This window comes from Schistocerca americana, chromosome 8, assembly GCF_021461395.2.
Source record: "Schistocerca americana isolate TAMUIC-IGC-003095 chromosome 8, iqSchAmer2.1, whole genome shotgun sequence".
Classification (NCBI taxonomy): domain Eukaryota; kingdom Metazoa; phylum Arthropoda; class Insecta; order Orthoptera; family Acrididae; genus Schistocerca; species Schistocerca americana.
Window position 1 is genome coordinate 162527980 of NC_060126.1, and position 144179 is coordinate 162672158.

Sequence of the window (144179 nt, forward strand, 5' to 3'; positions counted from 1 at the left end):
AGTCTTAGGCCTCTTGTCACGGTTTGCGCGGCTCCCCGCATCGGAGGTTCGAGTCCTCCGTCGGGCATGGGTCTGTGTGTTGTCCTTAGCGTAAGTTAGGTTAAGCTAGTGCGTAAGCCTAGGGGCCGATGACCTCAGCAGTTTGGTTCCATAGTCCTTACCACAAATTTTCATTTTTTCTATGGTTAAATTTTCGACCCTTTTGGTTAACTGCCAGGCTGTTCCCTCAAAAGTTTTTTGTGCAGTCTGCAGCGATTGCACATCTTCGGATAATTGTGCAACAGCTCCCAGAATGCCCTTGTAGAGCTCTCTCAGACTCGAAATTTTTGAGGCCATAGTAGACAAACTACTGTTTAGCCCAGTGGCTAACTCCTTGTTCACGTTTTTCAACATTGTTACCTCTTGGGTTGTGATCTGTGTAGTTAACTTTTTGTCTCTCCGAACAAGAGTATTATTTATTTGCGCAGTGAGCTCTCTATCGCGCTCAATAACCTGCTCACTTAATTGCTTATCCCGCACTCTAATCATAGCATAAATTTTATGTAGTAGTTCAGCAAAAGGATCTACTACCGGAGGGATCTGAGAAGCGCTCTGATCAGATTGACTGCACATTGGAATATACTTCCGAAATAGGTGTGTGTCAACTTCCGACATTGTCCGATCAACGTTATTGCCGTCATCGACTTTTATGTCAACGCTATCATTGTTTTACGGTTCCATGTTTTCCATTTTTTTCTGTTTTGATCATATCACCCAATAGAATTACACTTTGAAATGACTTAATTTTACAGTATAGAATAAATAACTTACGTAATTTAAACAGAATAAAACTGTTGCAACAGGAATACGACAAGATGGACACTCAGTTTCCAAACGGCACACAAGCACTACATTCCATCTTGCGTGAACATAGCGCAAAGACAGTCATACACATCAACTTCGCACAACAATGACTATTACAACTACAAGTTTGCAAACTACGTAAAACTGGCTAATTATATTTGACATGAATCAGCGAAATTGTCCATTGCACATTGTAAAAAGCAGAAGCAGTAGGTAACATAACGTTAACCATACCCATTTTTATTATTTTCTTTATGTCTACTTTCTCGTGCAACTCAAGATACAGCAATTATTGTGTTACCTTTGGAATTTAGTTTTGTGGCGACAGGCATCAATTTTACATTTTACTCCAATAATCATTGTGACTCATGAAACAGAAAAAATACAAACATTAGTTACGAGCATACAAGTTCGTTCGGGCCACTCGTTGCCTGCGCCAGATATAATGTTTCTCATACGAAATGAAAGAAATTGATATCTTTTGAAAACATTGGTATGAATTTGAACTGCCGGCGGGAGTGGCCGTGCGGTTCTGGGCGCTATAGTCTGGAACCGAGCGACCGCTACGGTCGCAGGTTCGAATCCTGACTCGGGCATGGATGTGTGTGATGTCCTTAGGTTAGTTAGGTTTAATTAGTTCTAAGTTCTAGGCGACTGATGACCTTAGAAGTTAAGTCGCATAGTGCTCAGAGCCATTTTGAATTTGAACTGCTTAAACGTGAAACACCTTAATTTAATGTAATTCTTTGCTGGAGGCTCTACTTATGCGGAATAAAACATGAAACAGATTGTAATTTTCATAATTGTTTTACTCCCTTGTTTAATTGTGATGATTTCTGCTCTCCAGCTGTATAAACGATACTATTGCACGGTGACATTGTTAGGCGGCTGGCTATAATGACCAACCTGAAACATAACGCATTTAGCGTGTAAACATAGGCCGGATTGCGAATAGTAAAAAATCATAATAATTATCTTAGGGACGCATACATTTTAAATGACGGATTAAGCAACGAGTGAGTACTATCAGTGTTCGTTCGTTACCACCAAACAATCTTCCCGTAATTTCTCTCCAATTCGCCCCGCATAGTACAGCTGCGAAGTTCGTATGCGATGCGGAATGTACCACTAGATGTCACCATAGACGCTATTATAAAAGAAGCTGAGGAGTATTGTGTTGTGAGCAGAGAAGCAGTAACAGCAGACTGTGAAACCTGGAAGTCAAGGACGGCAGGATTCGGTTACGATTGTGGACGGAGCCGTAATCAGTTACTATTGGTTCCCTTTTGCAATTACACACATTTATTTTAAAACGGTAATTCCAGACTCAGCTATAAATCAAGATATCACACGCTATTTTAATGAAGGAATAAACAAGTGTAATTAACAGTGCTTTCAGTGCGTTACAATTTACCAGATGAGCATAAAATACAGACACAGACACAGCAAATAATGTTTTAAAAACAAGCCAATGTGATCCCATTTAGAATTTTAATGCAAGTAGCCACTGTCACGGCTGAAGGCCCTTAACGCCAAGAACGGCAATTACTAAAATTTTAGAAAGCATACTGTAAAACAGCAATGCAATAGCAAGGTTAATTTAAAAATACAGGCAACTGATCACCAAGTGGCTGAGACAAAATGATGATAAATTTGGTAGCACAACCATTTAAACCTGCTGTAACGCCAAGAATGGCAATTATACAAAAAATTTGAAAAACGTACAGTAAAACAGCAAATACAACAGCAAAGGTTAATTTAAAAGGACAAGCAACTGATCACTAAACAGGTGTGACCAAATGATGGTAAACTTGGTAACCAAACATTCAAACCTGCTGTAACGCCAAGAATGACAATTATATAAAAAAATTAGAGTCATACAATAAAACAGCAAATACAATAATAAAACATAGGGGCCAGTCACTGTGCACCAGGAATCGACCTATGAGTAGGTCCTGCAAAAAACACTCTCGTGAGCAATGAAATAGGCAGCCAAGAGTTGCATTTACTTCACAAGATGGTAACTCAGACTAGTGGCAGTCTAACGAATGACTATAGATAATCTTGCTGAGGCTACCTGACGTCCAATAAACTAAATGCAAACTGGACTCCGCCCGCAGAATACTGTGCTTAGAGCCCCCGGAACCAGAAAGGAATCACTACCACCAGAGTAGAAGAATCGCCATCCAACCTGCAATCAAGAGAGTTGTCAAAACTACACGTGACAGCAGCGGCAAGGCGAGGAAACGTGCACTGCCATTACATACACTGACCCCAAGGGCACGTAACTGGGGCATTAGCGGCCACGAGGCAAGAAAAATACCGCTTGTTGAACTTAACAAATAGTAACAAATTGAACGCGGTAAATAGTAATTAGAAGTCCAGGAAAGCTAATCAGATTCGCCTCCCCCAAGCACTGCTCTTCGCCTCGGCAACACTACGAGCAGCAACACGAACCCAAGTCACTGGAAAATCGCAACATCTCGCAATGGTGGAGGTTCCTCTACTTGAATCCAAATGCACTCAACTGAAAGCTTGCAGGATCCGGTTTACGACGAGGTCGTGCACCCTCGTGACCACAGCCCTTCCATCCGCTAGTCCATGCGCGCCGCCAGCTGTCCCGGCGTGCTCTTGCACTGCGCAGACCTGGCTTCTCCTGAGTCCCCAACCGAACTGCACACTGACTCGACCCAGAAGAGCAACGACGTTGCCCAAAGATAGGACCACAGTTACTACATATCGAAAACCGCCACTGCTGCCACTAGAGGACAGGCAACACTTGCAAAACCAAGTGGCGAAAGTCAAGACTAGAAGAAAACAAACAACCGCAACCATGTCAATTAAACGATATGGTCTGGCCTCCAACGGAGGACGGAAGCCGACAAACAGCACCAACGCGAGCCGCAGCACGGCTCAGAATGGTTCGGCCTGGAGAGCTGGTGGACAAGTAACTAGATATCATCTGAGGAATAAATCTGTCATGGACATTTTAACCACTATAAAGGAGTCCAAGTCAACTGCAAGTGACGTGATTGTGACGTGGAGCGGCAAAGCAACAGCCACAGCTCAAGCAAGACAGGGACTGCTGAGCAGTGTCGAGCAATGTCGTGACCAGTTGTAATGAATCGCATGAAATCAGCGGAAGGAATCACTCGTGAGCTCCAAAGTGCTATCAGCCATCCAGCTATCGCATGACTGTGTGTAGCGAGATAAAAACAAAGAGCCACAATGAGATTTTCACTCTGCAGCGGAGTGTGCGCTGATATGAAACTTATTGGCAGACTAAATCTGTGTGCCAGACCGAGACTCGAACTCTGGACCTTTGCCTTTCCAGAAGAGCTTCTGTGAAGTTTGGAAGGTAGGAGACGAGGTACTGGCAGAATTGAAACTGTGAGGACGGTTCGTGAGTCGCGCTTGGGTAGTTCACACGGTAGAGCACTTCCCTGCGAAAGGCAAAGGCCCGACTTCGAGTCTCGGTCCGGCTCACAGTTTTAATCTACCACGAAGTTTCGAAAAGAAAGTAGTGGTAGAGCAGTCAAGCAGCTGCTCATAATGTTGTGGTCTTCAGTCCTCAGACTGGTTTGATGCAGCTCTCCATGCTACTGTATCCTGTACAAGCTTCTTGTGGTGTGCGTACTGTAAGACCTTCGGTACACACACCATCAGATTATTGGACTTGTCGCTCTAACGAAGCAGGCGAGTGTCAGCAATATGTCTCGTGGTCTTATTGTGGCGTGTTTATCTTCTGCCGTTAGGTCAGACGATTGAAATGCCACTTGCACGCTTAGAGTAACAGGTTGACGGTCACCAACTTTAAACAGAACTTGATTAATTTTCACACACATTTATTAAAATAATAACAAGCATAACCATTATGTAACTTGATTCTGGATGCTATTTACAATTGACAATCTGAAGTTCCTTTGGTCTTGGTACGTTAATCTTATTCTCACATATCTCTGATACTTGACAAAGTGTCTATACATTTATCTTCATGGCTATGTACAGGAATATGATAATCTTCTTAGGTACAGACTGAAACTTGACTATAAACTGGTACAGACTTATGCAGACTGGTACAGACTGGTGCAGACTAAAACATACTGACTAATCGGAGGTCTGTACACTCGTTACAATACCTCGCATGTTCAGGTATCACTGCGCGAGTGTGATCCGCGAGGAGAAAAGGTTCTACGTCAGCAGCAATCTCATTGGCTGCGTTACATATTAATACGCGGATCGGCGGAAGCAGAATTTGGTCCGTCTCTAAGGCAGCGCCATCTCATAGTGCGGAGACGGACGAGCGCTGCGCCTGCGCTGTTGTGCTTAGCGGGACGCGCTCTAGTGGGAAAGTTGTGTATGCGCTGATTATGCAGAACTATGTACACAACGCTTCTTCATCTCCAAGTACCTACTGCAACCTACATCCTTCTGAATCTGCTTGGTGTATTCATCTCTTGGTCTCCCTCTACCATTTTTACCCTACACGCTGCCCTCCAGTACTAAATTGGTGATCCCTTGATGCCTCAGAACATGTCCTACCAACCGATACCTTCTTCTAGTCAAGTTGTGGCACAAACTGCTCTTCTCTGCAATTCTATTCAATACCTCCTCATTAGTTATGTGATCTACCCACCTAATCTTCAGCATTCTTCTGTAGCACCACATTTCGAAAGCTTCTATTCTCTTCTTGTCCACACTATTTATCGTCCATGTTTCACTTCCATACATGGCTACACTACATACAAATACTTTCAGAAATGACTTCCTGGCACTTAAATCTATACTCGATATTAACAAATTTGTCTTCTTCAGAAACGCTTTCCTTTCCACTACCAGTCTACATTTTATATCCTCGCTACTTCGACCAACATCAGTTATTTTGCTCCCCAAATAGCAAAACTCCTTTACTACTTTAAGTGTCTCATTTCCTAATTTAATTCCCTCAGCACCCCCCGATTTAATTTAACTACATTCCACAAATCTGTAGTAAATGTAAATCGACGCTTGAGGCGTTGTAAAAATCAACGCCACTGGACAGTGGATGACTGGACGCTGGTGACATGGAGTGGTGAGCCGCTTTGCATCCTGTTGCATTTCGATGGAAGGTCTGGGTACGGTGATGGCCTAAAGAAGATGAACTGCAATCTTGTTTACCACTAAAGTGCGGAGGAGACGAAGTGACAGTGTGAGAGTTTCTTCCGTGATTAGGATTTGGTCCGCTTATTGCGTTTAAGAAGATGCTAAATGCAAAAGGATATGAACATACTTTACAAAATTGTGTACCCCGTTGTAATGCCACTTCCTCGGACGAGAAATGAAAATCAAAAACTAGCTCCAAAATTCCCAAAGGTTTCCCCATAACAAATTCCCCAGTTAACACTATTATTTGGATATTAACCAGTAATTGAATCTAAAATCTAAGACTTAGTAATTTATTAACATTCGAAACAAAGATAGGATTCCAATACAATCAAACTCAAAATTCAAAATCATAGTAAATCGCAAAATCACTATAGTTAAAATTTGCAAAGTAGAACCAACGTCCCCAAAGAATACTCCGTGCGAGTACTCTTTGAGATTCGTGAGTCATGGCTAAGGATAATTCAATCCATTGTCACTACGTTACGAGAGTTAGCAGAAGCAGGTCACACTTTTGAATGCTCGTATATGTAGGCGCAATTAGATTGTTTTTTTTTTTTTTCAGAATTGATTATTGCGATCTACTATGACGCAGTGAAACGATACTTTGACTTCAAATATTACGTTATTTAGAATTCAGATAGTGTACTTGTCTATATTAGACAGAAGTGACTTTTAATTAGATAACCTGAAGTTTATTTAGGAAGTGAACACAAATAGACAATTTCATTCGTAATAACTAATGGACTATGGAACTTGGTGATAGTTACGAAGCATATAATTTATAATTTCTCCCAACACCTGGGAAAGCTTCTTCCTCACGTCTCTGTTAGGAAGTGACTAATATTGTGCAATAAACCAGCATATCGTGTCAATTCACGCATTTATCGTTCAAGTTTTACAATATTATTTGTAGAGATAACGTGCTGCGATATTATTTGAATGAAGAGCTCGGCGCTTATACAGAAACTCCTTGACGTTAGGAATTAATAACATTGTTATGACTGATTATAGATTTGAGATTACAACCAGTCTACAGGAAATTTGGTGTCGCTGGAACTAATTTGAACTTATCATTAATATTTAAATAGCAACTGATAAACCATCGATTATAAACGATTTCATTACGATATTTGGTGAAATAAATATCTCGCACAAGTCGCGAGTTCAGTTTATCAATGTTCTTTTGTAACGTCGATAGCAATACATAAGAAATAACAATCTCATTGCTGTACCGCTGAGTGTTAGCCAAGACCGAGGATCCGTTGGACGTTACACCGTATACTAGAGGAACAGCTCGGAGGCGATGTTATTTGCATAACCGTGACTATGCTCCTGCGTTAAAGACGCATCTGTGAGGTAATGGTCTGTAGACAATAAAATTCCTAAAATGGACTGGCTGGCCTAGAGTTCCGACATGAATCCTAAGAAGACACCTTTAGGGTGAGACAGAACGTCGACTTCGCTACACATCCCAGCGTAGAACGTCACTACCTTACTGGTTTCGGCTCATTCCTCCACAGACATTCCGATATCACACTGAAAGTGGCCTCGGCAGAGTTCAAACAGTCATAAAGGCGGAGAGTGGGCGCGCCTCACTTTTTTTAATGCCCACCAATGTGTGTGTGTATAACTCTGATCAGTTACTTTATTTTACGGTAGACCAGCCAGGGTAGCTGAGAGCGCTAACGCGCTGCTTCCTGGACTCGGGTAGGCGCGCCGGCCCCGGATCGAATCCGCCCGGTGGATTAACGACGAGGGCCGGAGTGCCAGCCAACCTGGATGTCGTTGTTAGGCGGTTTTCCACATCCCCCTAGGTGAATATCGGGCTGGTCCCCACGTTCCGCCTCAGTTACACGAGTCGCAGACATCTGAAACACGTTCCCACTATTTCACGATTTACACTAGACGCAGACAGTTGGAGTACACTGATTCCGTTCCAGGGGGTACAGGGTGGCGGCAGGAAGGGCATCCGGCCACCCCTACAAACTAACCTTGCCAAATCCGTTGTACACACGCCGAACCTGCGATCGCACCGGGACTAAGGCGTAAACGAAAGCGAAACTTTATTTTACGGTAGTTACTATTTCCAGTGAGTTATCGTCAAAAATGTAACCGTACAGTAGTGAATTTCTTCACATGTGTATGCTCGAGCCATTACATTTATTTACGTTCAGTCCTTGCACCAAAATAGTCTAGAAATGAATGTACGCATGTAAAGTATGTATGACACATACATGTACGTAGGTATGTATGTTTCACATCTCCTAAACTAATGGGCCGATTTCAACCAAACTTCGTACACTTAATGGCTGGAAAGAATCGCTGTGGGGGTACCTATCAAAGAAGAGGAGGGTAGCATAGACCACGATGCGCGATCACCAAGACTATTGATTCAGTATTTGAGAACGAGGACACTTGCAATCAGCGCTATACATAATTTCAAACATATAAGAAGCTTTCTTCGCTGACACTCTCCACAAAATGATGACAGGAAAGAAGTTTGTTGCTTATTACATTTTCGATGTCATGCAGAAAACTGCTTTAACCCGAAAGACGTTTTAGTTATTACTTCTTCACTAATTACTATATTCACGACACTTTTTGCATAGAGTGTTCTATATACCCCTGAATATACCTGTAAAATTAGATGATCATACATGACGTTCAGATTTATTATTTCTTTGCTATTAACTCTATTTGCAACACATTTCGCTTATACTATCCACATATGGCGCTGGATATAGCTAAAAATCATATCACTGTACGACACATACGCGTGAAAAACTGCCGTATGACGTTGAAATTTATTGCTCCTTTCCTACTAATCTGTTTTCAACACATTCTGCAGACAGTGCTCACATATGTCGCTGAATATGCCTACAAAGTTATATCTTTGTACAACACGTAGTTTAGGACATATATCATAGAATTGAGCTGCATGAAAACTAAACTACAGAGCGATATTCGCTAGATATATAGGTGAAATATATGTTCAAACATGTGCGAAATATATGAAATATAGTCTATGTGACATGTGTGTATACTGGGAAATCCGTAGGCAAAAGCTCCTCCTAAATCATGGATCGATTCCGACCAAACATGGTTCACGTATTACTTACTATCTAGAAAGAAATGCTGTGTCGGTAAGAAACAGCAACGTCCTTTTGTTGGTGATAACGTGGAGAAAGAGAAGGAAGGAGCAAGAGATGGACAGACAGAGAAGGAGGACATAGACACAGTTTGTTGGAGGCATGGAGAGTGGGAGGGGGGAGGAGATGAAGGAAGCAGAAGGAAGAAGATAGTCAGAGAAAGGGGAGGAGATGGACCGAGAGAAGAAGAGAGAGATGGATGGAGGAAGGAAAGAGGAGTAGATGGACAGAGTGGTGAAGGGATGACCAGAGTATAGTAGGGGATGGACAGAGAGACAGAGAGGAGGAAACAAACTGAACAGACAGAGTGAAGGGGGAGGAGGTGATGATCAGAGAGAAGGGAAGGAAGTGACAGACAGAGGGCTGGGGAGGACGATATATAGTAGGTGAGGTGGACATAGAGGGAGGCGATAGAGGGTGTAGTAAGAGATGGAGATGAGAAGATGGAGAAGGAGCAGAGGGACAGAATGAGTGGGGAGGAACAGAGGGACAGGGGAAAGGGGAAGCAGCAGATGGACAAAGAGAGGGGAAGGAGGAGATGGACAGAGAGTGGGGAGCGGAGAAGATTTGGAGAGAGAGGGTTAGAAGGAGATGGACAACAAAATGGTTCAAATGGCTCTGAGCACTATGCGACTCAACTTCTGAGGTCATCAGTCGCCTAGAACTTAGAACTAATTAAACCTAACTAACCTAAGGACATCACACACATCCATGCCCGAGGCAGGATTCGAACCTGCGACCGTATCGGTCACGCGGTTCCAGACTGAAGCGCCTTTAACCGCACGGCCACACCGGCCGGCAGATGGACAACAGGTAGGAGGGCTGAGGAGATGAACAGAGAGAGGGAAGGAGACGGACTAATGGAATTGTAATAATTATATACCTGGTCAACGCTAGTTACTCAGTTAATTAATAATGTAATGCAAAACATCAAAGTTACACTGAAAATAGTAATTGAAAAATTGCTGTTGCAATGATGAAGAAATCGAGACAGAACCTCTTTCTTGACACTTGTAGAGGAGTAGGTACAAGCGTGTGTCAAACTCTTGTGTTTTAAACATCCTGTGCGACAAATTGCTGATCTTTTAAAAATTAAAGGTATTGAAAACTGACAGGTCTGCATGAATAGACCTCATAGATATCGAAAACTGTCGTCTCTGCACGAATGCTGTCTCCATGTGTAACGTAGAGATACGGCGAGGGGATGAAGTACATTTGCGCGTTGGCAGCGGAGATTACAAACATTCGGGAGCTAGTCAGTGGCCGCAGGCGACCCGCTTCCACATATCGACGGGCCGTCCCACGCGGACTAATCTCGGACTGCGTGGCGAACATCCGAAGGGATGATCGGCCTAGCGTTACAGCTTAGCGCAGTGCTGACAACTTGACAAAGAGAGCTGCGCAGACTGCCGCTGTAGCCTCCGGGCCGGCTGTACTGGCAGCGTATGACGCGCTACTCATCCCGCCCAGGCAGGGCGTGGCAGCTCTTTTAAAGTCTGACTGCGGGCCAATTTCATTTATTTGACAGCATCCCCGCTTAGAGTATGATTACACACACACACACACACACACACACACACACACACACACACACATCGGAAACTCTAATTTCTTTATGAAACTGTAACTCGATTTTAATAAAATCCATTTGCGCACAACGCCACTCCATTTTGAAACTGAAACTGCTATCATAACTGATGCTTCAACTATTTTTGCTATGAGGTACAGTGAAGACAAATTAGATTTAAAAAAGTATTCTTGTTGTAAGTTTATATAATGTGAGAGGTTTATAACCGTAAGTACTAATTGAAACATTATTTTTATTTTTGCTCCGTCTCTTTTTGAAAATGAAGGCTCCCAAAACTTCTGTAAATGCGGTAGGGAAATGATACAAAGTTGTAAAATTTTTGCTTATTTTGGCTTTTCATAATCTCGTCGAAAAATCATATCATCTGCTCGTCGTAGCTTACAATAACCAAGACTTTAGACAATAGGCAAAACGTTGGTATTGCAGTAAAGAAAAGACATACTCATGATTTGGAATTTCAGGTTGGTATAATAAACTACGAATAATTTCAACAAGTTTTACATAACTAGCCTAACATGTACCCAACAGTTACTTCAGTTTAAAAACTGCCACTAACTTGGCGGACACAGCCGCCTGGTATGCACACAGACGTAATAACGGAAATTTACAATTAACATTTAGCATTTCACAAAAGTTGAAGAGCAATGTTAAGCTTTACGAAACGTCGGAAAACGTGTGAGATAAACCAAATTTTGTCCAGTAGATAAAGTTTTCTATAAAAATTTTGGAAAATGAAGTTTGTAAACAATTAGTTCCAAATTATACTACTTTAAATTACATAATTATTTTAATTGGCAACATTTATGGTGTAATTTACCAATAGACATAAGTATCCAGCCTTTTAAAATTTCGTAAATGGCTGAAACACCAACTCTGGGATGAAATCTTCCTATAAAAATAGTAAACAGTCAGTCATTTGGAAAATGGAAGGTATTTACTATGGTTGCAACGTTTATGAAAACATCTTCTCCAGAAGGAAATATTGACATCTGTATATAATGTGGCAGCTGTGGCAGAGGTACTTCAAAATATAGCTGAAAAGCATACGTCAAATACAAGGAGATGAAGTTTTATATTCGACTGGTGCCTTTCGGTTGTATTTCAACGCACCTGTGCCGCCACATGTAATCCACATGTCAGAATTCTTTCCGAAAAAGACGCTTTTATAAGCGGCGAAACTATAGTAAGTGGTTTTTAATGAAGCTTCCATTTAGCAACTGAATGGATGTTTAGTATTTGTACAAGAAGATTTATGTAGTGTTTCTACATGTATTTGAAATTACGTAAGTTCTGGAAATGTGACTGAGTTTACACGACAAACTAAGCAGATATTTTTCATAACTGGTAGCTGAACAATGATGACATTGCCTATATTTGCAAATAACGTAATAATGAGTAACTAACATTAGTATATGAATAGAGTCACGAGTCTCAGTACTTACGCACGTAAAAAAACATAGCAGTTATGGGTATCGTATACTTCAATTTGTGTTCCTCGGTATATTACATTAGAGGCGTCAGCGACGTCGTAGACAAGGTGCTACGACGCGGAAAAATATTTCCGAATCGCCACAAGGTTCGAGGACTACTGAGGCCCATGAAGGATTCCGCAGATGCTCCCCACGCTGCAGGTATTTACGAACTGCGATGTTACTGCGGTGATATATAGGTTTTAGAAGCCGGGAGACCGATTCACAGTCCCGTGCCGGAGCTACAATCGACAGGGGCAACACAGAAAATCAGCAACAGCCGAACACCACCTGGGCTATGGCCGACCCAACAGTTTCCAAACGTCCACGTATTTGCATGGCATCCATGAATGCAGCAGCAGAAGATGAGAGAGCATATTCAAATAATTAAATGTCCTATCGGAATAGGGAAGAGGGTTGTAAGCAGCCTGTGGCTTGGCTGCTGATGTTTGTTCGCGAAGCAGCACCTTGCGGGCTTTCAAAATATAAAATTAATGGTGGCCCTCAACTATGTACCCTCAGACTCTCAGTTGAAATATTAAAAGTTTTGGCTGGTTTCGTTGCCTAGGGGCCAGGGTACGTAGCTGCCGCATTACAAGCCAAATACTTCTGAGACTAGAGTATACAATATGACTATACACATGAATCCAATGGTCGAAGGTTCCTATCACTTGGCAATTGCGACTGTAACATAGAAATTTACAAATGAAAGATTGCAATTAAATAAAATCTGCAGGTACTGTCTTAACAGCTTTAAATGATGAGCACGATAGTACACGCACTTTTGAGAATGTGGTATATTTCTGCAAAACACTTATTGGTGACGATGATCCAACAATTAAATAAAATATACGTTGAATAACAGGGAAACAATAGATTCCTACTTCTCGTAATTAGTTATGAACAACAACATACCTCGCAAGATATTCACTTCTAAACGCACACTATGTCTTCACTGTAGAAACCACGGAAATCTCACAAGTGCACAAGTCGGCACTTCGAAGGATTTCTATCTGCCGCAACAATGCGCAAATCGCTCCACGCTCTCTAAGTCTCTCCTGCGACCATACGTTTGTCATGCCGTCGCGTCCAGCACCTCTCGTGTCCTGTACGACTGTCCCTCGCGCCACCATGTTCAAAACTCTCCCCTCCATTCACTTCGGTAGTCGCCTGCCTTAGTAACGAGCGCTGTGATTGGCGATAGCGCTCCCATCATGACTTCAAGTCAAGGCACCCACACAAACATAATGAAACACATTCGAAATACTGGATTTACATTTAAATAACTTGAAATTAAATATATATTCCTACGGCTGGACCATAAACACGCTCTAACATACATTATTAAATACATAAACAAATTAAATAAACATATATCAAAGGAATAGCAAGCAAAAGTAGGGCAGTAGTCTAATGTCTCTATGCTTTCTAAAGTACAGTAAATAATTGACCAATTTCTTCATGAATAGTATATATCGGATATAAACAAAGACATAGATGAATAAATATATTTATAAGCATGCTGCTAGCTTTTTCTCATGTAACTGTGAAGTACTTAATATGACCTGACGCGATTAGTAGTAATCGGCCACTTTGACCTCCAATAATCCATGTACTATTCAAGTTACATGCCTGTAATTTCTACCAATTTAGGTTTACATTAATAGGTTTCTAAAGACATGTCGATCGACGAAATTGGATGAACCGTTTTGATTTTGGAAATTCGTTTCTGAGTGTACCCGCATAATTTACTTTCAGACTCTAAACTTTAAGCTAATAAAGATATTGAAAATCTTTTTACACCATCAGAATCATCGTGCAGATAATAGTAATGTTCATGTTTCTTTTTGAGGTATCATGATTCATCTGGCTACTATCAATTTCAATATGAACTGTGATATGTTTGCCATTATGGTTTCACAAAGTCCACCATCTTTGGCACTCCGACATACAAATCTCTTTCATCGTCACAGCGTCACCATGGAATTCCCAGCCACCCACTCGGGCTGCACCCGTCTCGCTCCGGCCAATGTCTGGCACCACGTGGTTGGACTCCCGAGCGGCCCGTGCGGCCACGCCAACTCCGAATATCTTCAGGCGCCACAGCTCGCCCGTTACCTCACAACCTCCACATGACTCGGGTTGATCAGCATAAAGAACCGACCACAAGAGAACTGCCGTGTGGCATCGACGTCTTACTGTAGCCTGGGTATAAACTACTGTCTGCCAGGCACCTGCTAGAGTAGCGCAAGGAACACACATCTACAGGAGGAGTCTTACACAGGCGTCTTGCCTTCCTATTGTCCAATGACGTTAAAAAACAAAGCATTTCAGTGATTATATCTGCCCGCTTAGCTGGGTGGTTACGTGCTTTCCTCCCATGCAGTGGGCCCTGGTTCGATTCCCGGCGGAGTTGGGAATTTTCTCTGCTCATGGACTGGGTGTTATGTTGTCCTCATCATCATTTCATCCTCATCACCAGCACGCAAGTAGCCTAGTGTGGCGTCGACTGAAAGAAGACTTGCACTCGGCGGCCGAACTTCCCCAAATGGGGACTCCCGGCCAACAATGCCATATGCTCATTTCATTTCCTTTCAGTGATTATTTCTGAAATTGCTAAACACTCCCTTTGTCAGAAAAGTTTCAGGATACGTTTTCTTTCGTTTCTGAGCTTGCAGTACTAACAAGGAACAAATGTTGGTTTTATGGTAGCTGGTACGTGAAATGACCTTGGACATGTTTCCACGAAAATATATTCGGTGGCATGGCTGTGCTTACCAACACACTGTTTGGGTTCTTGGCGCATCAATTGTAGTGAGACAATGTTTGCTGATTTTGAGCAAAGAGTGAACTTTAAGTGCTGCGGTAAGCTAGAGAAAACCGCTAGTGAAACGTGGACAATGATTAAGCAAGCGCATGCAGGAGAGACACTCAAAAAGTCGCGTTTTCGAGTGGCACACAAGATTTCGTGAAGGCAGATATTCAGTGCGACGCATTCCACAGCTGGTCGCCCGTCTACAGCACCTGCCGTTGCAAACGTGGAGCGTGTAAGGCGGTTATTGCAAGAAGACCGTCGTGTAACTGTGTGTGCGACATCAGAAGAATTTAATTTGAATCGTGATGTGTGTCATAAGATTTTACGCGAAAATTGAGGAAAACGGAAACTTAAAGCAAAACTCGTCTCTCGCACATTAACAGACGAACAGATAGAGGAAAGACGAAGAATTTCTGATGGACTGCTGGATAGAACCAGACGTGATCTCACATTTCTGTCGAAGATTATTGCTGGAGATGAAAGTTGGTGCTACCAGTATGACCGTCACGTGAAGCGTCAAAGTGCTGAATGGTGGAGTTCTGGATCAACAGCCTTTAAAAAAGTCAAATGACAATCTTCGAGAACAAAGACAATGTTGATCGTTTTCTTTGATATTAAAGAATTTGTTTACCATGAGTATGTTCCTCCAGGTCAAACAGTGAACCAATCTCTTTACAGCGAAGTCTTGTACGTTTGCGACAAGCAATTCGACGTCCCGCCCTGATTTGTGGCATTTCCAGGACTGGTTCGTACTGCGGGACAACGCAAAACCCCATACTGCTTTATCTGTTACCGAGTATCTGGCCAGACATTCTGTTATTGCCACCCCACGTCCGCCTTATCCGCCTGATCTCCTGCCTTGCGATTTTTTCTTGTTTCCGAGGGTGAAAAGACAACTGAAAAGATACCGCAGACATCCAACGGGCTGTGACAAATGACCTTACAAGCATCGTGGTTGAAAATTTCCCTGCTTGCTTCCAAGACCTCCAGATAGGTTGGCAGCTGTGTATACATAGCCAACAGGACAACTTCGATAGAAGCTAGCGAATTTTCTATTTTAGGAAAAAGCTGTCCTGGAATTTTCCTGGCAAAGGGAGTGCTTTTAAGTGATTATGTGGAAGTTTAACCTTAATTACATTGTTGTTGTTGTGGTCTTCAGTCCTGAGACTGGTTTGATGCAGCTCTCCATGCTACTCTATCTTGTGCAAGCTTCTTCATCTCCCAGTACCTACTGCAACCTACATCCTTCTGAATCTGCTTGGTGTATTCATCTCTTGGTCTCCCTCTACGATTTTTACCCTCCACGCCGCCCTCCAATACGAAATTGGTGATCCCTTGATGCCTCAGAACATGTCCTACCAACCGATCCCTTCTTCTAGTCAAGTTGTACCACAAACTTCTCTTCTCCCCAATCCTATTCAACACCTCCTCATTAGTTATGTGATCTACCCATCTAATCTTCAGCATTCTTCTGTAGCACCACATTTAGAAAGCTTCTATTCTCTTCTTGTCTAAACTATTTATCGTCCATGTTTCACTTCCATATATGGCTACACTCCATCATGTTGGCAGAAGTTGTGCACACAGTATTTTTTATAAAATTAATTACATTATTTGTATTTAATTTTATAAAAAATACTGTGTACACAACTTCTGACAACATGATTATAGATTAACATACCCACACTCAACAATTTCAGGTATGTTGTGGACCCCAGAAACCACTAAAAAGGAGATCACCTTTTGCAACTTTCCGTTCATATCTTGAGTGTCGTTCATTTCAGTATCTAGCATTTTGTTGAGGAGCTCCACCAGCGCCATCTTTGTTAAACTGATAACACATCACGCTTCTCAATTTTTATGCTACTGAATTGTCGCATCAATGATATTGTTCCACAATTTTATTTTTGCATATGCCCTGTTCATAAATTTGTGTGCTCCTTCGTATCTGATGTCATACTGTTTACCACATTCTTACAGCAACACGCTGACAAGTAGAAACACTACGACCATTGGCCAACGGGAAATGAATTTCGCCTGGATGCACTGTGCGTTAGAGCCGTGCACGTGCCTAGCTTATCCGCGTGTCCCGCAGGCGGCTGCGGTGTGCGAGTGAGATAGCGAACACACTTCGCAACGGTTGGCTGAAATTGTCGAAGATCACCGATGCTATTTCGCCTGACAACCCAGTGTGCGCATATTTTGTGATGAGGAAAGCATATAAGCGGACCAGGGTCGAATGGGAATCACTCTAGCTACGATACGGACCGCAGCTGGGGAAGTCCACTGACGTAAGCGACATTGACAAAGGGCTGATTGTTATGATCTGTGAACGAGCATCTCTGACGCGGCGAAGAGTCGTCTGTTCGAGTGCTAGTGTTGCGAGCATCTCTGGAAAGAGGTTGTACGTCGGTGAAACCACTAGTAGGTGACAAGAGACTAGATATCCACGCTTGGTCACATGATGTGAAGTCGGAGGCTTGCCCGCTCCGTAGAGCAATACATGGGGCGGAGATTTGTGGCTGATCTGACGAGTGACGACGGAGTATAGCACTGGTGCAGACATAACTGTTTCAGAGCACACGGTCCACATTGCTCAAGACGGGGCTCCATACAGGCGATCTCTAAGTGTTCTGCAGTTAAATCTTCAGCTACATACATACTAAATACATACATACAGACCCTGCAAGCCAACGTACCCTGTTGGCGGTGGGTACCGGGTACCACTGCTAGTCATTCCCTTTCCCGAACCACCTTCGTATGCGCCCTCATTTCTTATGTCTTATCTTCGTGCTCCTTACATGAAATTTATATTGGTGGCAGTAGAATCGTTCTATAGTGCATATCCGAAACACTTGAGCAATACTAAAGAATAGGTCAAACCAGTGTCCTATATGCGGTCTCCTTTACAGATTTCCCAAAATTATCCCAATAAACCGAAGTCGACCACTCGCCTTCCGTGTCACAAACCTCACAAGCTCGTTCCATTCCATATCGCTTTTCAGATATTTAATCGACAGGGCGGTGTACTGCTAATGATGTATCCGAATATCACGGGTTTGTTTTTCTTATTCATCAACATTTACATACACTTTTCTACATTTAGACCAAGCTGCCATTCCTCACACCAAGTAGAAATTTCGTCTGAGTCATCTTGTGTCATCCTAAAGTCGCTCATCTACGACAACTTCCCATACACCAACACATCATCAGTAAACAACCGGAGATTGCTGCCCATCCTGTCCGACAGATGGAAATGAGCGTTTGGCATTGTTGGCTGGGAGGCTTCATCTGGGGAAGTTCGATCGCCGAGTGCAAGCCTTATTTCAGTCGACGCCACATTGGGCGACTTGCGTGCCGGTGATGACGATGAAATGATGAGGACAACACAACACCTAGTCCACGAGCGGAGAATATCTCCAACCCAGCCGGGAATCGAACCCGGACTCGCTGCATGGGAGGCAAGCACGTAACCACCGAGCTAAGAAGGCTGTCAGACAGATCATTTACTAATACAGAAAACAGTGGCGCCCCTATCAAATTTTCCTGGCGCACTATTACGGCACCCTTTTCTCCGATGAACACTCACCCTCAAGGACGACGTACAAGGATCTAATACTTTAGAAATCCTTCGAGCCACTTATACGCTCGTATCTTCGTTAACAGTCTGCACTGGGACATCGTGTCAAATATCGTTCGGAAATCTGGAAATATGGACTCTGCCTATTGCTCTTCATTCGTAGTTCGCAGTGTATATACACTCCTGGAAATGGAAAAAAGAACACATTGACACCGGTGTGTCAGACCCACCATACTTGCTCCGGACACTGCGAGAGGCCTGTACAAGCAATGATCACACGCACGGCACAGCGGACACACCAGGAACCGCGGTGTTGGCCGTCGAATGGCGCTAGCTGCGCAGCATTTGTGCACCGCCGCCGTCAGTGTCAGCCAGTTTGCCGTGGCATACGGAGCTCCATCGCAGTCTTTAACACTGGTAGCATGCCGCGACAGCGTGGACGTGAACCGTATGTGCAGTTGACGGACTTTGAGCGAGGGCGTATAGTGGGCATGCGGGAGGCCGGGTGGACGTACCGCCGAATTGCCAAACACGTGGGCGTGAGGTCTCCACAGTACATCGATGTTGTCGCCAGTGGTCGGCGGAAGGTGCACGTGCCCGTCGACCTGGGACCGGACCGCAGCGACGCACGGATGCACGCCAAGACCGAAGGATCCAACGCAGTGCCGTAGGGGACCGCACCGCCACTTCCCAGCAAATTAGGGACACTGTTGCTCCTGGGGTATCGGCGAGGACCATTCGCAACCGTCTCCATGAAGCTGGGCTACGGTCCCGCACACCGTTAGGCCGTCTTCCCCTCACGCCCCAACATCGTGCAGCCCGCCTCCAGTGGTGTCGCGACAGGCGTGAATGGAGGGACGAATGGAGACGTGTCGTCTTCAGCGATGAGAGTCGCTTCTGCCTTGGTGCCAATGATGGTCGTATGCGTGTTTGGCGCCGTGCAGGTGAGCGCCACAATCAGGACTGCATACGACCGAGGCACACAGGGCCAACACCCGGCATCATGGTGTGGGGAGCGATCTCCTACACTGGCCGTACACCACTGGTGATCGTCGAGGAGACACTGAATAGTGCACGGTACATCCAAACCGTAATCGAACCCATCGTTCTACCATTCCTAGACCGGCAAGGGAACTTGCTGTTCCAACAGGACAATGCACGTCCGCATGTATCCCGTGCCACCCAACGTGCTCTAGAAGGTGTAAGTCAACTACCCTGGCCAGCAAGATCTCCGGATCTGTCCCCCATTGAGCATGTTTGGGACTGGATGAAGCGTCGTCTCACGCGGTCTGCACGTCCAGCACGAACGCTGGTCCAACTGAGGCGCCAGGTGGAAATGGCATGGCAAGCCGTTCCACAGGACTACATCCAGCATCTCTACGATCGTCTCCATAGGAGAATAGCAGCCTGCATTGCTGCGAAAGGTGGATATACACTGTACTAGTGCCGACATTGTGCATGCTCTGTTGCCTGTGTCTATGTGCCTGTGGTTCTGTCAGTGTGATCATGTGATGTATCTGACCCCAGGAATGTGTCAATAAAGTTTCCCCTTCCTGGGACAATGAATTCACGGTGTTCTTATTTCAATTTCCAGGAGTGTAGTTTTCAATTGTTTGCCCTACGTGTTTAGAAGAAATTAATCAGCCACGAAGATGTGAAACATATTGTTATATTTATCAGCCAGTCCGCTACCGATAGGTGAAGATCTGCGAACGTGCTCGAGGTTGCGCTAACCCAGCGCCGCGCTAGGTTGCGGCCGAGCCGCTTGAGTCGGGTTGAATGATCGCAAACGGGACGGCTGAGTGAGCAGTCACTCACTGTGTTTACATGGGGCTGCCAAAACCGGATTTCGTAAACCGATTTCCCAATACCGCTTCTGGTTGGCCATGTAAACACTCCAAAATCGTTTCTGGAAATACAGTTCTAGCTGCCGGTTTTCCACTTCCACAATCAATTTTCGCCCCCATGTTAACCCACATCCGTCCGATAGGAGCGCCACTGTTTTCTGTATTCGTAAATGATCTGGCCAACAGCCTACTTAGCTTGGGTTGTCATGTTACGTCTTGATTGTCAAAATATTCAGCTAATGTGTATAGAATGATTATTGTGCAGTGAAGGAGAAGTAGAAATATTAGACTTAGTGCTAAGCTGTCTAGCTGTAATATTTTAGTAAAGAAAAATAGCGATTGTGTTGACAAAATCAGAAACCGAGACAAATGGTTTCCAGACGCCATATTTGACTGGGCTAGCAAATCCGCTACAGGCTTTAACATGTAAACACTACAGTGCAAATCGTCTTTCCTCTTCCGGAACATGTCTCGCATGTAAACGTAGCGTCCGAGTGTCCCACCAGTGGCAGATTGTGGATGATTCCCCACACATGACTTATGGACTTCTGTAGCAAGAACAAACAATACTTCAGTGCACGAAATGGTGAGCGTTATGTTTCCATGTAAACGGTTTTGGGTTTGAGCGGGGACAAGTGGCTCACTTATTTGCTTGATGTTACGGTGCGTGACTATGCAGTGAAATTTTGTATACCTAGTGGGAACAAGGCGCTCGCATGCTTAGCAATTTTGTCTATGTTTCATTATTTGGTTTGATTAGCTACAGTGTTTCAAATTGTTCGTTTGCTGGCCAATTTATCCCAGTAGCGTTAACTTTGCTGTAGCCGCCACTTAAGGCGATGAGAATTAAATTTCTCCTCCTGATTGTGTTTTGAATTAAGTCTTAGCGAACGATTCTTCATAGGCTACAAACTCTGATTGGTTTGGATCGCCTGATTATTGTGAGACACGAATAACAGCTAATAGGTTTTGTTTCTTTAAACTTAGTTTTGTAAGCTCTGTTTCAAAGAAAGATTGCTCAGGATTTTCCTGTTTGAAGAATTTTAAATTTATCTTAAAAGACTCGGCACTTTTTCCCAATAGTTCCTTTAGTTAAGATTGTATTGTTCACTAACTGACTGGTAAGTTTTTTGAATCGTAACTATTTTTTCTTCTACGACAAGTTTGTCCGAGTAAGTTTTACTCCTTTTAAAGCGCTTTTCTGTTTTGTGAAGTGCGGCCTTGTCGACCGCATCATCTGTTAGTGCTATACCCTGTAATGATTTCTCCTGAGCCTTCTATTTGTCAGTGCGTTTGTGAAGGTTGCTGTCAGAATGGCTGTAAGGGCTTTTCTAGTGTGAACTGGCAATTTTAGAACTTCAAAGTAACTTACTGCACCAGTCGCTCACAGTCAACAAGTGGAAACAACAGCCAAGAACGGGGGCGGGGACTCTAAAATTGCCAGTTCACACTAAGAAAGCGCTTACAGTCATTCTGACAGCAGACTTCACAAACGCACTGACAAATAGAAGGCTCAGGAGAAATCATTACAGGGTATAGCGCTAACAGATGATGCTGTCGATAAGGCGTCTTTCGATAACCGTTCTCATGCAGCAAGTTTCAAAAAGTAAGGTGAGATCTTGGTTTGCAAATCGCATCGTGTCGTATTTATTTTTTTTTTTTATTTATTTATTTTTTTTTTTTTTTTTTTTTGCTGTTTTCAATCGTTATTGAGTCTTTACGTCTGTCTATTGAAACTTAACGTCCGTTGATTAGCTAGGCAGTTAATATTCGATGCACCTCGTAGAGTATTGGTTCCTCGTTAGTTCACACACACACACACACACACACACACACACACACACAAACACATACTGTAACGGAACCTATTAAAGGCTTTACTTTACCGAAGTATGCGATACCCTCCAAATTCAACCAGTTTAACGAGTATTTATGATTATAGAAAAGTTATTGTGTATGTTAACAATGGTTCAAATGGTTCAAATGGCTCTGAGCACTATGGGACTCAACTTCTGAGGTCATTAGTCCCCTAGAACTTAGAACTAGTTAAACCTAACTAACCTAAGGACATCACAAACATCCATGCCCGAGGCAGAATTCGAACCTGCGACCGTAGCGGTCTCGCGGTTCCAGACTGCAGCGCCTGTAACCGCACGGCCACTTCGGCCGGCTGTTAACAATGATTGCATAACATGTCTCCATGCATCACTGATGCAGCAAATGTCATCATGTAAAAACACTAACTTCATCTTAAATAATTAATATGAAGTACGAAAAATAGTGACCAACTGACGTATTTTGGATCTCCTTAAATAAAAATCACCCAGTGAAACCTATTTGTTCGCTAGGAGCGTTTTCACTCAGTATTCACGTAAACACTCCTATTTTAGACAAAAACCAATGTAATTCTTAATAACTCATGTTATTTACTTATTTATGCAAATTAGAGAAGTCACCTGACAAGCTTCTAAAAAACGGCCTTTTTGTAACAAAGAATTATTCTGTCAGTTCAACAAATCTGTCTGTCATTTTAATAACCTGTTAAATTATGTCACTTGATGTAAATTAATAACTTTTCTGCACAAATTACGATAACAGATGTACATGTGACTTATAAACTATATCTCTTTTTAGTAGTTCTTTGACAAGGTTATAAATACAAGCAGCAAGAAGGGTCGGGGGCGCAGTCGGAATGTCACTTTGGTAAAGTGTGTTTGTGTGTTATTGTTCGAGGTGGATAAACAATGCAAAGAACATGTAAAAGAAGTACTACTTTGTGTTGTGTCATTGTCTTTGGTGGACAGGGGAATTAAGATGGCCACCAGAGTAATAAATATTTGAAGTTTAAATATTCGTTGGTTTCGCTCGTTATTTATCATCTAAAGCACATCAAAAACACGGGACCTCATCTTTTTACCCCTAGACAACCAGATTTAGAGCCAGCATCAGCATCGAGACGCAGCAGCGATCCAGCAAGCACAGCGATTACTACAATGCATTTTAATGGCGCCAACCTAACATGAAGTGCTAACAAGCTCCGTAAATGGGAGTGAAATAGTGCGATTATAGCAATATCTACGACCACGCGACCATTACAACACACACACACACACACACACACACACACACACACACACACACACCGTGGGGGTGTTGACTACATCACTCCCTCGTTTACTTAAATGTTTCCAGAATTATCTAATGCATCTAGAACTTTTCTTTTTCGGTTTTTTCTTATGTTGTGGCTCTGTAGGCCAAATGTTCCACCCACGAGCAATTGTACTGTTTCCTGTATCAACGGTTACGGTTTGAATCGTAATAATCACACAATAAACTAAGCCTCTACGATTTACTTTCATTCGCGTATCACTGATGAATTCGTATTTAAAGATACGACTCTTCACTTGAGTTTGTACACTTTTCCGATCGACACCTGCAACCTAAAGACTTTTCGTGGGCAAACACATCACGTGGTGAAGCCACCATGACTACCCTTTCCTGTGCCAGAAACAAAGAGAGTGAGTGTTATAAAATTAATCCGTAAAATACGACTACAGATTCACATTGTTGGCAAGATGACAAGTTGACTGATACTGGCCACGGACCTATCAGTCGACTAGTTAAAAAGTTCGTCAGTTAAATCGTTCATTTAGTGTATCAAAGCTTACTTCCTTCGACCAACGAACCACGCCGACGTCGTGTCTGCAAGGCTGACTGTCAGCTAAACGTTATTCCAGTTCGCCATTTAATCAATATATCAATATTAAAATCCCTCAAGATGCCGCGTTGTCTTAAAATTTGGAAGTCGTTCATGCATAAATGATCAGCGGGCAAGCGGCCGCATGCTGGCACTAATGCTTCGAATCTGGCGCCCAGGCAGGCCTGGAAACCTAACAAACTAATCTTCAAAAGATCTAGCTGCGCCTCCAATCTGGGACGCAAGAACTGTTAGCAACTCCGCCGGGAGTTATGTTGGCTATGTTGCCTTTTCGCCTATTGCGGAAATGCATTGTGGAGAGGTGGCCACGTTAACACATGTCTCCTACTCCTGTCGAACGCGGATGCTTGAAGATGCTAGACATTTCACACTTTTAGAAGCTGTAACGCAAAATTCGCAGCTGTCTTATTTCAACACCGACTTTTCATGACCGTAGGAGCAATCTCGTGTAAAACAATACTGATATCAAGTATCAGGATATTCGAGCAAAAGCTGGCGGCAGCAACGGTGGTTGCTCACATGCCGCCCTTGTTTTTGCTTTCACACCTCAGTTCCTATGGTTTACTTTTTCAATGCTCGAGGTAGAATTCTTGTAACCTCTCTCTCTCTCTCTCTCTCTCTCTCTCTCTCTCTCTCTCTCTATGGATTATATCTCGATTATTACTTCATTGAACTTCTTATGTGTTCTTCTTGTACATTATCTGGCCTGGAGCAGGATGTCATCTCACCGTGCATGCCGGTATTTTTAAAAAGGCCGTAGTAACTTTTGTTAACAAATGTACCTCAGTTTGTCCTCTCCTTCGGTTACAATATATTTTCATGTTAACGTCTAAAAAAGCTTCCAACTGAGTGTAGCTTTCCCATGTTCTCGTTTTTCTAATTCCATTTGAGTTTAGACGACTAACCTCCCTGTCAGCAGCAGAAGAATCCAGCAGCCCACGTGGTCAAATGACAGAAGGTCAAAAAAAAATGGCTCTGAACACTATGGGACTTAACATCTAAGGTCATCAGACCCCTAGAACTTAGAAGTACTTAAACCTAACTAACCTAAGGACATCACACACATCCATGCCCGAGGCAGGATTCGAACCTGCGACCGTAGCGGTCGCGCGGTTCCAGACTGAAGCGCCTAGAACCGCTCGGCCACTCCGGCCGGCGCTGACAGAAGATCACCAGGTGAGTTACTATCTCTTTGCCTGATAGGGAAAAGGTGAGAGGTCATATGTCAGTCTTTAATTTTAATCGCTGCAGATGCGTCGACTGCTGTGATCAGAGTAACGCTCCGTTACGCCTAAGTCATTAACAATTCTCCAGTCGCTACTCTGAACTGTTCCATACCATGCCTTCTGCGGGTATGTTAGTCAATGCAAACAGTAGTTACAGTAAACGTTTCTCAGAAATGCATTCAGCAGAAACATTTTATAATTCTTGGCATGCTATACAGCTTGAACGGTGGTTGACGGTGTAGAGAATCCGAGACTGCTTGTTGTTTATGAGATAATGTCCTACGTGGTTATTGTAGGACTTTATACATTTTTACTAATGTCATGTTCTGTTTGAAAAAGTTATGCTCACTGCAGACAATTTACCTATGAAATGGACCAGTTACATGTTTTCCGAGTCAGATTATATAACTACCAGAAGTAACTTTGATGTTAAAAAATTCTCTCCAATATTCATTTGTGCCCCTGATTCTTTCCGTTGCGTAAAGTTCGCACGACCTACTCCTTATACCCGTTTGTAACATGGTCTATGATCGACGTCAACGTGTAATAACAGATATCAGGTGGCTGCACTAGCGGCGGAGGGTGTATAAAGTGTTTCGGACTGGGGGGGGGGGGGGGGGGGAGGTGAGGGTGTGGCGACGCGGAAAAGAATGCAGCTGCAGGAATAAAATCTTCTCGGTTTTCAAGACGTGTCATTTCGAATAAAATTCTCGTGTGGCTTGGAAACAGAGGAGATTTTTGTAAATTATAGATTGCAGCAATCAGTCGTCCTTTTCAAATTTTATTATGCGGATCTAGATTTCGGCTAGAAGCTGGCCATTTTCAGTGCTAAGAACACAAGTAGTGTATACTGGCAAATAGACGTACAACTGCACAGCAATCGACAGTCCAGATGAAACAAGGGGCTACCAAAAGTTCTTCCTCAGCTACTAATCAGCGAAGGTTGCTGATTATGGGCCTGCGCAGCATGTGCCTGGTTCATGCACCTATGCTAACTGCCATTCACCGGCGATGAAGGCTGGAAATCGCAAGCCAGTATCGCAAGTGCATTTTTTGGGCGAATCATGTTTTGTGCACCATCGGACAGATGGCCGTTGGCGTATGCTGCCTGGAACGTCTGGAAGTAAACACCCTGCAACAATCAGTGGGGTCCAGGCTAGAGGAGGGATCGGAGGAATGTTTTCATGGCATTACCTGGGCGATCTCGTCATTCTGGAAAGCACAACGGATCAATAACAGTAATTAATTTATCAGCTTTTCCGGTCTGGTTTGAGCGTATCAGACAACGGACAAATAGTAACAGGTAATGATAATAGTATGTGATTATAGTGCCGGCCGGGGTGGCCGAGCGGTTCTAGGCGCTACAGTCTGGAACTGCGCGACCGCTAGGGTCGCAGGTTCGAATCCTGCCTCGTGCATGGATGTGTGTGATGTCCTTAGGTTAGTTAGGTATTAGTAGTTTTAAGTTCTAGGGGACTGATGACCTCAGAAGCTAAGTCCCATAGTTCTCAGAGCCATTTAATCCATTTTTGATCAGAGTATAAACTTTTAATGGTGCTTAATACAATCTTTGTGCGCTTGACGTTGGCTTTTTGCGTAAAGTTCTTTCATTGTAAGTTTAACCGTGAGTGACTCTTCTGAAAATATTTGTTTATCGAACTTCGTGTACTGAATAATTGCAAAGCACTGGACCATTCATAGGATTTGTAGCACGGAACCCTTAGCCATGCCAAGACGCCATTTTATAGGAACAATAGCTTGCAACATCTATGAAACACAAGTTTAAATAACATCACTGTATTCACAAAATATTATACTAAATTAAATTACATGGACACTTACATCAATTCTGTTGGTGTGTGTAGCCATGAGTACTCCAAGTGAGATTGGGTCTTAATAAAATAGTAATAATGGCGGTGTGTCCATTATTTTCTGCAGCGATGGGAGATATGCGTCCGATCTGGACCGCTACACCAACAAAAAAGGTGCCGTCTTCTCAGCAAGACAATTGAACAGCGTAATTATTCTAATGTTTCAGCGGTTGCACGCTATAACCGATACAGCCGCTTATACTAATTAATATCTTAAGTAATTCTTCATTTATATTCATAATTTGCATCTGCATTTTTGCAATATATCAACGCCCATCCTGCAAATGTGCCTTTAAAAGTATGCGTCTTTCCTTGGGGACCATGTCCACCTCTACATGCAGTGTATTGTCCTCGGCACGGTGGAACCCATCCGCAGGACAATACACCGTGTCACACAGCTCTGAGTGTACGTGCTTACCGTAATCTCATGGCGCCAAACTCCGCAGATTTAAACCCGATCGAAAATCTATAGGACGACCTCGATTGAGCTGTTTCCTTCATGGATTCCCATCAAAGAAACTTAGCCCAGCTGGCCATAACACTGAAATCGGCGTGACTCCACGTCCCTGTCGCTCTTTTCCAGAACCTCAATAACTTTCTTCCTGCATGACCGCGCTCTCGACAGGTGGTCACAATAAGGCGACTACACTGTGTAAATTATTTCTTGGGTAAAAATCTTTATATAGAGAGGCGCAATATTCAGTACTCTTTTCCTGAAGATATATTTTCGTGAACCGTACTCGCAACAGTGGGAGAATAAATTTGGGAAGGTGTCGTCGTTGAGTGACTACAGGAGGATACAAGATAACTTGGACAGGATTTGTGATTGGTGTAAAGAATGGCAGCTAACTCTAAATATAAATAAATGTAAATTAATGCAGATGAATAGGAAAAAGAATCTTGTAATGTTTGAATACTCCATTAGTAGTGTAGCGCTTGACACAGTCGCGTCGATTAAATATTTGGGCGTAACATTGCAGAGCTATATGAAGAGGGACAAGCATGTAATGGCAGTTGTGGGGAATGCGCATAGTTGTCTTCGGTTCATTGTTAGAATTTTGGGAAGATGTGGTTCATCTGCAGAGGAGACCGCTTATAAAACACTAATACGACCTATTCTTGAGTACTGCTCGAGCGTTTGGGATCCCTATCAGGTCGGATTGAGGGAGGACATAGAAGCAATTCAGAGGCGGGCTGATAGGTAGGTTTGATCATCACGTGAGTGTTACGGAAATCCTTCAGGAACTCGGGTGGGAGTCTCTAGAGGAAAGGAGGCGTTCTTTTCGTCAATCGCTACTGAGGAAATTTAGAGAACTAGCATTTGAGGCTGACTGCAGTACAATTTTATTGCCGCCACTTACATTTCGCAGAAAGATCACAAAGATAAGAGAGATTAGGGCTCGTACACAGCTATATAGGCAGTCATTTTTCCTTCGTTCTGTTTGGGAGTGGAACAGGGAGAGAAGAGGCTAGTTGTGGTACGAGGTACCCTCCGCCACGTACCGTATGGTGGATTGCAGAGTATGTATGCAGATGTAGATTTAGATGTAAATTGGGTCGCTTACAGAGATTGGTACAAGATCTCTCCAAACCGAAAATAAAATTATATATATATATATATATATATATATATATATATATATATATATATATGCGACGATCGGTTTATGGTAGTGCATATCTTCTGTTGCAATATAACATTATGGTAATGAAATCTTTTACGTTTATTTTACGATCTCCTTGTCCGTTCATGAAGGGCCAAGTGATTTTGTCTGGCCGCCGGATAATCCTCTGTCATACGGCATCGTGGAGATGCTACATGGAAGAGCGTGTGTTCAGCACACCGCTCTCCCGTGCATGTTGCCGGCATACTGGACGTTGGAGCTGCTGCTTCCCATCCATCTGAATCCTCAGTTGGCATCATTAGGCTGAGTGCACCCCGCACCAGTTCTCCCAGCAAACTAAATACTTTGCAGTACCAGGAATAGAACACAGGTCCTCTGCACTGTAGTCATCTACGCTGACTACTAATATATGGAGGTGGGTCGTCCTTTGTGTTTGATGATGATGATGATGATGATGATGTCCCATACTTTGAGGAGCGTAGGGGACGATGCAGGAGACCCGCACCGCCGACTAGGCAAGGTCCTAGCGGAGGTGGTTTGCCATTGCCTTCCTCCGATCGTAATGGGGATGAATGATGATGATGAAGAAGACGACACAACAACACCCAGTCATCTCGAGGCAGGGAAAATCTCTGACCCCGCCGGGAATCGAACCCGGGACCTCCGTGCGCGGGAAGCGAGAGCGCTACCGCAAGACCGCGAGCTGCAGGCCCTTTGTGCTTAGCCTCGCGTGAGTAAGGTATCTGATGATCTCGTTTTCAGAGTATAGAGAACTTGCAACGGAAATAAACATTCGGAAAGCGAAGCGCGCTGCTGCGGAAATCAAGTGGCTGTGCTGCACTTGGGCATTTCCAGAAGCAAAGCGCGCTGCGTGTTCTGTGTATTGGACGCGCTTTGCCGATGCGGTCGGCCGGACGAGTCCTGTCTCCACTTGCCCTGCGGAAGAGCTCTCCCTTTCGCGAATTTGCGCCGTCCCAATTAATCATCGACCAGGCCAGGCTGCTCGTAGAAAGGAGCCATTAAATAAACTGAGTGCGGAGGCGCGCTTTAATCTTCGGGAAGAGGCGTAGGAGAGGGCCTCCCCCGGCGACGAGCCGAGAGATGGCGCTGCAACGCGCAGACGCAGAGCCTTCCAGCCACTCTCACCTGCTGGCCGGCGCCAGCTCCTGCACGCTGCCCGCTCTGCCCTCACGGTGACCGCCGGCCAGCACACAGGACTAGAGGGCGTGGCCTTTCGAGTGCTATTCGATCCTCATCGGCATTATTTTGATAAAAGAAGACTATCTAGTTGTATCTTTTATCAAAGATCTGTTAAGGGCTCTGTCGCATAAGGAACATTGTATCACGCTGCAGTAAGCTAAAACTCACTTTGCATTTGTAACGTGACACATCGTGTTACGGACACTCCCAAGAACGACACGCGCAGTGACGAGCGAGTAGGAGGCCTGCAAGACCAGAAACAAAATATGACTTAAGTAATTAATAATCAGGTGACAGATTCGGGATTGTTTGACGAGGAACAACCACTGCTTTATCTATAATTTGCATATGAGTTTTATTTCAAAGCATTTAAGATTCAACTGCAGATTAAAGTAGAAAAAAACTACAAAAACGAAAGAATACTTTCAGTAATATGTGTCCACATACAGAAAATTGAAATTTGTAAACAGATCTCGGCTGCCGTCATTTCGAGAGGAATTAATAAACTGTTCAAAATGCTGGTGGCTATTACGAGGGTGAGTCAAACGAAAACCTTAAATATTTTTTTAAATATTATTTATTGTGCAAAAGTGGTACAAAGCTGTATCACTTTTCAACATAATCTCCCTCACGCTCAATGCATGTGCTCCAGCGCTTACAAAGTGCATAAATTCCTTTAGAAAAAAATTATTTTGGTAGTCCGCGCAAACACTCAAGCACCGCGTGGCATACCTCTTCATCAGAACGGAACTTCTTTCCTCCCATTGCGTCTTTCAGTGGTCCAAACATATAGAAATCACTTGGGGAAAGGTCTGGTGAGTATGGTGGATGACGAAGACACTCAAAATGCAGGTCTGTGATTGTTGCAATTGCTGTACGGGCAGTGTGGGGCCTTGCATTGTCATGTTACAAAAGGACACCTGCTGACAGCAATCCACGTCACTTTGATTTGATTGCAGGCCGTAGATGATTTTTTGGGAGATCTGTGTATGATGGACTGATAACAGTGATCCTTCTAGGCATGTAATGCTCCAAAATGACGCCTTTTTCGTCCCAAAAGAGAGTCAGCATAACCTTCGCTGCAGATGGTTCTCTTCGAAACTTCTTTGGTTTTGGTGATGAGGAATGGCGCCATTCCATGCTCGCTCTCTTCGTTTCCGGTTGGTGGAAGTGAACCCAGGTTTCGTCTGCAGCAACGATTCTTGCAAGAAAGCCATCAACCTCGTTCAAAGCGCCGAAGAAGTTCTTCACAAACATCAACACGTCGTTCTCTCATTTCAGGAGTCAGCTGCCGTGGCACCCATCTTGCAGACACTTTGTGAAACTGGAGCACATCATGAATAATGTGGTGTGCTGACCCATGAATAATCTGTAAACATGCTGCAATGTCATTCAGTGTCACTCGATGGTTTTCCTTCACTATGGCTTCAACTGCTGCAATGTTCTGTGGAGCCACAACTTGTTGTGCCTGACCTGGACGAGGAGCATCTTCCGCTGAAGTCACACCATTTGCGAACTTCCTACTCCATTCGTAGACTTGCTGCTGTGACAAACGTGCATCACCGTACTGAACCTTCATTTGTCGATGAATTTCAATAGGTTTCACACCTTCACTACGCAAAAACCGAATAACATTACGCTGTTCTGCCTGGTGCAAGTCGCAAGTGGGGCGGCCATCTTTATACTGATACTGCGACGCTATGTGTGCATCTGCACTATGCTGCCACCTACAGGCCATTTTGAACGCTGTTTGCCGGCCGAAGTGGCCGTGCGGTTAAAGGCGCTGCAGTCTGGAACCGCAAGACCGCTACGGTCGCAGGTTCGAATCCTGCCTCGGGCATGGCTGTTTGTGATGTTCTTAGGTTAGTTAGGTTTAACTAGTTCTAAGTTCTAGGGGACTAATGACCTCAGCAGTTGAGTCCCATAGTGCTCAGAGCCATTTGAACCATTTTTTTTTTTTGAACGCTGTTTGTAGTACGCTTACCAATTTACAGGATAACGGAGCGAAATTTCGATTTGTTGTTACAAATTTAAGGTTTTCATTTGGCTCACACTCGTAACTCTCTACATACAGAGGAATCGAAATTTGTTCAAAATGCTGGCAGCTATTAAAAAGATTCGAGTTTAAACGGAGCGTCTTCTTCATCGCACAAACACAGAACATCCCACCGTCCCAACTGCCGAGGGTGCGCCAGGTTAAGAAACTTCTGGGCCAAAAAGGAAGCGGGCAAGCCTATGGCTCGGCAGATGACAGCTACGCGCTTGACCACCCAGCGAGTTGCCTCCGGAACAACTTTTTTCAGCAGTAGACCCACTAGTGTGAGGTGACGACCAGCAAACAAAAACACTGAGTATCGCCACTCCCTCTCATTCTGAAAGGTCCACTACCTGTCGTCTCGCCCGCGACTGCCTACTGTCCGTACGAGCACCAATTGTCCATACATATGCTCCGCATGCTACGGCCAAGGTTAACGACTCGTCACTTCGGGCACAGTTTATTATTGTCGCTCGGATTCGATCGCCGTAACGGTCGTTTGGCGATCGCAAGTATTTATCGATACTACGTGTGAGAAGCAGCGTCAGCCATATGGTAAGGTTCACCGAATTTTGCCACCCCTTTCCCTTTTGTTGCCTAAATCTAGTTCTTGTGGTTCACTATTCTCACTCCGAAGTGTTCTCAGTTAAATTTGTGTAGCTATAGGTGAATGCTATTTCTGTATACCACTCTGTGAATGTGTCTATGACAGTGGAGGCTGTCCTCTGTTAAAGATGCGTTGTTCTCTGCAAATTTCGGAACATATCTCTTTGTGCAAGTTTCTATAATAAATATTTTATTTTTATTGCGGTTTCTACCACCTTCCCCCAGTATCCGCCGAAATCAGTGGCCCACTGCAAGTAAGGTTGTAGTCCATGTTTTCCTAATTGTCTCACACAGACTAGAACAATAACATGAGACCCCGATGGAATTTCACTGTTTGTCTCGCGTCCTAACTGGGGTAATCTCTTTTCATTCAGGCCGTTTGTCACACGAAATCTGTAGCAGTTGTAATGAGACAGCCTCCTCTAACATTACCTTTTTTTTCATAGAAATAACCTATACCACGTTGTATCGATTCTTGTGTAGGTGAACATTATATCAGCTAAAAGAATTTCATATGATTTTGTATACGATGTATTATATTTCAGGCTAAAATGCATAAAAAGAAATTAATTTGTTACAATACACATGTAATAATGGTTAAAATTATTCTTCTTTCTGAAATATTTGAAATTAAGAAATTTCTGGTATACTTAAAATTCATATTATTAATTGCACAATCTAATGTTGGTTTATTTCTGGATTCATTTACAAAACAGTGATATATTCCAGCGAAGTTTGTGAACTTTTGCTCTGTGAACTCTTTGGAATATTGTGAATACCGCAGAATGTCTCTGATATTGACAGATTTGTTTACATGATCGATACAAACAACGAAATTTGGAATATTAAGTGGAAATTGTAAACACGGTATGATATTGATTTGTTAACATCGGCTATAGATTTAAGTGTCAGGAAATTTTTTCCGAAAGTATTTGTATGGAGTGTAGCCATGTATGGAAGTGAAACACGGACGATAAATAGTTTAGACAACAAGAGAATAGAAGCTTTCGAAATGTGGTGCTACAGAAGAATACTGAAGATAAGATGGGTAGATCAAGTAACTAATGAGGACATACTGAATAGAATTGGCGAGAAGAGGACTTTGTGGCACAAGCTGACTATAGGCATAAAATTCAAGAGTAGTACAGGCAAATCTTCATCAGTTATTTAGTCATCAGCAAGCCACAAAGTTAAATCAAAATTTCAGCCGCGAGAATGTACCCCTAGACGCAAAAGCTGGAAACAGCAACAAGAGGAAATGAAGATAAGTAAAAAGATTCTCTTTTGTGTATCTTACGCCTCTCGAAGCTGTCAGAATTTGTGAAGAGGCTAAGAAAAATTTAATGGTGATGTGTGGGAGGCTAAGATTACACAGTCAGTTAAGTAAATATTGCAGAATTCTAATCAACACCTGTAAACATGAGCACTCTATACTGTGCAAGTTTTTTCATCTCCGAGTAACTGCTGCTATTTGCATCCTTCTAAATCTGATTACTGTATTCATCTCTTGGTCTCCCTCCACATTTCCCTCCAATGCTAAATTGGTGATCCTTTGATGCCTCAGAACGTGCTTTACCAACCGATCGCTCCTTTAGTCAGGTTAGCCCACAAATTCCTTTTCTCGCCAATTCTGTTCATGTCGTCATTAGTTACGTGGTCTACCCATCTAATGTTCAGCATTCTTCTGTAGCACCACATTTCGAAAGCGTCTATTCTCTTCTTGTCTAAACTATTTATCGTCCATGTTTCATTTCCATACATAGCTACACTGAACACAAATACATTCAGAAAAGACTTCCTGATACTTCAATCTACACTGTTAACAAATTTCTTTTCTTCAGAAACGATTTCCTTGCCATTGCCAGTCTACATTTTATATCCTCTCTACTTCGACCATCATCAGTCATTCTGCTCCCCAAATAGCAAAACTCATCTACTACTTTAAGTGTCTCATTTCCTAATATAATTCCCTCAGCATCACCTGATTTAATTCTACCATGTTCCATTATCCTCATTTTCTTTTTTGATGTTCATCTTACATCCTCTTTTCAAGACACTGTCCATTCCGTTCATCTGCTCTTCAAGGTCCTTTGCTGACTGACAAAATTGCAATGTATCCTTCAAACCTCGAAGTTCTTATTTCTTCTCCATTAATTTTAACTTCTACTCCATTTTTTTCTTTTTTTCCTTTACTGCTTGCTCAATATACAGATTGAATAACATCGGACATAGGCTACAACCCTGTCTCACTCCCTTCTCAACCACTGCTTCCCTTTCATCCCCCTCGATTCTAGTAGCTGATAGCTGGTATCTATACAAATTGTAAATAGCCTTTCGCTCCCTGTATTTTATCCCTGTCACCTTCATAATTTGCAGTCAACGTTGTTAAAAGATCTCTCTAAATCTACAGGTGCTAGAACGTAGGTCTGCCTCTCCTTATTCTATCTTCTAAGGTAAGTCGTAGGGTCGGTGTTGCCTCGCGTGTACCAATGTTTCTACGGAATCCAAACTGATCTTCCCCGAGGCCGGTTTCTACCAGTTTGTCCATTCGTCTGTAAAGAATTCGTGTTAGTATTTTGCAGCCGTGGTTTATTAAACTGATAGTACGGTAGTTTTCACACCTGTCGACGCCTGCTATCTTTGGGATTTGAAGTATTGTGTTCTTCTTGAAGTCTGAAGGTATTTCACCTGTCTCATGCATCCTGCTCACCAGATGGTAGAGTTTTGTCATGGCTGGCTCTCCCAAGGTTAACAGTAATTCTAATGGAATGTTGTTTACTCCTGAGGCCTTTTTTTGACTTAGGTCTATCGGTACTCTGTCAAATTCTTCATGCCCTATCATATGTCTCATTTCATCTTCATCTACGTCCTCTTCTATTTCCATAAGATTGCTCTCAAGAACGTCGCCTATGTATAGACCCTCTATATTCCTCTTCTGTTTTTCCGCTTTTCCTTCTATGCTTAGGACTGGTTTTCCATCCCAGTTCTTGATATTCGTACAGGTGGCTCTCTTTTCCCCAAAGGTCTCTTTATTAATCCTAATCCTGTAGGCAGTATCTATCTTACCACTAGTGATATATGTCTCTACATCCTTACATTTGTCCTGTTGCCATCCTTGCTTAGCCATTTAGCACATTTTGACACGTTTGTATTTCTTTTCGCCCGCGTCATTTACGGCACTTTTATATTTTATTCTTTCATCAATTAAATTCAGTATCTCTTCTGTTATCCAAGGATTTCTACTAGCCCTCGTCTTTTTACCTACTTGTTCCTCTGCTGCCTTCGCCATTTCATCTCTCAAAGCTACCTATTCTTCTTCTACTGTATTTCTTTCCCCTGTATTTGTCAATCTTTCTCTAATGCTCTCTCTGAAACTCTCTACAATCCCTAGTTCTTTCGGTTTATCCACATCCCATCTTCTTAAATTCCTACCTTTTTGCAGTTTCTTCAGTTTTAATCTACAGTTCATAACCAATAAATTGTGGTCAGAGTCAACATCTTCCCCTGGAAATGTCTTACAATTTAAAACGTTTTCCCTAAATCTCTGTCTTTCCATTATATAATCTATCTGAAACCTTCCAGGCCTCTTCCACGTATACAACCTTCTTTCATGATTCTTAAACCAAATGTCAAATGTTAGCTATGATTAAGTTCTGCTATGCGCAAAATTCTACCAGGCGGTTTCCTCTTTCATTCCTTACATCCATTCCATATTCACCTACTACTTTAAATTCTCTTCCTTTTCCTACTATCGAATTACAGTCCCTCGTGACCATTAAATTTTCGTCTCCCTTAACTATCTAACTTTTGTCGCATCATACATTTCTTAAATCTCTTCATCGTCTGCGGTGCTACTTGGCATATAAACTTGCACTATAGTGGTAGGAGTGGGCTTCGTGTCTATCTTGGCTGCAGTAATGCGTTCACTATGCTGTTCGTAGTAGCTTATCCGCGCTCCCATCTTTTTATTCATTATTAAACCTACTCCTGCAGCACCCCTATTTGTTTTTGTATTTATAACCCTGAATTCACCTGACCAGAAGTCTTGTTCCTTATGAAACCGAACTTCACTAATCCCCACTATATCTAACTTTAACCTATCCATTTCCCTTTTTAAATTTTCTAACCTGCCTTCCCGATTAAGGGATCTGACATTCCACGCTCCGAGCCGTAGAACGCCAGTTTTCTTTCTCCTGATAACGACGTCCTCCTGAGTAGTCCCCGCCCGGAGTTCCGAATGGGGTACTATTTCACCCCGAAATACTTTACCCAAGAGGACGCCATCATCATTAACCATCCAGTAAAACTGCATGCCCTCGGGAAAAATTACGGCTGTAGTTTTCCCTTGCTTTCAGCCGTCGGAGTACTTAAGTAACTTAAATCACTTAATAAAAACAACTCTTCTGGTCCAGACTGTATACCAGTTAGGTTCCTTTCACAATATGCTGATGCAATAGCTCCATACCTAACAATCATATGCAATCGCCCGCTCGACGAAAGAGACTGGAAAGTTGCACATGTCGCAAAAGTATTCATGAAAGGTAACAGGAGTAATGCACTGTATTACAGGCCGATATCATTAACGTTGTTATGCAGCAGTATTTCGGAATATATACTGTGTTCGAACGTAATGAATTACATTGAAGAGAACGGTCTATTAACTCACAGTCAATATGGATTTAGAAAACATGGTTCTTGTGAGATAGAACTAGCTCTTTACTCACAGGAAGTGATGATGCTATTGACAAGGAATTTCAAATTGACTGTGTTTCTTGGTTTTCAAAAGGCTTTTCACACTGTACCACACACGCGGTTTGTAGTGGAGTTGCGTGCTTATGGAATATCCTTTCAGCTATGTGTCTGGATTCGTTATTTCCTGTCAGAGATGTGACAGTTCGTAGTAACTGGCGGAAAGTCACCGGTTTTCTGGCGTCCCCGAAGTTAGTGTTATAGGCCCTCTGCTGGTCCTTATTTATATAAACGATTTGGGAGACGATCTGAGCAACCGTCCTAGATTGTTTGCAGATTATGCTTTCATTTATCGTCTAGTAAATTTATCTGTTGACCAAAACAAGTTGCAAAACGATTTAGAAAAGATATCTGAATGGTGCAAAGATTGGCAAAGGAATCCGTTAAACTTGAGTTACCGACAAATCAGTCAAATCTAAAGGCTGTAAAGTCAGCTAAATACCTAGGAATTACAATTACGAACTATTTAAATTGGAAAGAACACAGGGAAAATGTTGTGGGGAAGACAAACCAAGGACTGCGTTTTATATGCAGAACACTTAGAAGATGCATCAGATCTACTAAAGAGAGTGCCTACACTGCGCTCATCCGTCCCCGTTTGGAGTACTGTTGTGCGGTCTGGGATCCTTACCAGATAGGACTGACGGAGTACATCGAGAAAGTTCAGAGAACAGTAGTACGCTTTCTATATCGCGAAATAGGGGAGAGAGTGTCACGGACACTATACTGGATTTGCTGTGGGCATCATTAAAAGAAAGGCGTTTTTCGTTGCGGCGGAATCTTCTCACAAAATTTCAATCACCACCTTTCTCCTTCGGACGCGAAAACATTTTGTTGACGCCGACTCACATAGGGAGAAAAGATCATCATAATAAAATAAGGGAAATCAGAGCTTGCACGGAAAGACATAGGTGTTCGTTCCTTCCGTGTGTTGTTCGAGATTGGAATAATATAGAATTTTTGTGACGGGTTCTCGATGAACATTTTGCCAGGCGCTTAACTGTGATTTGCAGAGTATCCATTTAGATGTAGATGTAGATGTAGAGGGTGTGGCAGCGCGCTTTGAACCTAATGCTTTTTCCTTGCCTCGCCGAAACAATCTTGTAGAATGCCAAGTGGACCTCACTTTCCGTACAGCATAAGGGGAACAGTGAGCTTCTGGCTCTGAGCACTATGGGACTTAACTTCTGAGGTCATTAGTGCCCTAGAACTTAGAACTACTTAAACCTAACTAACCCAAGGACATCACACACATCCATACCCGAGGCAGGATTCGAACCTGCGACCGTAGCGGCCGCGCGGTTCCAGATTGTAGCGCCTAGAACCGCTCGGCCGTTCCGGCCGGCCGTGAGCTTCTGGCAGCCAGTGATGTGAGAAGTTTCTTTGGTACACAGTCCGCAGCTCTTTCATTTTTGCCCACCTACTATTTATTGTTGTTGTTTTTATGAATCGCCGGCCGGTGTGGCCGTGCGGTTCTAGGCGCTTCAGTCTGGAACCGCGTGACCGCTACGGTCGCAGGTTCGAATCCTGCCTCGGGCGTGGATGTGTGTGGTGTCCTTAGGTTAGCTAGGTTTAATTAGTTCTAAGTTCTAGGCGACTGATGACCTCAGAAGTTAAGTCGCATAGTGCTGAGAGCCATTTGAACCATTTTTTTATGAATCCATCTATGTTAGAAGAAGAGAAAGTTTCAGTGACTGGAGAGGAATCACGACCAGAAATTCACAGGGTTCAGTTTTTGGCGCACTCCTATTCCTCATATTCTTTTATCGAAATGACACGGAACGAGTCAGTTTACATGATTAATGAACACATTATTTAAGTCGTGCTCGTGCAACTGCGTGCAGAAAGAAGGTTTTTTAACTGCCTGCCAATGGAAAAGGCTTGCTTTGCTACCTGTCATACATTTTATTTTGTTGAGAAAATGGTCAAAAATTTTTGTCGCTGCATATTGAATTCCTTTCTGAGCTACTGGTATCTGTAATAATGGGAGATGACGGTCATTTGTCCCCTGTAGTTTTTAGGTATGTAGATCAGTATTCTTCTCAAATTGTGATTGATTATTTATGATGAATTTCATTAGCGACTACATCTATTGCGACAGTGCAGTTAAATGTGTAGCTCCTTGAAGATGTACCGACTTGACATACGTGCTGCTCGCTTTTGTTTAATCAGTACTTTATTTCTGACTGATGAGTTAACCCTTAAAATGACTCCATAACAAATTACTGAGTGGAAATGTGTAAAATCTGTCAGGAGGTTGATTCGTTTCCAAGATTAGCAATTATAGAAGACCAAAAGCAGCTAAACTTAATTTTTTGAGAATCTCAGTGATATTCTTCTTCCAGTTGAAGTTTTTAGTAGTGATACTGAAAATTGAAATAATCCCTGAGATGAGATTAAGCACAAGACACAACGGAACGATTCACGGCTCACGGATCGGAAGAAATGTATTCACAGTTGCGAATGTAATTAGACTTTCGATACACCACTTATTAGTGAGACATGAAAATCTGCACCGGGCCGGATTTCCCATCTACATCTTCATCTACATCTACATGGATACTCTGCAAATCACACTTAAATGCCTGGAATAGGGTTCATCGAAGCATCTTCAGAATAATCCTCTATTATTCCAATCTCGATCAGCTCACAGGAAAAACGAACACCTATATCTTTCCGTGCCAGCTCTAACTTCCCTTATTTTATTATGACGATCGTTTCTTCCTATGTGAGTCGACGTCAACACTTTCGCGTTCGGAGGAGAAAGTTGCTGACTGAAATTTCATGATGAGATTCCACCACAACGAAAAACGCCTTCGATTTAGTGGCATCCACCCCAAATTCTGCATCATGTCAGTGACACTCTCTCCCCTATTTCACGATAATACAAAACTTGCTACTCTTCTTTGAACTTTCTCGATGTACTCCGTCTGTCCTATCTGGCAAAGATTCCAGACTGCGCAGAAGTATTCCACAAGATGACGGCGAAGCGCAGTCCAGGCAGTCTCTTTAGTAGACCTGTTACATTTTCTGAGTGTTCTGCCAATAAAACGCATTCTTTGGTTTGCCTCCCCCATGACCCATTCCCCAAACCCCCATACCCCTCCGTGTGTCCATGTTCTGCCCCCGCATAGTTGCTGTGATTCCCCCCCCCCCCCCCCCCCACACACAGGGAGAGACTTACTTGTAACAGCCGCAACCTGTCTAGGCAAGTAATACTATTTTGCAGTGTTTGTGTTTTATGGTGTACCATGCAGTGTACTCCAGACATGCATGCATATCTGAAAGTACAGATACTGTTACGATTTACGGCTGTGAGTAGACTTAAGCTACACAATTTCCTGATGAAACATGAAAAACTGCGCTGGACCGGTACTCGAACACGGATTTCCCACTTTGCGCGAGCAATCGCTTTAACGACTTCGGCTATCCGTGCACACCTCCCGGACTGACCCAAGCCCCCATACGATGCCGCGTACCCACGTCCCGCCCTCCCACAGCTGCTGCGATTGCCGCACAGAGAGACAGAGAGACTTATCAATTATCGTTGCGGCCTGTCTTGGCATGTAATACTAATTTTCCAGTATCTATGTTTTACGGTGTACTACGCAATGTCATTCAGACTTTCATACGTTTCTGAAGGAACAGATACCGCTTCGATCTACAGCTCTATGAAATAGGCGAAATTACTGGGAAATCCGGGCTAGAGCCCCGGTCTGGCACAGATTTTCATGTATCACCAATTAACTCTGCGGCTGAAGTGTACGAGGGGCTTTTGAAAAGTCCGTCCAAAGTCCGAGAGATGGCACCACCGGCGCGTATCGAGGTCATGTTTAGTTAGTAGAATCTTTGGAAGAAACGCACACAAAGTTTCAGCCATATTGATCTATTTATTTGTGTTTGGCATTCGTGTAAATCAAGGCAGTCGAGTGATTGTCAAAAAATGGACGAGAAAGAATTTCCTGTAGTGACTAAACACTACTTTGTGAAAGTCAAAACGCCTCAGGAGACTAATGAGAAGCTTGATAAACATTACGGTGACTCTGCACCTTCGATTAGAACAGATTATAAGTGGTTTCAAAATTTTAGAAGCCATACGGGCACAAGTGATGCTGAACATTCTGGACGCCCTGTGGTGGTTACGACTCCAGAAATCATTGATAAAATCCATGATATGGTGATAGATGACAGAAGAGTTAAGGTGCGTGAGATTGCTAGTGCTGTGGGCATCTCGAATGAACGGGTACATAATATTTTGCATAAACATTTGGACATGAGAAAGCTACCCACAAGATTGGTTACGCGATTGCTCACGCTTGACCAAAAACGGAATCGTGTGAAGTGTTGCTAGGATGGTTTGCAGATGTTCAGGAAGAATCCACAAGACTTTAAGCGTCGTTTCGTCACTGTGGATAAAACATGGATACTGTACTATACGCCCGAGATCAAAAAATAATCTAAACAATGGGTTACCAAGGGAGAATCTGCACCAGAAAGGGCGAAGACCATTCCTTCGTCCGGAAAGATTATGGCGACTGTCTTTTGGGATTCGCAAGGGATAATCCTCATCGACTATCTGGAAACGTGTAAAACTATTACAGGTGCATATTATTCATCGTTATTGGACCGTTTGAACACCGATCTGCAAGAAAAACGCCGGCGACTGGACCACAAAAAAAATCCTTTTCCATCATGACAATGCACCAGCACACTCTTCAGCAGTTGTTGACGCAAAATTAATGGAAATAGGATTCCAACTCATTTCACATCCCCCCTATTCTGCAGACTTGGCTCCCTCGGACTACTATTTGTTCCCCAATTTGAAGAAATGGCTGGTGGGACAAAGATTTTGTTCAAACGAGGCGGTGATTGCAGCAACTAATACCTACTTTGCAGACTTGGACAATTCCTATTATTCGGAAGGGATCAACAAATTAGAACAGTGTTGGACGAAGTGTATAAGTCTAAAAGGAGACTATGTCGAAAAATAAAAAAGGTTTACCCCAAACACGTAAGTAGTTTTTAATTTTGCACGGACTTTTCAAACACCCCTCGTAATTGTATTCACAATGACGAGTACATTTCTTCATTCCATGCAGTTGTAAGTCGTAGTAGTCTCTGTCCCTTCGCACGTGCATGCATGTCTGAAGTAGGTCACAGATAGTAATAGTCTATTTGGAATACTGGCTCGATATTGTCGTTGGTCTGCTTTCATGACTAGCAGCAAGAGTCTCTGCAAAAGTAGTATTATCGTGTGATCCTTTGGTCACAGTTTATCGAAGCATCAGTAAGTAACGCGACTTTAAATATATATACGATGCATTGAACAAAATACCAATAAAATGGTAAAAATTTTTTTTTTTTCTGAATGATTGATTTAGCCAACACCACAACGTTTATACTGTATTAAATTATGATTTATTCAATCATTTAAAACACACATAAATTGAAATTGTGAGCCTACAAATATTCTTTATCCAGAGAAATTAAGCTGAAAAAAAGTACTAGATTCAGCAAGGTTTGCGTGATTTCATATTGGTTGAAAGCATTCCCAGCAGATTTTCGTAAAGGCGAAGGGTGGACGACCTCGTATTTAGGTCCACTTATAGATGTCCGGAAACTTTTAATCAGATAGCATATCTTATACATCCGTTAAATAGCTGTAAGATTTATTTTATAATACTCAGTGGTTTTTAATCAAAATTGTAAAACGTAGTGCAAGTTATCAACCCACTCCTGCCACTCCCGTACTGTTGGGTAATGGGATTAATAACCAGATATATAAGATATCGATGGTATTGCAGCAGTATTGCGATCTGCTAGGTGAATGGAGATTTCATCGGCAATAGACAAACCTACCCCACTCCACTCTTCGTCAGCTGTTGCTTCTCTATTTACTATTTCGCTTCACTCCCGCGTACCAAAAAACAAAAAAACAAAAAATGGCTCTCCCATCTGCTGCGCACAGACACAGCTCGTAAACGACGACGCTCGGTTTAATTACCCCCAGCAGCGGCGGAAAATAAAAACGATCTCGTCGTTTGTAGCAGCGAGCCTCGCCGCGGCGGAATCATTTCGTTACAGAGCGGCTACTGGCGCGACTACGCTCGTAAACGTACCGGAATAACAAACTGCTGTCCGCATTTGTTTAAGTACGAGATTGGGTATTTACGGGCGGCGCTAGCGATACTTTCATATCGCGGCGGGCGCCTCGGGTAATGGTTTACCCAACTGGAATTACCTAATCTGAAAAACGGAGCGTTCGGTTTCGGACTTCAGGGAACGCGAAAGCAAAATGAAGGGAGGATCTACGCTTCATTTTATTTCTGCCGTAGTTATTACCGCGTTTCCCTGTGTCCACTTTTACTGCTGCGAGCTCTTTACAGGCGCTAAGGGAAATAATCCGGTCGTTATCACCCCATCTCAATAACCGCGTGCTTTTCACTGGAGGCTGTTTCCACTCTACACGTGATGTATAAAATTATTGTCTCTGAGAACGTTCATTTGAGGAATGGTGAGACAAACGGCGCTCTAAGGAACATCGTATAGGCCAGAAAGTTTTATTCTTCCAGACGTTACTGTTCCTCCTTCATCTGAATGAGAGTTGGCGGTCAAAAGCACTTGTAAGAACTCTGCACATTTCCGGAACATTGTTTTAATTCATCTAAAAAATTCGTAAGATACTTCATAGACGTTTATTGAGGTAGTTGTTGGTATCTTTCCCACAAGTCTAAATCAGCTAATTGTCAAGTTAATTGATGTTCATCTATCCAACGTGTTTCTACGACACTGAGATGGATTTTTATGATAAATGATTCGCGCGTGGTCCCTTCACGTTTTAATACAACTTATTTAAAAAAACACTATGAAACCGCCCAAAACAAAAAGAATCTGTGGAGTTTTCCACGTTCTCTTACGGTGCAAAACTACTCACATCTCTTCCACCACTAACCAGAACTGTTTCTGTCTGGGATCATACGAAGGACCCCTATTTTACATCTACGTTCGAAGGGCAGTACAAATTATGTTAGGAGTCAGGAATCACGAAAACGGTGGAATCTACGTGTAAGAAAACCGATAATTTCAGTTACGCTAGCGAGCCATTAGTCCTGTGTGTTTCTGACAACTATCGAAGGTAAATTCTCGCAGGCGTTTAATGTAGAATGTAATCTCCCGCATTGAGTGATGTTTCTCTGTGAATGCTTATAGAGTATCCCAATCTCTTGGGGCCTAAATTATACAGATTTTAGAGAAGAGTACTCTGAATATTTAGAAATTGGAAAATAACGATCGCAAATGAATGTTTCCTTTTTTATTGGTATAAACAAGTAATATGACACAGCTTCAGCTGTGTGCAGACCAAAGTTGGAAAATGTAGTTGGTTTTGGAACATTAAGGGGTCGAGACACGGAAGTGTGGTGTCACCATTATTATATAAAATGGCGATGGATGGAAATGTGAAACACGCTTAAGAAGCACATAAAAGAAGGAAGATGAAGTTACTGTCATTTTCCGATGATATTGTGGTGTGGGGAACGAACATTAAGGAGCTGCAAGAACAAGTAAATATCCTAAATGGAAAAAAACTAGTATTTTGGTGTCACCATTATTATTTATAATGGTGATGGACAGAAGTGTGAATGAGACAAAAGAAGCTCATAAAGTAAGGGAGATGAAGTTATTGCTATTTTCCGATGATACTGTAGTGAGGGGAACCAACATTAAAAAGGTACAAGAACAAGAAGATATCTTAAATGAAAAAAACTAGGGATTTGGAATAAAATGAGGAGTGGAGAAATGTAAGATCATGGTGGTAACCAGAGGAGACAGAGAAGACAATGGACAAATTAATATTAAAGAATAGGAAAATGGAATTGTGGATAACTTTAAATATATAGGAAGTGTGATAATGGAAAACGCAATAATAAAGGGAGAAGTTAGCAAAAGCGTACAACAGAGCAATACATTTTACCAGTGTGTGAGGGGCTTAGATTGGGGGAGACAATGAATTCTAAAGGAGTGCTATACAAGACGTACTTTACACCCATACTGACTTAAACATCGGAGACCAGGACAATGACAACAAGAGACTAGTGTAGACCCAAACTAGTGGAATGAAATTCCTGAGAAACATTCCAGGGAAAACGAGGAGAGACAGGGTTAGGAATGAAGAACTTATAAACAAAATTAGAGTAGAAAAACTGAATTAGAAAATTGAGAACAACAGGTACACATGAATTGGATATGTAAAGAGCCTGGAATAAAACTAAAATGAGTGATGGAGGCAGGTGTGAGACCTAGAACAAGACGGGCTGCCTCAATGCATTACGACACACTCCACTCATAGGATGGATGTGAGGACTTAACATCATACCGCTTGCCACCTTGTTTCCACACGTCGTTTATGGTACTTACTGGTCCAACAGTAATCTCCACACTGTAACCTTCATAGTGTGCATTTCATGGGGAAGGTGATGGACATCTACTGAAGAAGCTTCTCCCACACAATCCATAGTCATCTCCTCAAAGAGTACTGTGTGGACAGTTGCTTGTCAACATCCCTTGGCCAGCTTCATGTCGGTAGTTTTTATGCAGGGTGACGACTAACAACCACCGCTTGGGTTAAGTCAACTTTTCTAACTGAAACTGGAGCAGACAGAGTCACTCCGTTTACATTAAGAGGAAGAAGTACCTCCACCTGGGCCCTGTCTGTGGTAAATTAGTTATGATTTTCGGCCCAGCCTTGGCCGCGTAAGGTAATCGAATCCATCCCTACTTGCAGGGGGTTCTAATTTAATGAAATAAGAAACTGAGGAAGTGGACAGAGGTTACAAGACGCAATAGAAAAGATTATCGCCGGCCGCGGTGGCCGAGCGGTTCTAGGCGCTTCAGTCCAGAACCGCGCGACTGCTACGGTCGCAGGTTCGAATCCTGCCTCGGGCATGGCTGTGTGTGATGTCCTTAGGTTATTTAGGTTTAAGTAGTTCTAAGTTCTAGGGGACTGATGACCTCAGATGTTAAGTCCCATAGTGCTCAGAGCCATTTCAACCATTTTTTTTTAAAGATTATCCTTAAAATATTTCTATATTAATACAAAGAACTTCCACACTGCCGAGAAACAGTCTTCACAAAAACAGATTTGCAGCCAAGAACCGACTGCAGACAACCATAAGCAAAACACTGATATTGAAAAGAAAAGAGGCATTATTAATAATTTATTAAAGAAATGGCAGACAACATGTTGCTACTCCATCAGATAAAATAACTTCATACTGCATATATTGCTGGGGAAAAGCTTCTGATACAGATCAGATGAAAACTGCATTCATGAGAACATGAGAGTTCGGTCCAGACATGGCCTGACATTTCTTTTGCAGGATGAATACACCGAAAGAAACAGAATGTCCAAATTTTAGCTGCTATAACACACAGCAAGTACTTAAAAAAATACTGAATTTGGCCAAATTCCTAGATCGTCAGGCACCTGGAGAAGTAATCATCGCGGCTGCGGCTGTAGTGGCAGCGCATGCACAACACGACGGGCACACAACCTTGGTCGACTGCACAGCGGTAAACAGATAACACGGCGCAATGCGATCCTAATTTATATACCGTTTTCAGTTTCCGTTGGTAATTTCTCTGACACAATCGTTCACAGTTACTGTTAGCTCGAATCTGCAACTTACTTACTATACAAGATAATCAGCAGTTGATTTTGGGATATCTCTAAGTATTAACAATGGATATAAAACTGGATTATTTTTCTTTATGATTTCTTCGCATGTGCTTGCTAACAGCTCCTGTCTCTGTGCAGGTTCCAGATTTTCAAAGTAATGTGGAATCCAGTTAATAATTTCAACAAGCAAAGATAAAATATGAAGAACGTGCTATACAATCAGAATCACCGACACGTCCTGAATAAATATGTGTTATTTATTAGTTGATTTCTTGGACATTCATTTCAATGATATTGACATATGTTAGAAATTTTGGAAACATTAGAAGAAACAAAAAAAAACTCTGACGATTGTGATTCGAACGATCATTATTGTGCTAATTAAAGCGTATGGCAAAAATAGAGTACCTTCGAAGCCCAGCTAAAACATGCACAGTAATAAGTTTCAGTGACAAAGAAAAGGCCGCAAATGTCCTGGTTCAGCGAAGTTCAACGAAAGAGGAAAGAAATACTTGTACTTAAGCAATGTGCAAAGCTAGTTTCCCTTCGTAAAATCTGAAAATGAATTGCAAATACTGAAGAAAGATTTACACGAAGTACAAAATGTGCGCCAAAAATGAAACTCGCAAAAGTATAAGAGAAAAACTATTCGAAGGATTTAGAACTATTCGAGAGAGTCAATGTACCGTTTTACTGAGGGAGATCTACGAGACAGGCTTCTTCGACCTGGTTAAACAGATTCAGAAAATTATACGGAAAAGTAACTCATAAAATTACGAGGTTTACCTCAAGTAAAAGTTTAGAGGAGATGTCCTGAACAGGTAATACTATACAGAAATCCGCAGCTGACGTGAAGATGAAGCATCATATTATCCCCAAAAGGTGTGTACGAAGCCAATGAGTCAACTTTCGTGCTAACCGTATTTTATAATTTGGAGTGAAAAAATACAGTCGTGTGTGCAGTCAGTGAATGCTATGACAGATTTGTATGCAACAATGCCAATGATAACTGTCATTGGATTACTAATTAGTCCTTCCTCGGGCATGGGTGTGTCTGTTTGTCCTTAGGATGATTTAGGTTAAATAGTGTGTAAGCTTAGGGACTGATCACCTTAGCAGTTAAGTCCCATAAGACTTCACACACATTTGAACAATTTTTGAATTAATTTTGTAACTGGATGTAAATTTATTAAATTTTAGGTCCGTTATTTTGCTTGTTATTTGGGACTATATTTTGCTGTAACATAATGTTTTCATGGAAGTTTAGAAGCGTCGTCCATGATCTAAACGTCCGTCTTTCAGAAATAGAAATCCGGGAGATTTGGATTCAGAGACATATGAGGCAGAAAGTGAAGCTGAGTATGCTCCTATGAATATTGTCCATCATGGAAGCGCATCAGGAACATCAACTCCTTTGCCAGGTCCTGAACTATTCATTGAAAATGTACTTCTTGATGCGGTTATAACAGTGAAAATGTGCCTATAACACCTATGTACGTACTTTGTGCCAAATATGACGTTAACATAAGTGTTATCGTCTGGGAGGAATTTTGAAGTTTGACCATGTATTTACCTAATAGACAGAGGGTATCGAATATGAATTTTGTATAAATGGCAATTAGTAGAAGGACTTTAATTTTGGATGCTAAGAAAGTAATGAAGTTCTCGTGAATGAAATAATGAGCTGTCGCCAGCCAGATTAGCATAATAATTTTGGAACATTAATTTCAAAGAATTTAAACATAATTTTACAAAAAGGACTTTCATTCTTTTTCTCTTTGTAAAGTGCAAGTAGTGTTACAGAGTACCATCCACCACGCACCGTACCAGACGAACTGAACAGTGTATAGCAGTAGTTGTTGGCAATCACAGAAAGATAAATCGCATTTTACTCCTATTGATAATAATTACTACTTCAATCATTAATTAATTCAGCACCAGAATGTTATCAAAGACATCACGAGATTAAGTGAAGCATGACAAGAGTCCTCGTCTAGCTAACACATAAACATCACAAATACAATAAAATAACACTGTACCAACACTTTTTCATACTCTCTCTGTTACGGAAATTCTTCCGATTCCTTTAGCCAAAGCACTATTAAATTTAACCTCCTCGTAATAGAAAAGAATATTGTGGGGCCCATAAACTATCATTTACTCTACAGGCAAATTCTGTAACTATTTCAGAGACAAACTGCATTTCGCTAACGTGAATTTGCAACCCCACTTGAGTTTGTTTATATTGCAATAATCTATATCAATTTACTCAAATGTTATTCTCAAATAAAACTTCAGAAATTAGTTTTTTGTAATAGTCAAGGCAAAATTAAATTTCCTGTAAGTCAAATTATGTGCCTTTTCCATTACCTGTGAAGCAGGTGGTATAACTAGCAACATAATTTTACAAAAAAGACTTTCATTCTTTTTCTCTTTGTAAAGTGCAATGAACACACCCGACTACCAGACGAAATGAACAGTTAACACTGAATCTTTGGTACATTCAAATTAGAAACAATTCAATGGTCATTCAGAAACAGGATACTCGGTCTTCTGCACGTTTAGGATAGGACCCTAAACGGTTTTATGATCAGGACAATTTCAAAGTTCACACACACGTTTTTATCACTTGAATTATTATTGAAAAAGCGCACATACAAACATACTGGTCCATACTAATAAGATACATATCTGATTTCCTGAAGTTGGCAGAACAGTGGCACAATAGTGGTGGCAAGCACGTGGCGGATATCTGGTCTCACCTCTTGCAGTTTAAGGTCTTTCCAAATTTCTTCGTGCGACGTATTAATAATTTCAGAGCCATTCCATAATATAAGAGCACCATATTACAGCCGAAACCACATCCGAGGCAATTTCAACATAAATCGGCTTCCGAATGACTCACTTGGCACCTACGGTGTTGACTGTATAACTGGTGGCCACTGACTGTGTAATGTGCTCTCTCTCCTGCCGCCCAGATTGACCGCCAAATCCACCTTATCCCGCGCGCCAAGCCCCTTCCGCAGCGGAGGGGGTTCCCTGCACCTTTCCCTTTATATAATACAACGTCCCTAAGTATGAACCAGTATTCAAAGTACAATTTCCCTTTTACGAGCATACATATTTTACGAAGTTTCATTATTTTTAAACATTATTAAATCTTTATAATATATACATCATAAACTTCCACTTTCCCTTTGACAATTCAAAGATCTTAACTAGTAGAGAACAATCACTTCATAGTTAAATACACATAATAACACTGTATAAACTACATACAATCGATAATGGTGTTTCAAGCCTGCCACGATAAATTCACAAATAAGATGGTATATATCGTAAAAATCAACACTTGTGCACGACTTCTTTGAAGAGCTCGGACTGATTACTGATGCAAACATTGAATTTCCCTTGGAATTCTTTCCGAGCTCTTTTCCACGGGAAATGATAGGAGCCTGATGCCTGTGTGCCCCAGTGGGTTCAAAGTAAAACCACTTCCATAAGAGAATCGGTCGTTTACTTTTTGACAATTTGTTGTTGTATTCCTTTCTTACGATGATAAAAGTTAATTTTGAAAGAAAAATTTTAAAATTATATTTTTTCTCATGTTGTTGGGATTCAAACGGTTAAACCGCAGCAGCGCTACTCAACGTGCGCTTGCCCCCATCCACGCCAGGCAAGGATATCCAGATTGGTTCGCGTTTGGAACAGCAACCGTGGGCTGTGATTGGCTGATTCCCGATCATTCTAAGCTTACCATTTTTTTTAGGAAACCGCTCCTTGTTAACGCGTTTTTCGGAGACCATGTGTTTCCATCTACATACTCCGCAAATTGCTGTGAAGTGCATGGCTGAGAGTATTTCCCATTGTACGACATATTAGGTTATCTTCCCATGCCATTGGCATATGGAGCGCGGGAAAAGTAATTCCTTATGTGCCTCTGTGGAAGCTGTAATTACCTAAATCTTATCTCGATGATTCATAAGAGCGATGCTAAGGGCACCGTGGTGTATTACTAGATTACACACTTAACACGGGTTCTTCGAACGTTGTAAGTGCCCCTTAACAAGACAGTTGGCGTCTATCTTCAAGCCTCTACCAGCTCATGATTTTCAACATTTCTGTGACATTATTCTATGGATCAAAGAAACGTAAAACCACATATGCTGTATACTTCAAGATCCGCTGATCACTCTATGCGGTACGTATCACACACACATGAGCAATATTCGAAGGTACGTCGCAGTGTTTTGTAAGCAAGTTCCTCTTTAAAAAGACTGCATTTTGCGTGTGTCCTACCAATGAAACCACCATATACAGACGGTAGTGGTTGTCAGGAGCTTAGGTGATAATTTCAAGAGTGAGAACTACAAGTGATAAATTCAAACAGGCACTTATTTCAGGCTTTTAGGACACAAAGCTGTCTCGGACCTGAGACATACTAATAATTACCAACAGCTTTGTGCACGATAATATTAGATATAATAACAATAATTAGAAATTCCTCTCTTTCATTTAAGTACCGATCTTTCAGTAAAATATCGGGGCAAAAAATTACGTATGAAAAATGCAGTACGTGAAGTAGATATGAATAACAACTGACGAATTGTTATTCCAGACTGAGCACTCCTAACGAGCGATCTTATACAGAAATTTCAGTAACAATGTTGTGCCCGATCTGCATACGCTCAAGTATTTCAGGTTTAATAATGTTTAAAACAAACTGAAAAATCTTTTAAGACAGTCGCAACTGTCCAAAAAAGTGCTCCGGATAACCTTTGAGCTTGTATTAGATGAAAGTACCTACAGTGTGGACTTTCCGAACTCAAAGGATGCACTCCTTATCGTCTCTTCATCCTTCTTCCTGTAGCACCGCTACCGGGTTAAGATTAAAATTTGTGAGAAGCTACGGTGTAACATTGCATTCGTCGCCAGTGGCCGGTGAGAATGGCATGGGTTAAGAGAACAAGCACTCAAAATTATTGAGGTATGGGCTATCCCAGCTCAGCATAACTTACCAGCACAGTGATAATGCGCACCGCAGACAAGGCATGTCTGCATCATTGATATTTTGGTTCTGTTGCCGAATATGTTACTCAGAGAGGTACACTGCAATTTGAGATAAATAACATTTCCTTTCGTAGCAGATTCATTCGCTGTTAAGCAGTACCACCAGGATGGAGCAACTACGCCAGACGAGGAGACGACATGATGCCATCAGCTGAAACCGTGGGTTCGAATCCCTGCTGGGGTATCTGCTTCTTGCACCAAGTCCATCAACAGGATTTGGTGGCCCAGCGTAGTGGGCCTGCTAGTCCACTCCAGCAGCAGCCAGACTCCTGATGCCAGGAGGCAGCGAGTCTTTTTCCCCTCACCATCACCGCCTGGATGTGGTCGTTCATCGAAGAGGGGCTACCTCAACAAGACTACAGTATATGTTGCTGACGTCAGTACTGTCTCTCATGCAACACAGCCAAGTACACAGCGCCAAATTCAGACGTCAAAAGCAGAGCGCCACCATTTTTTACATTCAGCTGAGCAGGCGCTAGCCACTGGCTGATCGGCTACCGGCCCACTGTTGTAGGGCAGCGGTGTGAACGCTTCCCAAGCACGCTTCAGAACCATTGATTAATTTATTTTTCACAGCTGCTTTTTCATGGCATTCATCAGTCTGTCGCCCAATCTCACACTTCGGCCATCGACCCGCCTGACAACGTAGCTACCCAACGCCACGCCCAGGGTCGTCTATAAAGTGGGGGGTCAGAACTCCGTGCGCGCTCGAATCTCTCTAATTTTACAATCGTGATCTCCTCGGGAGGTATAAGTATGGGGAAGCAATATATTCGATACCTCATTAAGAAACGCACCCTCTCGAAACCTGGACAGCAAGCTACACCGCGATGCAGAGCGCCTCTCTTGCAGAGTCTGCCACATGAGTTTGCTAAACTTCTCCGTAACGATATCACGCTTACCAAATAACCCTGTGACGAAACGCGCCGCTCTTCTTTGGATCTTCTCTATCTCCTCCGTCACCCCGACCTGGTACGGATCCCACACTGATGAGCAGTACTCAAGTATAGGTCGAACGAATGTTTTGTAAGCCACCTCCTTTGTTGATGGACTACATTTTCTAAGGACTCTCCCAATGAATCTCAACCTGGTACCCACCTTACCAACAATTAATTTTATATGATCATTCCACTTCAAATCGTTCCACACGCACACTCCCAGATATTTTACAGAAGTAACTGCTACCAGTGTTTGTTCAGCTATCATATAATCATACAATAAAGGATCCTTCTTTCTATGTATTCGCAGTACATTACATTTGTCTATGTTAAGGGTCAGTTGCCACTCCCTGCACCAAGTGCCTATCCGCTGCAGATCTTCCTGCATTTCGCTGCAATTTTCTAATGCTGCAGCTTCTCTGTATACTACAGCATCATCCGCGAAAAGCTGCATGGAACTTCCGACACTATCTACAAGGTTATTTACATATATTGTGAAAAGCTATGGTCCCATAACACTCCCCTGTGGCACGCCAGAGGTTACTTTAACGTCTGTAGACGTCTCTCCATTATGAACAACATGCTGTGTTCTGTTTGCTAAAAACTCTTCAATCCAGCCACACAGCTGGTCTGATATTCCGTAGGCTCTTACTTTGTTTGTCAGGCGACAGTGCGGAACTGTATCGAACGCCTTCCGGAAGTCAAGGAAAATGGCATCTACCTGGGAGCCTGTATCTAATATTTTCTGGGTCTCATGAACAAATAAAGCGAGTTGGGTCTCACACGATCGCTGTTTCCGGAATCCATGTTGACTCCTACAGAGTAGATTCTGGGTTTCCAGAAACGACATGATACGCGAGCAAAAAACATGTTTTAAAATTCTACAACAGACCGACGTCAGAGATATAGGTCTATAGTTTTGCGCATCTGCTCGACGACCCTTCTTGAAGACTGGGACTAACTGTGCTCTTTTCCAATCATTTGGTACGTTCCTTTCCTCTAGAGACTCGCGGTACACGGCTGTTGGAAGGGGGCAAGTTCTTTCGCGTACTCTCTGTAGAATCGAACCGGTATCCCGCCAGGTCCAGTGGACTTTCCTCTGTTGAGTGATTGCAGTTGCTTTTCTATTACTTGGACACTTATTTCGATGTCAGCCATTTTTTCGTTTGTGCGAGGATTTAGAGAAGGAACTGCAGTGCGGTCTTCCACAAACCATGTAGAATATTTCGCTATTTGCCACCAGTTTTGGAAGAGTTTATTAACCAGCAGTTTACTGACGGGATAATAAAAGAGATTAATAGTCCAAAGATGTGGTATTGTTATCATGCTGAAAGAGACTACAGACGTTTCGGTGAAATACAGATTTTTCTGTGATTACCGCCATCTTAGTAGCAAGACTGTAACAGATGCATACCCTATACTCAACATTACAGAGACTATTGGTAAATTGGCGTAGTGCCATTGTTCCTCTAGCATGGATTTAAAATATGGATACCATGTGTTAGAGGTGGTTCCAGAGGACCGAGCGACAATAGGTTTTTCGTTACCTTCCAATCTTTATCAGTATTGGAGAACAGCATTCGGGCTGAAGAATATTCCTGTGACTTTCCAGCGCTTGTTGGAAAGGGTGCTGAAGAGGTTGAAGTTTTGTTGCGTCTAGTTTACCTTGTCGATATAACTGTGTTCTCAAAGGACGTGGAAGAACACAGAGAATATCTGAGAGAAGTATTTAACAGGTTGTGGGCGACACTCACTAATGAATATGGAGAACCGTCATTTGTCAGTAAAGAAAGTAAATACTTGGTGCATTTGATTATCAGATATCGGGTGAGAATGGAGCCCAAACAGGTACAGGCAGTGATATATTTTCCAGTGCCAAAGATGAGCAGAGAATGACAGTCGTTCTTGGGACTCTCAGACTATTGTAGGAAGTTCATAAGAGCGTTTATTGACATGCCACCACAACTCACACAGCTGTTGAAAGAGGGTGCGAAATTTGTGTGCACAGAAGAATAGCAGTGGACGTTTCAAGAGCTAAATAGGGTTTTGTCGTTGAGTCTAGTGTTTGTGTTTCCAGATTTCCAAAAGGAGTTTATATTGTTCTGTGATGCATCTAATCATGCTCTCAGGTATGTTCTGAGTCAGAAGACCAACGATGAGGCATACCCTTTTGCTTTTGTATCAAGACAACTTAATAGGGCCGAGAGAAACTATTCGACAACTGAGAGGTAATGCTTACCTTCATATGTGGAGTGGCGTATTTTTGCTGTTACCTTAAGAAGTTTAAAGTTGTGATTGATCGTGCTGCTCTAAGATGGTTATCAGAGTTGAAGGACCCATCCAGCATACTAATAACATAGGTATTAAGACCCAGTGAGTTTGAGTACAAAGTAGTGTGCAAGCCAGGGATGAGAAATGGAAATGCAGACACATTAAGCAGGAAGCTTGCAGTAGTACAAGTAGTGCGTCAAGGCAAGTGGCACAGAATGCTCAAATGGCGCTGAGCACTATGGAACTTAACTTCTGAGATCATCAGTCCCCTAGAACGTAGCGGTCGCGCGGTTCCAGACTGTAGCGCCTAGAACCGCTCGGCCACTTCGGCCGCCTACAGAATGCTGACAGTGCCGTAAACAATACAGGATGCAACTGCAGTTCAGTATATGTGATGCTCCGTTGTGCAAGTAAATGCATGATCATGGGCTGTCTGGTCACGGAGAATGCAGAGCATCAACCCGAACGGTATCAGAGAAAAACTTGTGGAAAGGAAGAAAGATATGGATCAGTATGTGAAGAATTGTGTGCGTCCTCGGATGTGAGTCGCGAGAAACTGCTGTTACAGGGACTGTCAGAAGCTTCAAAACCACTTAAGATGGTTGAACCTGATGGATTAGGACAATATAAGCGGACTCCAGCGGGGACTCGTTCTGCGCTGACAATAGTTGATCATTTCTCTCGGTACGTCCAAATGATACCTATGCCAAACCAGCAAGCGGTTAGAGTTTCACAGGTTATGGTTGATAGGCGAATACCGGAATGTGGAGTACCATACACTATGATTATGGATCAGGGGATGAACTTCATGTCAGACTTGATGAAGGTATTATATCCTTTGTTACATGTGACGAAATTAAGAACTAGTCCACTTCATGCTCAATTGAACTGAAGTATGGAACAGGTGTACCGGACGACTGGGAACTTGCAGAGTTACTATATGACCTCTCTCCACAATTATTTGGGCACTTATCTTTCGTTTTTGTGTGTGCGTATAATCCAAAGGTCATACATACATCAGAACAGGGTGTCGCAGCATGTGTTGGTGTATGGGAGCAGAATTCCATCACCATTTGATACGATTAAGACAAAAAAAAGGCAAAGACGGGGGAGTCTGTCCTCGAGTTCCCGAGACCAGTGAAAATGGTAACCAAGCGAATACAGAGACTGAGCACCAAAACATTGAAGAGATAAGATGAAGTTGTCAAACGCATGGGAATCCTACTGAAGTATAGATAGGTGATGTTGTCTACTCTTTACACACGGAAATGCAAGACGAATAAATTTTTGATTAGGTACCAACGTCCCTATTGTGTAATAGAAACCACATCACCAGTAAACGTTAGGGAAAGAGTAAATGAGTCTAAACATTGAGATCAAGAATGTAGTAGATGTATGTTTATGTACTGTTGGTTAAAAGTGGCTCTGAGCATTATGGGACTTAACTTCTGAGGTCATCAGTCCCCTAGAACTTAGAACTACTTAAACCTAACTAACCTAAGGACATCACACACATCCATGCCCGAGGCAGGATTCGAACCTGCAACCGTAGCGGTCGCGCGGTTCCAGACTGAAGTGCCTAGAACCACGCGGACACAACGGTCGGCTTACTGGTGGTTATTTAGGATATTATTTTTGTGATACTAGGGGCAGTATGTCAAGGGTCAATGTATGAACTGTGTATTAAAATAATGATTCTTTAATTTTATTTTTATGAAAGATGATGACCAGTGAGAACAGACCTCTTAGAAGTGCGGAGGGAGGGGGGGGGGGGGGGGGAATGGTGGTAGTCCCTGTCCTGCTGTACACTGAGTCTACACACAGCACACTCAGGTGGCTCTGCTGTAGCCAAGGCAGGACAAGTCAAATTTGGCAACATTCGACGAGCTACGCCCAAGTAAACCGGCTCTCACCCACACAGCAGGTAAGTCCAGATTACTTCAATCAGCTACGAGCCTGCAGTACTCGCACTTGTTGTCACAACGTAAACTACAAAAATGCTTCATAAGTGAAAAAAAAACGGCTCTCCATTGACCCACTACATGATGGCGTCAATACAGACGTCAGCTAGCAGCAAACAATAGACATGTAGCAGTCACCTCGCATACAAGACATCGGCTTTAGGCTTTGTCTGCTCACTTCCTATATGGCGTCGCCCTGTCGGTGGTCGCAGAAAGACCAGATTGTATTTGTGGAATGGTAGTAGCATTAATCTTCGATTACATGTGTGCGATGCCAATAAAGTTACTCGTACATCACCTCCAAGAAATTAACTTACGCAACTAATTATTTTGCTTTTTAAGCTTTCATGCCTGCAGTGCCGGTACAAACTTAATTAGTCAAGCCGTATTACCGAAGGACACCGGTACAGGAGCCAAAACGAAATGGCGCAGCCGACTGATGAAGTAGAGTATACGGCAGGTCCGCCCGGCTAGTCGCGCTGTCCAACGCGCTGCTTCCTGAGCGAGAAGGAGAGCCTGGTCCCCGGCACGAATCCGCCCCGCGGATTAGTGTCGAGGTCCGGTGCCCGGCCAGTCTGTGAATGGTTTTTAAGGCGGTTTTCCGTCTGCCTCGGCGAACGCGGGCTGGTTCCAATATTATTCTGCCTCGGTTGCACTATGTCAGCGATTGCTACGCAAATACTGTCTCCACTCACGCGTACACCATAATTACTCTACCACGCAAACATTGGGGCTACACTCGTCTGGTGTGAGACGTTACCGGTGGGAGGGGGGATCCACTGCGGGCCAAACCGCACAGTAACTCTGCGTTCGGTGTGGGGCGGCGGTGAAGTGGGTGGACTGCTGTGGCCTGTTGTGGGGTTCTGAACCACTCAGGAGTATGGCGGGACGAAGCCTCTCAGTCGTTTCTAGGTCCTCAGTTCAACATACAAAGACACAATCGTGCGGCAATTCTTTTTCTGCATTTAAAGGAGAAGCACGCTGCAACACAAACATGTCAGCTCATTAATGGACTGGCAAGTCTCAAATTTCATTATGTTTAATTCAATAATTCATCTCAATCTAAGTCACCCTCCTGACGATTAATTGCTGACTGGGTAATATCAGTGACTGCAAGGATTAAGCCACAACTGCTATATTAAAGATTTCCTCTTCTGGTAGTACTTTGCATGTTGCATATTTCTGTAGTTGGACATTTGGGTGGGTCATGATAAGCTGATGGAGAACATAATTTTAGGATCAAATGGTTCAAATGACTCTGAGCACTATGGGACCTAACTCCTGAAGTCATCAGTCCCCTAGAACTACTTAAATCTAACTAACCTAAGTACATCACACACATCCATGCCCGAGACAGGATTCGAACCTGCGACCGCAGCGGTCGCGTGGTTCCAGGCTGCAGCGCCTAGAACCGCTCGGCCACTTCGGCCGGTCATAAGTTCAGGGCAATAACTATAAACCCGGTAGAGTTCCCCAGGGCATACAGCATAGCTTTTGGAGGAGAAAGCATGAACTGCTGGTGAGGTGTTTCCCATTGTGCCGTCGCAGATAGACGAAAAAATGGTTCAAAGGCTCTGAGCACTATGGAACTTAACTTCTAAGGTCATCAGTCGCCGATAGTCAAGTATTATGAAGCCGTGCACCTCGCTGACAGTGGCCGTAAGATTTACCAGTAGTTGTGTCCAATGTGATATAGGATCAGAGACACTAATTAAAGAAGTCGCGAAATGAACTACACACATCAAAAAATATTTTGCATCACCTCGGTTTCGAGAGTTCCGGAACCTGTACAGAAAATTGGAACAGAGATCAACATAAACATCTTTTCCACTCTTTTTGTTGCTCATCAAAACCACACATTGCATGTTGTACCACTATACACACCGAGCGACGTGGCGCAGTGCTTAGCACACTGGACTCGCACTCGGGAGGACGACGGTTCAATCCCGCGTTCGGTCATCCTGATTTAGGTTTTCCGTGATTTCCCTAAATCACTTCAGGCAAATTCCTGGATAGTTCCTTTCAAAGGACACGGTCGACTTGCTTCCCCATGCTTCCCTAATCCGACGAGACCGATGACCTCGCTGTTTGGTTTCTTCAATCAAATCAGTCCAATCAGACGACCATAGAGCGAGACCTTCAGAGATGGTGGTCCAGATTGCTGTACACACTGGTACCTCTAATACTCAGTAGCATGTCCACTTGCACTGATGCGTGCCTTTTGGTCCAGATTGTCTCACTCCACAACGGCGACACGGTGTAGATCTCTCAGAGTAGTTGGTGGGCCACGTCGTCCGTAAACAGTCCTTTTCAATCTACCCCTGGCATTTGCGATAGGGTTCGTGTCTGGAGAACATGCTGGCCACTATAGTCGAGCGATGTCGTTATCCTGAAGGAAGTCATTCACAAGATGTGCACCATGTGCGCGCGAATTGTCGTCGATGAAGACGAATGCCTCTCCAATATTCTGCCGATATTGTTGCATGATCAGTCGGAGGATGGCATTCACGTATCGTACAGCCGTTACGGGGCCTCCTATGACCGCCAGCGGCGTACGTCGGCCCCACATAATGCCACCCCTGAACAGTAGAGAACCTCCACCTCGCTGCACTCGCTGGACATTGTGTCTAACGGTCAACAGAACGTCATGCCAATCCTGAGCTGTCCATTCTGCGTGTTGTTGGACCCATCTATACCGCGCTGCATGGTGTCAGGGTTTCAAAGGTGGACCCCACCATGGACGTCAGGAGCGAAGTTGTGCATCATACAGCCTATTGCGCACAGTTTTAATCGCAACACGACGTCCTCTGGCTGCAAGAAAAGCATTATTCAACATGGTGGTGTTGCTGTCAAGGTTCCTTCGAGCCATAATCCGTAGGTAGCCGTCATCCACTGCAGTAGTAGCCCTTGTGCGGGCTGAGCAAGGCATATCATCGACAGTTCCTGTCTCTCTTTATCTCCTCCATCTCCGAACAACATGGATTTGGTTCACTCCGAGACGCCTGGACACTTCCCTTCTTGAGATCTCTTTCTGGCACAAAGTAACATTGCGAACGCGATCGAACCGCGGTATTGACCGTCTAGGCATCTACATCTACATGGATACTCTGCAAATCACAATTACGTGCTAGGCAGAGGGTTCATCGAACCACCTTCACAATTCTCTATTATTACAATCTCGTACAGCGCGCGGAAAGAATGAATACCTATATCTTTCTGTACCAGCTCTGATTTCCCTTATTTTATCGTGGTGATCGTTCCTCCCTATGTAGGTCGTTGTCAACAAAATATTTTCGCATTCGGAGGAGAAATTTGGTGATTGTAATTTCGTGAGAAGATTCCGTCGCAACGAAAAACGCCTTTCTTTTAATGATTTCCAGCCCAAATCCTGAATCATTTCTGTGACACTCTCTCCCATATTTCGCGATAATACAAAATGTGCTGCCTTTCTTTGAACTTTTTCGAGGTACTCCGTCAGTCCTATCTGGTAAGGATCCCACACCGCGCAGCAGTATTCTAAAAGAGGACGGACAAGCGTAGTGTAGGCAGTCTCCTTAGTAGGTCTGTTGCATTTTCTATGTGTACTGCCAATAAAACGCAGCCTTTGGTTAGCCTTCCCCACAACATTTTCTATGTGTTCTTTCCAATTTAAGTTGTGCGTAATTGTAATACCTAAGTATTTAGTTGAAGTTACGGCTTTTAAATTAGACTGATTTTTCGTGTAACCGAAGTTTAACGAGTTCCTTTTAGCACTCATGTGGATGACCTCACACTTTTAGTTATTTAGGGTCAACTGCCACTTCTCGCACCATTCCGATACTTTTTCTAAATCGTTTAGCAGTTTGTTTTCATCTTCTGATGACTTTATTAGTCGATAAACGACAGCGTCATCTGCAAAGAATCGAAGACGGCTGCTCAGATTGCCTCCCAAATAGTTTATATAGATAAGGAACAGCAAAGGGCCTATAACACTACCTTGGAGAACGCCTGAAATGACTTCTGTGCTACTCGATGACTTTCCATCAATTACTACAAACAGGTGACCTCTCAGACAGGAAATCGCAAATCCAGTAACATAACTGAGGCGATATTCCATAAGCACGCGATTTCACTACGATCCGCTTGTGTGGTAGAGTGTCAAAAGCCTTCCAAAAATCCAGGAATGCGGCATCGATCTGAAATCCCTCGTCAATAGCACTCAGCACTTCATGTGAATAAAGAGCTAGTTTCGTTTCACAGGAACGATGTTTTCTAAGCCCATGTTGACTGTGTGTCAATAGACCGTTTCTCGAGGTAAATCATAATGTTCAAACACAATACATGTTCTAAAATCCTGCTGCATATCGACGTTAACGATATGGGCCTGTAATTTAGTGGATTACTCCTACTACCTTTCTTGAGTATTGGTGTGACCTGTGCAACTTTCCAGTCTTTGGGTACGGATCTTTCGTCGAGCAAACGGTTGTATATGATTGTTAAGTATGGAGATAATGCATCAGCATACTCGGAAAGGAACCTAACTGGTATACAGTCTCGACCAGAAGACTTGCTTTTATTAAGCGATTTGAGTTGCTTCACTACTCCGAGGATATTTACTTCTACGTTACTCATGTTGGCAGCTGTTCTCGATTCGAATTCTGGAATATTTACTTCGTCTTCTTTCGTGAAGGCATTTCGGAAGGCTGAACAACACGAACCGTGTACATCCTTCCTGGTGCAATGACTGAAACTGATCGGCTGTCAGACTCCCTCCGCCTAATAGGCACTGCTCATACATGGTTGTTTACATATCTGGGCGGGTTTAGTGACATCACTGAACAGTCAAAGGCACTGTGTCTGTGATACAGTATCCACAGTCAACGCCTATTTTCAGGAGTTCTGGGAACCTGGATGATACAAAACTGTTTTTGATGTGTGTATGAAAAGAACTTGCCCTTGTACAGAATATTACCATTTTACAAGCCCAACCATGCGATTAAAGTACAATTTTAAAGACTGTATTTTTCTCTGACTGGTACATTCTTAGAAAGCATGGAGTGGGAGGGCAGTCGTAGATACAGCTCTCTATTGTCTCGAGTGAAGCGACGCAGTTGTTTTAGTTAGATATTTTTTCGTCTCTTTGTAATGGCGGTGTTCCGACATCTCAGCACCGATCCAAGCTTGGTGAATGCCCACTTGTCTATAAAATAGTGGGAAGAAATTTAATTGGGTAATCTTGCAAAGTAACAGAGTGTGAGACAAGACACCAGTTTTTGAAAATTCATGTGTGGACGATCAGGGTATTGGCTGTAGTGTGGGAGATTGGAAGCAAATTGTTAAGAGCGGTGTATGTGGGAATACAACCAATAACTAACTTGCAAACTTTCCCACATAGGGAGTCAATTTGTTAAAAATAATATCTTTGTCCAGCATTTAGCACATCGCTTTCATTGGCATAGGAGAATTACGAGGACTGTGCAGAGAAGAGATAGGAGACAGGCAAGTCTGGATATTCAGCTTGGATGAAAGACGGCGGAAGGAGAACTGTAGTACTTCTACTCTGGAAGTGTACAGCAAACCTGCGCTTTCACTTCTGGCTTGGAGGAGCAGCGTAAAACCGGGTATATTCCGAGGGACGTTGCAACACCCAGCTGCTAATGTGTAGCTGTGGGAAGCCAACCACATCGCTCTGTTTCCCAATATCTAGTATGCAAAGTGTGGTGAGATCCTGTAACACAGGCGAGCAGAAATTGAGAGGCATTAACTATTCACGGGTACATTGTTTCGGGTTGATTAGGTACGGCGATTTTCATATTTGCCTTAAATAAGTGAGGGGACATTTATGACCAGTGTAACTTTATTATTTACACGTGGTAGTCATACGCCCTTCTGGCGAAATCGGACCAATCACTATACAAAACATCACGGTCTGGCCTTTTCGTAGATGAGGGTCATCCCCATTTAATTATTGCATGACGACTTTCCTGAATCAGTCAGTTGTTAGTTTGGATCTGTCCAGCGTCCCTGTGCATTTTCGATCTCAATAACATGCTGTCATTAGTTCATATTCAAGTGTGTCATAACAGAAATATTATAATAAATTATGGTTAATTCTGGACTGAAATTTCATTTCATTCTTAGATGATCGCCGTTTTAATTATCTATTCTTCAACATTTTTATAAGGCAACCAACAAACATGACTAATTTTCTAGGGCCATATTTCATGTTATTAGTCTGCTGTGTGAGTTTTCATGACCGTATCTGAGTCTGTGGGGAGCGATCTGTCCCTCAGACCGTCCAGCCGAAGCGGATCACTGCAACAGCCTAAAGGCATGTCGAGCTCATTTGGCTTCACAGCAGTCTACATTGAGTTGGGAGAACGTGTACAACAACAGTACTCCGTCATATGACACTGTGATTAGGTTGTGCAGGCGTTTCCAATGTATTCAAACAAGTCATAATGACAAAGAACGAAGTGGCAGACAATCTCTACGGAAATCAGATGCGAAATGGAGGTCCTGGTGCTCAAACACCGACGTGTCACTATCGAGGTGACAGTGGAGAAAGTTGAAATCGCTCATGGATCAGTTTTCAATTCCTAGCACGACATTTTCAACGTGACGAAGGTCTCTCTCCGCTATTTCCGCGGCTGCACAGAAACATTCAACAAGATTGCCGATTGGAGGCAGCAGCGAAAATGTTGCAGCTGTGTCAGGCCATCCAGGAGACTTATTCTATCTGCCATGGACGAGTGACGGATGCACCACTGTGGCCGCGACACAAAAGAACAAACCAATCAGTGGAAAGACGTGGATTCACCACAGGCCGAACAAGGCAAAGACCCAAACATCACCAGGCAAGATGATGCTGTGTTGTTTTTGGGGCTGTCATGGCGTGATGGTTACAGATTGTGCTCATAAGGGGCAAATTGTCCACCAAAATTACTGGAGTTACGGAAGGCTATCAAGACGAAGCGTCGCCGGAAGTTAGTTGCTAGTGAATAACACGTCCCATTGGTCATATGAACGATTCTTCTACCGAAATGATGTGCTGCGGGCCATATAATAGAATGTGTATACATAATTAGTGCTAAAATTAATGAACACATTATTACTCTAGTCCTAGTCATACAACTACATAGTATATATAAAAGATACACCACGAAGGAATTACCCAAACGGGACGGAGATCGGTAGACGTGATGTACATCTACAGACAAACAAGTGATTACCATTTCAGAAAAAAATTATAATTTATTCAAGAGTAAGGGCTTTACAAACAGCAAGTCAATAACGCGTTAGTTTACCTCTGGTCTCTATGATGTCTGTTATTCGGCTTGGCACTGGCACTGGTTAGGAGTTGTTGGATATCCTCCCGAGGGATATCGTGCCAAACTCTGTCCAACGGATGTATTATATCGTCAAAATCCAGAGCTGTAAGGATTCCACAGACGGCAACCAAAGGGTCCTGCTATGAAAAAACAGGTACCCCAGAACATCACTCCTCGTTGCCGGGCCGTATGGTCTGCGACAGTCAGGTTGGTATCCCACCACTCTTCAATGCATCTCCAGACACGTGTTCACTGACCATCGGGGCTCGACCCAGAAGTGATAACTGAGGACAACTCTACTCCATTCAGCGAGATTCTAGGCAAAAGACGTGTGTGTAGTTTCCCTGGACTGTAATGGGAATAAGAGTATATATATGCGTTGGCTACTAGTTTTTATGTACAAATTCCGCAATGGAGTGGAAGGAATTGTCAAGGACAAATGATTTTCAGTTAGATTTAACCTTTCTCTGCCACCTGTCAGACATTTTATTTTGCTGGGGATATGATCAAAAGTTTTGTTGCAGCTTCTTGAACGCCTTTCTAAGCTAGTGAAAACTTTAATAATTGGTAATAAAGGTCATTTTTTTTCATCTGGTGTTGTAGATCATTGCTTTTATCACAGTGCGATAATCATTTATGACGAATTTCACTAGCTGATATATGTATTGTGACGGTGCAGTTAAAATACCTATCTCCTTGAAGAGGTATCTACATGACGACTGTGGGTGAACATCACATATTATTCTTACTGCTCGTTTTTGTGCAATCAATACTTTCTTTGTAAGTGATGAGTTACCCCAGAAAATTATTCCATAAGACGTAATTGAGCGGAAATATGCATAACATGTCAGGAAATTTATTCGTTTGTTTCTAAAATTATACGAAGCTCGAAAGTAGCTGAACTTAATTGTTTGAGAAGCTCAGTAATATTCTTCCTCCAGTTCAAGTTTGTACGAATACGTGAACCCAAAAACTTGGAACATTCTATCCCATTTATTGACATCAGTTCTTAGTACGACTGTTTGTTGCATAGAACTGAATATGTTGTGTGTTCTTTTTCTTTTTCGAAATCTAAGGATAGTTCATTTTCTGAGAACCACTTTCTAATTATTTCTAGAATGTCATTTACAGTCTCTTCTGTTACTTTCTTTCTACTAGGATTTATTATGACACTAGTATCGTTTACAAGAAGTACCAGTTATACTTGTTGAATATTGCGTGGAAGGTTGGTTATTCACATAAAAGGAATGGCAGTGGACCCAACATTGAATCCTGTGGGACACTTTGTGATTTCTCCCCAGCGCAGCAGTTTTCTACCCTCCCGATATTGTCTGAAGTATCAGCAGAACCTTTTGCACTTCGTTTGTTAAGTAGGATTTAAACCAGTTGCGCATAAAGCCATCAGTTCCATAAAAGTTGAGTTTCTCTAAGAGAGTAATATGATTTACCCACTCAAACGCCTTGGAAAGATCACAGAAAATGCCAAATTGCGATATTTTATTATTTAGATATTGCGCTATTTAATGAGTGAATGTATAAATACCATTCTCAGTCGATAAACCCTTGTAGAATTGAAACTGCATATGCTAAGTAAATTGTTTCCACTTAAGTGTGAGATTACTGTTGAGTACATTACTTATTCGAATATTTCGGAAAATGATGTCAGTAAGAAACTGGATGATAATTGTTCAACTCTATCTTGTTTTGTTCCATAAGGATGTCACAGATTATTCTGCCCATGACGCGGACATTCATGCTGCTTCTTTTTTGTATCGCATTTTGCCCCTTGACATGGCACCTCGTCATTTCTTCCCTTTCTTCGGATGAAGACCACTGCGTGGCAGGCGTTTCCAGGATGGCGACAAGGTCATTTTCGAGTTTCCCACTCACATACAAGGTCTTCGCCAAGTCACCCATCTTTGAGAAAAGTGTGTCGTGTTGAATGGTGAGAATGCAAAGAAGAATCAATTTTGCTGGCAAGTTTCATAGCGCTGCCTTATTTTTTCGAAGTGATAATTAACACTATGTAGTTCTCTTTCGTAAAATGAAGTATGAGCTATTATCACGCGATTTAATTTTTACTATCATTTATTTAAGCCTCTCTCTGCCAAACCTGTTTTGTTACAAATTTGTTGCTACAATCCAAGAACAACACAAGACTGACAATATGGTAGCTGCTCAATTCCGTATGAATCTCACCTGCCTTGAATGCGTTTATCATCTTCCACAGCGATTTGTATGATAAACCATTCCTCGGGATCATTTGATCACCTTAGCAGTCCAGACTGTCTTTTCTAATCTTCAAGATATCAAAGTTGACCTTCCTCTCAACATTGCAGTTCGTGGTACTGTTGTGCAGAACTTTTATTACAATAATCTTCACACCTTTCATGTCAGTTGCTTTATGTCTGCCAGAGCTACTTCAGTTTCGTAACCTTTCTATAATTTATGAGTGCCAACGCACTAAATTCAGGAAGACTTTTGCTCCGATCGAATGGGAAATTAAGCCAAACCTTTTCCGTAATCAAATGTGCTATTGATCTGAACAACTTTGTCTGTGTAAGGACACACCAATAATTCCAAAACGTAAGCTACAGTTTTCACAATGCCGAGCGGCATATTTGTCTTACCAGCGGCAAGAAAATCATATTTGGCGGTATGTTGTACTAGTGCCGCGAGAAGTTGGCCGCACGTGCACATCATTTCTGCGAGCATTCCTCGCACCGAGGTCGAGCGGTGACAGATAAGAGGAAGTCAGTCGGTGCACGGCCAAGAGCAGGAAGCTTACCCAGGATGGTACTGTAAGGAACTGGCTACGGGATGCAGCTAACGGCCAGCGTGTGCTTGGCCACTGTGCACACACAAGTAACCCTGTGGAAGGGTCGGTGTCATTTTCCGGACCAGAGGACGACAGTGTCAGGAGAGGCAGAGAAAGGGGCATCTGCATTTTAAGAGGGATAGTACCTGTGTGCTTTACTAGTCGAGGGTTGTATCTTGGTGGTAAAGTTCAAAAATGGTTCAAATGACTCTGAGCACCATGGAACTAAACATCTGAGGTCATCAGTCCCCTAGAACGTAGTACTACTTAAACCTAACTAACCTAAGGACATTACACACAACCACGCCCGAGGCAGGAATCGAACCTGCGACCGTAGTGGGAGCGCGGTTCCAGACTGGAGCACCTAGAACAGCTCGGCCACACAGGCCGGCGGTGGTAAAGTGATCGAATATACCCTGAGGTAACAAAAGTCATGGCGTAGCGAAATGCACATACCCATATGGTGGTAGAATCGCGTACACCAGGTATAACAATGGCAATGCATTGGCGGAGCTGTCATTTGTAGTCAGGTGATTCATGTGAAAAGGTTTCCGACGTGATAACTGCTGCTCGACGGGAATTAACAGACTTGTTAGTTGGATCTAGGGGCACATTCCATTTCGGAAATCGTTAGGGAATTCAGTATTCCGTGATCCACAGCGCCAAGAATGTACTAAGAATTCCACATTTCAGGCATTACTTCTCACCATGGAAACGCAATGATCGACGGCCTTCACTTGACGACTGAGAGCAGTGGTGTTTGCATAGAGTCGTCAGTGTTAACATACAAGCAGCACTGCGTGAAATAACCGCATAAATCAATGAGGCACGTACGACGAGAGTTAGGACGGTGCGGCGAAGTCTGGTGTTAGTTGGCTATGTCAGCAGATGAGCTAAAAGCACGACACCGCCTGCAGCGCCCTCTCGTGGGCTCCTCACTATATCGGCTGGGCCCTAGACAGCTGAAAAACCGTAGCCTCGTCAAATTAGTTTTCAGTTGGTAAAATCTGGTGATAGCGTTCGAGTATAGCGCAGACCTCACGAAGCTATGAACCCAGGTTGTCAACAAGGACTGTGCAAGTCGGTTGTGGCTCCATAACGGTGTGGGCCGTGTTTACATGGAATGAACTAAGTTGTCTGGTTATCTTAGGCTACATGGAGACCATTTGCAGCCATTCATGGACGTCATGTTCCTAAACAACGATGGAAGTTTTATGGATCTGAATGCGCGATGTCACGGGGCCACGATTGTTCATGATTGATTTGAAGAACTTTCCTGACAATTCGCGAATGATTTGGCCACTCAAGTCACCCGTCATGAATCTCATCAAATATTTATGGGACAAAATCTAGAGGTCAATTCGCGCACCAAATCCTGCACCGGTAAAACTTTCGCAGTTATGGACGGCTATTTAGGCAGCATGGCTCAATATTTTTGCGGGGTCTTCCAACGACTTGTTGAGAACACGCCGACTCGACTTGCTGCACCACGCTATACAAAAGGAGGCATAACACGATATTATGAGGTATCCCATGGCTTCAGCCTCCTCCGTGTAGTGTCCTATGCAGAGTACAAGCGGTGCATTGAATGTATTGGTTAACAAGTAATATTACACACGGAAAGACAACTGCCATAGTACGATGTGATATGGTTGTTGTGTCGTGGTAATTTAATTAATTACACGCCGTGAGCGTGACTGATTTGCATGATTCGTCGTAAAGAAGGTGACCTTGTTTTTATTACACTGTGAGCGTGATTTATTTGCATTGTGCTATTTGTACAAACAAAGTTATCTAGTTGTTTTGCTCTGTAAGAATATTTCATTTATATGTCTTATTGTACAGAATATTGTACTGTAATCGCCGATAGTATCTTGTCGTAGTGGCTTGTTGGTAAGGGAGTAGTGATAGCAATGTTTATCTGTGTGCTGTGTACTCTATATTAATTACGTGTGAGAACAATCATACAGTCCTGAGGTTAATTTCAGAAGCTACATTTATCGTCTTTTCCTGTCTGTGGCCAAGGGCCGTATATTATAATTATTGTTGTTGCTGCCTGAGTTGATTTAAATTCCGTTTCACTGAATTCTGTTTCATTGTTTTGAAACCATTTCAGTTGTTATTCTCTTGTTTGAGAAATGCTCTCTAGAACTTCACTGGGCTGCAAAATAAGTTCTGTTTGGTTGTTATTCTTCTGTACCGAAGAAGATTTTAAGTTTCATAACATACTTGTTAAATTGAGCACACGCCTGCACAATCCCCAGCCGAAATACCGCTCCACGCAAATCCTACTTTGCAAGTTACAATTGAAACACCATGTTGTCTGTGAAGAAGCTGAGAAACACTCGTATCAAGCAAACGGTTGTCATTGCTAGACTGTCTAAAAGCGAACAGGGCTGCTTTACTGTGATAGTAGCTCTATATTATTAATGCAGGTCTTTCAACAAATTCATTTTTCATGCTGTTATAGCCTTGCTTTTCTGTCAGAACGGAATGTGTTTGTTCCACCAAATGTTAGGGCTTTTCGCTTGACATTTATTGATGTCTCGATGCGTTATTCTCGGCTTGTGACAAATGGCTTGAGGGCAAAAGGTCGATAAGCGGTGACCTCTGGACGGGAATCAAAAGCAGAAATTCGAACTCGTTCGAACGACAACGAGGTGGTGATAGCAACAGTGTACAATCACAAATTCAGGCAGACTTCACATCGCAGTATCAAAATGCGATTAAAACTCTGGCATCGATTATGTCATACGCATTTCGACAGCCGAAATACTAAGTCTTTAACACGTACTCCCTTGGTGGAATCGGCATGCAGTAAGATAGCTGCTGTTATCACCAAATACTCTTGGCGTCAAACAGAAACAGGAAGACAATCACTTACCAACGAAAATAGTTGCTGTTATTGAAGGGGCTTGTTTGCTAGCAGCAGCTATGAGACATAGCTTTGTCACAGGGCCAAATAGGCTTAGGCAAACTATGGCAAACCTGAATGCAACAACAATTTACTGAAAGAAATTCTACATTACGTGTCGCGACAGTATAGAGGATGCGTTGCAAAATATTTCAACGTTCATTTTCACCAATCGAACTTTTAACAGTGGTATAATCGTGACTCCGTTTCCCGCCTTTCGTTATGTCCAGGGTACCATCATAAATCGCGGGGACGCCAGAGGAATTATTATGTTTGAATAAAAGTGTCATTTCTGTTCATCGCATTGTGTATTTCCTTCTGCTGTTTTCTGTATTATACTGTGGCACTTCTTTCTGTGTATAGTCTAAGATCTAGTTAGCTGAGTGGATTAATGGCACGATAGCTCAGCTTGTTCGGTCAGTGTGACGTCCGTGCGGACCAAACGAAACGAACAATACCGAAGGAAAAAAAAAGCGGTCAGCGCGGCGGAATGCCAAGCCAAGAAGCCCGGATTACATTCCCGGCTGTGGCAGGAGATTTTCACCGCTCAGGGATTGGGTGTTGTCCTCATCAGCATTTCATCACCATCTCCGACGTGCAAGTCACCCAATGTGGCGTCGAATGCAATAAGTACTTGCCGTCTGCGGCCGAACTTCCCCGAATGGGGGTCGCCCGGCCCACAATGCCGTACGCTCATTTTCATTTTTCCATCGAGCTATGTCATTTGGCCGTGACACATCATGCAACAGTTAGTTATAATTATAGTATAGTTCAATGTGCGCTGGTGGGCTGTAATTACCTTATGAGAGCGAAACTTGATAGATATTGTAATGCGTAAATGTTGAACTGATTTGCAGTAAAAAAAAATTTAAGAAAGTTCCAGTTTTGGCCACCAGGAGCTAATCTGGCGCTGTGAAGGCTAGAAAGATCTATAGACATGTTTCCAAATGTAATGGACTAGCAACGGGACGTGGGTAGAAAAGGTCAAATAAGTGAGAAAGGCGTAATGTTGATTTTATCATTAGCCTTCACTTACATAATATGAGCACTAGAGACGTCGAAGAGATGCTGTACAGCGCCAGATTTGTACCTAATGGCCAAAATCGGAACTAACGCATTAGCATATCTACCAAGTTTTGCTACATTACTGATAATTGCAGCCCACACTGGATCTGCGAGAGTAGATGCTGTTTAATGATGATCACCCAGCACGTGACACTGTGAGCCTGCTTATCAGCATGACGTCGCACACCTCTGGCCTTGATGCATGCACTAATTCGGTTGGTAAGGGTTCTAGTGAGCCGTTAAGCCCTCTTCTGAGGCAAGCTGGACCACAACAGTTGAAAGTGGTGTTTGATATCCTGGGTACTGGTGCGAGGACGGAGTTGACGTACGTGTTGGTCCCACGTTGTATTCATGGCAGATCTGGGTGTCTTGCTGGCAGCGCGGTACCTCAACATCTTGCACGCAGTTCATTGAGAGATGTGCCATGTATGAGTGAGGATTGTCCTGTTGGAAAATGCCACCACGATATTGTCTCATGAGAGGTATCATGTGAGGACGCAGAATGTTTGTGACGTACTACCGTTGTGCCGTCAGGGTCGCCTCAGTCATTACCAGCCATGACCTTAAGTCATACCCGGTGGCTTTCCTACACCGGGGCGCCAGGAGCAATATCGCAGTGCCTCTCCAAAACATTGGAAAAACGGTACTTCTCCCCATGTCGCCGCTATATAAGGCGAACGTAGCCACCTGTGATAGCGCAGAACGGTATTCATCGCCGAACACAATGTGACGCCATTTATCTACAGTCCACGCTTCTCAGTCTCGGCAGTTCAGATGCGACCCTTTGTGTTGTGGTTCTAACGACTGCTTTCACTTCAGACGGTAATTCCGCAGTCCGGCGCCTGTAGGTCTCCGACTAATGACGCGAGAAGAAACATGATATTGCAGGGACGTTCTGCGGATGTGAAGTGGTTACCACGTGCTTGGTGCGCAGTGCTTGGCCAGCAACATTGGCGAGCATGCCTACCCTCAGTTCCCATACAGTCCAGCACCAGCCCACTGTCTGATTCGAATGCCCCACTAATTTGGATACAGCACGATTCGACCAGCCGGCCAAATGGAGACCTGCAGTGAGGCCCCTTTCAAAGTCTGTCATATGCTAATAACGATGTCTAATACGAGTAAGTGGCATCTCCGCGTTCTTCACTGTGATCGAGCGACATCTGTCGCTGTTCACGTCTCTTATATACCCTACCATCCCTTGTAGCAGTACTAAAACTGAATAACACTAACTCCTCTGCTGTCCGTCCTACCTGTCGAAGAGAATTCCAACTCTAATTATTTATATATTTGCCATTGTGTGTATATGTTCGAAGTAATGTTGAAATCCAATCTTCTTCATGCTTCACTGTTTTCTTGCCAAGGAGTGTACATACACTTCCCTGTGACTCTGAAGAAAGTCCTCCAGGAGGACTTCGAGGTAGGACTCTCGTAAAAATAAGGGGATCCGATATATCGATCTTTGGAAAGAACTGTATCGGCCATCGATACATCGAGAATGTTATCAATATATCGGAACGTCGTCGGAGAAGATACGGGCGTAACGACCAAAAAAGATATCGACTCCACATTATAAATATACTGCCACTTTTAGAGCTGTATATTTAAGTACTGATTTATTCTTAGGTATTCCGTACATCAACAAGCTAGCAGCCTTCTTATCCCTCTAAGAGCAAGATCTGAAAAGATAACAGCTTAGCTAAAAATGGTAACTCCATGAAAGTCGCACAATAAAAGGCGTCCGATGGGTCCGTTCTTCGGTTCCATCAGACACCGAATTTGTCTGGAACACTTCATATCTACTTTCCTGCGAACGCCAGCGAACTAGCGGTCATGTCAAAGGCGTGTGGTGAAGTTTCTGTTGGTAGCGCCGAGCGCCGATTACGTCAGCATTTCCCTCACACGTCCCCGCCCACCGCAAAGACCAATTTTGTCAATTACAATTCATCAGTTTCAGACACTGTTTTTGAAGAATGTCGGTGTGAAGAAATAGCACACGAGATGCGTTAAAAATTGACTGCATGAAGCAAGAATAGGGGGGGCGAGGGGGAGGTGGTGTGAATCGAATAGCAAGATATCCGATGTGAAGCCATCTAAGAGACAGACTGGACGTGACGAAAGCTCAAAAAGTAGTAAGACTCCTTCACACAGCGAAAGTAAATTTATGTTTTACTACAATTTCAAATGAACAGTTTCAAATATTTACCAAAAATTGCAAAAAAATATAATATAAAATAAAAATATCGGCACTCGATTTTGCAATTTCGGTATCGATATATCTGTAAAAAAATATCGCCAGTTCACATCGATGTTTCTTGCTTAAATATCGATGTCGCTACTTTGTCAACAGCCCCACTTCGAGTTCATAACATGTCAACAGCCCCACTTCGAGGACATAACATGTCTCAAAATTTATAAAGTAATAACAATACAACAACACCACGAACCACTGAACCGCCGTCAGGAGAAGATGTCCTACGAATGTCTGCCGTACGAAACCGAATGTAAGCAAACATATGACACTAATTCGTATGTGTTCTTTCGACAGAAGCGGTTTGTCAGGCGCTGCTCACACTCGGAACCAGTACCTTGAACGCAGGTTCTTTTCACACAAACATGGAGGTCTATCCTTGAGACTCTGGCAGGCGATGTATCTGTTTTAGCCGAAATCGACGAGTTAGGAGCAGCTTGGAAAGAAGTGCTAGAAAATCATTGTGCCATTTGACTCTTTGGACTGCAGTGTTAGCAGCATCTGGTCACAGCGGTGTACATAAACTCACATTGAAGCCTTACAAAGTAATGATAGTACACCGACTTAACAGTTCAATTCACTATTGCTCGAAGTCAGCACCGAAACGCGATTACAATCCTTGCCTGATGCAGAGGTTGATCCTGAAACGCCTTTTCTTCTGACAACATGTTCACCAAGTAGCTCTGGCAACCAACCCTGGACGGAGTGCAGAGTTTGCAAAGCAGTGAACCACTTTCGGTTGGCAGACTACTGAAACTTTTCATGTATTCTGTGACCCACGTGATTTTTTCTGCATGGTCACGTTTCATACAATATTTGCGCTGTAGTTGTTTTAAATTTCATCTAGTTACTTTTATGATCTTTCGGTCGCCGTTTGTGAGCTGCAGCTAGGTAGTGATAACTCCGTAAATATTATTTTCCGTCAAAAATGGTGTATAAGTCTTTGATTTCTTTCAGAATTATCTGTATGTTTCTGATTTTATGTACACATCGAAAGGCAACCCTGTACGTACACTGCGCAAAACGCAACAAAATTAAAGGATCACTTTTCCAAAACCTCGTAGCTGTTTCCCATTGCGACGCGTAAGTTTGAAACTTGGCTCGCAGGGGCTCACAACACTCCTCTGTAACGGTGCAAAAGAGTGGAGCCCTGCCACGCCACTGTCGGGCTTGGCTACGCTTTAAACGGCAAGACGTTGACACATGCGGGAAAAAAGGCAAGAGCTCGGAGGTTCATATGGGTTAATGATGTCACATTGGCATCAGATTTTACCGCAGTTCTGCCACCGGTGACCGATGAGAAGGTCGTCACACCGCTTCTTACGCACATTTCACACCTTATTTTGACGTCTCTGCGGTAGAGGTCAGAACCGCGACACCCAGCGTTGAAATCGCCGCTTGTGTGGTGAGTAACAGGAAGATGTGCTTGACAACGTTTTACACTGCTTGCACCCTCGCACGTTTCAGCCCTTCTCCAAGAATACTATGGGGCTACATCCATACCCTCTGAAGTGCAGCACGCCTACAGTTTTTGCTCTCGTGTACAAGTTGGAAACACTAGGGACCGTTCAAAATCATTCGACAAAATTTAAACGTGATCCTAAGCACCGAAAGGTATTTATGTCAAATGTCGGTTTTGACCATGAAATGTATTGGAATCAAAGCACCAGGGAGAGGATTGTTGACGCTGACACCCTTCATGCCACTTCCTGAGGCATTTTCGGGTCGATTCCGACCGGCGGTGTGTCTCAAATGTTTTCCTCAGCCTCTCAAAAGATTTCAATGCTGGGTGCCGCGGTTCTGACCTCCATCTCATACATGTCAAAAGAAAGGGTGAAATGTGGGTAAGAAAGTCTGTGACGACGTTCTCATCGTGTGACACATCCACGGTGGCGTTGGGCGGAATTCGATGACATTCGATGCCAATGTGACATCATTAACCCACGTTACAGTTCACATGAACTTCCGAGATTTTTTTCCTTATGTGTCGCAATGTCAGGCAATTATGGGGTTTCGCAAAAGTGATACTTTCATTCATTTGTGCACTGTAGATGTAACTGCAGTATGTAAAGGATTATCAGAGACAGCAATTGCTCCAAATACATATAAAATACAACAATAAATGCCGGCTGCTGTGTCCGAGCGGTTCTACACCATTCAGTCCGGAACCACGCGACTGCTGCGGTCGCAGGTTCGAATCCTGCCTCGGGCATGGATGTGTGTGATGTCCTTAGGTTAGTTAGGTTTACGTAGTTCTAAGTCTAGGCAACTGATGACCTCAGATGTTAAGTCCCATAGTGCTTAGAGCCATTTAAACCATTCTGAACAACAACAAATAATTTATTGTTCACCGTTTTTTCTCCTTATTTATTTCACTTACAGTCGCAGATATCTCACCTATCGTTGCCACTTCCTCCTACTAACGCTACGGATACGATGTTTTGCTCCGTGCAGTAACAGTGGCGAGCGCAGCGGTGATCTTCTTAAGCTCAAGGCCTCTAGGACATCCAGATTACAGGATAGTGGAGAGTGTAGGGATTTCAAAAAAGATGATAATGCATTAAGAGCGTAAGTAGATTTTCGCTGTTACTATTTCTAGGTCCTCAGTTTCAATCTATGAATATTACTGAATATTACTGAAAATGCTTTGGAAAGAATATTTAACGAAAACTATCCAACTTGATGGAATGACGGTACCTTAGTTCAAGTTAAATGAAGCACAAAACCGATGATTGAATATTTTTTGCGACTGTGTCAATAAAAGTTCGAACCTTTCGTTTTTGGTGCGTTGCAGGTTTCAAAATGGTTCAAAATGGCTCTAAACACTATGGGAGTTAAGATCGGAGGTCATCAGTCTCCTAGACTTAGAGCTACTTAAACCTAACTAACCTAAGGACGTCACACACATCCATGCCCGAGGCTGGATTCGAACCTGCAACCGTAGCAGCAGTGCGGTTCCGGATTGAAGCGCCTCGAACCGTTCGGCCACAGCGACCGGCTTGCAGTTTTCGTTAGGGGAAAGAGAACATGCCTTATTTACTGCAGATGTATTTTAAAGCGATCGGTAGAACTGCTGGGATTGCTAAAAAGTTTAAATGGTGTGTTTAACCTTCACAGAACCGAGAGGCTATCAAGAATCAAAGTTGTTCTCAACTGGGTCTGTAAATAGATCGTAATGGCTACAGTAAAGGGGCCAGAGATAACAGCTACAGCAGGAGGCAGGAAAAGACGCCACTAGAGTATCTGCAAATAACTCCGGATAGCTGAAATGTCGAAATTGTTGTATTTTGTACGCTGGTGTTCGTATAAGACTAACATCCCATCTCTCGAGGGAGAGAGTTAAAAAGGAAGCGAGGGAAACTGCAGACAGAGTAAGTCGGTGGGTGTGGCGAGGGGTGGGGGTACAGGTACCCGCAGCAACGTAATCTGCGGCTCCTTTGTTCTGCCCGGCCTCTACACACGTAGCAAAACACATCCCCCGTGGTGGAAATGCGAGCTCCCTAGTACCCGTCGGCCTATCAGTTAACGAAAAAGTTACGCAGAGAAAAAGAAAGTGACTCAGTTACAGACAGGAAATCGCTTTTCACAACCGAGGTGCTCAATGCGGTCCCTGAGATAGGCAGTTCGAACCCGCGTGACAGAAGAGACTGTCGGCAACAATATTTTCTACGCGTGAGAGTTGTTTAAGTATGCAAGATATATGACAAGCGCGAAATACATTCAGCAGAATGTAGTTAAGTCCAAATCCAACGACCCATTGGTTTAATAAATCATGGTTGCAAAATATTGACAGAGAAAATTTACAGAAGCCGACATTGGTGAAGATCAGTCTGGGTTCCAGAAAAACGTAGGACATGCGAGGCAATACCGGCCCTAAAATTTGTCTTGTAAATTACGTTTTACAAAGGTAAACCTCTACTTATAAGATCTATGACATTTTAAAATTTGGACAAACTTTTTTTCTGTGTTACTATCCCTGTTGTTATTTAGTCTGCATACAGATCAAGCAGTAAAGGAAAAAAAGGTGAAATTTGGAAAGGGATTTCCAGTTCAGGGAGAAGAAATAAAAATTTTGGCGTATGTTGACGACGTTTTAATGTGACAGATACAGCGAAGGACTCAGAAGAACAATTGAACGGAGTAAATAAGATCTTCAGAAGAGATAATAAGGTAAATACGAACAAAAGTAGAAGTTTAGTGGAATGTAGTCTAAATGTACTAGGCGATGCTCAAAGAGTTGTTGTAGGGGATGAGTGTATAAATTTTGTTATTTGGGAAACGAAATTACTGAGGATGGGTGAATACAGATGACACAACATGAAGACTTTGTGGCGCCACTAACTTTCCTCCAACAAACAAAGTTCGACTGCTCTCTGAAACTAAACTAAACTATACGAAATTTTTTTAAGTAATGATAATCTTTATTTACATACAGGGTGGTCGTAAATTCCCGTGACAAACTTCTAGGACATGGAGAGAGGGTAGTGAGTACAGAACATTTTGAACAAGAGCCCATGTCCGGAATCGTATCGTTTCCGTTCTACGACAGTTTCAATTCAGATGCGTACCTCGTCAACGTCTGCTTAGGGCAAGAGAAACGTCTCAGAGTTCCCTGTCCTGGTATGCAACAGGGTAGACATGATGAAGTGTACTACGACAAACGATCCCCAGATGTCACTTATTGTCCGCTTTGCTGTGAGACCGAGTCAATACCAGTGCATCACCGATAGAGGAAACATGGTGCAGTACATGTTTGCGGAATACACAGACACGCTCCTTGTGTATGGCGAAGCTGGAGGCAACGGAAGAGCTGCTAGTCGGCTGTATCACCGTCGCACTCCATCGCACAAACTGTTTGCCCAAGTTACACAACGGCTACGAGAAAGAGATACCTTCACCGTGAGGAGGCAGGACTGTGGTGCTCCACGAAGGTGTACTGCGTCGCATCGAAGACAGCCCGCCAACGAGTTCGCGAACAATTGCGGGTGCAACGGCTGTTAGTCACAGTACCGTCTTGGACGTCCTGCATGAGCAACAATTACATGCCTACCACTTACAAAGGGTACACGCTATGGGTCCAGCAGACTTTCCACAACGCGTCGCCTTCTGCACGTTGTTCCTGCGCCGTTGCATCGACGCGCCCCTGTTTCCAAGTCGAGTTCTCTTCACAGATGAATGTAGGTTTACAAGGAATTGTGTTCTGAATGCTCGAAATAGCCATGTCTGAGCGGACGAAAATCCTCATGCCTCGCATGTTCAGGGATTTCAAGACAAGTTTGGAATTAACGTGTGGGCAGGTATTCTGGACGGTCATGTGATTGGACCATACCTCCTTCCATCCCGCATGCTTAGTCTTTCTACGACACATAATGGACCCGTTCTTGGAAGCTGTGCCATTGAATGTCCGTCAGGAAATGTGGTTTCAGCATGATGGATCACCACCTCACTTTTCACTGGCTGTCCGGAGACATCTCAATAGACGGTATGGTGAAAAATGTATAGGCCATGGTGGTCCAACCGCGTAGCCGCCACGATCGCCAGATTTGACTCCTATGGACTACTTCTTGTGGGGTCCTATGAAGAGCTTAATTTATGAGACACTGGTAGAGACAGAGGAAAATCTGCTGGGACGAGTTCTGGCCGCAGCACAAGACATTGAAGAGACACCAGGTGGGATGGAGAGAGTGTACCAGAACATGCTTCGGAAGTACAATGTGTGTAACAACGTTGGTGGTCACCACTTCGAACCGCTGTTGTAATGTATCGGTACTTTGCGGATGGTGCCGTAGATGGTTCAAATGGCTCTGAGCAGTATGGGACTTAACTTCTGAGGTCATCAGTCCCCTAGAACTTAGAACTACTTAAACCTAACTAACCTAAGGACATCACACACATCCATGCCCGAGGCAGGATTCGAACCTGCGGTATAGCGGTTCCAGACTGTAGCGCCTAGAACCGCTCGGCCACTAGGTGACGTAGATGCTGGGTTCTTCTTGTTGTCGACTGATGTAAACCATAAGGTCTAAGTTGTAATGCAAATGCGTAAGTCATTTCGGAATTAGTCAGTATTCTTTCAAATGGATTGCAACAATTGTACTAGGTCACGTCTAAGCGCATTCCTCACGTGGGTGTGGATGAGATAATCATCTGCACTGAAACTGTCGTAGAACGGAAACGATACGTTTCCGGACATGGGTTCCTATTCAAAATGTTATGTACTCACTACACTATGGGTTCCTATTCAAAATGTTATGTACTCACTACACTCTACATGTCCTAGAAGTTTGTAACGGGAATTTCCGACCACCCTGCATAACACAGAAATAGAGAAAAATGTTTGTTACCCATTCCTGAATGCTTTGGTTGGACGGAGGAGTGACTGCTCTCAGGAGCATTCTGTTTATACTAAGCCCGCTCACACTCATATGAACTTACACTCTTCAAGTTGCCATTGCCCAACCCAAAACCATGAGCATGTTCAAAACCTTTGTACGCAGAGCTCATACAGTTACGGATGCAGATAGTGTGCCTAAAGAGCTTGCGCATTTAAGGACAGTGTTCAGATACAATGGATACTCTACCTGGTAAATTAACAGGGCCGTCTCAGTCAAAACCAACAACCGGGAAGTTGATAAACGTGCCAGTAAAGACTCTGTTTTTCTTCCCTTCGGTGTAAATATTGCCTTCAAAATAGCAATAATCCTTAGTAATTTTCAACTAAAAGTGATTTGCCGCCCACCATCTAAGATTTCGGCATTATTGCTAGTAGTAAAGGATAATTTGTTATTGCGGAAGGCGGGAATTTACAAAATACCTGGCCAGAGTGGTGTGGCCTATGTAGGACAAACAACACGCACAGTGGAAGAACGCTGCACAGAGCATAAACGTTGCACTCGCCTTTTGCAACCCAGCAATTCTGCAATTTCAGAACATTGTATTTCCAACGGTCATTCAATGGAGTATTACAAAACATTAATTTTGGCCGCAGCAACATCTTTTTGGTACTCCATTATAAAAGAATCTGTTGAAATATGCATCGCGGAAAAGCTAATGCACAGTGAGAGCTGCTACCTGCAGGATAATGCATGGAATCCCGTCATCTCCGAGATTTGCTCCAGACGAAGACCTCAGAATACTCCGATGGCTGTGGCGAGCGGCAACGAATAAGACAGCTGACCTTCGCTGTTGCACAGCGAGGGAGCTGCCGCCAGGCGGAATGGTCCATCTGTTACCGTGACTCTGCCGCATGCGCGGGAGAACTCTCAGCGCGCTATATAGGACGGACCGGAGAACGTCTTTGTCAGTCATCGATGGCTCACCTGAAGATGACTGGGTGGTGTCCAGTCAAAATATTGTGAAGTGAAGTTTACGACGACCGGCTACAATCCCGAAATCTCTTCGAACTGGCAGGATCTGCAACAGAATATTTAGGATGAGACTGTCGAAATTGCAGCGTTCCAGCTTCGAAACGCCTTCGGCAACTTCCTGAAGCGGGCCCAAAAAGTGCCAAGAGATGAATGGCGGTCACTTTCAGCATCTGCTATAGTCATGCTAGTACCGTATTTCCTTTCATCTGCTGTGTTTCTTTGTACCCTGGAACTCTTTCTCCAGGCCACTTTTATTTGCCCCACCCTGTACTTTAAGCTCTTAACAAGCAATAACCTAGGTCTCTGAAGTTGTAGAGATATTTAAAGCTTCCTCAAGAGGTGAAGGTTGTTTTTCAGGCTGTTTGTTATTTTATGATTTCTAAGCTTTTTCTTGAGCTGAGAAAAAGTGCCTTCGCCTCTTTTATGGTGTTTATTTACCACATCCACTACAGAAAACACTATTACACACCACTAAATAAACCGTTTATTAATAAATGAATAGCTACTTCTTCCTACACCGTGGAATCATAAACTCAAGTTAACAGGAACGCTCATGTGGCACCTCTGGGGCCCTGGAAGACAGCCCAGATTTTACTTCAGAGCTGGTGGGGCAAAAACCCACACGCATTTATGTGGAGATTATTTTAAGTACTTCTACACTGAATTTTAGATAGCCCCGTTTTAACTTCCTTGATAGGCAGTATTTTCATCTTCGCATGTTATTTTCTTTATGTGTGCGATTGTTGCTCCCATTCCATTCCTGTGCGAAATCCATTACACGATCCAAAATTTGGCCTTTATTTTGATTGCATTTCTGTCTTGCCCACCTTCAACGCCATAACCTGCTCTAATATTAATACCAGCGCGTATTATCTCAGCTGATGCCATATTGAGAGCTTTGCCACCGTATAGATTTATGGCGTTCTGTGCAAATGACAGCCGAGGAGTCTACTGCAGTACGGCATGAGCAGTCAAGTTGCCTTAGTGTGCTGCTCATATGTAGAATAAAGTGAGGAAAGTAATGGAATAGAGACATGCATGCATACAGATAGCGGCATTATCGCGTACACAAGGTATAAAACTAACTGTTTAACAATCGAAAACTAACAAAACTCTAACGTTATAGATCCCACTGATGATGCCTTAGAACAAGAAGAAGGCGAAACGCGTCTGGGATAAATAAATTAAGTGACAGCAGGAAAAGGCGGTTTTATTTACAAAACAAGTAGTATACATAAATTATCTGATTAAGGTCTGCAGTCAGGAAGTAAATCCATGTAGACAGATTAATAGAAATAAACATGTTAATGTAAATTTTGGAAGAAAATAAAGATGTGCTAAGACAATCAGAGTGTAAATTACATCAGTTATGGGAAAGATAATACAATATTCATTACCAGACTAATTTCTACAATGTCCAGTCTCACCGATGTGACAACCTGAGCTGTAAAAAGCATGAATAACCACCTTTTGCAGCGCATTCCGCTGCGAGAAGTGCAGGAAGACAATGAGGTTATGGAAGATACCGACAGGGATGTGGAGCCATTGCTGACAAAAGTGCCGTGTCCAGCTGTGCTAAGTTTCTCGGTTGAGGATTCATGGCGCGAACAACCTGATTGAGGTGGTCCCACAGATTTCTATTGGCCTTAAATCGGGAGGGCTTAATGGCGAGGAGACTATGGCAAACTTTTGTTGGTGCTCTTACAACAACGCACGCACATTGTGCGCTGTGTGACACGTTGTACTATCCTGCTGGTATATGCCATAGTGCAGAGGAAAATCTGACTGCATGTAGGAGTGTACAAAGTCCCCAAGAATAGATGTATACTTCTGTTGATCAATTTTGCCTTACAGAATGCCACGAAAACATTCTCCTCTGGGCTGGATTCCTCCGACGATCCAACGGTCATCGGTCCGATGGAGCATAAAACGTGATTCTTTTGAACAGACCACCGGTGGCCACTCAGTGGACGTCCAGTGGCGGTACTGGCGTGCGAACTCCGGTCTTCGTTGTCGATGAACAGCAGTTAGATTGGGTGCATGAACGATGCGCTCTAGAGAAGACCCATACGCAGCAACGTTCGCTGAACAATAGTTGAGGGGACGCTGTTGGCAGCCCCTTGGTTCATCTGGGCCGTCAGCTGCTCGACAGGCTCTGGGCACTAAGGGACTTAACTTCTGAGATCATCAGTCCCCTAGAACATAGAACTACTTAAACCTAACTAACCTAAGGACATCACACACATCCATGCCCGAGGCGGGATTCGAACCGGCGACTGTAGCGGTCGCGCGGTTCCAGACTCTAGCGCCTAGAACCGCTCGGCCACTCCGGCCGGCGCTGCTCGACAGCTGAACGCGTACTAACCCGTACACATCTCAGCCCTGTGATCTGTGGCCCGTGGTGCACCACAGTTGTCTCGGAGCCGGTTTTAGATAGGACAATTTTTCTGTGCCCAGTACACTTTAACCACAGCGGAACGCGAACAGTTTACAACCTTGGCCATTTCGGAAATGCTTTCACCGTTGGTCCGAAAGCCAAAGATCATGCACTTTTGGAGCTCAGATAAATCGCTCCGTTTCCGCACTACTACAACGACAGCACTGTTTCCCGTATCCCTTCGGACACGCTTTACATGCCCTCCACTGTTAGTGCTGCCATCTGACATCTGTGAGTATAATAATAATAATAATATACTGGAACAGAACCATTATAACAGATAAAACAACACCACATAACAAACCTGACATCATACTCACCAATAAAAAGAAGAAATTAACACAACTAATCGAAATATCCATACCCAATACAACAAATATACAGAAGAAAATAGGAGAAAAAATTGAAAAATACATCCAACTGGCTGAGGAAGTCAAAGACATGTGGCGTCACGATAAAGTTGACATCATACCAATTATACTATCAACTACAGGAGTCATACCACACAATATCCACCTGTACATCAACGCAATACAGCTACATCCAAACGTATATATACAACTACATAAAGCTGTAATTATTGATACATGTTCAATTACCCGAAAGTTCCTAAATGTAATGTAACATATAACGTACAGTTAAAAGGAAGTCACGCTTGATCAAGGTCCGCGTCACTTCCCATTTTTAACCAGACATAACGTCTGAGACAGGAAATAATAATAATAATAATCTAATAATAATAACAATCTAATAATAATAATAATAATGGCATCCAACCATCAGGGATCAACCTAAAGGCCAATGAGGAAAGAATAAAAAAACTGCAGAAAGCATATAAACTCACGTGGAACTATTATAACAAAAACTCCATATCCATTAACGCAAAATTGAGGCACTACAACACTGTCGTACTTCCGGAGGCGCTGTGTGCATCTGAAACAACACAAATAGGTGGGCAAACTAAAATCAAAGAAATAGAGAAACAAGAAAGGAAAATTCTCAGGAAAATTTTGTGGCCCGATAAAGATCAAGGAATCTGGAAGAAGAGACCAACATCAGAATTATATAAATACACAGACAAGACTACGGATACAATAAGGAAAAGAAGAATGCAGTTCTACGGACATATCCACAGGATGAATGAAAACAGAATTTCAAAGCAAATTCTTAAAGCCATCAACTCAGGCAGGGGAAAAACACAGTGGATAAAAGAAGTTGAAGATGATCTCAGACAAACACACATAACAGTAAACGATGCAGAAAATATAACTGAATTCAGGAACATCATCAAAACTTAAATTTGACATCACAACACAGAAGAGGCGAGGATGCTAATGGACAGCGGGGCGAAAGAAACAACACAGTGAACACATGAAGAACATTTGGGCTCAGAAAAAACATAAACAATGATCATAAAGGAATTCAAGTTCAAACGCTCTCTTTAAATGGGAATAATCGAAAATAATAATAATAATTACTGTATACCTACTTATGCACCCTTCTGTGCATCGTAGCTCCTAACGTGATTGTAATTTATGTGAATACACCACGTTTTGTGAAGAAAATCTTAAATATTCATTTACTGAGATACGGGACACGCGGTAAAATCAAAGACGCACCTCTACAGCACACAGAATCTGCTACGTTAGAATCCTCTTTGACTTGACAAGTGACTTAGCTTGTCGCGTGAGTGCGCGATGATAAAGACACTCGAGCCGAAGGAGCCGTCTTTCATATAGTGTGACGAAGATGACTCAGAAATCATCCAAGAACGTTATGGGTGTCCAAATCATTTATTAAATACAGTGCACTCTCAATGCTGTACGATAAGCTGCAAAGTTTCCAAACGCAGAAGGCTGGTCGGAAACGACACACAGCGTTCGGAACGCATGCAAACTTCTTCCACGCATTGCTAGTACGAGAGAGTTAGCGGTGTAATGGGTCCTCAGCTCTGCTCTTCTAATCCCAAATTTTATTATCATTCACACAGCAACCTGATCTCAAATATAGCATGAATCTTATATATGTCCTGTGACTGTGTTTTCATTAGTGGTTTGTGTCTTATCATCGTCTTCTCTTCTCTTGGCAGCGTTCGTTCTGATCGGATGGGTTGCTGTAGGTTGTGTAATTTTATGATATAAAATTTTACTTAAATTGTAATATTACGAATATTTACTTCCTTCGGCTGTCATTTGGGCTATTATTTGTCCTGATCAGATTTTTAAAGCACTTTTTCAGAAAAATAATTGTACTACGTTGGTCGTCTAAATGCGATGATACAACTGAGCAGCCCTCATAGTCGCGGCTATAACTGCAAATTGCACGATCAACGTTAGAGCCTTCAGTCACTAAGATTTTACCCGCACAATTCCGATATTATTTTGAAGAGTCATCCTTCCACAAAGCCAATATAGGCAATAAAATTCTCAACAATCTTTTCACGGTCACGTAATCATCCTGTTAAAGATGGGCTGCCAGTACAAGCTTCTCCGATTTTGATTGCTCCCGTCATCAATATAAATGCAGAGTCTCTCTTTTGCGTATCTTATTCCTTACAAACAACATATTAAAACTTAACATTCAGGGGAAGAGCGAAAACACTCTGCACCTGAATGATCCAAGCCCTCAAATTCCGGACGAATCAGCATTTACTATTATCGAAGTTTGAACGACCACGCCGGCCGCGGTGGTCCCGCGGTTCTAGGCGCTCAGTCCGGAACCGCGCGACTGCTACGGTCGCAGGTTCGAATCCTGCCTCGGGCATGGATGTGTGTGATGTCCTTAGGTTAGTTAGGTTTAATTAGTTCTAAGTTCTAGGGGACTGATGACCACAGATGTTAAGTCCCATAGTGCTCAGAGCCATTTGAACCATTTTTTTTGAACGACCACGAGGGAACTTCGCTGGTCATCGGAGCAACAGCGAGGGAAACATCGAGCGCCCCAAGCTCGTTCACTTCGTGAAGAACAGGTCAAGTGGGTAGAGGATGGCTTGTAGTTCAAATGGTTCAAATGGCTCTGAGCACAACGGGACTTAACTGCTGTGGTCATCAGTCCCCTAGAACTTAGAACTACTTAAACCATGACACACATCCATGCCCGAGTCAGGATTCGAACCTGCGACCGTAGCGGTCGCGTGGCCGAGCGGTTCTAGGCGCTTCAGTCTGGAACCGCGCGATCGCTACGGTCGCAGGTTCGAATCCTGCCTCGGGCATGGGTGTGTGTTAGGTTTAAGTAGTTCTAAGTTCTAGGGAACAGATGATCTCAGAAGTTATGTCCCATAGTGCTCAGAGCCATTTGAACCGTTTCCTAGCGGTCGCGCGGTTCCAGACTGTAGCGCCTAGAACTGCTCGGCCACCCCGGCCGGCTGGCTTGTAGTCATCGATGGTATAGTACGCTGTTGGTAAGATATACATTAGGAAAAGCATCTACTTACATATTTCCCAAAGCACCGGACGGTGCGTGGCGGAAGGTACCCTGTACCACAGTCATTTCTTTTCCTGCTCTACTCGCAAATACAGCGAGGGAAAAAACAACTTTGTATATGCCTCCGTGTGAGTCCTTATTTCTCGTATATTTTCTTCGTGTAATGCCTGCTGGAGAAAGAAGAATCGTTCTGCAGTCAGCTGCTAACACCGGTTTTATAAATTTTCTCAACAGTGTTTCTCTTTCCAGGGATTCCCTTTTGAGTTCTCCAAGTATCTCCGTGACACTTGGTGTTGTTCAAACCGACTGGAACAAATCTAGCAGACCGCCTCTGTATTGCTTCGATGCTTTCAATCCGACGTGGTACGGATCCCAAACATTCGAGCAGAATTCAAGAATCGGTCGCACCGGCGTCCTATAGGCAATCTCCTTTACAAGTGAACCACTCTTTCCTAAAATTCTCCCAGTAAATTGAAGTCGACCATTCACCTTCCCTACCATAGTTCCCACACGCTCGTTCCACCTCATGTCGCTTTGCAACGTTACGTCCAGATATTTAAACGACTTGACTGTGTCAAGCAGGTCACTCGTAATACTGTATCCAAACATTACAGGTTTGTTCTTCCTACTCATCGCCATTAACTTACATTTTTTCCACATTTAAGGCTAGATGCCATTCGCCACACCAACTAGAAATTTTGTCTACGTCGTCTTGTATCTTCCTACAGTCACTCAACCTTAGCGTACACCACGGCATCATCAGCAAACAACGGCAGATTGATGCCCACCCCGTCCACAATATCATTTATGCATGCAGAGATCGTCGCACGATAAACAGTGTCTACAGCAATGATGGCAGTTATGATTGTATTTGGGCGACGTAGACTTCGGCTAATAAAGCTTGATTCGTCGTCGGGTGTGTTGTACGCTTTGATGTAAGTCGACTCCTCGGGCGGATGGAATAAACATCAACATTTACATTTAATCCGTACTCCGCATGTGAAGGGTACCTCGTGCAACACTACCACTTCCTCTTTCTCCTGTTCCAGTCATGAAAAGCTCCTGGCGGAAACTGTCGTTGGTTGGCCTCTGTGTGAGCACGAATCTCTCTGATTTTGGCTGCATGGTGTTTTCGCAAGATATATCATCGGCCATCAAAAAGTTGCACCGACATGCAGGCAAGGGATTAGTGTGGCATTCGTGTCTTTCCGACGTGCGTGCGGTAAATGTGAAAAGGTGAACTATGGCGACGTTGTTATCATTTGCATCCTAATAGGGCCAGCGTGCTGTTATTGTTTTCTTGGCTGCCGAAGGACCGAGAACGAATAATGTATACGGGGTGACATGTCTGTCGAAAACCACCGTTGTGGAATGGTTCATCAAGTTCCACGCTGGTTGCGACTCGATGCAAGATGTTGATCGAGCTGGAAGGTCAGCCTCATCCATTACTGGTAATAACAAGTAGGCGGTTGATGATCCGATTAGGGCAGACTGGGGCATAACCATTCGCGCCCAACAAAATATCTTGACAGTAGATTTGGTAGCGTTCAACACATTATCTGCCAGGAGGTACGCTACCGTAAGGTCTGCGGCCAGTGGATACCCTAGGCGTTCAATGCCAAACAACACGTAGACCGGAGGATAACTGTTTGCTTGAAGCTCCTGATGCGTTCCAGTGTTTACGACAACACGTTCCTTGAGCTTATTGGCGCAGGTGACGAAAGATGGTGCCATCTCTGGGAATCGCAGTCGGAAGTGTTGACGACGCAGCATCGTCCTCCACTGTCCACTCGCCTATTAAGTTCAAGTGCCAGCCATCTGTCGGAAAATTGATGCTCACCCTGTTGTTCGATTATCTAGGGCCATTTGCTATTGATTTCAAGGAACCTGAGGTTTCCATCACTGGCGAACTGTACTACGCAAGGTTGGAGAAATTACGGCGTGGAATGATGGCGAAACATCCGGGAAAATTACAACAATGGGTTCTGCTGCTTCATGATAACGCACTTCCCCTATCGCAAATGTCGTAACGTAGAAATTACGCCAACTCAAGTGAGAGACAGTCGAGCACCCGCCGTATAATGCTGGCAGCTCCTGATAATATCTTTGGTCCCTTAAGAAAGGCTTTGAAGGCTTGAAAATTCTGTCGGAAGAGGATGTGTAGCAGGTACTTGCGGACTTCTTCACGCAGCAGTAGGTGGCGTTTCATCAAGTGGGTTTTTTCAATCTGGTGCGTCGTTGGGATCATTATCTCAATGGTCACGCCGATTTTTCCTGATTGGCATTCCGACTCTGGACTGTACGGCTTTCGAACGGAAATTTCTGGTCGTCCCTTATACGTTGGAGGAAACGATATACTGGTTGGCTCTTCTAGAAATACAAACAGTAAACTGTACCGTGATCCAGAACTCCTCTTTTGCCGCGTCTGCCAATGGAGCTTTCTTAGCATCTCTGCGATGCTTTTGCTGTTTCTAAATGAACCAGAAACGAAATTCACTAATATTCCTTGGATCTTCTCTGTTTCCTCTATCAGTACTATTTGGTACGGATCGCAGACTGACAAGTAATATTCAATTACTAATCGTATCCTGAGGACTGTTCCAATGAATTTCAGTCTGGCATCTGCCTGACCTGTGATCAGTTTTATGTGGTCGTTCCACTACAAATCGCATTGTTCGCATGCTCCTAGATGTAATATGGGTGTGATTGCTTACAGTGAATTTTTTTCAGTCATATGATCACACAATAATGGGTCTATCTACCTATTCGTACACAGTACGTTAAATTCGTTTACGCTGAGCGTCAATTGCTAATCTAGCGTTGCGACTATCTGTACACTGCAGCCTCATCCACAAAAAGCCTTACTGGACATCGACGTTTCCCAATGTGCTACTTGTGTATATTGTGAAAAGTAATAAGACTACCAAAGCTGTTTTCACGTCTGAAGATTTATCTCCGCTGATGATGACATTCTGTATTCTCTTCACTAGAAACTAAAGTGGACCAGCTGTATCATCTAGCAGGTATAGCGCCGCCCGGCATCTGGCGCGAAGCAGCTGCTCAAGCAGAAGGACGTATAGCCTTGACATCTGACACTCACCCATTATTTGGCCATTCGCCAGCACCGTCTCGCTTGAAATCCAGAAAAACTTTTTTAAGGGTCTATGTAAACAATAACAACACAAACCAAAGGCGATACATGTGGAGAAAAAGAGTAGAGACTACTCCACTTTTTTTTTATTTTGTTCGTTATTTATCGTTATGTTTGGTCGTTGCGGACGTCGCAAGACAGCCTGTTCAAGTTCGGTGGTTGATCGTCCCACTCAGTTTTTTATTACAGAGGCCAACCGGCTCTCTGACCGAACACGCTGAGCTACCGTCCCGGCTGTTTTTATTAGAGAGGGCAGCTAACCTTGTGACCGAACACGCTGAGCTACCGTGCCGGCACTCCACTAGGCTGGAGACAACCTAAAGGAGAACTACCTCCCGGTGATAATGAGAGCTGATGTACCTGGAAGTCCCTCAACAGATTACGTACTGGTGTTGGGCGGTGTAAAGAAACTCTTGAAAAATGGGGATACGCTAGAGGACCCTCAACTTGTGAGTGTGGAGAGGAGCAAACGATGTCTCACCTGCGCAACTGCCGTCTGTGCCCGTCATCATTGCATCATGCACCGAAGAAGAGTTGATACTGTACGGCTGGTCCCGGTGGATCCCCAAATTTTGAATCTTAATATTCGTCGTGTCGCAGTTTCACTGGGGAGCAACCGTATCATATTATGTACACAAAGCATCCGCTCCGTACCGTCCTATAGAATTAGTTCGGCCGCGTGGGATTAGCTGAGCGGTCTAAGGCGCTGCAGTCATGGACTGTGCGGCTGGTCCCCGCGGAGGTTCGAGTCCTCCCTCGGGCATGGGTGTGTGTGTTTGTCCCTAGGATAATTTAGGTTAAGTAGTGTGTAAGCTTAGGGACTGATGACCTTAGCAGTTAAGTCCCATAAGATTTCACACACATTTGAACATTTTTGAAGAGTTGATGCTGGCTAGTTCCAACGCCTTGGACGTTGCCCGTTTCTGGGGGAAGACAATTTAATTCAATGTCTGTTAGTCTATATTTAAGTGTATTTATGAATGTTCATTTATGTACAATTACTTCTACCTGTTAATTGTAATCATTTGAACGTAGCTCGCTTTTGGGCAAAAGCATTCTTTGTCCTTTTTCATGTTTACATTTTAATGTCCATTGTCTACTTACATGTTTTATAACTGTTAATTTCTGTTTATTCCCTTGTAATTGATGCCTTTGAAACGAATAAAAACAAACTAGAAACTCTTCAATCCATTGACACAGCTTGTCTGAGGTTCGGTACGATTGTATTTTGTTCATCGGGTGATAGTGAGGAACTGTTTCGAACGCCTTCCAGAAATTACGGAACACATCTACTAGTTACTCGGTCCCGTGGTCGAATAGAGAGAGCAGGGTTTCACACGATCTTTGCTTTCGGACCTCATGTTGATTCCGAAAGAGGACATTTTTGGTGTACTGAAATGTCGTAATACACGGGCATAAACCAAGAGTTGAATTCGACCGTTTGCCGTCTACTTATTTTTGGCGAATCTCATTTTGTTAATTGGGGAAAGAGTAGGAGATTAGTGTTTAACGACCCGTTGACAGCCAGGTCATTAGAGACAGAGCATAAGTTCGGATTAGGGAAGGATGGAGAAGGAAAGCGGCTGTGCCCTTTCGAATGAAACATCCCGGAATTTGCTTTAACCGATTTAGCGAAGTCACGGAAAACCCAAATCAGGATCGTCTGACGTTACTTTCAGCCGTCGTCCTGCGGAATACAAGTCCACTGTGCTAAGACTTCTTAAATAATACACTCCTGGAAATGGAAAAAAGAGCACATTGACACCGGTGTGTCAGACCCACCATACTTGCTCCGGACACTGCGAGAGGGCTGTACAAGCAATGATCACACGCACGGCACAGCGGACACACCAGGAACCGCGGTGTTGGCCGTCGAATGGCGCTAGCTGCGCAGCATTTGTGCACCGCCGCCGTCAGTGTCAGCCAGTTTGCCGTGGCATACGGAGCTCCATCGCAGTCTTTAACACTGGTAGCATGCCGCGACAGCGTGGACGTGAACCGTTATGTGCAGTTGACGGACTTTGAGCGAGGGCGTATAGTGGGCATGCGGGAGGCCGGGTGGACGTACCGCCGAATTGCTCAACACGTGGGGCGTGAGGTCTCCACAGTACATCGATGTTGTCGCCAGTGGTCGGCGGAAGGTGCACGTGCCCGTCGACCTGGGACCGGACCGCAGCGACGCACGGATGCACGCCAAGACCGTAGGATCCTACGCAGTGCCGTAGGGGACCGCACCGCCACTTCCCAGCAAATTAGGGACACTGTTGCTCCTGGGGTATCGGCGAGGACCATTCGCAACCGTCTCCATGAAGCTGGGCTACGGTCCCGCACACCGTTAGGCCGTCTTCCGCTCACGCCCCAACATCGTGCAGCCCGCCTCCAGTGGTGTGGCGACAGGCGTGAATGGAGGGACGAATGGAGACGTGTCGTCTTCAGCGATGAGAGTCGCTTCTGCCTTGGTGCCAATGATGGTCGTATGCGTGTTTGGCGCTGTGCAGGTGAGCGCCACAATCAGGACTGGATACGACCGAGACACACAGGGCCAACACCCGGCATCATGGTGTGGGGAGCGATCTCCTACACTGGCCGTACACCACTGGTGATCGTCGAGGGGACACTGAATAGTGCACGGTACATCCAAACCGTCATCGAACCCATCGTTCTACCATTCCTAGACCGGCAAGGGAACTTGCTGTTCCAACAGGACAATGCACGTCCGCATGTATCCCGTGCCACCCAACGTGCTCTAGAAGGTGTAAGTCAACTACCCTGGCCAGCAAGATCTCCGGATCTGTCCCCCATTGAGCATGTTTGGGACTGGATGAAGCGTCGTCTCACGCGGTCTGCACGTCCAGCACGAACGCTGGTCCAACTTAGGCGCCAGGTGGAAATGGCATGGCAAGCCGTTCCACAGGACTACATCCAGCATCTCTACGATCGTCTCCATGGGAGAATAGCAGCCTGCATTTCTGCGAAAGGTGGATATACACTGTACTAGTGCCGACATTGTGCATGCTCTGTTGCCTGTGTCTATGTGCCTGTGGTTCTGTCAGTGTGATCATGTGATGTATCTGACCCCAGGAATGTGTCAATAAAGTTTCTCCTTCCTGGGACAATGAATTCACGGTGTTCTTATTTCAATTTCCAGGAGTGTAGAACCCAGAATGTTGTCCTCGACGGCGAGTGTTCACCAGAGACAAGGCAAACGTCAGGAGTGCCCCAAGAAAGCACCGCTGTTGTTCTCTATATACAGGGCTATTACAAATGATTGAAGCGATTTCATAAATTCACTGTAGCTCCATTCATTGACATATGGTCACGACACACTACAGATACGTAGAAAAACTCATAAAGTTTTGTTCGGCTGAAGCCCCACTTCAGGTTTCTGCCGCCAGAGCGCTCGAGAGCGCAGAGACAAAATGGCGACAGGAGACGAGAAAGCGTATGTCGTGGTTGAAATGCACTCACGTCAGTCAGTCATAACAGTGCAACGACACTTCAGGACGAAGATCAACAAAGATCCACCAACTGCTAACTCCATTCGGCGATGGTATGCGCAGTTTAAAGCTTCTGGATGCCTCTGTAAGGGGAAATCAACGGGTCGGCCTGCAGTGAGCGAAGAAACGGTTGAACGCGTGCGGGCAAGTTTCACGCATAGCCCGCGGAAGTCGACGAATAAAGCAAGCAGGGAGCTAAACGTACCACAGCCGACGGTTTGGAAAATCTTACGGAAAAGGCTAAAGCAGAAGCCTTACCGTTTCGAACTCATTGATGGGGACATGCTGCGCCGAGTGTGGGAGGAACTTGATTATCGGCTTGATGTCTGCCGAATCACTAAAGGGGCACATATCGAACATTTGTGAATGCCTAAAAAAACTTTTTGAGTTTTTGTATGTGTGTGCAAAGCATTGTGAAAATATCTCAAATAATAAAGTTATTGTAGAGCTGTGAAATCGCTTCAATCATTTGTAATAACCCTGTACATAAATGATTTGGAGGACAGGGTGGACAGCAACATGTGGTTGCTTGCTGACGATGCCGTTGTGTACGGGAAGATGGCGCAGTTGAGTGACTGTAGAAAGGTACAGGACGACTTAGGCAAAATTTCCTGTTGGTGTGATGAATGGCATATGGCCCTAAATGTGGAGAAATGTAAGTTAATGTGGATGAGTAGGAAGATCAAACCTTTAATGTTTGAATACAGCGTTACCAGCGTCCTACTTCGCAGAGTCAAGTCGTTTAAATATCCAGGCGTAACGTTGCAGAGCGATATGAGGTGCAATGAGCATCTGAGAACTGTGGTAGGGGAGACAAGTGGTCGGCCGCTGTACCGGGCGGTTCTAGGCGCTTCAGTCTAGACCACGCGACCACTACGGTCACAGGTTCGAATGCTGCCTCGAGCATGGATGTGTGTGATGTCCTTAGATTAGTTAGGTTTAAGTATTTCTAAGTTCTAGGGGACTGATGAACTCCAATGTTTACTCCAATAGTGCTGAGAGCCATTTGAACCAAGGCAAGTAGTCGGCTTCGGTTTATTGGGAGAATTTTAGGTAAGAGTGGCTCACCTGTAAAGGAGGATGATGATGATGATGATGATATTTGCTTTATGGGACACTGAACAGTGCGGTCATCAGCGCCTGTACGAAGTCCCATTTGTTACACAGGCCAATTCTTTCAGAGTCCACTCTAGCCACTGCCATAAATGATGATGATGTCGATGTTGATGAAATGAGGACAACACAAACACCCAGTTCCCAGGCAGAGAAAATCTCCAACCAGGATGGGAATCGAACCCGGGACCCCGTGATCCAGAGGCAGCAATGCTCACCACTAGACCACGAGTTGCGGACACATGTAAAGGAGACCGCATATAGGACGCTAGTGCGACCTATTCTTGAGTACTGCTCGAGTGCTTGGGATCCGTGTCAGGTCGGATTGAAGGACGACAGCGAAGCAACTCATAGGCGGACTGTTACATTTGTTCTCGGTAGGTTCGAACAACACGTGTTACGAGGATGCTCTGGGTACTCATATGAGAATCGTTGGAGATAAGGAGGGGAAAAAGCAACCAGTGGCCTCGTACTGTGGCTTGCGGAGTATCTATGTCCATATAGATGTAACCACTGTGCTACTCTGCTCGCTCCGTTAGTTGACATCCTAAATTTTTACGTCCAAATAGAGTCTGGCGGCGATCCTTAAGAGTTGCCGCGTGTTGATGCGTTTCGCTTTAGGGACGTTGCTTTCGATTCAGTCTACAGCGGTCGGACAAAAGTTTGGAAACACCTGTAAACGCAGATGGTAACCAGGCCTGTAGGTTACGCTGCTCTGTTTGACCACGAACGGCACTTGTTCGATGTCCTCAATACTTTGCAAGTGTCATTCATGGTCAAAACAGTGTTCTCCATAGTTGCTGAGCCGTGGTGACTTCCGCGAGGGCGCACGTGCGATCCTACTGGCGCCCCTTCTGCTCGCGTTCCTTACATTCTGGCCCTCGTCGTATCATCCATGCTTGGTTATACACTGTGTGATCAGAAGTATCCGGACACCTGGCTGAAAATGATTTACAAGTTATTGGCGCCCTCCATTGGTAATGCTGAAATTCAATACCCTTAGCCTCCATGACAGCTTCCACTCTCGAAGGCATATGTTTAATCAGGTGCTGGAAGGTTTCTTCGGGAATGGCAGCCTATTCCTTACGGAGTGCTGCACTGAGGAGAGGTATCTATGTCGGTCGGTGAGACCTGGCACAAAGTCGGCGTTCCAAAACACCCCAAAGGTGTTCTATAGGATTCAGGTCAGGTCTGTGTAGGCCAGTCCATTACAGGGATGTTATTGTCCTGTAACCACTCCGCCACAGGCCGTGCTCGATCGTGATGAAAGATGCAATCGCCATCCCCGAATTGCTCTTCAGTAGTGGGAAGTAAGAAGGTGCTTCAAACATCAATGTAGGCCTGTGCTGTGTCAGTGCCACGTAATACAACAAGGGGTGCAAGCCCCCTCCACGAAAAACACGACCACACCATGATATCACAGCCTCCGAAATTTACTGTTCACTCTACACACGCTGGCAGATTACTTTCACCGTGCATTCGCCATACCCACATCCTGCTATCGGATCGCCACATTGTGTACCGTGATTCGGCACTCCACACAATGTTTCTCCATTGTTCAATCGTCCAATGTTTACGCTCCTTTCACCAAGCTAGGCATCGTTTGGCATTTACCGGCGTGATATGTGGCTTATGAGCATTCGCTCGACCTTGAAATCCAAGTTTTCCCACCTCCCACCTAACTGCCATAGTAGTTGCAGTGGATCCTGATGCAGTTTGGAATTCCTGTGTGATGGTCTGGATAGATGTTTGCCGATTACACATTACGACCCTCTTCATCTGTCGGCGTTCTCCGTCAGTCAACAGACGAGGTCGGTCTTTACGATTTTCTGCTGTACGTGTCCCTTCCCATTTTCACTTCACTATGACATCGGAAACAGTGGACCTAGGGATGTTTAGGAGTGCGAAAATCTCGCGTACAGACGTGTGACACATGACACATGTGACACCCAATCACCCGACCACGTTCGACGTCCGTGAGTTCCGCGGAGCGCTCCATTCTGCTCTCTAACGATGTCTAATGACTACTGAGGTCGCTGATATGGAGTACCTGGCACTAGATGGCAGCACAATACACCTAATACGGTGGCCGGACACTTTTGATCACGTTGTGTATGTTCCGTCTGGAGCGGTATGATAGTGAATGGTGTGTGGGACACTGAGCTGGCCGGGAGTGCCTGAGTACTCGGCGTCCTCGCCATTACAGCAAGCTGAAACCGTTGACCGTTGGGCCTTGGGAGGGCCGCGTTTTCCTGCCGTGTTGACCGTTGCGACTTCAGCGGGCAAGGAGCGGCTCACGTCGTGTGCTACCTGGATTCGAAGTGCGTCACTCAGCTGTGGTGTGCTAAATACACCGAAGTGTATTGAACAACTTGCTAGCAGCTAGGAGCACCAGACCAGTATTTTCCAGTACGTAGCTGTAGTCTTGAAGCGTTTGACCTCCTTGGCATTTATTTGAATTTATGTATGAAGACTGTTTAGTAAGTACTGTACTTAAAGATTGTTAATTTTGCCTCGGTGTGAGGTGTCCAGGAACACAGTTCCTTTATGCCTTTCAGCGGCACCTTTCGGGGGGGGGGGGGGGGGGGAGGGGGAGAAGGTATTAACCTGGAGGTTTCTGTAGGCGACAGGCTAGTATTTTGCAATGTTAATCTGGTTCTTGAAATCTTGTTTATCATTGAGTGTTTGATACTACTAATCGTAATTTCAGTTTATTGTAGATCTTATGCCCCTTTCTGGGGCGAGTTACTGGACTTGTGCAGATACCAAAGCTGTGTGCGCTCAGCCTAAATGTACGCACGCATGCGTCATGTGTATTATGTGCGTGCTTGTATTTGCACTCTCTCTTAGTCTGTGTTGAGGAACATTTTAACGAGGCATCTGCCCTTTGAAGCGTATCCAAATTACAGTGTTTATTAGTCCTAATAGGCCTCAGTAAAAATATATCTTGACTTATTTAATCTTGACTGATTATTATGTGATCATCCTTTAAATGGACTTTGTACGTTGTTCCTTTTCGCTAGGAAGGTTAACTTGCAATGTTTATGAGCAGGCCGCTCCTATACTGAAGTTTTAGTAGTTGGTATCCTTGAAAATGATCTTTAACTGCACATTGAATTATTCCTGCATATGCAAATTTCTTTCAAACTTGCGCTTTGTTGAAACTTCCTGGCAGATTAAAACTGTGTGCCCGACCGAGACTCGAACTCGGGACCTTTGCCTTTCGCGGGTAAGTGCTCTACCATCTGAGCTACCGAAGCACGACTCACGCCCGGTCTCACAGCTTTACTTCTGCCAGTATCTCGTTTCCTACCTTCCAAACTTGCCCGCGAAAGGCAAAGGTCCCGAGTTCGAGTCTCGGTCAGGCACACAGTTTTAATCTGCCAGGAAGTTTCATATCAGCGCACACTCCGCTGCAGAGTGAAAATCTCATTTTGCGCTTTGTTGGTTGGTATATGTTGACAGTCTTGTACTGACAACAGCTGACGCGTTGATGTTTTGATGGTCCGCTGCAATGGCTTTCCCGTCACCGCACGAAGCCTAGGTGTTGGCAGGTCACACGTGCTTCTGTAGATCTCCCTTTCGAGCCTCAAGTTGAGAAGTTTACTGTCATTCTTTTGGTATCGTGCCGCAGCTGGGATGTCGCTGGATTAGGACTTGTCTTTAGTGATTTTAGGAAAATAATTTACTCAGTGTTTCTATTATTGTAAGGTCCTTGTGGGCGTGTGATGAAAGCCTTTAGGCAAACTGAGCACTGAGTTTCTTGGTTTCTTTAAAAAAATTAGCATTTAATTTTCATTATCATTTTATTAGTGTTTTAGGGGCCTGGTACTTTATGTATCTAACTTGATTTATGTGTAACAGCCTTGTGGCTAATCAGTGAAGTATCACTGTTTGCTTCGGTTTTTACACGTACGTAGCGCTTGACCAGCTTGTATCTTTATGTTGGAGCAGAATAACATTGTCTTATGGCACCTAAGCGCCGTATTTGCTTGACGTTTCCTGGTGTTGTTAGTAAAAGGTAAATTTAACATCATTGTGTATCTCTTTGTGGTGAGGTGGCTAATGGACTTTGCATAACAACATCATATGCACTTGTATCTAATTTCTTGCCTTGGAGTATGTCTGGAGCTTACTGTTGCAGTGGAGATGTATGCATTTTAATGTCTTTTATCTAACATTTATTGAACTTAAATTCAAGTCCTTGTGGTGACACTAGTCGTCCAGACAGAGTGCCGCTGGAGGTTTATTTAATCAATTACCTGTTTGTAACCGGACCACCACTGTATTGCACAGTTGACATGTTCCTCGAGTACCATCTGTAATTTTTGCATAACGCAAATGTCCTTACGCATTCGGATATTAATTTAAAAACCTAAACTATTTGTATCAATTTGGCAAGAATCTTGGTAACTGTTAGTTGGCTTATGATAGAATTGTTACAGTAAAAAATATTTGTTTATGAATGGTAAACGACGCATCACGTTTGGCCACCGTTCCATGCGTTTTCCATAAATTAATGCTGATCCTTGTCCTGGGTCTCAGTTGGTAGCAGAGTGTGGTTATGTTGTGTTTGGAAGGGGAGTAGGAGGCAGGCGGTTCAGAGCTGTCTATATTTGAACGTTATTTGTCGTTCCTTTGAGTTATTGTGCAAATACGTTTGTCATTCCTTGAGTTATTGAATTCATAGTTTTTGTCAGTTTCAGGAGGTCACTACCTATCATGGTTTCCAGAGGGTGCCCCGGGATTTCGCTTATTAAGAGGGAGCATTTTCAATATGAATGCCTATGGAATATCGTCTCAGTTATGTGACTGTATTCGTGGTTTCCTGTCGGAGAGGTCACACTTCGTAGTAATTGACTAAATGTCATCGAGTAAAACAGAAGTGATTTCCGTCGTTCCCAAAGGTGGTGTTATAGGCCCTTTGCTGTTCCTTGTCTATATAAACGATTTATGAGACAATCTGAGCAGCCGTCTTAGGTTGTTTGCAGATGGCGCTGTCGTTTATCGACTAGTAAAGTCATCAGAAGATCAAAACAAATTGCAAAACGATTTAGAAAAGATATATGTATGGTGAAAAAATTGACAATTGACATCAAATAACGAAAAGTGTGAAGTCATTCACGTGAGTGCTAGAAGGAATCCATTAAACTTCGGTTACACGATAAATCAGTCAAATCTAAAGGCCATAAACTCAACTAAACACCTAGGAATCACAATTACGAACAACTAAAACTGGGAGGAACACACAGAAAAAGTTGTGGGGGAAGGCTAACCAAAGACTGCGTTTTATTGGCAGGACACTTAGGAAATGTAACAGAGTGGTGGTGAGATCCTATGGGACCAAACGTCTGAGGTATTCGGTCCTTAGGCTTACACATTACTTAATCTAACAGTAACTTGTGCTAAGGACAACGTACACACCCATGCCCGAGGGAGGACTCGAACCTCTGACGAGGGGAGCCGCGTGAACTGTAGCAAGGCGCCTAGACCGCGCGGCTAAATGTGACAGATCTACTAAGGAGACTGCCTTCACTACGCTTGTCCGTACTCTTTTAGAATACTGCTGCGACGTGTGGGATCCTAACCGGATAGGATTGCGGAGTACATCGAAAAAGTTCAAAGAAGGGCAGCACGTTTTGTGATGTGTCGAAGAAGTGCCGACACAGTGTTATTTTGAGGGGGCCGATATGCACGCTATAAGCTCACGCAGAATATCGGGAAGTCTGAAACAGGACGCTCAATTAATGCTATAAAGAAAAGTACGTTGCTTTGGAAATACTTAACTTTAATCCATCCTTTTTGTATACATCGTTCTTGTTGAGACATGCTTTAGACGATAATTATCAATTGCTATGTAAAGCTAATGGCGCCTTGCTAGGTCGTAGCCATGGACTTAGCTGAAGGCTATTCTAACTATCTGCTCGGCAAAGGAGCGAGGCTTCGTCAGTGTAGTCGCTAGCTACGTCGTCCGTACAACTGGGGCGAGTGCTATTCAGTCTCTCGAGACCTGCCTTGTGGTGGCGCTCGGTCTGCGATCCCTGACAGTGGCGACACGCGGGTCCGACATGTACTAATGGACCGCGGCCGATTTAAAGCTACCACCTAGCAAGTGTGGTGTCTGGCGGTGACACCACATTTTGTATTATCGCGAAATAGGAGAGAGAGTCACTGAAATGGTACAGGATTCGGAATGCACATCATTAAAAAAAAGGCATTTTTCGTTGCAAAGGGATCTCCTCACGAAATTCCAATCACCAACTATCTCCTCCTAATGCGAAAAGATTTTGTTGACGCACGCCTACATAGTGAGAAACGATCACCAGGATAAAATAATGGAAATCAGAGTTCGTACGAAAAGATATAGGTGTTCGTTCTTTCCGCACGGTATACGAGAGTATCGATGTAGATGGAGATGAACTACAGGTTCCTGGCCTGCCTGTAGAAGGAAACGTCACAGAACTGATAGCCAGGATGCATGCAGCAGTGGACGGTCCACTTTGCCTTTTTAGGACACCATTGGCGAGCTAGGTCCCTCTCTTGCTATTATTTCAGCCACGTTAGATGTTGTCCAACGCAATGTGTCTTTCCTGGAGGGCAGCAAACCTACGTATAAGCAATCTTGTAGGATCCAGGCATATCTAGAACACTGGGAGAATGGCTTAATGAATCTCAGTCATATTGAACTTACGGATTACGAAAAGCAAGTGGTTAAACAGTTACTTAATCGGGTAAAGGACTTGTGGGTTAGGATGGCATCCGTGAGTTTAAAGAGCGAGGGTGCGAGGTCAGAGCAGAAGGTTTTAATCGCAAATCAGCTCATGATGATCAGCAGTCCAATGCCCAAGGCCTTTCTACTTTGCCCTCCGATCAGTTGGCCAAATTACCCAACCCTAATCTGTGCCTACTTACAGGCATATCAGAGTTGTCTATTGATGATTTGCATCAAGTGCAGCAAGTGCTATGGCTGCTTATCTGGTTTGAGTATCATGCTAATGCCCTGCACATACAGCACCACATGATCCTATCGCTGCTTTATCCATTAACAAAAGGGACGTTGAGTATCTTGGTCTCTGAAACTTTGAGACGTCAGAATTCCATAGGTCAGCTCAATCCACGAATTATAAACAGGAAGTTGTCCGAGCATATGCGCAATGAGCTTGAGCGGAGGTCGTATTGGCGGGTGCAGGCATCTTCGGAGACATTGAGCCAATATGTTGAATGAGTACTTATGACTGTGTCAGCACTTGATATGGGGTTACCGAATCTGATAGTATCTCCAATATTTTAGAAGGCATGAGCCTAAAGAACTGGTCTCGATTAGTGTTTGCAAGCTGCTATTCTACTTTTTAACCCTGACTCCCAACCCTTTGATAAATATGTGCTTCTTATAACGACAGTGTTTCTTTCCAGACAGCGAGTGATATGTGTATCAAGTTTTGTTGAAATCGGTCCAGTGGTTGCGGAGGGGATGTTGAACATACATCCTCACATACGCACATATACATGTAAGTCCATTTTTATAAGATGTGTGGATTATACGAAGAGTACGAACACACATTGGTTTATCAATAAAAAAATGCAGGTATATCAGTTCACATTGTGAATTAAGACTGTGTTGCCACAAGCATCCCGTGCGCTAATATATGACGAGCTGGAAAGCTCTTCCAACAAGCAGCTAATGAACGTAATGCTCAGTCCACACAAACAACAGCAATAGTAATCCACGCATGGCCATCAGTAACTTCAACATCAGTCAAGGTGAAATCATTGCCACACGCACGAAAAACGTTTGCTTATGTAGCACATCAATTAATTTCGTTGTATAAATATTCATGTTATAGTCACTTTCAACATCATCAATAACAGTTTTCTAGATGTTGTTGTTGTTGTTGTGGTCTTCAGTCCTAAGCCTGGTTTGATGCAGCTCTCCACGCTACTCTATCCTGTGCAAGCTTCTTCATCTCCCCGTACTTATTGCAGCCTACATCCTTCTGAATCTGCATAGTGTATTCATCTCTTGGTCTCCCTCTACGATTTTTACCCTCCACGCTGCCCTCCAATGCTAAATTTGTGATCCCTTGATGGCTCAGAACATGTCCTACCAACCGCGCCCTTCTTCTTGTCAAATTGTGCCACAAACTCCCCTTCTCCCCAATTCTATTCAATACCTCCTCGTTAGTAATGTGATCTACCCATCTAACCTTCAGCATTCTTCTGTAGTGCCACATTTGGAAGGCTTCTATTCTCTTCTTGTCCAAACTATTTATCGTCCATGTTTCACTTCCATACATGGCTACACTCCATACAAATACCTTCAGAAACGATTTCCTGACACTTAAATCTATAGTCTATGTTAACAAATTTCTCTTCTTCAGAAACGCTTTCCTTGCCATTGCCAGTCTGCATTTTATATCCTCTCTACTTCGACCATCATCAGTTATTTTGCTCCCCAAATAGCAAAACTCCCTTAGTACTTTAAGTGTCTCATTTCCTAATCTAATTCCCTCAGCATCACCAGACTTAATTCGACTACATTCCATTATCTTCGTTTTGCTTTTTTTATGTTTATCTTATATCCCCCTTTCAAGACACTGCCCATTCCGCTCAACTGCTATTCCAAGTCCTCTGCTGTCTCTGACAGAATTACAATGTCATCGGCGAACCTCAAAGTTTTTATTTCTTCTCCATGAATTTTAATACGTACTCCGAATTTTTCTTTTGTTCTACCAGTTTTTCCATTCGTCTGTAAAGGATTCGCCTTAGTATTTTGCATCTGTGACTTATTAAACTGATAGTTCGGTAATTTTCACATCTGTCAACACCTGCTTTCTTTCGGATTGGAATTATTATATTCTTCTTGAAATCTGAGGGTATTTCGCCTGTCTCATACATCTTGCTTACCACATGGTAGAGTTTTGTCATGACTGGTTCTCCCAAGGCCGTCAGGAGTTCTAATGGAATGTTGTCTATTCCTGGGGCCTTGTTTCGACTCAGGTCTTTCAGTGCTCTGTCAAACTCTTCATGCAGTATCGTATCTCCCATTTCATCTTCATCTGCATCCTCTTCCATTTCCATAATATTGTCCTCAAGTACATCGCCCTTGTATAGATCCTCTATATACTCCTTCCACCTTTCTGCTTTCCCTTCTTTGCTTAGAACTGGGTTTCCATCTGAGCTCTTGATATTCATACAAGTGGTTCTCTTTTCTACAAAGGTCTCTTTAATTTTCTTGTAGGCAGTGTCTATCTTACTCCTAGTGAGATAAGCCTCTACATCCTTACATTTGTCCTCTAGCCATCCCTGCTTAGCCATTTTGCACTTCCTGTCGACCTCATTTCAGAGACGTTTGTATTCCTTTTTGCCTGCTTCATTTACTGCTTTTTTACATTTTCTCCTTTTATCAATTAAATTCAATATTTCTTCTGTTACCCAAGGATTTCTACTACCCCTCGTCTTTTTACCTACTTGATCCTCTGCTGCCTTCACTACTTCATCCCTCAGAGCTACCCATTCTTCTTCTACTGTATTTCTTTCCCCCATTCGTGTCAATTCTTCCCTTATGTTCTTCCTGAAACTCTGTACAACCTCTGGTTTAGTCAGTTTATCCAGGTCCCATCTCCTTAAATCCCACCTTTCTGCAGTTTCTTCAGTTTTAATCTACAGTTCATAACCAATAGATTGTGGTCAGAGTCCACATCTGCCCCTGGAAATGTCTTACAATTTAAAGCCTGGTTCCTAAATCTGTCTTACCATTACATAATCTATCTGATGCCTTCTAGTATCTCCAGGATTCTTCCATGTATACCACCTTCTTTCATTATTCTTGAACCAAGTGTTAGCTTTGATTAAGTTATGCTCTGTGCAAAATTCTACCAAACGGATTCCTCTGTCATTTCTTACCCCCAATCCATATTCACCTACTATGTTTCCTTCTCTCCCTTTTCCTACTCTCGAATTCCAGTCACACATGACTATTAAATTTTCGTCTCCCTTCACTACCTGAATAATTTCTTTTACCTCATCATACATTTCATCAATTTCTTCATAATAGCCGGCCGAAGTGGCCGTGCGGTTAAAGGCGCTGCAGTCTGGAACCGCAAGACCGCTACGGTCGCAGGTTCGAATCCTGCCTCGGGCATGGATGTTTCTGATGTCCTTAGATTAGTTAGGTTTAACTAGTTCTAAGTTCTAGGGGACTAATGACCTCAGCAGTTGAGTCCCATAGTGCTCAGAGCCATTTGAACCATTTTTCTTCATCATCTGCAGAGATAGTTGGCATATAAACTTGTACTACTGTAGGAGGCTGGGCTTCGCGTCTATCTTGGCCACAATAATGCGTTCACTACGCTGTTTGTAGTAGCTTACCCGCACCCCTATTTTTTTATTCATTATTAAACCTACTTCAGCATTACCCCTATTTGATTTTGTATTTACAACCCTGTATTCACCTGTCCAAAAGTCTTGTTCCTCCTGCCACCGAACTTCACTAATTCCCACTATATCTAACTTTAACCTATCCATTTCCCTTTTTAAATTTTCTAACCTACCTGCCTGATTAAGGGATCTGACATTCCACGCTCCGATCCGTAGAACGCCAGTTTTCTTTCTCCTGATAACGACGTTCTCTTGAGTAGTCCCCGCCCGGAGATCCGAATGGGCGACTATTTTACTTCCGGAATACTTTACCCAAGAGGACGTCATCATCACTTAACCATACAGTAAAGCTGCATGCCCTCGGGAAAAATTACGGCTGTAGTTTCCAATTGCTTTCAGCCGTTCGCAGTACCAGCACAGCAAGGCCGTTTTGATTAGTGTTACAAGGGCAGATCAGTCAATCATCCAGACTGTTGCCCCTGCAACTACTGAAAAGGCTGCTGCCCCTCTTCAGTAACCACACGTTTGTCTGGCCTCTCAACAGATACCCCTCCGTTGTGGTTGCACCTCCCCACCAACGGCAAGGTCCATGGTTCATTGGAGGAGGGGGGGGGGGGGGTTCTATATATAATGATTATAAAGAATCCGCCTCGACTGAAAATAGAAACCGGATGTTGACCTAGGTTTCGGCGCGGATAATCTGAGAGCCCGCGGCCCACCGAACGTTGGCTGGAGTGAGGAAGCACGCTTCTGACGTTTGAGCTAAGTACAGCTATTGACATGGTACACACGTATGTTTATTTTACATTTTGTGCGAGTCTTTTGCCCTTTTGGGCGTTCTGTATTAATGTTGGACCATGTTCCGAAGAAGGAACACACTAAAACTACAAACTGCCTAAAGAGGCAGAGCTGTACTTAGCTCAAACGTCAGAAGCGTGCTTCCTCACTCCAGCCAACGTTCGGTGGGCCGCGGGCTCTCAGTTTATCCGCGCCGAAACCTAGGTCAACAACCGGTTTCTATTTGCAGTCGAGGCGGATTCTTTATAATCATTAAATTATTCACGATTGCTGACGGGCTTCAGTGTTAAAAGTTCTCAAGTTTTCTAGATAGTCGGACGCCACCAGCACAAATGATGAACAAGTTAGTGAGGCACCTCAACGAATGAGTAACGCACAACTTTGCACGTACTTATATAGCAATGTGCCAAAAAAAGGACATATTCATCCTGAAGAAGAGCGTAACAAAGGGCTCGAAATGGCGATCTTGTAAGAAGATGTTGAATAGCGACGTGACGCGGTTTAACAGGTTTTACCTGCAATGACAAACTTGTAGAAAAGCTGCGGGATTATGATATTTTTTAGTGTCGACTGGAAACTTCTATTGTCCAATTTAAATTGATCACTGATGCACTACGACAGTGTCATAATAGATATGAGCCAGCCGCGGTGGCCGAGCGATTCTAGGCGCTCAGTTCGGAACCGCACGACTGATACGGTCGCAGGTTTCAATCCTGACGCGGGTATGGATGTGTGTGATGTCCTTAGGTTAGTTAGGTTTAAGTAGTTCTGAGTTCTAGGGGACTGATGACCACAGATGTTAAGTCCCATAGTGCTCAGAGCAATTTGATGAACAGGAAATCATTCGCTCATCGATCCAAAAACGAAGGACTTAAATGAAGTAGTTGGAACAAGTTTCATTGTTGACCGTAAACTGTAGAAATTTTTAACAAGAACACACCATACAGAAATCGAATGACCGCATGTAAAGCAAGCAAAATACGAAAGACCACCCATGTACATACCGCCTCTATCACACGTCAGCTTTGATGTTAAACGCCGAAGAGCGTTCACTGTTCCGAATTGCTGAGCTGACCTGCTGTATGACATTGGTAGCACTGTCTCATTTCAATTGGAATAGCGCTCTGTGATACAAAGGTAAAATGTGTTACTAACGCTAATGGGAATGGAAAATCTACGTCATTAGATACTCCTGTGAAATCGATTCACTGGCCAATCACACATGGCATATGCCTCTCAAATGAGCGGCAATAGCTCTTTGAAACGCAGGCGTTAATCTCTTACCAATCAACCGTCATTATTTCCTGTCTTCTCTTTGATCGCTCGTTTGCATTTCTTCCATGGGAGAGGTCGTTTACTTCGGTACAGTTAGTAATTAGTGTTCGCTGACGCAATAACAGACAATAAACAAAGGTTTAGACTGAATTGATTTTTTATGGTAACGTCTAGTTTATCGAATGCTAAGGGTAACATGCCGGAAGTCAACGCTAGCTACCAAGGTTGTAAGACATCAATGGAGCGATTTTTTTTTTTTTTTTTTTTTTTTTTTTGTGATGCATCGGTTAATATGAATATCAACTGCCAAGTATGCTGTTGCGATAAGAAGCAAGAAATTGAAAAATGCTTCAAATGGCTCTGAGGACTATGGAACTTCACGTCTGAGGCCATCAGTCCCCTAGAACTTAGAACTACTTAAACCTAACTAACCTAAGGACTTAACACACATCCATGCCCGAGGCAGGATTCGAACCTGCGACCGTAGCGGTCGCGCGGTTCCAGACTGAAGCGCCTAGAACCGCTCGCCCACACCTGCCGGCTCATGCCGGGCCTCCGAGCCATTGTAATCTGCCCTCGGTCAAACACAGATAGATCGCGCGCCTTCCCCATTGTACACATGGACAGCTCGCTCAGTGATACTACATGCACCGTGTGTGTCTCTGACTAGCAGCAATTCCTCACCAGTTAACGCTGCTATCGCCTGGATGGATTCGTATCGATAGTAGGTCGGTGATCATAGCGTTCTGGGTGATCAGTGTATAAGTATAGATAGCCTCCACACTGTAGATGTAAGAGCTGCTGTATCCCCTGGACTGATTGGTTTGCTCAACGCTGTAGGTAGCCAACCATTGTATTACGCGAACATTTGTGCACAGGATGGACAGCAATACATCCGGACTAAATCAACAGCGGATAGTGTGCTGTTTTAAGACTTCCTGAAGAGTGAAAAATGTGTATCGCTGGCAGTGCTCTTGTCGACTGAGTTCTGAGTTATAGAGACACGACTCACGACGCCCCCCCCCCCCCCCCCCCTCACGCTGTGAGCTTCACTCCTGCCAGTGCATCTCTCCTGTTTTCCAAACTTCGCAGAAACTCTTCTGTAATCCTTGCGGGGTCAATACTCTTCGAAGATAGGACATTGCCGAGAAATGGCTTATCCACACCCTGGGGGTTTCCCACAGAATCCTCCACTCTGCAGTGGAGTGTGCGCTATATTCAAACTTCCTGCCAATTTTGTGTGCCAGGCCAGGATACGAACGCAATCCTTGCCTTTCGCATAAGGAAATGTTTCGGATTCGTGTGGCGATCTGGCATACAGTTTTAAATTGCTAGGAATTATCAAGACAAGAGATTTCTGTAAATGTGATTTGATTAGACATTTTGGGTAACCCAATCTCTTGTTCTTCATAAACAAAGTCGTGCAGCACAGCATTTTAAACAGTTTATCGAGTCTGAGTTCTGTAGCGACGTAAATCCTCTGTGGTTAGTTCATTTAGCACAGCGAACATCATGTTGATGAGATGGGCTGGTTCGATAATGGCGAAAAAAATACGAGTTCACCGCCAATATCGAAACATATTTGCGACTGTATTCAAGGCTTCCTTGAGGATAAACCTCAACACGTCGCTCTGAACGGGACAAAATCGACGTTGTGAATATAATTTCCGAACTACCCTTAGGAAGTGTGCTACAACCGTTACTCTTAACACGTTCTAATAGAAAGTAGTGGGGGTTCTTTAAGACTGTTTGCTGATGATGCGGTTGTCTATAAGAAAATAGCAACGTCAGAAGACCGTTTCGATTTGCAGAATGACCTGCTGAGGATTGATGAATGGTGCAGGGTCTGGCAGTTGACCCTGAAAAATGTAGGCCTAACATACAACGAACGCTTACGAAAAGAAATCCGCAACTGTACAAGACCACTGTTGACGATAAATTGCTGGAAACAATGTCTACCTTAAAATATCTAGGGGTAACTATCCTGACCTACCTTAAGTGGAGTGACCACATACAACAAACAGTAGCAAAATCAGATACCAGACTGAGCTTCACAAAAAGCGTATTAAGGAAATGTAACTCGTCCACGAAGGAAGTGGCTTACAAGACGTTTGTTCGGCCAATTCTTGAATACTGTTCATCAGTATGGGACCTTTATCAGACAGGACTGATAGAAAAGAGAGAGAGAATATCCAACGAAGAGCGGCGCGTTTCGTCGCGGAATCGTTTAGTCGGCTCGAGATGTTACAGAAATGGTACATAAACTCAAGCGTCAGATGTTACAAGAGAGGCAGCGTCATGGAGACGCTTACTATTGAAATTTCGAGAAAGCCCTTTCCGGGAAGAGTCGGGCAACATCCTATTTCCTACCCCATACATCTCGTGAAATGACCACGATGGGAAAATTCGAGAGATTAGAGCGAATACAGAGGCTTACCGACACTCACTCTTCCCAAGCGCCATTCGTGAAGGGAACAGGGAAGGGAGGATCACTTAGTGGTACTAGAAGTGCCCTCCGCCACACACCGTTAGGTAGGTTGCGGAGTATGATTGCGGAGTATGATGAAGATGTAAATGAGAGCAGGTCACAGTGTAGCAGATCATTAGTGAGTACAAAGATGATTTTCTCATCGGAAGCTCTAGCCACTTCGGCGTCAGTTCAAGAAAAATCACATGTATGGGTACCTTTTACTTCCTTGAAAACATCATCCAATTCATCTTCAGATTCGGCTGTGAGCTTGCAAAAATTTCCAACAGTTTGGTTCCTCGGTGTTGGTGTAAAGAATGCAAATGAAAATCTACGGATCGTAATCTTTTCACAGCTGGCGTCAGACATGAATAATACCGCCTACATCCAATCACCATTATGAACAGTCATATACTTTGCTGTAGTCCTCCTCGTGTGCACCATTTCCAAGGTATGAAATTCAAATAGACATATTACAGAAAGACGTTCACGCCACATGGTCTAAAGCTGGAGAATATCTTGTACTTTTCCTACACTTATCTGTAAATTACACTCAGCTCCATTCCACGCTGACTTCTGAGTATCCTAATCCCTCTCCCTCGACCAAAATTGTTTCAGGATTAACGTCTTGTAAAAGACAATTAAAAGAATGCAATCCAAAAATAATTTTTTACTGTATAATATTTTAGATATGTATCACGGTTTTAAGTAGTTCAAAACAAGAGGACTCCCTTGGCTCTGCAGTCTTGATCCCCTACTGTGGCTTCAGCATTCGCTTTCCCAATGAATATACTGTATACCCAACGGCAGTCTTCAAAGTTCGAAGCACATGTGGCGTCCTCAAATCAAGGAGTTTCTCATCTGCTCTGTTTTGCTTAATGTCCCATTTGATCTGCAGCAATGGAGAAAATTACACAAAGTATTTTGGACGCTATTCTATTTCTTCAACGTCAGGGGAAGCAGATATGATAATGCTGGGTGTCTGAACATGGCGAATAGAGCAAGTGGACCAAGTAAGCAATGAAGCCCGCAGAGTACATGGCGTGAACAATTCCCTGTAGGCTGTCATTTACTCGTAATGTTGAATTAGACATGCACCTGTGAGAGGAGGGATTGCTGGTGGTGAAGGACAATAACCTGTGGCCAGCGACGCAAACGATACTGCCATTGCTTATCTCATAGCGGTCACTTCGATGGGATGAAGTAACACTGACCCACTTCCGAACAGGACACTCTGTCCCATAACACATGCCTTCCTACTCTAGCGAGATGACGCCCTCGGTCTGATGCCCGTAACACGCAGCTCAACTACCATTATGGATCGTGATAAGAGGGCATAGCAAATTTTTCTGGGGTTGTGCCCCCTATTTTAGAAAACAGCAAGACGAGCCTGGTAAGGCTGTCTTAAGAGTATTGTCTGGACGTCAGAGTAAGCTTGTAGGCTTGAAGTTTTACTGTGTAGGAGAGTGGCTGGAATCAAAAGGGCGAGCCCCTCACAGCTATCTTTGAAATATTTTATTTCTGTTTAACTCTGACCTCTTGAGTTAGTCGGTCGATGGTGGTGCCGTGGTGGATACATCTATTCCCGTCGGATCACCGAAGTTAAGCAACACTGGGCATAGTTGGCACTTGAATGGGTGACCATTCCCCCCCCCCCCCCCCCCCCCCCTCCATGCGCTGTTGACTCGCCGGAGTGCATTCAGCCTCGTCATGCCAGTTGAGGAGCCACTTGACCGAAACTGACAAAGGACAGCGTTCTGAGCTCACGACCCTTCATGCCGGCATCCGATCACGGGAGTCGGTTGAGGTTGACACAGTGGTCGGTCAGCACCATGGGCGTTCCGAGGCCTTTTCGGACGCAGGCATAAGACACTTCCCACTATCTGCCGCTATATATCTACCTTTACAAGCATGAAAATAAAGCAACACGCCTTGCTTGAGGTCAATGTGTTTAAAATTGCTTTATATATGTTATCATCACACTATCGGCTAAGGCACTATCGGATGCGTCATCTCACACTCCACAGTTTTTAGGTAGTATGATACACAGGAGAAAAGTGAAGAAGTAATCGAAAAAAATAAATTCTGTATTTTAAATAGTGTTGTATTTTGTCTTCGTGTTCGTAGATATAAAAGGTAAAAATGTTTCTTAGTGTATCTGCCAGACGACACACTCAGCCAAGGCTCATGTACGATAGTGCACTGACACCTGTGCAGGTTGGAGTCGCACACCGAGAGACGCCACAGGGCATTCATCCGACCTGTATTATACGTCCGAACAGGTATAGTTCCGGTCTAGCTCCAACACGTTGTCAACTTGGACTGGAACTAGACGTCTGCAAAAGTAGAGGCAGATATGACGAATGGACGCGTCCATAGAACACGGGACGTAAATACTTAACGGACGAAATACAGCTTGCCAAACTAGGATATTTCTTCTAAGGACAACGTTCGTGGCGGATTTGTGTCGTCTTTCTGCTGTCAGAATTGTTGGCGGTACTTACAAGCTGAGAAAAATGTCTCAAAATCATTTGACTGGCTAGAAGAAGAACATGAGCTGGCCAGTCGGGTGCTTGTCCTCGCCCAGAGAGACAGAGATCTATGCAGGGAGCTAGGAGCTGTAGCTTATCTACGCTGGGGTAGCCAGGGCAATGCCCCTGGGTCCTCGAGATCAAGGCTGTTTTTCGCACCCGAAGAAAAGAAGGGGAAGAAAAGTTAGTGAAAGTTCACTTACGGTGTCAGCAGCTTTTCCGTGATGTGCAGCTATTGGTAACAGCTCAACGAGTCACTGGAAATCAAGACTACCAATAATGGGCCAGATATTATTGTTCAATGAGAATGTCGTTCTTCATTCACTTTGTACATTAAGTTAGCTGATGTTTCATTTCTCTCGTAGGTATTAAGATTTGAGCTTTGATGTTATCTGGGTACCTACAAACTAAATACGAGAAATCGTGATTCAGATTTTTAGCAGTTGTGGAAGTGCAACTGCAGTGTTAAGTTCCTTCCTAACCACACCATCGGAAGTACGAGCTAATTTTGTTTACAAAGCGAAAGAAATGAGGAACGACACTGTGACCGGCTACCTACAACTAACTCATCATTGATCGTCTTGATTTCCCGTGATTCATGAGGCCTTTACCAACATCTGACGGCACTTTGACATTAAAAAATAGGGACTAATTAAAACGGAAAGGCGAACTGCGAAAATTAGTAAAATCTGTGCGTCAAGTGGCTCCCGTTTTCTTTTTTGCCTTGCCTAGCGTAAGTCGATATACACATATCAAGTGCCACTGCTGGTAGGAATGAAAGAACTTCCCGACATAGGGACATTCAAAGTATAGTTTTAAACTGCTTGATAAATCTCGTTTATTGCGGGATCGATGAGAACTACTGAAATGAAATGTCGTGTGGCTAAGGCCTCCCGTCGAGTAGGCCGGTCGTCTGGTGCAAGTCTTTTTAGTTGACGCCACTCCGGCGACTTGCGTGTCGATGAGGATGTTATGATGGTGGAGACAACACAACAGCCAGTCCCTGAGCGGAGAAATGACCCGATCCAGCCGGGAATCGAACCCGGGCCCCTCGCAGGCCATTTCGCCGCGCTGACCATTCAGCTATGGAGGCGGACGATCAAAAAGACTGATGGCAGGCGATATTGCTGTCGAGGTTCACAGCGGTATATAGCTTGTGTGGCAGGCATTTAGTGAAGTCTTCGTCTTCGTGACTATCTGATTTGCGCCGACAACACAACACCATAAGACGTTGAGTTCAAATGATAGTTGATGCTATAAATTGTTTACCACCGAAAAGAAGCAATAACGTCTGTACACTGCGGTGAAAAACGATGAAAAACGTCATGGAGCAGTGGTATGCGTATATACAGATGGCGGTAGCATCGCGAACACAAAGATATATAAGGGCAGAGCATTGGCGCAGCTGTCATTTGTACTCAGGTGATTCATGTGACAATGTTTCCGACGTGATTATGGCCGCGCGACGGGGATTAACAGGCTTCGAACGCAGAGTGGTAGTTAGAACTACGCGCATGGGACATTCCATTTCGGAAATTGCTACGGAATTCAATATTCTGACATTCGCAGTGCAAAGAATGTGCCGAGAATACTACATTTCAGGCATTACCACGAACAACGCAGTGATCGGCAGCCTTCACTTAACGATCGAGACCAGCGGAGTTTGCGTAGAGCCGTCAGTGCTAACAGACAAGCAACACTGCGAGTAATGACCACTGAAATCAATGTGTTACGTACGATGAACAAATACGTTAGGATAGTGCGGCTACCATCTGCAGGTAATGGACTACGCCAGTAGCCGATCGACGCGAGTGCCTTCGCCAGCAGTACGACATAGTCTGCAGCGCCTCTCCTGGGCTCGTGACCACATCGGTTGGACCCTAGACTACTGGAAAACTGTGGCCTGTTCAGATGAGTCCCGATTTCAGTTGATAAGAGCTCATGGGAGGGTTCGAGTGTGGCGTGAACTCCACGAAGCCACGGACACAAGTTGCCAACAAGGCGCTGTGCAAGATGGTGGTACATCTATAATGGTGTACGCTGTGTTTACATGGAATGGACTGTGTCCTTTGGTCCAGCTGAACCAGTCATTGATTGGAAATGGTTATGTTCGGTTACGTTGCAGCCATTCAGGGATGACAATGCGCCACGTCATTGGGCCACAATTGCTCGCGATTGGTTTCAAGAACATTCTGGATAATGCGAATTAATGATTTGGCCACCCATGTTGCCCGTCACGAATCCCATCCAACATTTATGGGACATAATCGAGAAAGGTCAATTCGTGTATAAAATCCTGTAACAGGAACACTTCCGCAATGATGGACGGCTATAGAGGCAGCGTGGATCAATATTTCTGCAGAGGACTTCCAATGACTTTAGTCCATGCAATTCCGAGTTGCTGCACTAGGCCAGACGAAAGGAGGTCCGATCTTAAGAGATATCCCATGACTTTTGATACCTCAGTGTAGTGTCACTAGTAACATTTGATTGTCAAAGTTGGCAGAGACCTCTACCGATCCAGCACTAGAGAGAGCGTGAGCGCACTGAACTGAGACTACCAACTGTATTTTCACAAAAGCGCTAAATTTAATTGTCAGCAGAAACGACAGTTTCAAATCACATTTCATATCGCTAATAGCGAAAATTTTCAGGATTTAAAAGGTAAATAAGTTGTCAGTGGAAAACAGAACTTAATACGTAAAATCCATCTACAAATACTTATGAAAATGTACGATTTCTTATTATATGTGTACGGAAAACGTGTTTCAAGACTCCATGGAGACACACATGAATGGTCGAATATTTTCTATAAGAACTGATGCAGAACTCCACTTGGCACTGAGAATGGATAAGTTGTAGTAGTCCAATATGTTGTAATTACCAGATTTATAAAGTCCAGGCTTCCCCAAAGTGAAGTGCTCAGACATGATAAACAGTTTGGACGACTGTTCTGCAATATCAGAATACATCGAAAATCTGAGTATTTATTATTGAAATACGCCTGTGATAACACAGACCAACGAAATTTTTTTTGAAAAACATTTATACTTTGATAGCTTATCCATATAGATTTTTATTAGCTGAATCCAAATCTAGCCCTAGGTTTTATGTATCACCCATAGTTTTCGAGCTATGCGCTTTTTATTATACAGTATAAAAATTCTATGCTGTACGGTAAACGGGGAAAATAATGAAACGCTTTGTTACAACATAAGCATGGTCTGTATTTACAGTAAGCTACTTAAAACAATGATATCTGTTAATAGTGGTTTAACTTGTCAGCTGGAATTGGTTTGTATTTCCTCTCTCTTTTTTCTTTGAATCTCTTTCTACGATGAGTCGCTTGCTGAACTCCTCGGTGAAGTGACCAACAGTAGTCCCCCATCATGTTGGTGTTCTAGCGGCCTCAGCAGCGTTTCTCCATCACTTTAATGTCCTGGTGAAAACTCTCTCCTTCCTCCTCACTAACATCTCCCATATTGTCCGGGAAGTAACCAAGGTGACTGTTCAAAAAGTGAACTTTCATGCTCATTTAACATCCTAAAGTTTTGAGCTTCTTTAACATTGCAGCTACAATAGAAATATTCTGGGTCTTTTTCATGTCCTAAGAACTTCCTAACGACTTGCTTGAATGATAACCATGCTTATTTCTCATTTAATGTCATTGTGGATTCGAAGTTAACGTCAAACATCAACTTTCTAATGGCATGACCGACAAAGACGCCTTCTTTTAGTTTAGCTTCTGAAAGGTGTGGAAACTTTTGGAATAGATAATTAAAACAAGGTCCATCTTTAATCAAAGCCTTTAAAAACTGTTTCATTAGGCCTAACTTTGTATGTAGAGATGGTAGGAGTACGTTTTTTGGAGCCACAAGGTTTTTGCGTAGAACGTTCTCACCAGGTTTTAAAGACTCTCTCACAGACTAGTTCTTTCTACACCAGTGTTGATCCCTAGCCCTACTGTCCCATTCACACAAGAATGAAGGAAATTTGGTAAAGCCACCTTGCTGACCAAGAAGCATGCATGTTATTTTAGATCGCCACATATCATCCAACCATGATCAGAAAAGCCTATTTTATTTAGCACTGTTTCTAGGTTTCCGTAGCTTTCTTTCATATGTACAGAATGTCCAACGGGTATTGATGCTTACATGTTAGCATTGTTTGGAAAACAGCCTTTAAACTAGTTTTGGATGAATCAATAAACTGCCCCCAGTCTGTTTTGTATTCAATACCAAACTCATTCATCAGACAGGGAATGTCTGAGCAGTACACTAAATCACCTTGAATAAACTAGGAAAATTGCTGCGCTCTCTCTCTCTCTCTCTCTCTCTCTCTCTCTCTCTCTCTATACATGTATATGCTGGCTCCAATTGCTAATAAGTTCTTTTCTTTTAATCTAGAGCCAAGAAATTCAGCCTTTTCTTTCGTTAAGCCCAGATCCCTAACCGAATCGTTAAGCTCGGTCTGAGTAAACAATTTGGGCTCTAGATTTCTTTTTGTATTACAATGGAATTCATCATCTGGTTCAGCTAAGTCACACTGTACATCAGAAAATACTTGTTGGAATAGAATTTAAATCATCTGGTCGCTCAGTAACCGGCATATCTACACCATGCCCTACTGGTCGGATGGGGGATGGAAGGTTAGGGTAGCTTATTACCTTCTTATTTTTCGAATTATGACCAGTAATATCAACACTTCAAAAGTAGCAATCATCTGAATGATTCCCTGGCTCTCTTATCTTAGAAACAGCAAATCTGAAGGCTTTGTTCTTTCTGGACCATTTTCTCAGATTTTCAAGACACACAACATACCTTATGCAGCGCCTAAGATTTATCTTGATCACCAAGTTTAGATCCAAAGTATGATAGATAAACCTTTTTCACAAAGTCTGTAATGTTTCTTTGGTGCTTTTTTAATCACAAATTCACCACAAATATAACAACAACTGTCAGCAGAGGTTTTACAACCATGATTAAACGTTGTGCTGAGCACATGTACAGGAAACGGGAAGTGAGGTTAGGTTGACAGTAAAAACACCGTGTGTTAACACAAAAATAGAATCGACCTTTTGTTGCCAGCATTTTTTTCCATCAGTGTTAGCAACGTCATCTAAATTCATTACACCTCGTTTTTAAATTATTTTAACTATATAAAGGCTGTTAAAGTAAAGAATCGCTTAAAATAATAAATTTAACTAAAATGAGAAGAAATGGTGGGTGATAGTTTTTTTTTGAGTATCATATTTGGATTTTCCACCCAAAAAACATAAGGTATTTTCAGCAAAAAAGTTTTTCCATCGTTGGCCTGCGTAATTTACGCTGTGTGCCCGCGAAAAGATGTATTTGCTCTGAGGCCTGTGTTTCATTTTTGCCACAGACTAGAAGAACAAATATTTTTTGACGGCTTACCATTTGAGTGTTCTCCTTTGCATCGCGCCCTTGCTGCATCTCAGTTTTCTTGAGGTTTCTGTGCATAGTGACGGACACGTTCGCGCTGCTTGCTAATCGTTTCGTCTCATACTGTTACCAAGCAACGGCCTGGGCCGTAGCGGGGACTTCTGTATTGTTGTGCAGTTAAGGAAACCATCCAGCGATAACAAGACTTAACAGAGCTGACATCGAGTTACCAAGACGTATGCTCAACCGTCCTAATGCTTCTAACAGAACCTGCAGCTATTACAAAATCTGACCTCTCTTCAAAAGCTGAAAATAGTTTAAGAAATTCAGTTCTGGTGACTGGGGTCTGCGATCAAAATGTATTTTTTGATAGACATCATCTCTCCGCCTTTGACTGTAAGGACTTACTTTCCAATACATTCAACGGCGAAAGATGTTTCCCTTCAAAAAATATGGAATGTACTTAAGTTATTCAGTGAATAAGGAACGATTAAGGGACGGTGGAGTAGTGAGGCCAGTCTAAATGAAACAATTTTCATCAAACCATGGATACTGTTAGTAGCTTGCGGATTACAGATTTTGAACCTACATATTACAAGATATCACACTAAATATTTTTTAGTGAAAAATATATGGGAACTATATGCACTTTTCTCGAAGCTTGCATAGTGGTCACTTTTCCCTACTGTAATATCCATTGCGTGTGGTATGCGAATGAACATACTCCTGATATTAAAAAGGACTTCATCGTTAATAAAATGACCAATTATTGTCAGTGACAATTTTTAAAAAATTATATCTCAGACAATCTCTGGAAAAAGATAATGAAAATCTCTATCTTCTGTTATCTATGATTCTTCTAGAATAATCCTTGTTCGAACTGTTGTACTGATACGATGTGATTGACGTCTGGTAACAGAGGTCTGTAAAAACTGTATTATGTTGCTAATTTAATATTTGAAAAATAGAGTTTATATGTCATTGAAATGAATCTTCTTTGTTTGGAGTTTTATTTCATTGTGATTCTCGTCCTATATAAATGTTACGTTTTCTGATCAGCTACGAAGGAGCGCAGCCATTAACGCTATTGATCTACAGCGCGGTTTATTGGTAAATGCTGAATAATAAGCCACTAACATTGAGAAACATTTTCAAATTTAATGCATATAGTGAAGGTACAAAAAGATTTAATGTATATTACTTTTTAGTAATAAAACAGAGCCTGAAGGAGACTCGATAAGTGATTGTCTTAAGTTAGCATCCGTCTTAGTGAAATTTTGCAGCGACAGTTTTAAATTGATTTTTCTGCACTGACAAATGTTCTTAGTCATAATTACGAGAATAATTGTGTATTGGTGGCCCAGAACCCACTCTGAAGTGATAAATTTCAGTTAGACTGAAAAATCTCTAAATACAGTGAGCTTCCATGAATCCGAACAGCATCTTACATTATACAAATTCTTGTATACTGATGTATGAAGCGCTGTTATTTCGTAACAATTTTATGAAATATTTTGACAGGAAAAATACATTAGTGTTGTGTGCGTGTAGTATTGTGTGACAAAACTTCATTTTGTTTAAAGAAAAATGTTCCCACCTCGAATAACTGTAGCGTTAAATTCGATAAAAGATCTGCAACTAGTAAAGAGATTATTATGCAACATCACAGAAAAGTACTAAAAATCATTACTCTTGTTTAGTTCAATTACTTATCATACATTTAGCTTGTTTGCTGGTGTATACAGGTGTCCAAAAAAGTCCATAACTTGCAAACTAATTGACGGAGTTGTATCATTTTTGGTGAAAGTGTAGCTTAAAGTCCAACTTAAAGATATCACTGTAGGTGTATGAAATGGTCACCATTAAAATCCACACACAAACGATGCCACCGAACTGCAGCACGAACTACTGACTGCAACGTGTTCAGTTGGATATTTGCACATGACTGTACGATGGATTCTCGAAGTTCATCCAATGTGCGTGGCTTTTGTCGATAAACGACGTCCTTTAGTGGTCCCCACAGGTAAAAGTCCAGAGGAGTTAGGTCTGGGGAACGTGGTGGACACTCCACAGCACCTCTGCGGCCTATCCATCTTCCTGGTAGATTTTCGTCGAGATACGTCCTAACACGATTTTCGGCGGCCCAGTAGATGCAATTGTGGCGATTTACTGTACCATTGAGTTTGAACCGTGCCTCATCAGACCACATAATCATCTCTGCAAACTCTTCATCGTTGCGTACCATGTTAGTTAACCACTCGCAGTACTCCATTCTACGATCTGGGTCGTTTCGTTCATTGCGTGTAGCAATCGTGGGCTGTAGCACTTCCACTTTGCTGTCTTCAAAATTTGCCGAACACTTGAGCGACTAGTTTCACAGGCAAACCGTCTCTCAGACTTCTGTGGTGAGCGAGTGAATTGTGTAACACCTGACGGGAGTTGGCTGGACTTTTTACTGTTACAGGTCGTCCAGATCGTTGTTTCCTTATATCTTTAACAGAGCATTCGGCTTCAAATTTGTCTCGAATGCGACGAATCGTTAAACGTGTCGGTGGCTCTGTTTGATACTCATTTCGCCATTGCCGTTGAACGTCAATGTTTTCGTACTCAAAATACCACTTCAAAACTGACTTCTTTTCACCGAATGTAGGCCTTGCGCCAGCCATGTTTACTCGAGTAACTAAGTGCAACTAAGAACAAAACACTGACTATCTGGCGACTGTCATCTGATAAAACAACGCAATACAACGCTTATGTGGTGATTACCGGATCTACAAACTATTACACTACCAAAGATGAGACAACTCCGTCAATCAGTTTGCCAGTTGTGGAGTTTTAAACATTGAATACATTTTTTTGACCCCTCTGTATATATGTGATTACTGTTGCGCATAAACTTAGTGCCACTTGCGCTGCTTGACAGACAACATTGCTACGCGTTCCCAGGTGGAGATTTCTTAAACAAAAGAACGATCACTAGCCGTGAAAAGGAATGATTAAATAAAACCTCATGTTAGATTAATAATGAGTAACCAGTTTCATTGTAATCTCGCTGAAATTGTACAACACAATCAAACCGCAATACAGCACGCCACACTACCTACGAGGGTAACGTGGCCAGTGGCATCGCAACAGAATCCACGTCTATAGTTCTGATTTTCGGACATTTTTTTTAAGGCGTCTTGATGCCCTAGTGGCTGACGCAATATTAACCGGGTGTACGTGATAAGCCTTTTGCATTTCCTTTATGTTTTCGTCTTCTTTAAAGGCAAAGAGAAGATGAAGCGGTAGCCCATCATAGAGCCTATGCCTACAGTCATGTATTTTTTGACTTTCAGTTAAAAAACAGAGGATTTCTTCTGGTACCAGTAGGAGGGAAGGATTCGCGCTCAGCTAGTGATCGAGGGAGAAGCACGCCATTTTTAGCGAGTAATTGTAGACCGCCATTTTGGGGTCGCTATGAATTAAGTGAGGAGTATGTATTTCATATGTGCACCGTTTAGAAAAATACAGTATTGTTTTATTAACAGAAAGGTCGTGTGAGTTGTTATTTCAAATAGTACAATAATTACAAGAACTGAAGCCCACCTGTGTACTTTGGAAAATTACGAAGATCCGGTAAGCTTAATGGGAACACGGTCAAGACTTCAAAGGTGAACACGGCGACCAAACGTAGCATTATAAAGAATAGTAAGCAAAAAACTAAAGCGGAGAAAGAAACTACTTCGCCCTGCAAAGTAATATGAACTAATACGAACTTATTTCCAGGCATAGCTCAGCTTATTGTGCTTGTCATTCATGCCGAAAAATTAATCTCATTAACTCAATACATTTTAAAAAGCCACGCATTTCAACATTTTATTACCATCTATTCCATTATTATATTATATGTAGAAGACCATTTTCAGCCGGATTTTCGTATCAGGCCAAATATAAGTGGACAGACAATTTTAAATAATTTGAATTAATTAATTCAAAAGACTCACAAAGAGATAGAATGACGGCGATAGCTTTGTATTCAAAACTATTTAGAAGTTAATCTCATCTGTAGTACTATGAGTGATATATGGACGTAAGTAACTCTTATTGGGGTGAACACCTACGCGACATTTCCCATCGAGTAGTGTGGCTACTTTATGTGATTGGACGCCTTGCCGGCATTATTGGTTCACAGACGAAACTATCAACTCGAAAGAAGCAACAAGGAACTACATTTGTAAGCAAATAGTCGTTGTTTAAACATTCTTAAGATAAAAAAGCATTAACCCTACATACGAGGCAGGCATCAAGAATAATGTAAATGAGTTACCTTACATCAGACGATTGAAAATCAGAAAAGGTTTTACTTTTAAAACTCACTTACGACAATCACGGGGTATATTAGAAGTGGTCTGACCACTTCTCGGCAGCCAATACTACTGTTCTGGGGAACAAATGTGCAATGACCACTTTCCCCGCCATGGTGACTTTACCTCACCTTCCTCTACTTGTGTAGCAGAAGGACACGGTGTGGTTGTTAACAGGATAGTTTGACTGCAGAGTGAGTAACAGAAATGTAGAAAAATATTAAATGGCAGAACTCAAAACACGTACCTTGCTACATACGCAAAAACGTGCTGTGAGAGGAAGTGTGGGCGATGTTTCGTTGACATGAGAATGGGGCAACTGCAGGGGGCAGGAGGAGGAGGAGGAGGAGGCCCCATTTTTGGAAATTACTCTGGGGCCCCACTATCGTCGTTACGATCTTGGCTATGCGGGAGATCGTCCTAGGGTGGGGCAGCCCGGGCTAGCGGCGCGGTCTCAGGGCGCCTTGCCACGATTCGCGCGGCTCCTCCCGTCGGAGGTTCAAGTCCTCCCTCGGGCATGGTAGGTGTGTTGTCCTCAGTCTAAGTTAGTTTAAGTTAAATTACGTAGTGTGTAAGCCTAGGGACCGATGACATCGGCAGTTCGGTCGGATAGGACCTTACTACAAATTTCCAAAGGACTTCGGAAGACCAAAGTACTCACTTCGAGGCGAGACTCGATAGTTTGGACACGCCACACTAGCGACATCGATGATGGTCGTTATGTGACTTTGTAACTGAGCGTTACTTCTGCTAATCCAGTTCTGCCCACAGTTGTAATACACGCAACGCCGCCCAGGGATTCTGCTACCCGACCCCAACACGTATTCAGCCACACCGCTAACAAGCCGACTACCTCCCAGCGAGTTACTTTTACTGCAACAATGCACTCCCATCAAAGGCCACCTGCCACTTCCGTTTCTCTGTTAGCATCCACAGTTTAAAACACTGATAACGACCCTCCTAATTTTATTGTATTAATAATGAGCATACTGTTATTTCATTTAATTGTTAATGATGTTCTGTAAAGTATTGTATAGCGTGGCATTAATTTAATAAATGAAGAGTGGAAATGGAAAACATTTGTCAGTGACATTTTTAAATAACGCGATTTCAGTTATATTTTGTTCCTGGTACTCTAATGCATGTCCCTAGACTCGATTCAGATACCAAACCAGGAAGGAAGCCTTTCAAACATACGTCAGCGGGTCGTTCGCAGTCTTCGCGTCAAGTTTGGTCCCCTCTGGAGTTCAGAAATTTAAAAGGTGTGAGAAGTGATTTTTATTGATTACAGTTTTAATAGCTAAAAATCTATTATTGTTCTGTGCTTGTATAATCGTTAAATAAACGTAGTGTCTCATTTTGTTATTTGTAACTTCTTCCATATATTTTGTAGAAAACTGACATTTTTAAGACCACGGCTGCCTAAAAAATACCAGTTGATTCTTGCAAAGTGGAAAACAGCAACCAGTCACTTTTAATAATGCTATTTACTGTATTTACATCAGTAGCGACATTACCGATTTCCAACCGACAGAAACATCTTCAGACGTCTGCTCACGTTTATATTACGTTGTTGGGAAAAAATCTGAGATCAACTGACGTAACCTACAACACAAGTAATATAAACGTGGAGAGCCGTCTCAGGATGAATTCGTCGGTTTGAAATCAGTGACGGAACTATTAATGTAAATTAGTGGCATTATTTAACAGTGTATGATTATGTTAATGACTCAGTTTGTAAGAATTTTCTCATTGGTACCTAGAACCAGTCAGTTTCCTGGTCTAGCACATACGATCTTCTTAGTAAAGTATTTGTTTCCTAATTTGTGTTTTTTTTGCGGTGTTGCTTTGAGCAACATAACCCAGTTAAATCAGAATACGTCCTCAATGTTTTGGTTACAATTAAGGAAACTTTTCTATTCTTCTGACATTTGTCACTTACAGCCTTTTCACTTTCCGCTCTTCGGATATTTCAGTGATTCTAGTTACATTCTTGTGGCGGGCGCTCCCAGTCCCTATCTTTCGTACGCAAGTACCGCCCCCACGTGGAAATAAAATTAAATAATAATAAATGGCAATAACTCAAACTCAAGTTATTCATTACAATCTTTAAGCCCAAGACTGCTCTGAAATTCACAGTGCTTTACTAGGCACGCTTAGTTGGAAGCTGTAAGCCCTAGCCTTCAACCCATCAACTCAGTTATCCCACCAGAAACGGGGGACCACGAACCGTGCTGCAACTCTGCGTTTTCACGTTAACAGATTAGCAGGGGTGAAAGAAGCAACACATAAGAGAAATGTTCCTAGGCTAAACCGATGATTGAACACATTACCCCTGAATTCATATACACGACGTTTACACTGAGTCATACACAGTAGCGAAAAGATTTTCATGAAACGGGAAAATTGGGGGAGGGGGGGGGTGTCAAACCAGTCAGAAGACTGATAGTTGAAGTATTGCCTAATGTGTCAGCACAGCATGTAATTCAACATTTACACAACGACACAAGCTAAGTACAACATGCTGTGGGGTGGTCGGACTGGACCACGTGAAATCAGACAATCACCATCGACAGCTGCACTGAACATTTGGCACATTTAAACAAGACAAATAACAAAACCATCAACACATTTTAAAATTACCATTTAGTTGAGAGCAAGTTACTTCAAAACTTAAACATTCATAAACCACGGCTCTTATGACTTATTACACATTTAGTGAAATGAGTTTAAAATTATTTACTCAAAATCTATTATCAACCTGAAGAACAATTTACGAACAATTACTAAAATTTAACGAGGAAATGTAGTCTTGCGTTACTGCAGTCATTGGTATTACCAAAGTAATTCAGAGTACAGACAAGCCATACCATGGCACACAACCACGTTACTTAAATGGCAGGCACCCTACAATGTAGGATATAAAATATAAAATTTCATGTGACCAAGCAACCCCGTGGGATTTAACCAACTAAACCCAGAAGAGGACGCCCACAAACTCAGCTGTTTCCTCCAAACGGGAGCAGCAACGGTCACAAATAGGCACGAAAAATCCCAGAACTAGTGGGTATCTACAAGAGATTGACATCTGCCTTAAGTAACTAGAAACACAATAATTCATTACAGCACGCGATCTATTAATGAACATCAGCTAAGCAGTACAAATCTATTATGTGCGTAAGGCCAATTATACATTAAGCCGCGACCGAACTAGATACACGGCCAGCCGGCACGCGCGGGCAAAGGAGGAGGAAAATATACAACAGCACAAGCAGGACGCAACCCAGGACCCCGCATCTGCTACCAAGACAAACAGCAGAAGTCCCCATAAAACGAAAGCAAATGTAAGTAACTAGAGTGCAGGCTAACGGTATATCGAGACCGCCCCGCTCCTCACTCCAACGCAAATCACAAGGCGACTTACAGCAAATAGCCATACTTAAATTTGTGATTAAATCAGAATTACCATATCCACATACTGTCATTGAAAGAATTCTTTTACTTTCATTAATAGAATCAGTTTCAAACTATTTAAACACACAATAACTGGCCTCTCAGTAACTTTTAAGAATTTATAAAATTACTGATTTGGAGTTAGACACGTGTCTCTCGGACTCAATGTCACTTCAGATAGAAACGTAACAGTAGTTTTATTGCAGTTCGTAGCAAAATATATCCAGGGAAAATTTTATCCATGTATATCTATAGCAATAGGCCAGCTTAACTCCGTCGTGTGATATAAATACAATCACCAGGCGGCACTTATACAAGGGCCACCCAAACTGTTTTGAATAGCGGTTAACACAGACAGTAGCAATCTACAAACAGAATGTAACAGCGGTCCACACCCTAAGAAATATTAACCATCACATCACATACTGCTCTCACTAGAACCTTGTGAACTAATCAAGTCGAAATTAACACATTCGAGGACAGACTCGGTAGGAGTAGTAACGGCCGGCCAAGAAAATGAAGTCAACAGTGCTGAACCCAGTAGTCGATTCCGGCCACAATTTACAGCACAGACAAGGCCCATAACCTCTTGCTTGTTCGACGAAGCCAGCCGCCGCAGATCCCGGTGCCAGGAGACATGCAGGAAGCGAAATACACCAACGGCTTCCCAGTAACGTGACTGCCTCCATGCCAGCGATATTTGTTACGGCGCCGTCACCCGGGTAAACAGCCCCTTTTAGATGTGCTGTTCCTGCTGCCTCGCACGGCGCCTGTTCTGTCCGCCAGACATCCCAAACGACGGTACTGCTAGGCGTCCCAAAGCAAAATCCTCGCTACTTGCTAGAGCTTACCCCGATCGTCCCCGTAGGTGGCGCCACCGCGCGCTCTGCGCACACCACCGGAAAGGTGACCCATACCGGCGGCGGGAATATCGCTGATCGATCCACACGGCTCATTGCTACTGTACGGTTAACTATAGTTTTAATAAAACTATTGTATAAGAGAATCACATTCATTCCCTATGTTTTCTGCCCCTCACGTCTTCTGTTGGTGTTCTTCATTTAAGAAGTATCAGTATTTTATATATGTTAAGTTCGTTTGCACACAATCATCGTAATCTTCTTTATTTAAAATATGAACATGACAACCCCTGAGAACAATGATACATCACGTTATTTTAGCGTTACTCTCCAGAGACGAAACTCAATTTGCAGGACCATCAACAGCTTTAACTGAATACCACTGTACTGTCACATTAATGTGACCTCCTGCCAAAGGCCTGAACAACCACCTTTTGCAGGGCGAGACATGCACGAAGGAAGTGAATCTGAAAGGCATCGTCAAGGACTAGAGGCCATGCCGACTCCATGCCAAAGCCTGCTGCATTGGGTTTCTCGGATAAGGATCTATGGCACAAACAGCCCGACCGAGGTGATTCCACAGATACTCGACTAGGTTTAAATCCACAGAGTTTGATAGCCAAGGAAGTACAGTAAATTCATTCTCTGCTCTTTGAACCACGCACTTACACAGTGAACTGTGTATCACATAGCGCTATTCTGCTGGTAGATGCATTCTTATCGAGGAAAAACAAACTGCGTTTAGGGGCGGACGTGGACACTAAAGATAGATGCACACCTGTACTGATCCACTCTGCCTTATAAATGACCCATGGAATACCACGAAAACATACCCCAGACCATAATGCTCCCTCCTGGTTGCAAGGTGTTTTTTGAGACGTTTCGCGCCGTCCACGAAAGTGGCCATCTGTCCAATGGCAATCGTCTGTGTGAGTTGCGTTTGAGTTAGAGAGTGTGTGTGTGTATGTGTGTGTGTGAGGGGGAGGGGGAGAGAGAGAGAGAGAGAGAGAGAGAGAGAGAGAGAGAGAGTGTGTCTGTTGTTGATGAAGGCCTTAAAGGCCGAAAGCTACAGAGTCTTTTTGTTGTGCTTATCTGCGACTCAGCATCTCCGCTATATGGTGAGTAGCAGCTTCCCTTCTCATAATATTGGAGCACAAAACGTGATGCACCTGACTGTGCCACCTGTTGCCAGTGAGTGGACATCCAGTTCGGTACTGGTGTGTACATTCCAGGCATCGATGCCGATGCACCACAGTCAGCATGGGTGCAAGAACCAGACTTCGGCTGCGGAGACACATGCGCAGCAACGTCCGCTGAATGTTCGCTGAGGAGACACTGTTGGTAGCATCTTGGTTTACCTGGATGCTCAACAGTTGCGCGTTAACTCTCCCGTACGCATCTCCGCAGCCGTCATTCACCCCTGTCATCTACGGCCTCTGGTGCAACACGGTTGCCTCGGCGTCGGTTTTGAATAGCGTCATTTTGCCACGCACGGTATGCTTTAACAACGGCGCCAAGCAAACAGTTAATAAACCTAAACAATGGAAAATCCAAGATGGAATGTAACAGTATTATGAAAAGGTTAGGTGCTACTCACCAAATAGTGGAGAGCTGAGTCGCAGATAGGCACAACAAAAAAGACTGTCACAAAATAAGTTAAGCTTTCTACCAACAAGGCCTTTGGCGAAAATAGACGACAGAAACACACACACACACACACACACACACACACACACACACGTACACACACACAAGAATACGCAACTCATTGTGTGTGTGCGTGTATGTGTATGTGTGTCGTCTATGTTTCACAAAGGTCTTGCTGGCCGAAAGCTTAACTAATTTTGTGACAGTCTTTATTGTTGTGCCTATCTGCGACTCAGCTCTCCACTATTTGGTGAGTAGCAGTTAATAAACTTAGGTGTTTCAGAAATGGTTCCACTCTCGGCCGAAATCCAATGATCATGCCCGACTGAATGTCAGATAAATTACTCCATTTCTGCACTATGACAACGAATACACTGTTTTTCACGCCTCCCCTCTTCTCTTGTTGGGAGTGCAAATAAATTTCGAGGAATGGATTCTAAGGCGCACATGAGACGTTCGTGTAAAAACATAGATACTTTTATTATTTTACTTCTGATGATTTACACATACTGGTGTAATATTCACCGCAAAAACAGGAGAAGCAATAATTTTGCATCATCTTGCACACATTATAAACGCTGCCTATTTACAATTACATGGTTGTTTTAAGGTTTCTATAAAATGCAAACTTCGTTCGCATCATTAAAAGGTTCTCTATTATAGCACGTTTTGCCAGAAAACCACGCCTAACGTATCAAGTCGCCGAATATTGGCGAGGCTAGTTGGTGATGTACAGTGGGACGTACTTTTATACAGTCTTCTCGGGGTGTGATTCTCTCTCTCGACAAAATAAGAGCAGGTTTGAAGCTTATCGATCAAATTCTTTAGCTGGCGATAAAAACAGACATCAAAGGTTTGCTCTGGGGGTTTGCGTTTGTTTTGGGGGAGGGGATCAAACAGCGAGGTCGTCCATCCAATTGGATTAGGGAAGGGCGAGGGACGAAATCCGACGCGCTCTTTCGAAGTAAACAACCCGGCCTTTGCCTGCAGCGATTTAGGGAAATTACGGGAAACCTAAATCAGGATGGCAGGACGCGGGTTTGAATCGTCATCCTCCCGAACACCAGTCCAGCGTGTTAACCACAGCGCCACGTCGCTCGGTCGATGGCAATCCTTCTTCATCTTGGAGAATCCCGTCGCATAATTGTGGATTTGTTTGCCATTACTACAAGTCAGTTAACAGAAGTAATTTTTTCTTCTGGATATAGGGTTTCCTCACATCATGTACAATACACTGAGCATCAGCTCTGTTTAATTGAAAATAGAAGTAAGGTATCCGCATAGGGAATCGACCCTACAAGCTTCATATTGCCGTCCTGTACTCTTCCCGTTGCGCTAAACGGTGCATGGAAACTACGTTAACATAAATGACTCATGCCTCGCCCGACCGCGCTAAATATTCTGTTTTCTCTCTCTCTCTCTCTCTCTCTCTCTCTCTCAAACGCTTGGCCAACTGGAGCTCACACTTCAGTCACTTCCATTTCTGAATAAGCCTTGTATATACCACAAATTTGGACGAAACCGGTGATGACGTATAGTCGTGGTTCCCCTGTCGAATCGGACCGGCACCGGCGACATTACCTGCTCTATATCGATCGCTTTCACGATTTCATCTGAACAAGCGCTGCCACCACTGTACGTAAATTGTACTTATCGTCCGTGCTGTCATACATGTCAGTTTTATTTGCTTACACAATCTGAACATTTTTACTAGTACAAATTGTAACGAATGTTTACTCCCATTCGATCAGTCATTAGGAAAATTTAATTATGTCTGCTTATCTTCCCAATATTTCGTTCCTTGACGCACTATCTTGTATCATCCCCTCTTCAAAGAAATAGGCGTGTCCATCTCCCCCGTCCCAAAGACTTTCCCTTTACTTTTGCTGCGTTTTATAATCTTTAAACCAAACTGTGCGCATACGTCAAGGCTCTAGGAGACATTTTGGAACCTCCATGTGGAACCTCATCCAGCCAACAAATTACGCAACCCTGTCCGTTATCACCTCTGCTCGCCACGTAGGTCTTCCCGCGACCTTTCCGGACGCTGTAAAATATGGTTCCCGTGTTCGTATCTGAATTTTGCTTCTTTGCTACCTCTAAAATAGACTATGTATTATTGTATATGGACTGGAGATCTTCAGCTAAGTATTATTAAACAACAGCATCAGTTACCTTTTGAACAATCTTATTACGAAAATATACATTCTGGAATGAACGTGGCCAGGGAAATGAAATAGGTTGATGGCGCATTCGTGAGGCATCAAGCAGTCGTCAGCTTTGTAATGAAGTGTGTGAGCGTGTGGGGTGGAGGGGTCGCTGGAGGGGGAGGGGAAGGGAAAAACTGGAAATTTGTGGTTAGGTCTTATAGGACAAAATTTAATCTAACTTAAATCAACTTATACTAAGGACGACATACACACCCATGCCCGAGGGTCAACTCGAACCTCCGACGGGGGGAGGCGCGCGGACTCTGGTGGGGGAGAGGGTAGACAATGATTGCAGAGGGAGGCTCAGGCTTTTCCATAGCAAGTAGGATGGAATGAATGTACGTTTCAATCGTTATGCGCAGATCAATAGTCTTCCACGGGATAGGCTTGTGTATGGATATGCATCATACCACTACTGAAGTCCACAACATTTCCAACATGGGTGTGAAGTGAAATTAAGCAATACCAGAGTCTATAATGAGCCCTGTCGGCTCGTCCTATATTTTTACAGCTTTGCCTACTGGTGCTGTCCGTCTCTGTCTAGACGCCAGGTGGCGCTTCGGTCGCCTGTTAGTTGGGTGTTTGTTTTTTAGTTTCTTGGAGCGGGTTGTTGACCACATGAGCAGGCAGTCGGTCCCTGTCAGGGCGAGAGAGGAAAGAGGTACATTTGATGTACAGAGAGTTGTTCACGGAGCTTACGGGTGCGCGATAATCTAAGGAGCCGCTGGTCGGTAGAGTTGTGTTGGTCGGCAATACTTGAGCCTAATGTCGACGCAACCGGTTTACTATGGAATAAGAAGGCATAATAGCTGATGTGGGTGTTGGAGTGCCGTTCATTTTCTGGTGCTGTCTGTTCTGCCCTTTGGGAGTAAACTACTATTTACTCGACACATATGCTCCCGTGTTGAAGTTGTTCTCGCTATGCTGTATTGCCTATGGTTCTCTGTCACTATGTCCCAAGTATTAAATTTACCTGTTTCATCCTCTGTTTCGGATTATCTGAGTGTCATACTTGCTGTGTTTTAAAATTGCAAAAAAATGGCTCTGAGCACTATGGAACAAAAAATGGTTCAAATGGCTCTGAGCACTATGGGACTTAACTTCTGTGGTCATCAGTCCCCTAGAACTTAGAACTACTTAAACCTAACTAACCTAAAGACATCACACATATCCATGCCCGAGGCAGGATTCGAACCTGCGACCGTAGCGGTCGCGCAGCTCCAGACTAGCGCCTAGAACCGCTCGGCCTTAGGATTTAACATCTGAGGTCATCAGTCCCCTAGAACTTAGAACTACTTAAACCTAACTAACCGTAGGACATCACACGCATCCATGCCCGAGGCAGGATTCGAACCTGCTCCCGTAGCGGTAGCGCGGTTCTAGACTGAAGCGCCTAGAACCGCTCTGCCACAACGGCCGGCTTTTAACTGCAACTTGTTTAGTGTCTGTTTATCTTCTAATTCTGACCTGAAATTAATTGTCATATGTTCTAGGCCGCCACGTGTATTAGTGACCCGTGACGTCGTAATTGAGTCTTATTTGTATTGGAAGTCGTTGCTTCTCTGAGTAATGGAACAAATATAATATTGTCTACGGCCATGGTAAGCAAAGACTAGCAGCACAGTGAATCTTGGCTCACATGGGTAATTAAGTTCCATTACTCTGATGAGATTTTGCCCCTTTCAAAAAATTAATACCTGTTGTTCTAAATATAATTAATATTGTAGATGTTTGAATGTTAGCCATCAGGATTTGCTTGTTACCTTTTAAGCCACTTAAGGTATTGTGTGTTTGAGTAATTTGTGATTTTTTTGGTTATTACAGTTACTTGTTCTCATATTTAATTGTAAGCTTAACCTGTTAATCCTCTTAGAAAGTTTTACTGGAATATTCTTGTTGTAATACATAAGGTTTGGTTGGGGCATGGGGGCACGCTGACAGTGAGTTTCTCGTCTTGATCTGAGCATTTTCGTATGTTCTACGATTATTATGCATGAAATATATGTTTGTTTATTTGCTGTCGCATTTCCAAGTTGTTCGTAGCGTTCGGAGGAGCTGCCACCCACCGGTACATCGGGTGCATCATGTCCGCTTCGGCTGTGTTCGCGCGCGGGCGGCGCGCCGCTTCCCGTCCCACCGTAGCCTCTGACACGTTGCGACCTGCTGACTTGCTACGGCATCCCTCAAGAGTTGAGTTCCTACCTGTTAGCAACCGGGAGTCAATTTAACCAGAAGTTCCCGTTATTCTACATCATCTTACACAGACCTGGCCTGGCGTTTGAAGTTTGGATTTGACGTATAGTTTTAATATTCGTGTAACGCTCCATTTGTTAAATGATAAATTATTTTTCTACGATAGTATCTTGATAATGCCCAAGGGGCTTCTCTGATTGATCAAATATTGGATATTTGTGATGAGAAATTTTCTGTGCTCCTTCCATGAAACATTAATTCTCAACGGGCCTCAGCGCGCCAGATACCAGACTTGTGTAATTTTATGTTACTACACTTCTTGTAAATTATATTCATTAATGTCAGGCACCTCCTTTGGTCAGCCAAATGTTGGAATTGTATTCTTTAGCATCATTACTGACATTGCTTGCCCTGCGTTAAGCTCCTGTTTGAGTTATAATTGATATTACTACTTGGCCGTTAATCGTTCCTAAGTCCGCAGCTCGTGGCCTTGTGATAGCGTTTTCGCTTCCCGCGCAGGGGGTCTCGGGTTCGATTCCCGGCGGGGTAAGGGATTTTTCATGCCTCGAGATGACTGGGTGTTGTTGAGTCATCTTCATCATCATCATTCATCCAAATTACGGTTGGAGGAAGGCAATTCGCATCGTCCTCTACGCTCCTCGGAGTATGCGACTTCATCATCAATCGTTCCTAAATTGGTCATTTTATTCGTTTAAATCAATCATAAATTGGTTTAATTGAAGAAATTTTGGAGTGAATTTATATGTTATTAGTGTTTTATGGTATCTGTGCAATAAGATTGTTGGATTCTCGTGAAGTAACAAATGTGAAAAATGGCCTGCACCTTTTCCAATGTCCACTCATTTGTTTCCTTATCCTGGGGGTCCCCATTGCAGATAAAGTTTTTGAATTGCTTGTATATTCCTCTCGCTCGTTTTTTTAGCTTGTTTACCTGTATGTATTGGTTTTTCTGATAACGCTGAAGTACTTCACTACTGCAGTCGTATAACATTGTTATCCATTATCAGATGCCGCGTGGACTAGGCACCGCGCGGCCTCCTCCTCCCCCCCCCCCCCCCCCCCCCCCCCGTCGGATATTCGAGTCCTCCCTCGGGCATAGGTGTGTGTGTTTTCCTCAGCGTAAGTTAGTTTAAGTTAGATTAAGTAGTGTATAGGTCTACGGACCTATGACCTCAGCAGTTTGATCCCATAGTACCTTACCACAAATTTACAAATTTCCATTATCAGATGAAAAGCATCCCGAACACCATTGCTGTACATAAATATGGGGTGTTTCGCCCTTCGCCCTTGTGACGTCTTCAGCTCTGCTGGGCACCCTTTCAATGAGGTTTCTGAATGTCTGTGTAGACAGCCCATTCTTACTCCAAAGCCGAAACCAGAGAAAGTACTGAAGCGAAGTCGGCCTTCTAATTCGATCCAAAATACACTACTGGCCAGTAAAATTGCTACACCACGAAAATTACGTGTTACAGACGCGAAATTTAACCGACAGGAAGAAGATGCTGTGATATGCAAATGATTAGCTTTTCAGAGCATTCACACAAGGGTGGCGCCGGTGGCGACACCTACAACGTGCTGATATGAGGAAAGTTTCCAATCGATTTCTCATACACAAACAGAAGTTGACCGGCGTTGCCTGGTGAATCGTTGTTGTGATGCCTCGGGTAAGGAGGAGAAATGCGTACCATCACGTCTCCGACTTTGATAAAGGTCGGATTGTAGCCTATCGCGATTACGGTTTATCGTATCGCGACATTCCTGCTCGCGTTGGTCGAGATCCAATGACTGTTAGCAGAATATGGAATCGGTGGGTTCAGGAGGGTAATACGGAACACCGTGCTGGATCCCAACGGCCTCATATCACGAGCAGCCGAGACGACAGGCATCTTATCTGCATGGCTGTAACGGCTCGTGCAGCCACGTCTCGATCCCTGAGTCAACAGATGGGGACGTTTGCAAGATAACAACCATCTCCATGAACAGTTCGACGACGTTTGCAGCAGCAAGGACTATCAGCTCGGAGACCATGGCTGCGATTACCCTTGAAGCTGCATCACTGACAGGAGCGCCTGCGATGGTGTACTCAACGACGAACCTCGGTGCACGAATGGCAAAACGTCATTTTTTCGGATGAATCCAGGTTCTGTTTACAGCATCATGATGGTCGCATCCGTGTTTGGCGACATCGCGGTGAACGCACACTGGAAGCGTGTATTCGTCATCGCCATACTGGCGTATCACCGGTGGTATGGGGTGCCATTGGTTTCACGTCTCTGTCACCTCTTGTTCGCATTGACGGCACTTTGAACAGTGGACGTTACATTTCAGATGTGTTACGACCCGTGGCTCTACTCTTAATTCGATCCCTGCGAAACCCTACATTTCAGCAGGATAATGCACGACCGCATGTTGCAGGTCGTGTACGGGCCATTCTGGATACAGAAAATGTTCGACTGTTGCCCTGGCCAGGATATTCTCCAGATCTCTCACCAATTGAAAACTTCTGGTCTATGGTGGCCGAGCAACTGGCTCGTCTCAATACGCCAGTCACTACTGTTGATGAACTGTGGTATCGTGTTGAAGCTGCATATACAGCTGTACTTGTACACGTCATCCAAGCTCTGTTTGACTCTATGCCCAGGCGTATCAAGGCCGTTATTACGGCCAGAGGGTACTGATTTCTCAGGATCTATGCACCCAAATTGCGTGAACATGTAATCACATGTCAGTTCTAGTATAATATATTTGTCCAATGAATACCCGTTTATCATCTGCATTTCTTCTTGGTGTAGCAATTTTAATGGCCAGTAGTGTAATTCCAGTGGGTACAGGTAGGTGATCCGGGCAGGTAAGTCCGTTTCAGAAGTGCTATTATCCACAAAGCATTACCTTACAGATGGTACTTTATGACAGGGTGTATAGTGATGCTCATACAAACGACCGTCTTCTCCGAGCTGTTCCTCTGCTGGACACAGAAGGCAATGCTGTAAAATGTTGCGAAACAGATTCGCATTCTGCGATGATCCATTAATGTCATCCGTTGGCGACATATGCCAGTTTGTGCTGGACCGGGACCCGAACGCGGAGTTCCCTCTCATTGGGAGTGGTCGTCTTAACCCGTCGCCTATCTGTGCACGTTTCCTGACCAAACCAAACTTAAATATCGTACCTAGCCACAACCCTTATGCTCCTTCAATTCGTCATTCCCACACAGAGAGAAAATATTATATCGTCGTTTTAACCGGTCGAGGCATGAACATATCGCTGATAATTACAATGTACCCATGCCTCGACAGGTTGAAATGGAAATATATTTGTGTCCCTGTGTGGGAATCAAGAATTGTACCAGCATAAGCATTGTGACTACCTGACATGTAAGTCCTGATCAGTTCTGGAATCGAGCTTGGATAACAGAAAAATGGCTCTGAGCACTATGGGACTTAACTTCTGAGGTCATGAGTCCCCTAGAACTTAGAACTACTTAAACCTAACTTACCTAAGGACATCACACACATCCATGCCGGAGGCAGGATTCGAACCTGCGATCGTAGCGGTCGCGCGATTCCGGACTGTAGCGCCTAGAACCGCTCGGCCACTCTGGCCGGCAACCTGATACTGTATTACAACCTTCTCTGTATTTCATGGGTGGCATTACTTAGGATGGCCAGCCGGAGTAGCCGAGCGGTTCTAGGCGCTACAGCCTGGAGGCGCACGACCGCTACGGTCGCAGGTTCGAATCCTGCCTCGGGAATCGATGTGTGTGTTAATTAGGTTTAAGTAGGTCTAAGTTCTAGGGGACTGATGACCTCAGCAGTTAAGTCCCATAGTGCTCAGAGCCATTTTTTTTTGTTTTTTTACTCAGGATGGAAAGTAATCTTCTCCAGCCATTTGTCAAACTAAAATCGATCTAGCGCACTGTCACAATGTACAGCGTGATTAATCACTCCAAAACACCTGTTTCCAGTCACACTGTTCAATGGCGTTGCTTTTTACACCACCTCAAGCATCGCTTAGCACAGACCACAAAAATGTTTGGATTATCAGGAGCTGATCCACAATTGCACCCAATTTTTTTTAACTCCTTACCCACAGTCACGTTGCTAGTTTGAGTGCTGCTAGCAATTTGGAACTCACCAGTGAGTCCTCCGATTGATTTCACGAGGTTTTTTGCGACCACCGCCACTGCTCGATCGTGACCCATCCGTCAGTAAGTGAGATCTGTCTGGTCTTTGTTTAACTGTGATTGTCCTTTCGCGATTCCACTTTACAATCACATCACAAACAACCGACTCGAGCAGCTTTGCAAAGTGCGTAATTTCCCTGATAGATACACTATGCGATCAAAAGATTCCGCATACCCCCAAATATATACGTTTTTTTATGTTATGTGCTGCCACCTATTGCCAGGTACTCCATATCAGCGAAACAGCGACCTCAGCAGTCATTAGACATCGTTAGAGAGCAGAATGGGGCGCACCGCGGAACTCACGGACGTCGAACGTGGTCAGGTTATTACGTGTATCTTCTGTCATACGTCTGTACGCGAGATTTCCACACTCCTAAACATCCCTAGGTCCACTGTTTCCGATGTGATACTGAAGTGGAAACGTGAAGGGACACGTACAGCACAAAAGCGTACAGGCCGACCTCGTCTGTTGACTGACAGAGCCCGCCGGCAGTTGAAGAGGGTCGTAATGTGTAACAGGCAGACATCTGTCCAGATCATCACATATGACTCCAAATTGCATCAGGATCCACTGCAAGTACTTCGACAGGTGGGAGGTGAGAAAACGTGGATTTCATGGTCGAGCGGGTGCTCATAAGCCACACATCATGCCGGTAAATGCCAAACGACGCCTCGCTTGGTGTAAGAAGCGTAAACGTTGGACGATTGAACAGTGGAAAAATGTTGTGTGGAGTGACGAATCACGGTACACAATGTGGCGATCCGATGGCAGGGTGTGGGTATGGCGAATGCCCGGTGAGCGTCATCTGCCAGCGTGTGTAGTGCCAACAGTAAAATTCGGAGGCGGTGGTGTTATAGTGTGGTCGTGTTTTTCATAGATGGGGCTTGCACCCTTGTTGTTTTGCGTGTCACTATCACAGCACAGGCCTACGTTGATGTTTTAAGCACCTTGTTCCCACTATTGATGAGCAATCCGGGGATGGCGATTACATCTTTCAACACGATCGAGCACCTGTTCATAATGCACGGCCTATGGCGGAGTGGTTACACGACAATAACATCTCTGTAATGGACTGGCCTGCACAGAGTCCTAACCTGAATCCTACAGAACACCTTTGGGATGTTTTGGAACGCCGACTTCGCGCCAGGCCTCACCGACCGACATCGATACCTCTCCTCAGTGCAGCACTCCGTGAAGAGTGGTCTGCCATTCCCCAAGAAACCTTCCAGCACCTGATTGGACGTTTGCCTGCGAGAGTGGAAGCTGTCAACAAGGCTAAGGGTGTTCCAACACCATATTGAATTCCACCATTACAGACGGAGGGGGACAAGAACTTGTAAGTCATTTTCAGTCGGGTGTCCGGATACTTTTGATCACATAGTGTATGTGACATCCGATGCCTAGTTCACGTTTTGAGTTACTGAGCTCCACGGCCGACGCATTCTGATGTTACTGCCACTCTGCTGACAATACAATTCTGCCTGACTATTTTTGTACTGGTGGGGCTGCCCCTCGCATATCTAGTGGTCAGTTCCGCGGTATATAAGGGCGTCCGGATATTTCTCATCACATAGCGTGGACTTCTCTCTTGTTTAGCTTGGATCTATACATGTACTGTGATGTAATTTGTATTTTTCTTTCGTACTGGTGAGAGTTGAAAACAGACGCAAAATATGAAACATGCCCTACACTTTGAATTAAAAATAGAAGCAGGAATGTTTTGTCACTTCAAGGCGTGGAACATGCAAGAGATTAGAGTTACCAATGTGAAGGTCTGCTTATTGAAGCAATACTTTCTCGCTTTCTGGGTCCTCTAACGATAGCAGCGACCAAGTGAGTTCCCCTGCCCAGCCGAACGGCTCGCCACTTGTCTTACTGAGCTATGGTGTGACGTGCGCTCCGAGAGCTCCCGTGGGCCACGTTCTTACCAAAGTAATTTGCGCTGGTGGCTGCACTCTTAGCCGCGCGTGCCCTACAGTTTTCCACGTCGTAAATCTTCTCTCGACGTTGTACGTCTCTCCTACAAACATGCTATTTTCAGTATCTCCAGTTGTGTAGCCGCTTATTTAGAAAGAGATGTCGCTTGTCTTAAGAAACCTTGGCGGAAAATGAAACTGTTGCACAATGAAGCACGACTCCAGTATTTATCACACACTCTGGAGATATCACATAACGAGTATTATATGATTAAGCCCTTTTTTGTTTCATTTTATTTAAGGCGCAGCCCTTAAATCAGATACAATTATTGCCCATAATTATACAAGCAGAACATTACACCAGTTTCATTACAAAATATAAAACATAATTAAACGAGATAAGGAAATCAACAAAGTACGTTAATCTGACTGCTCCGTAACAATAAAAGTCACGAAATTTTGTCATAAAATCCAATTGTATGCATACGTAATGAAATATCAAAGATGTTCTTAAATTTTAAAATTTCCTTTTACATCCACGTCTACGTCTACGTGATTACTCTGCAGTTCACGAGTGCGTGGTAGAGGATTCATCGAATCACTTTCACACTATTTCTCTATCGTTCCACTCTCGAACAGCGGGAGGGAAAAACGAGCACTTTGATCTTTTCGTGCAAGCTCTGATTTGTCTTATTTTATTACAATGATCGTTTCCCCACATGTAGGTCGGTGTCGGCAAAATATTTTCGCGTTCGGGGGAGAAGGTTACAGATTGAAATTTCGTGAAAATATGTCGCCGCATATGATTGTTGTCCTAACTCGCGTTTCTTATGCATGATACTTTCTCCTCTTTTTCGCGATAACGCAAAACGAGCTGCCCTGCTTCGATTTTTTTTCGATGTCCTCTATTAATCCAATCTGGTAAGGCCCCATACCGCACAGGAGTGCTCTACCAGAGGATGGACAAGCATAGTGTAGGCAGTCTCTTAAGTAGACCTGGCGCGTCTTCTAAGTGCTCTGCCAATAAAAGGCAGACTTTGGTTTGCCTTCCCTACAACATTATCTATGTGATCTGGCCAATTTAAGTTGTTCGTTTTTCTGATTCCTCGATACTGAGTTCAACTGAAAGATTTGTGTGATTTATCACGTAGCCGAAACCCTACGCACCCCTTTTAGTACGCATATGAGTGACTTTCCACTTTTCATTATATAGGGCCAATTGCCACTTTTCACTTCAAAGAGGTTTCTTGTCTGTATTATTCTGCAATTGGTTTTCATCTACGAATGACTTTGCTGGACGGTAAATCGCAGCATCTGCTGCAAGCATCGAAGATTGCTGCTCAGATTGACTACTAAAGCGTTTATATAGATTGGGCACAGCAGATGGTCTATTACACTTCCTTGCGGAACACCGGATATCAATTCCGTTTTACTCGATGACTTTCCGTCAGTTATTGCGAACTGCAATCTTTCCTACAACAAATCACGAATTCAATCGCACACCTGAGACGATACTCCGTAGGTACGCTGTTTGACTACAAGCCATTTGTGAGGAGCGGTGTCAAAACCCGTCTGGAAATTTTAAAAAATGGATTCAATTGCCGGCCGCGGTGGTCGAGCGGTTCTAGGCGCTTCAGTCCGTAACCGCGCTGCTGCTACGGTCGCAGGTTCGAATCTTGCCTCGGGCAGGGATGTGTGTGATGTCCTTAGGTTAGATAGGTCTAGGGGGGACTACTGACCTCGGATATTAAGTCCCATAGAGCTTAGAGTCATTTGAACCATTTTCTTTCTTTTTTTTTTTTTTTTGAATCAATTTGTGATGACATTCATTACTTCGTGACAGTAAAGATGGGGCTGTGTTTCGATATTGTCTGATTCCGTGATGACTGTGTGTCAACAGATGATTGTCCTCGATGTAATTCATAATAAAATCAGTGAGAAGACAGTCTTGATCGCTATAGTAATTTTATTAAAATGGCCAGTTTCGGTCTAGGCTCAGGCCATCTTCAGACAGCACCATCAGCTGAAGTTGACGATGGGAGGAACAGTTAGTTAGACTCAGTCGCTGAAGCTGACACAGTGTATGTTCCACAGTCCTACTGAAAATCGACTTCAGCGATATGGGTCTAGAATTCATCGCATTACTTCTGCTTCCTTTCTTGAATACTGGTTTTATCTGTGATACTTTCCAGTCTTTCGGTAAGAATCTCTTGGCGATCGAGCGGCTGTATTTAGTGATTAAGTATGGAGCTATTACATCTGCATTATTTGAAAGGAATCTAATTAGTATACAATCTGGACTGCAGGACTTGCCTTTTTTAAGTGATTGCTTTGCTACATCGAGAATATCTACTTCTAAATTACTCATTTTGCCAGCAGTTGTTGTTTCGAATTCTGGACATTTGCTTCTTCTTCTTTGGTGACGGAATTTCGGAAAACTGTATTTGCTAACTCCGTTTTGTGGCACTGTCATCGGTAACATTACCTTCGCTGTCACAAAAGTGAAAGTATTGCCTTTCTGCTGGTGTACTTCACATACTGTTAGAATATCTTTCGATTTTCTGCCAGATCTCAAGAGAAAGTTCCGTTGTAGAAACTATTTAAAGCATCTGGCAATTAACTACGCTTTAAATTTCGAGCTTCTGTAAAAGTTCTCTATCTTGGATATTTTGCGTTCTTTTGAATTTGGCATGCTCTTTTCGTTGCTTCTGCAGCAGTGTTATGACCTATTTTGTGCACCATAGTGTCAGTTTCGTCTGATATTACTTGGTCGAAATCTCTCCATTGCTGTCGATACTATTTCTCTGAGTTCGAGTCACATCTGGTCTACACTTCCATATTTATTGTGGAAGGAATGGGGACTGTCTCTCCGGAAGGCGTCAAGCAAACGTTTTTATCTGCTTTTTTGAGCGTATGCATTTTGCGCTTATTTTTGATGGGTGTGGGTGTCGCCGTATTCAGTCTCGCTACAACAACCTTGCTGTCACTCATCCCTGAATCCATCATAATGGTCCCCATTTGTCCGGCGGTTATTTGTTACTGAGAGGTCTAGTAAGTTTTCGCAACCATTTACACTGGACCAACTGTACAAAATAACTTTCGGAGAAAGCATTTATTGCGATTTCGGACGACGTTTTATCCCTACCACCGACTTTAAACCTGTAATTTCGCCAACATATCGAGGGTAAATTGAAGGCAGCACCATGTATAATTGTAGGAATGAAGTACCTATTTGAAATGAGACTCAAGTCTTTTTTTAACTGCTGAGAAACTGTACCGTCTGAGTCTGGAGGCCGGAAAAAAGAACGTTTGTGAAATATAGTCTCTACCCAAACTCCCTGGAACTCTCTGCCTCAGTTTCGCTACAGGATAGATTACGTCTAATAATCGTATTTAATGTATCCTTTCTGGACGCCGTCAGGTCATTTGGAAAAAATTCGGCTGAACTTATTTCCGTATCAATTACGATATGTGCTTCAGAGCTTTCTATTAGCTACAGGGGCTCTATTTCTTTCCCAAAACAGCTACGAAAATTTACTACCGTAATGATTATGGTTCCTACATCAACCCTTGCCCTGTGTTTGACCTGTACCCTTTAAGACTGAAATTTTGTTCCTTCTTGAGGCACTCTAACCTAAAAGCCCGCCTGTCTACTCCACACAGCCCCCGCAGACTTTTAAGAGGGACCTAATACGCCACCGCCCTATGATAGAAGACGATTAATCTGCAGATTACACGGTCGCAGAATCTTCCGAGCCTCTGATTCATACCCTCCACTCGACTCTGTACCAAACTTCCACAATCGGTCGTGTCGACGATGCTACAGATGGTGAACTCCGCCTTCATCTCGCAAGCAAGACTGGCAGTCTTTTACCATTTCATCTCTTCCCCCGAAATCAGAGAGAATCTCTTCCGACCGAAAGCAGCCGACGTCATTAGCACCGACATGAACCACTATGTACAGCTGGCTGCAACCTGTGTGATCATGGCAACCGGTAGGATGCGTTCCATGTCCTGGCTGAGAAACATTCAGTTTGATAGAGATGATCCTGCCATTAATGGATTCGTTATTCGAGAGCACAGTTGTTCAGGTTTCCAGAAACAACAGCTATTGCAAACACCACTACTGCTTTGGTCTCTACTCTCTGGAAAGTACACAGCCTTCCTTTCTTGGGTTATTAAATGGCCACCTCCTCTCCAATGAGTCTAACTAAACTCAAGAATATCCAGGTCATTGGCTCTCATTTCTCTTAAAAATGTGCAGCCTATGTCCCGTGGTCTAGGGGTAGCGTCTTTGATTCATAATCAAAACGTCTTCGGTCCCGGGTTCGATCTCCGTCACTGCCCAAATTTTGAAAAATAATCGCTATTGGCGGCCGAAGACTTCCGGCATAAGAAGTCAGCCTCATTCTGCCAACGGCCTTGTCAAAGAGGGCGGAGGAGCGGATAGAGGTTCAGGGCACTCTTGTCCTAGGGGTGGGAAATTGCCCCTAAAGGGGGATGAATCAGCAATGATCAACGACATGAGGCTGCAGAAGGCAATGGAAACCACTGCAGTAAAGACACGTAACGTATATCCACAGGACAAAATGGTTCAAATGGCTCTGAGCACTATGCGACTTAACGTCTGAGGTCATCAGTCGCCTAGAACTTAGAACTAATTAAACCTAACTAACCTAAGAACATCACACACATCCATGCGCGAGGCAGGATTCGAACCTGCGACCGTAGCGGTCACGCGGTTCCAGACTGAAGCGCCTTCAACCGCACGGCCACACCGGCTGGCGCTCCACAGGACATGTGGCCTGTAATTGAAGAAGTGTCGTGATGATCTCTCCATTGGCAAAAGATTCCGGAATAGTCCCCCATTCGGATCTCCGGGAGGGGACTGCCAAGGGGGAGGTTACCATGAGAAAAAGATTGAATAATCAACGAAACGATAACGTTCTACGAGTCGGGGTGTGGAATGTCAGATGCTTGAACGTGGTAGGGAAACTAGAAAATCCGAAAAGGGAAATGCAACGGCTCAATCTAGATATAGTAGGGGTCAGTGAAGTGAAGTGGAAGGAAGACAAGGATTTATGGTCAGATGAGTATCGGGTAATATCAACAGCAGCAGAAAATGGTATAACAGGTGTAGATTCGTTATGAATAGGAAGGTAGGGCAGAGGGTGTGTTACTGTGAACAGTTCAGTGACCGGGTTGTTCTAATCAGAATCGACAGCAGACCAACACCGACAACGATAGTTCAGGTATACATGCCGACGTCGCAAGCTGAAGATGAACAGATAGAGAAAGTGTATGAGGATATTGAAAGGGTAATGCAGTATGTAAAGGGGGACGAAAATTTAATAGTCATGGGCGACTGGAATGCAGTTGCAGGGGAAGGAGTAGAATAAAAGGTTACAGGAGAATATGGGCTTAGGACAAGGAATGAAAGAGGAGAAAGACTAATTGAGTTCTGTAACAAGTTTCAGTTAGTAATAGCGAATACCCTGTTCAAGAATCACAAGAGGAGGAGGTATACTTGGAAAAGGCCGGGAGATACGGGAAGATTTCAATTAGATTACATCATGGTCAGACAGAGACTCCGAAATCAGATACTGGATTGTAAGGCGTACCCAGGAGCAGATATAGACTCAGATCACAATATAGTAGTGATGAAGAGTAGGCTGAAGTTCAAGACATTAGTCAGGAAGAATCAATACGCAAAGAAGTGGGATACCGAAGTACTAAGGAATGACGAGATACGTTTGAAGTTCTCT